The following is a 144,179-nucleotide window of genomic DNA, read 5'->3' on the forward strand; positions in this document are numbered from 1 at the left end:
AGGGATTTCCGAGTGTACATAAATCCGATGACACAGAGAACATTGGGTTTAAGCTCATTCGGTTCATGTTGCCTAAGTGTAAACTTGCTCATAAAGACTGCTGGCAAATTCAGTGGGCTTGCCATTGAAATTCGGGATGTAATAAGAGCTCCAGGGTGGTATTATGCATGGTTGGTTTTATTTAGGAATATAAGTGACAATCCAGGGTGGTTTACTATCAGGAGAGTGTACTGGAGAAAGAAGAAGTAAAAACAGTGGTACTAAAGTTCAAGTCTACGGATGCCAAAAAGAAAAAAAGCTGACCTTTGTGAAAGCAGAACAGTGAGGGAAGCAAAACGGTGGAATTACCCCCCCCCCCAAAAAAAAAAAGAGTCCTGTGTGAATCTCAAACTGGCGATGATTTCGAAGTATCCACATTCACCTCCTGTTTTATTGTACAAATGAAAAAAAAGAAAAACATTAAATTTATGTTTTCTCCCAAACCTCTAGACGGATTTTGTAATCCATTGATTATACACAGTTGTAAACATTTATCTAAAATCAACGTGAAATGTTTCTTGTAATTTGCAGCAGATTTTAGTTTTGTTTATGTGAAGGGTTTCGTGAAAACTTTTCACAATTACATATATCTTGCCCCACAATATTTACTTCTTTCTATGCATGAAAGACAGCACATGCTTTATGTTGCAGCTTGATACTATCTACACTGTATTATGTTTTGTACGTATAACGTATACCTGGTACTTCAAGATCCCAATAGTCTGCAGAAGTGTGTTTATCTGCTATTGAGGGCGACTTTGTTTATTTTTTATAAGACTTTCTTAGAAAGAACTTTGATCAGTGTTTGTGTGTGGGGGGGGGGAGGGGGTAGGGTCGTATAAGTATTTTGGTATGTACACTGTATGTATGTACGTATATTAGATGTATGTAGGTACGTATAATTTTTTATCTGTTTGTAGGTAAATGAATAAGTATGTAAGCATTTCATTGGCCCAACTTGACTTGACTACAAGTGACTGGTTTCGCATTACTTGACTTATTCAGGAGATATTAACAACTATGTTTATTTCGAAATGTCTTGTTACAATACAAATCAGTGGTTGATAACTAGAAGGAGGTCTGTGTAATACCTGCAGTAAAAATCTCAAGGTTCCCGTGAGATATTTCATTTTCATATTTGTGAATGCTCTCCAAATTTGATCTTTTTAAGTAATTCACAGTGCTCTAGAACCCATGATGTTCTATAATATAGAACCAGTTACATATTTACTATCTTCTATAGTTTCCAAAACTATACCATAGCTTTAAGAAAATTCTTGTCATCCGACTTAAGTACAATAGCTTTAAGTCGGGGAGGGCTTGTTGATTCCATATCTACAAATTGTAAGTCGAAGGATGTTATCTTTTTAGATGTTTGTTTAAGTACAGACCATAAAGTACTAGGTGTTCCAAAAATATTTGACACTTCTGATCGTTAATGTTTTAGTCAAGGAGTCTGCCACATCATAAAGCTGAATAGAGTACAATTTTGTCGGATATTGTTGGGTTGCAGAACTATTTTTCATTTATTCATCATCATTGACCTAAAATTTAGGTGTCTTTTATTCTGGTGATACTTTTTTTTATGCCTCCGCCACGAAGTGGTGCCGGAGGCATTATGTTTTCGGGTTGTCCGTCCGTCCGTCCGTCCGTCCTTCCGTCCGTCCGTAATGAATTTTGTGGACAAGGTAACTATCAAAACCTGTTGAGGTATCCTAATGAAACTTGGCATGTATGTGTATTAGGGGGTGAAGTTGTGCCTATCAACTTTTGGGTGCACATGCTCAAGGTCAAAGGTCAAAAGGTCAAGGTCAAATAATAAAATTTCACTTTTTCCACCATATCTACTGAATGCCTGAAGATATTTTCTTGAAACTTAGTGTATACATGTATTACCCAATTAAGATTCTCTGGTGAAAGTTTGGGTCATGAGGTCAAAGGTCAAAGGTCAAAAGGTCAGGGTCAAATACATGAAATTTCAGTATTTTCGCCATATCTATTGAATGCCTGAAGATATTTTCTTGAAACTTAGTGTATACATGTATTACCCAATTAAGATTCTCTGGTGAAAGTTTGGGTCATGAGGTCAAAGGTCAAAGGTCAAAAGGTCAAGTAAAAATATCAAAACTTCTTTTTTTTTCTCCGTGCCTTGGAAAATTGTTCAAGGTATCTTCATGGAACGTAGTATATACATGTACTGACTGGAAGTGATTATCTAGAGAATGTAGGGTTCATGGGGTCAAAGGTCAGGGGTCAAAGGTCAAGTGCAACACTTCAAAATTTTACTATTTCCCTCATATTTATGCAATGCCAGCAGGGTTATTATTTTTTTACACTTGGTGTATGCATGTGTAACCTAATAGAAATTCTCTGGAAAGTTTTTTTTTTTTCTTCTTTTTTTGCCTCAAAGGTCAAAAGGTCAAAGATCAAGTGAAAGTGCTGAACTAACTTTTTCCTCCGTATCTCTCGAAGTGGCTCAAGTTATCTTGAAACTTAGTACATATCGTCAGTTGAGAATGATAAGGGCGTTAAGTTGTCACAAAACCCATAGTGTTCAAGATAACTTAACACCCTTCTCATTCTCAACAGACGATATTATGCATGTTCTACCTGAAAGTGATTATCTTATGAATTTTAGGGTCAAGGGCCAGATGAAAATGGTAACAATTTACTATTCAATTCAGAAATTGCACTTTTTCTCCACACCTGTACCTTGAAAATTACTCAATGCCTAAATGTATGAATGGGTCAAAGTCAAGTTAAAGTCCTTAAATCCCTAGATACATGCTCTCCTATTCATCCAATTAAACCTAGGTCAAGGAAGGTGAACATTCAAGACATTTGTGACAAACTTGTCATTTCAATATTTTGCCAATTTTGTGAAAATGTAATCACACATTGTCCACATGTACTATCTAGACCTATTGGAAAAATCATGCATTATGGCGGAGGCATACCAGTCGCCAAAGCGACATTTCTAGTTTTTTTTTACCCTGCAAAGACTTAATTCTACAGCAAGTCAATGAAATGCACATAACGAAAAGAGTGTTGTTGTTTTTTTAAGCAATCCTTTTAGTGTAGAGTGCCTGAAGAAATACTGTGTAGTTTATTTAAATACCATGAATGTGATAAACTCTTGCCACCAAGGGAACGAGGTGAATTACAAAAAGAAAATGAAACTCCTTTTGTTATGCACACTAAATTGACCTGTTATAGAATTAACTCTTTACATGAAGGGTAAAAGAGTCACCAAAATGTGCCACCTCCTTTCACCTTCAATGATAAATTATGAATGGACCTTTAATGCATTCAAACAATATCCAACAAAATTGCACACCATTCAGCTTTATGAAGTGCCAGTTCGAGCAAAATCGGACTGTTAGGTAACAGACTTTTTTTAGCTATCAACAATCAATATAGGTGGATGATTTTTTTTTTGTTTAACACATAGTATGTTTGCATCAGAAGTTAGTCGAGCACAACGGTGCTGTTTGTTCGAGTTCCAATGTTTGAGTTATTTCATGAGTATATATGTTACGATTCATGATATAATTGTGTTGAAATCATAAACTGTCGCTTTTCTTTGTTAAAAAAATAACAAGAACATGACATGAAGTGCAATCAGCATAGCTCCTGTGTGCCTCAATCAAAGACTAATAATTCTGAAAGAACATAATCATGATTAAATAGTGTTTCTTCTTGTTTTTATCAGTAACATGCCATGATTGTATTTGTGCTAAACAATGCAGCTGTATTTCAAAACGTTCCATGTATTTTTGTCGAGCCCACGGGAAGTGAAGGGAGACTAAGGAATACCTCATGTTAGTGGACGAGACACATTGTGACTAATGCCTTTTTTGGAACTCAAAATTATCATGCTGATACATCTGACTTTTCATCCTGCACATAATAAAGTTACTATTTTCTGAATTTTACTTTGTATCACTAGTATTTGTGTTTGATTTCATCATCAAATTCATAAATCTCATTGATATATGCAAGAATGTCTTGATTTCCATCATTTATAAAATTACAATTATACATTCAAAAATAGTCTCCTTTATATACGAAATATCAAATGACGCATAATGTAACAACTGTCATGTATGAATGTGCGTGTGCGTGTAATGCAGTGTCTACTTTCCTAGTACCCTTAAATTCACAAACACAGACATAACATATACACAAATCCAAACGGGCCTTAAATCTCCTAAACACACACATTTGACATTTAACTCCAAACAACTTGACCTTCCTAAAAACAAGCAAAAAGAAAACATGCACTTAAACACCTCAACGGCAATGTCCTCCCATCAGGTCAGATGAAAATGCGGGGGGGGGGGGATCGCTCCAGCCTTAGACTTTGTAAAGACGCCTCCCCTTTACAAAATTCCTGGATCCGCCCTAGGTAATGCAAGCAATGAGTTTTTCTATTTATGGTTGAAGCAATCATGGATCGAGAGGGGGCGCTTCCCCCTCTGGTGCCCCCTCACTATAACATATTAAAAGAACAGATATGCAAATAAAAAAAAAGGGGTCGCGACAGCCTTTGATTTTGTAATGGCACCCTTCCCCTTTACGGGTCCGCCCCTGTGACGCGTTATGACCTTTGTGGTCGACGTGTTATGACATTTGTGGTTAATTCAATCTTGACATTTGCGCTTGACGCAATCGCGGATTTAGAGAGGGCGCTAGTGCCCCCTCTTTTTATTTTGTCAACACAGCTTATTATTAAAAAAAAAGGGGGGGGGGTGTCACGCCAGCCTTTGATTTTGTAAAGCCCCCCCCCCCCCCTCACGGAATTCCTGGATCTGCCCCTGTGACGCATTATGACATTTGTGGTCGACCTGTTATGACATTTGTGGTTGATCCCCGATTGTAACTTATGGTTGACGCAATCGCGGATTAGGAGGGGCGCATACCCCTTTAGTGCCCCTCTCTTTATTTTGTCAACACAACAGAAACAAAAATAAGAAAATGGGGAGGGGGAAGGTCGCGCCAGCCTTTGACATTTTTTTCCCTTTACAAAATTCCTGGATCCGCCCCCATAATTTCAAGCAATGAGTTTTCCCCATTTGTGGTTGACGCAACGATGGATCGGGAGGGGGCGCTTCCCCCTCTGGTGCATTCTCACTATATAATGTTAACCAACAGAACCCCCCCCCCCCCAAAAAAAAAAAAAAGAAAAGAAAAGAAAAAAAAGTGGGGTCGCGCCAGCATTTGATTTTGTAAAGCCCCCCCCCCCCCGCCCCCTTTACGGAATTCCTGGATCCGCCCCTGTGACGCGTTATGACATTTGTGGTCAAAGTGTTATGACATTTGTGGTTAATCCAATATTGACATTAGCGGTTGACGGAATCGCGGATTTAGAGGAGGCGCACCCCCCCCCCCCCCTTGGTGCCCCCACTCTTTATATTGTCAACACAACAGAAATAAAAAGAAGAAAAGGGGGAGTGTCGCGCCAGCCTTTGACTTTTTTTGTAAAGACGTACGCCTTCCCTTTACAAAACGTCCCCATAATTTCAAGCAATGAGTTTTCCCCATTTGTGGTTGACGCAACGATGGATCGAGAGGGGGCGCTTCCCCCTCTGGTGCATTCTCACTATATAATGTTAACCAACAGAAACCAAAAAAAAAAAAAAAAAGTGGGGTCGCGCCAGCCTTTGATTTTGTAAAGCCCCCCGCCCCCCTTTACGGAATTCCTGGATCCGCCCCTGTGACGCGTTGTGGCATTACCATTTTGTGGTCAAAGTGTTATGACATTTGTGGTTAATCCAATATTGACATTAGCGGTTGACACAATCGCGGATTTAGAGGAGGCGCACCCCTCACCCCCCCCCCCCCTTGGTGCCCCCCACTCTTTATTTTGTCAACACAACAGAAATAAAAAGAAGAAAAGGGGGAGTGTCGCGCCAGTCTTTCATTTTGTAAAGACGCCCCTCCCCTTTACGTAATTCCTGGATCCGCCCCTTAAATGCAAGCAATGAGTTTTTCCATTTGTGGTTAACGCAATTATGGATCGAGAGGGGCCGCATCCCCCTCTGGTGCACCCTCACTATAATTATCATATTATGTTAAAACCACAGAAACAAAAATATAAAATGGGGGGGGGGGGGGGAGTGTCGCGCCAGCCTTTAAATTTGTAAAGGCTCCCCCCTCCCCCCCCCCCCTTTATGGAATTCCTGGATCCGCCCCTGTGACGCGATATGACATTTGTGGTCGACGTGTTATGACATTTGTGGTTAACCCCCGATTTTGACTTGTGGTTGACGCAATTGCGGATTGACAGGGGGCGCATCCCCTTTAGTGCCCCTCTCTGTTTAACCAACATAACAGAAATAACAAAAAGAAAATGGGGCGGGGGGGGGGGGCGAGTGCCAGCCTTTTATTTTGTAAAGGCGAATCCCCTTTATGGAATTTCTGGATCCACCCTTATGACGTGTCATGACATTTGCAGTAAACTTGGAAATTTTGACATTTGTCGTCGACGTGTTATGACATTAGTGGTTGATCCGATTTTGACATTTGTCGTCGACGTGTTATGACATTTGCAGTAAAAATGGAAATTTTGACATTTGTCGTCGACGTGTTATGACATTAGTGGTTGATCCGATTTTGACATTTGTCGTCGACGTGTTATGACATTAGTGGTCGTTTTGACATTTGTCGTCGACGTGTTATGACATTAGTGGTCGTTTTGACATTTGTCGTCGACGTGTTATGACATTAGTGGTCGTTTTGACATTTGTCGTCGACGTGTTATGACATTAGTGGTCGTTTTGACATTAGTGGGCGATTTTGACATTAGTGGGCTCTACATGGGGCAAAACTGTAAGTTATCACAAAAATGTATGTATTACGATGCATGAATTTCTGTAATGTATAGGCGTTTTAATATACATCTTCAATTTTATAATTGACTGTGTATATCAGCAGAGATGGTGAAGTGAATTGTTGATCAGTGTTTTATTTCTCCTTCCAACAGGTATATCGGGAGGATGTCTGATTTCTTTTTTTTTTTTTTTTTTTGGTTACGTTTTGAGGTTACTTGGTGGTCTTCTCGTAAAGGTTACATTTTGTTTCACTTTATAATTCTCTTTAAGTGGTCAATTCTCATTGACTGAAATCATTCGGTTATATAACATCGTTCAGAAGATGTTTAACATTCAGTTAACGTTTTCTATCATTATTTTGGTGTAAAGAAAAGCGAAGGTTTTTATAAGGGTGAGACTTGTCGATTTAAGAAATGTTAACAAAGAAATATTTGTCGTATGTTACTACCCTGATAACGAAATTTTCTCTATGGGTTTTTCAGTGAAATTGTGATCATTGCATGAATGTTTTAAAGAGTGTTACTCGATGCTCCTCTTGAACAATGTATCGACTCATTCTACGCTTGTCATGAATAATCTCTGATATTATGTTTAATGCAAGCGCTCTGAGCGTCACGGAAAATGTTTATTGTGTATTTTCAATCATATGTATATATATCATACGTCTAACCATGTTTGCTTTAATAGAACGAGTAAAAACAGATAATTGAACTTTGTTGATAAGAGGGTATGACATTTTAAAGTCACAACTAATCAGTGATATTATATGCAAGTACATCTTCAAATTAAACAGAGGTGGCGATCTCCCTTCCTTAAGGTCTTCCAGTGAGCTGTTAAAAAATATTGACTATATTTTCTTTCTTTTTTTGACATAAAGTTATTGCAAATGATTTTCGCATCTCATCTGTCCTTAGGAACAAGTTATTCTTGATGTATTAAGTTACTAACAATGACTTCAAAGGGAAAATGTAGTCTAAAAAAAGAAAAGTAATAAACGACCCACACACAAAAATATTTAACACAGAATTGAAATAATGTCTCCATTGTAACCAATCGGAGAGTTATGGGATTATATCAAGAATCATAGTTATCTCCCAATGTGCATATTACGATGGAAGCAAATGGATCTTGTTTATTCGACAGCCGATTTTCCAGTTATTAGTAAAACTAAAACTGGAAATGGTGAGGAATGGCGCTTATGATATTCTAAGTTCTATTTTGCCGATTCTGCTTAATGTTTTGTGTCTGCACTCCATTTTTAATACATTAAACAGCATTGAGCAAAGTGTTGCCATGAATATATTGTGTGCTTCACCTTACCTTATATGTCATCATTAAATATATACATATATTTCACATTTAAATTAAAAAGATATTGAATTTTTAATGATTGCACAATTACTGGAATATTAACTTTCATTTTTCCCTTCATATTATGCGTATAGCTTGGCGGTTCCGTTCACTCTTCACTTCTTGTCTTCTCAATCGACATAGTTCTTTCTTTCTTCTATTCTCCAACCATATTATCTCTTCTTCTTCTTCATCTCTCTGTCTTTTCTTTCCCGTTCTATTTTCTGCATGACTGCGACGTAGTGTTTGGATTTGTCTGGGTGTCTGTCTCGGGCTAGTTAGGTTTTTATTCGTATTTTTCATATTTTTCATATTTTGTAATTGTTGACACATATAATACAATGTACTTATGTTTTATGTGAGAAAAAAAATGTATTTACAAGTTCTGTTGGAGATGAAAAAAATAAATGAATGAATGAATGCATGAATGCATATGTTATTCAGTGATACAATAGTATAGGAAAAGCATTCCATTATAGAATTCAAAAGTATGCTTGATGTTCTGATCACATTTGCCTCCAAGGTAAAATAGAAACCTTTCCTTTAATACAGCAAAACGTGTACCAGACAAGATGGTGATGGATGACCGAAACTTTTGCCACTGCTGCGTCGAGGTGTTTATTTTGCACATGAACTTTTAATTGCCAATCGCATAGCGTACTATAAACGACAAATATAACAGTGACAAATCTTGTTAATGGTAATTGTTTGTGTCGTGCCGTTGTAACGATTATATAGTTTACGGCAATGCAGTCACCTCATTGTTGTCTGATCATGGTTAGCTCTGTAATCTTGACTAGATGTGTAGAAATATACTGTGAAGCTATGTTTTTTCTGATGGGGAACACAAAAAATATCTCGATGCCATTCAATACAATTTACTGGAAAGAAAACTGCTCTTTTTTGGTAATTATATGTTGTATTGATTTCAACGATTGGTATACATACATGCCGATTTTCCAGTTATTAGTAAAACTAAAACTGGAAATGGTGAGGAATGGCGCTTATAATATTCTAAGTTCTATTTTGCCGATTCTGCTTAATGTTTTGTGTCTGCACTCCATTTTTAATACATTAATACAGCATTGAGCAAAGTGTTGCCATGAAAATATTGTGTGCTTACCTTATATGTCATCATTAAATATATGCACATATTTCACATTTAAATTAAAAAGATGTTGAATTTTTAATGATTGCACAATAATTACTGGAATATTAACTTTCATTTTTCCCTTCATATTATGCGTATAGCTTGGCGGTTCCGTTCACTCTTCACTTCTTGTCTTCTCAATCGACATAGTTCTTTCTTTCTTCTATTCTCCAACCATATTATCTCTTCTTCTTCATCTCTCTGTCTTTTCTTAATATTAAAGGGGATATCCTGTCCAAAAATAAGTTAGTCTAATAAAAAGAAGAGTAAAATCTTTTAAAAAATAGAAAAGTTTAACGGTAAAATTAGACTGAATTGGATGAAAAATTAGGAAGTTATGACATTTTGAAGTTTTGCTAATTTCTGCAAAACAGTTCTTGTACAGTGGATATGAATATGAATATGCAAATGACCATGTCATAACTTCACAATTTACCATTGATTGTGTAAAAACAAAATGATGAAAATTCAGTATTTCTTTCAATGAAGTGTGAAAATGATGTTGTTCCTGGTTTGATAACTTCAGAAAAGTGACCAGTTAAGTGTATCAGCAAAATTTCAAAACTGTCTTATTTTTCATCCGATTTTGATCAAAATTTTACTGATGAACTTGTAATATTTTAGTTTTTTTTATAAGACTAACTTATATTTGGACTGGATTTCCCCTTTAAAGTTATTTAAACCATTTTTAAGAATAAAAGTATGAAATCATTGTCATACCTTTAAGTCCAAAACAACGATATCCTTACCCCGACGGCTGGTCGCACTGTGGAACAAGAGTAACTTCAAAGTGCATTAACATGATTAATAATATTGGAATGTACTGAGCATTTGCAAGTGATTATACTTTATCTGCTTAGTGGGAGATCATTGCGAAGAAAGATACCAAGCTGTAAGGGAAAAGGAAAAGCTATGCCTAAACAAAACAAAAAAAAAAAGCCCAGACACACGAAGCAAACAAGAAAAGACAGTGTAATTCATGCTTGGAGGACATCTTATGCTTGCATGGACACAACGCGTGCCAACAGTGTTAAGTTTACACGTTTTATGCTAGAAAGGCTTTCAAGTCCATGCAACCCTTGTCAGACCTCGATCAGAACGTGAAAAACGTGAGGGACCGCATCAGAACGTGACACACTGCCATGGAAAGCAGGTATACTGACTTTGGGAGTAGAGTTATTTTTTCAAAAGTTATTAGACTTGAAAGTGAAGCGTGTGTAAAGGATTTTAAGAAATGGGGACTGTAAGACAAACCTGATCATTCTATTCCCCCCCCCCCCAAAAAAAAAGGGGGGGGGGGGGGATCGTAGAAAAACTGTTGAAAACACCTTTTCGCATTCATGTTATGATCCCAAACTAGAGAATAATGTAGAAGAAGTATAGCTCTTTCAGAAAATATGAAAAACTCAAGATTGACTAAGTTGACCCATTTCACCTTTTTTGAGACCTGACATAAAATCAAGGGGGCGACTTTTTGTTCGTTTTGTGATGCACGGTCATTTATCATAATCATAACTGTCTAGTATATAACTAGTAACTGAGTAGTATAACGACCAAAACGTTTAAAGAGATCGTATAGTTTTGGTTGAGGCCTAATTTCAGGTTTCTAACATTTTTTTTTTTTTGGTGAGATAATGAGAAAAATCTTGTGAAATATGAACGAGCATGTCATTCCATGAGGAATTCAACGTTTATTTGACGAAAATTGGTTCTGAAATGGCTGAGATATCCAAAACAGAGATTCTATTAAAGTGTTAGACCCACATTTCATTACGATTACTTCGTTTTACTTTGTTTTTGGATGTTTCAGTCATTCCAATCCCGATTTTCATCAACTTTAATAAACTTCGAATTCTTCTTAAAATGGTATGTTCTGTACTATTTCGTAAGTGTTTTCATAAATGTACCATCCCTTGAATTGTTGAAAGAGGACAAAAAATGATTATTAGAGGAAAAAACTTAAATGGATGAGTTAAAACTCATCCACGTGCTTTCAGGTACGTGACATTTCTTAAGATTAAGAAAGCGCAAAGACAAAGTAGGTTACTTTAGGAAAAAACACAACTTATTATATTCATAGTGTGTATTTCCACCTGAAAAAAGCGCGGTCATTGGCGGACTTTAACCCACTTGGTAAAATGCCAGGTTTCATAACTTAAAAGGATATGGTTAATGTGTATTATATCCCTCACAAACTGCCGCTCGTCCTCTGATTGGTCGAGAGCACTGAGAACAACAAAACATAATTCTACCATACAAAGCCGCGTCTCACTATTCTCCCTAGGGAAATAGTACTATTAGTTACCCCCTGCTTGTTCACGAAATACGGGCAAATATCTACGGTGCCATATTCCATGAGGCCGGAGGCCGAATGGAATATGGCACCAGACCGTAGATATTTCCCGTATTTCATAAGAACAAGCAGGGGGTAACGATTTTATCTTTTAGTGTAAGTGCTAACCTTCTTCGTGCTGATTTCCCCTCGTGAATGATGTTGAAATCGCCGGCTGTCAGCCATGACCATGTTGACTTAGGTCTACGTCTCGCGAGCTGATTACTGTATGCGCGCATACATAATAAATACGTACACGCCATAAGATTAGCCAGATACAATACGTAAGTTGCTGTTGTCGTTTATCAAGCGTCTAGTGGTCTCAGGTTATGTGCGTAAATACGCTTGAGGACCGCGCGCTGTCCATTTGTTTTGTACAGGATTAGCGCGCACTTTCCTATAGCGTCTTTGGTACACGCGCAGCTAGCTGTGTAATATCACGACGTCATATCACGGAATACGGAAAATATTAAAGGGGTATAGTCCCGGTAGTGTAGATGGCGCTGTTGATGATACTGCCGATCATCGTTAGCATTGATACGAAGATTACCGAAGTTGAGCTGTCATCAAGAGTAAAGTGCGTAGGTGTTGCTAAGTAACGTTGCCTTTGTTGTCTTCTTTGCGCATAGCGCAGTCTGTAGTAATGCCAGGGTGCGTGCATATGTGCTTGTTATTGTGACATCACAAAAGAAGTTTGCTAAAGCTGTCATCCCCCTCAACCGATTCATGAGCCGAACTGTGATCGGACCACTGACTACACTGAATCGGACTTCTTCGGACTCGGGAAAGTGGGCCAAAGCGTAAGCGCCAAAGAGAAGTCGATAGCGTAGGTCTCTATAGGAAACTTGCGCCGTGCGCCCGCGTACGCATTTGACTAAAACACCGGGACCATGCACCTTTAAGTGGTAGATTTAGCGCATGCGCACAATATGACCTTACACGTAATACGGGATATATTCAGTGGTTGATTGACCAATGAGATTACAGAATTCACCATCACTAAAAGATTAAAAAAAAAAAAAAACTATATCACGCTGGTTTGAAGTTTGAAGTTTGAAGTTTGAAGTTTGATTTATTACTCAACGACCCTCATGGGGTATGGGAGTACAATGTCAATTGAAAATACACAAAATAGAAAAATTTCAAATAAGAATTAACATATATACATGTATAATACAAATATATACAAGATATCAACATACTTTTCAAATATAATTTGCATAAAAGTATGTTATAGATAATATACTATACAAATGTAAATCTATCACATGAATTACGAACGATGCAGGCACTGCCTGATGCAAATAATCATGCAAAGGGTATATAAAATAAACTAAATCAAACGAAATGATAAAGTGCAGTAACTAACTAAAAGAGGACATTATTACCTTACAAAACCTCGAAATGTTTGACAAAGTCTTTTTCTTAGTGGAATTGAACAATTGATCATATTTAAATGTGTTAGGATACTTCCTATAATATTTTTCGAGAAATCTTTTACGTTCTGTCGCAAAGAAGGGACATACAAACAAATAATGAAATTCATCACCAATATCATTTTGAGAACAATAGGTACACAAACGTTCAATTCTTGGAATGTCTTTGTAACGCCCAGACACTATTGGAAGCTTATGATTAAGGCAACGAAAACGTGTTAAAGATTTCCTATCATTTTCATTAAGACGAATCAGATACTTTTCAAAGCATAATTGCTGCTTAAAAATTCTATAAACAGTGCATTGATTGTCTAACTCAACATCACTGTGCCACTCCTGTTGACTCATATCTTTAATTTTTGTATTTATTATTCTTTTGAATGAAGATAAAGATAGATTACTTGCTTGACTCTTCCACACGTCAGAAAGGCCTAAGCTATCAAGAGTATTCTTTACTTTGAAAATCCAACCCATCTGATTTTTCCCCTTCAAAAAGGAGAAAAATTCAAAGCTATAAATGATGCTTGATAATTTAGCTGATTTCCCGTTTACAAGACGGTACCAGAACATTAGCATTCGACTAATAACAATTTTTTCTAATTTGTAGTGCCCAAGTTCACCGTAAGTCATGCAATTGGGAGTTCTCTTGTTCAGACCAAGCAATTCTTTACAGAACTTCAAATAAAACGTTTCAATTTGAATTACATTTTCAAAACCCCAAACCTCACATCCATATAACAGAATTGGTAATATCAATTGATTAAATAGCTCAAGTTGAATATCAACAGGTAGACAAAGAGATGCAATTTTGCTCTTCATGGAGTACATAGCTCTTTGTGCTTGAGTTACTTGTTCATTTATAGCTTTTTTGAAGCTATTGTTATAGTTGAAAATTGTTCCTAAATACACATACTCATCAATTACACTTAAAAGTTCATTGGCAAAATAAAACTTTGGAGTATTTCTAACTTTTCCTCTAGAAAAAATAACAACCTTCGTCTTTGTGGTATTAACAGTAAGATGCCACAATTGGCAATAATCAGAAAGAGCGTTAAGAGCATCTTGTAAATCATTTGCACTTTCAGCAAGTACAATAGTATCGAAATTCGCGCCTTTATTGCTTCGCGTCGCGACGCGAAAGATTTCACGTGTAAATGAATGGGTATCGCAGCACATTCGTTTCGCGAGAGATTTCATGTACAAATGAATGGGTATCGCGGCGCCTTCACTTCGCGAGAACCACAAGGCACGCATACTGTAGACAATACACTCAATACGTGTAACGTTAGAGAAAATAAGAGACTCAGAGAGACTCTTATAAAGCCCTCATTCTACCTAAAAAGATGCTCATGGCATTGTGGAATAGAATATTACGTTACAACAGAGTAAGCGATATCGTAGATCTATAATTAGACAACAACAATAAGCAAGCTAGGGCTCTTCGACGTACCGTATAGGCCTAGATCTATTCTAATAATATAACGTTGGTTAGGCCTCTGGCCCTGGTTTTGAAGATGAGTGTCGTAGAGATAATGGAAGATCGTTCCAAGGTTTTGGTGCAATGTATGAGAAAGTATGATCCCCTAACTACGGTATGCTAGATTTCCTATGCCTATATCCCAGTGTAGGACTGTCTAATTTTGGGGAGTTCATGCTTCGTCGCTTGAAATTTGGTCTCGCAGTTCACTAACTCGAGCGACCCACCCAAAAGATGTTGACAAACTGCAGTAGATAGTAGGCCTGCTTAATTATTTATAGCGCAAGTTAGATCTAGTTAAGCCTAGTTCTACCTGTCTAACAGTAGTTCCCGTAATCTCATCCTAATAATTATTCTTTAGAGTGTCTAACGAGTTAGAGTCTAACTTGCTAACTGTTACGAATCACACGAATTTACAGTGGCACTCGATGCTAATAGTAATAGGGTCCTACTGCTAGAATTTTTCCATTGCCTAATCTAACCTTAGACTCGCTGAAATGTTCTACCCAAATTTACAATGTATACTTGCATTTTTAACAGGAAAGGATAGTCCATATTCATGTACAGACAGCTAGAAAACGCTAGAAAGACGACAGAAAGCACAATCAACTGCAGCTCACAGTCACATCGTTGATCAGCTCGAGCACGCACGTTCACCGTTACCGCACCAACGTACTTGTTGACACATCGGATAGGCGTATTGCATGTATGAAGCGAGTTTGCAGTTTGCGCATGTTTACCAGTACGTTGTACAGCAATGCACCGAGGATGGTATTCTGTAAGGATCCTAGGACAGCTCTCGCTCCTAAATACGCGATTGGTATTCTGTAACACCGCGCGTAGGAGGAGAAATAGGATAGTGACGTCAGGGATCCTTATTTCTCTCCCAGCTTAGGATAGGGGCGTAACTTGACATGTTAATTAGATATAATTAGATTTTAATGAGATCTTAAAGGTACTAGCCCACATTTGTAAACCGGCAGCAATTGGTCTCATAGTTAGCATGGAGTTTGGGTATGATTGCAGTAACACCTGTGCAAAATTTCGTTCCAATTAGTCTATTACTTTCATAAAAATAAATGAAAATGCACCGTATGCATGCGTATAACGCTCGCTAGCTCCGGTCCACGTACGTACTACTTGCATGCGATACATGTGTAAGTTACATGAACGTACTAGTAGCTAGCCCCGGAGGCGTTTTTTTTTTAAAGACGGCACAGATTGGGGCATGGCGCGTGTTAAACCTATGGGAAAAACGTTGGGTTAGGGTTTTTGGTTATGGTTATGGTTATGGTTATGGTTAGGGTTAGGGTTGGGGTTAGGGTTAGGGTTAGGGTTAGGGTTAGGGTTAGGGTTTGATGGTTAGGGTTAGGATTAGGATTAGGGTTAGGTTTAGGAATAGGGTCCCCGATAGATTTTTAGTTTCCCCAATCTGTGCCGTCTAAAAAAAACACGCGCCCCGGAGACCGCGCCGCAAGGCGCGGTCCTGGCGGCTACCTCGCAGCTGAGCGGGAGCAAAAATCACTGCCACATTCACGGCGACTTCACAAATAAAGCACGGTTAAATTTCTATCATAAACACAGTGACAATTAATACATTACCTTTTCGACTTGGTTTTTCTCACTCATTTATCTAGAAACTGCAAAATTTTCTACATTTTTTTAGGAGTAATAAGCGGCCTGCCCTAGTGCAACAGTGGAGAGACTTGCTGCTATATCCATTAGTGCGCATTACGCATGCTCTCAATGCACTGCACTGCATGCATGCTGTGCGCCTGTGCAAGTGATTGTGAGTTTCAGTGAGCATCGGTGAGCTGAAGATATTCGCGTTATAAGACAACATTTTCTGCATCATAAGCAATGAAATGCATCAAACAGTCGCCGAAATTAATCATTTAGGTTTAATCGACCCATGTAAGTATTCCTAGTAGTTTTTGTTGAAAAATTAAGGAAATATAGCGCCGAAACGGCACCCGTTTTGTACAACTCCTCGATCTGAATGCGAAAACGGCACAGCCCCAACGCTGCACGTTGGGGCTGGTCGCAGTTAGTATGTAGCTAGCCCGCGCTCGTAATTCGATTTTGGGTCGGGTTGACCCGGTTTGAAAATTGATTTTAAAACGATGATTTTCTCTCTTTTATCGAATGGCAAAGAGCAACAGGTGAGGTATGTTACTGTTATAACTTGTACTTGAAGTCATATTGGACCTGTTTTATGCAGTTTTGATTTTCGTGGGTTTGCAAATGTGGGCTAGTACCTTTAAGATAAGTGGTATTCTGTAAGCACAAGTAGGATCAAGTTTAGGAGCAAAAATAAGGATAGCCTCTAGGCAATCTTTCTCTGGCGCTTTATGCCGGGATATTGCGTATATAGGCCATACTGACGACCTACTGTCTCTTATTTTGTATGTTCATGAACAAGAAAATAAATACATGAATCGTATAACAGAGTTATCTGTTCCTCTCATACTGAGGATTCTAAAACTGCAATCTATAATGTTCGAAACAATTGTATTCTTTATCTAGCTGGTATGTATTTATTTGTTTGTTGTTCGCCATTTTCAATTCAATTCATACTTCATTTTATTCGGCACAAATAAATCAAAAGTATATTATGTACACAATAACAACAAAAGCTATTATCATAATTATTAATATTGTAACAATGATAATCGTTATTAATATTATTATTATTATCATTTTCATTATTATTATTATTATTATTATTATTATTATTATTATTATTATTATTATCATTATTGTCATTATTGCTGTTATCATTATTATAATGCTCAGCGTCGGCCCGAACGTCATGCGGACGCAGTGCAAGTAGCCTACCTTCGCCGCCCACATTACGTGACCCTCGAAGTCGTTGCTATAAAGATCTAGTAACCAAAGAAAAAGAAACGTACGCAGTGCGCTTCTAGGTCGCGTGTAGAATATGAAAAGTACTAGTAACGCAACGATCCATACGCACACATTATTGTTAAGACGTACGTATAGTGTGTGTGACGCAACCCGGTGACCTAACAGTCTATGTGCATGGGTTAACTTTTTTTTCTTCAAAATGTAGTGAACTTATACGTGTTTATACAAGGATATCATGGAGCTATAGTAGCTCCATGTTTATACATTATCTTTGTTTAATCTATCAGTAATCTCCTTTATTTATTCTGTTATCATTGCCCAGCATGTAAGTCTATACTACCATAAAGATAGGGGAGAGCTAGCGGGGTGAATTAAGTGGGACAAAAAATTACGGTGATTTGATGAATTTCCTCAAATAACTTTCTGATATTTAGAATGGGGCACACATGTTAAATCGGACCCAAAAACTTTTGATGCTAGCCACATAACGGGTTGCTACGCTACATTCCTGTAAGTGTCGTATTTGTGTTGTCTTTGGGTTTTTTTTTCCTGGGAGAAATGGAAGATTGGTTTGGTTTAAGTGGGACAAACAGTTACTATAAGCAAGACATTATTATTACAAGCATATCGATCATAGAATAATGTGAGCGCATGTGTGTGTGTGTGTGTGTGTGTGTGTGCATCTATTATCATTATCATTTTTTATATTTAAGAAAATCTTATATATTTCATAATAACTTTGAATTAAGGGCGAAGTTTGGCATGCAGTGATGATATCCCAGTTTACCCCAACATCCTCCAAAAGTTCAAAATTTGAGCTAATTTCTGCAAAAACTTTAAATGCAAATTAATGGAACTCGTAAGGTCTACATTTATTATGGTGGGCTAAGTGCGTGCTAAAGCTTTGATAATCGAAATTGTATTCTTAACTGTAGAATTAGACTGACAATACATTTTTAACTCCTCGCACAGTAGAGCTGCGTGAAGAGCATGCACTCTTGAGCAATGTAGATCTTGGGCGCGCATTGCGTAAAATTAGCCAGATGATTGGCTTATAGATACTGCGTCGGGCGTGTCCTGTCTTTCCTCATTAATATTCATTATTCATAAATGACTGTCCTAGGATAGGCTTAGGACAGGCTTACAGAATACCGATTTTGCCTGTCCTAAGGGTATCTTATACAACGTCCAAGTAGATCCTTGTAATTTGATTGGAGGATTGTTGGTGACGTGATATTAAATAAGTACTCCATTCAACGCGCCGTGCAATTTTGGTTCTATTTTTGCGTGCAACTTGGTTCGATTTTTTCGTTCTATTCCACGGTTCGAGAAATTGTACGGTACTGCGTGTACTGTGTGTGTGTTGCATATTGAGGATCGCATGCAGCTAGCGCAGGTACGTCTGCGGTACATGCATGCGCGTACGTAGGCCTACGTAGTGCTAGTGAACGTGTACGTGTATGAGCTATGACCTGTGGTGTCTACACTGATTGCACAAGCCAGAAAGAGAATCGCAGTGGATCCACAGGTAAGTATGGCTATATTTTTCATACATAGACTTCTAGGCCTACTTAGACCAAAAAGATCTACTTGGACGTTGTATAAATCAAATAGTGTATGGTCTTTACTCGTGCAATGGAACGAGATTTCGCACTCGGTGAAAGATGAGGCGCACTATTCAACTCGGCTTCGCCTCGTTGAATAGAGCGCCTCTATCTTTCACCTCGTGCGAAATCTCGTACCATTGCACTCGTGACCATTCACTATTTGTATACTATTTTCTGTCCTACGCGCGCTCCTAGGATCGAAATAAGGATCGCGCTTACAGAATACCACCCCGAGTACTTTAGCGGCTGAGCGCGCAGTTGTCTCTTCATAGTACGCGTATACGCGCTGCACTCCTGCTGCTTTCCCAAGCGCGAATGACTTGTCAATCTTCTTGAAAAGAGTAAAGCAAGATGCCCTAAAAAAGGGGTAAATTACAGAATACCAGCAGTCAAATACTCTTAAATTCATTGGGAGGGATATAAAACAAATATACCAGGCCAATTTGTCGAGGCACCGGTTGAAACTATGTGCCTTCGGTGACTTCAGTAGCACTATTTTCTTCGGGGCTGCGCCCCTCAGAAAATAGTGCTACTGAAGTCACCTCATGCACATAGTTTCAACCAGAGCCTCTCAGGCCTGGTATATTTGTATAATATATTTTTTTCCTCATGTCAGAGGTACAATGTCCATCTAAGGTGTTGCTTGCCTCGAGTGGCTGCCAGGATTTTAAGATTAAAGCACCAGTTAATTTCCTTCTTTCATTTGTTGCTCGCATCCATCTAAGGAAGTAGACTTTATTTTTATTCATACACCTATTTTTCTCTCATCCGAGAAACGACAAAAGTATTGTGCTGGTTACATCCAGTGAAAGAAACATTTTTGCATTGGTGACTTATCGAACAAATAGCGGTGGGTATATGGTACTGAGAGACAGACATAATATCCCTCAAGTAGAGATTGCTTGACTGGATGAGAACCACTGTTGGATCCGTGAGCGACTCATGACAATACTTCGTCGTATGACTTCTTGTACTGAGCTGTTCATCGGTAAGTACATTAGCTGCATACAGACATTATAATCATGCCTGCATTTAACCATGTAGTATTTTCCTAAAGAGGAATAACCACGACTGATCTCACAATTACATGAGTCCACGCAGCAACAGCATATACGTATCGAGCTTTATCCCTGCATTTTATGATTTAAACATTATGCATAGAATCTCAATTTCATAAGATTCCCATATTCATAATTTTAAAAAAACGCAAACAAACAAAAACTCTTGCATTACTACAATGAGATGGCATTATCGCAGCGCAGTATGTCTGAATACATGTACGGCCTAATATAGGATTTGCCGGTCAATTTCGTATTTTTGTCATTTCAATTCATTAAAGTGAAAATTCAAATACATACAGCGCACGCATGCGAAAATATTCCAGCGTATAAATTCAGCATCCGAGCGATCAATTTAATTCATGGGAGTTCTGTTTTGTTTCCGTCAAATCAAATTCACGCTTTTGCGTTCCATTTCCAAATGCGAGCATTGCATTTCCTACTCGTGAATTGAAAATCACGCGATAGTCATATGTGATAGTCCCGATGAGCTTGTTGGAGCGTTCAATTTCATTTTCAGGCCATCAGGTGCCTACTTCGTGCAATACATTTCACGAGGAAAACGGTGTAGACTTTTAATCTTTTAAGAAAGGAGAAAGGGCATACACAACCAATGAATTCTTACATAATAGGGCCTAGTGTAATTATGATTTTTGGAGGTTCAAGGTTCAAGGTCAAAATTAATTTTCATTTCCATCAATACAATGCATAAACAGAAGATTGTTTAAAGGTTCTACATTGTTCTCTGTTCATGTATTGGGGGTTTTTTTTCATCTCAATAAATTTTAAATTCCAAACAACACGACAATCTAATCATATTTCTTGATGATACTGCATGCTGACAATGCCCCGACACTAACCACATATAGGCAATGCATCAATTTAAAGACAAACTGACACACATAGTCCCGCAAAAGTAAACCATTAAGGTAGCCAATTGGTCTGGTCTTCCATGGGATCCACCTGGATGTAAGGTGGGACCACTTCACCGGGTTAAACACCCTGCTCTTTGTAATGAATAAATGAAGTGAGATCTTTTAAGTGCATGAGTTGTGACTCTCTCACACATGGGACCTCCATTTTATGTCCTATCCGAGGGACATGTGACTGTATATTCCTCTACGTGGAGCCCGAGTTAAAATTTTTCAGTGAACAGCAGGACCTCTACTGCAAAATAAATAATCTCCATCATAAATTTCATTATATTCAAAGCTAACAGAAAAGACAAACATACACGGCCACAAACTAACTAAATTCAGGACTTTTGAAAAAAAAAAAATTGTGCAGTTATTTGGAACATGGTTGCCTATTTACGAACTTTAATGACCGACGAGATTCCGTCGCCTGCTTGACATGAATTTGAATACGCATTGCTGAACTGCGTGCTCCTCTCTTAAATTTGAATGCTCCGATAGTGAATTCAAATGACCGGATTTTGAATTTGATTGCTGAATCGGTGCTGGGAGCGTGGAATACGTAAAGTCGAATGCTCGGAATATAGGAACTTGAATGCAAACGTAAAAAAACTATAGTATACTCTTTGCACAATATTAAATCTATATCTATTTATGTATATATGTATACATAACGGATTTTCATGCTTTGTTTTCGACGCTGAGGTATGCATCAATTTGAGAGAATTACCGGTGTATACCCTTATACACTTTTTATGTTCAGTACCAAATTTTCAGAGTGTTTGTAATTGCCACCAACCTTGTATTCATTCATTCATTCATTCACGTTTTATTTTTATTTTCAGTCAATATATATATAGGTTATACAAACGTCAAATGATAACAAATCTTGTAATATATATTATACATCCTGTTTCATTAAGGACTTCGTGAAAATAAAAATTGAGGGGCTGCTATAAAGCAAATTTGTATAGTGCAGTCCCCTCACTTATTCACGTTACAGTACATGTACTACAAAGCATTAATACATAGCTTGCAAAACTACAATATATGTACCAAACAAGTTAATCATTAGAAGTATACACTTTTTATTACATCGATGGTAATACTTAACTTGTAGAATTCATATGTCTTAAAGTTTCATGTACATGATTTGAGAGAACCACTTCTGTCCCCAGTAGCCTCCACAGACACCTCCCCCTTCCCCCGATTGATCAAGATAAGCATTCTTTTTTACGTCACTTCTTTTATTTCAATAGCAAATTTCTCTTACATAGGTTTAGAATATCGTGAATATGTTTACGCATCAAACTAAATACTATAGCTAATGCCTTTGTTGACATGTCTGGAACACCAAAGAGGTTCGATTTTCGAGTTTACATCTCTCGTGGACGTATCGACACATTAAAAGCTTCCATGGCTTGGTGTTATATATGCGAATAAAGCTCAAAGTTTGCACAATAATATCACAAGGTTTTTGGATCAATATTGACATTCCGTGCCCTATCGGCGCTAATGCAATGCAATAAATTAGCTTGAACCCGGGGCTCTGCAAAATATGACATACAATACATGAGGGGGAAAAAAGCAATCTTTGGTTAGTGCTGTATTTGAGGGGTGTATTTGAGGGGTGTGGGATATACTTCTGAGATTTTGCTGATTTCCCTCTATTTAAATAAGAAAAAACAATCAGGAAAGGAGGATACAGTATATTTGAAGGATATATGTAGCATATATAAAAGGCGTTCAAAAAGAATTTCGTGCATGATTATGAATGCTCCACAAAAACTCCATAAAACCTTCAATTTGGTTTAGGCTGTTTTTAGAAATCAGTTGTCACCATAATAGATGGATGTATTTTTATCTTCACCAAATGAAAATATTTGAAGAATTCTGAGAATAGATCAAACTGCTAGCATGAATATTTCTTTTGATTAATTTAAAATTTATTACAACATTTTGAAAACCCAGTTTTGTTAGCTTAATGTAACAATTAAGAGCTCGTGCCGCATCCAAGAAACTAAAAAGAGACAAGGAAGACATAATGGGATTATTATTCCCCGCTACATGAAAAGACGCTTCTTCTGCCACTAATCCAACAAGACAAATTATCTTATGCCTATTACCATGATTACTGTTACTATAACAAAAACACAAACTAAATTTATTAACACAAAAAGGTCTTAACTATTCTGTTTCTATGACCACTTTCGTGAGAGCTATCACTGCTTCTCAAACTTTGGTGTGTTTTCCATTTGTTTTCAGAGCAAACCACTTGAGGGACGCGAAAGACTGCGAAACTACTAACCATGGCAGCTGGACTGGGCATAGGGATTTTGGCTGCTATTTTCGTTGTGACGTCAGTTATAGTTTACTATATGGTCAAGGTCATTCGCATTTACCTACTGATCAGCAAATTTCAAGGACCTCCAGCCCTTCCAATAATCGGCAACACTCACCAGTTCAGCAAAGATTCAAGAGGTTTGTATGACTAGACGGGATGGAATTGACATTGCTGTATGTAAAGGAACAAATTTTCCCCTTTTTTATTCTTTCAGCATTATTCCTGTGTTCTTGAAAATTAAGAAAACAAAACTCATAAAATGAAACGTATCTTTATTAATTGCAATAATGAAATACTGGAGACCTTGTTGAGGAAAAAAAAACACAGGAAAACTCAACCCTCAAGCGCCTAATATTCTAGCAAAGTTTCGTTTCATTCTTGTAAGCATATTTCCAATGGATGATACTGTCGTGATCATCACTGCAGTAATTTCACTCGTATTCCAGTGTTTTTCTCAAAGGGAAATGAAACGTAACTCCATATGGATTGAGTAAATGCAACAATATTAGAACACTTTAGTGAAAATGTGACCACTATCAAACAATCCGTTCAAAAGTAATTCATTTTTAAAGTTTGGTGTAACCATCGCTGGATTGGAAGAATACACTGATTATGACGCCATGTTTGGAAAACGATATATTACTAAAAACTTCAAAGGAATTCCATAAAATGTTGTCTTTTATGAAAGGGACACATTCCAATAATTTGTTACTGACGTACGTTGAGGGTAATTATTCCCCCTGCTCTCTACTTTTTGAAAGAAGTAAGTCATGTGCAATGTCATTATGCCAAAAATGAAAGTATGTTGAATTTTCTGGTTTACATCTTAATGTCGGTGTCCATTCGTGACGTCATGACATTTTGTAGATTTCTCACTCAGCAATTGCCGTACAGAAACTAATAACTTTTAAACGGACTGTCTGATGGTCTATGAAGTTTATGCTGATGTTTCTGCTATATTGATTATTCTGCATTCACTTCATCCACAAATACAGTTTCGTTTCATTCTCTTGTGAAGTTGGTACCATTTCACCCTCAAAAATACCAAATACATGTATGAAACATGCGTTGTAGTGAAAAGATGTGTTTGTTCAGTATGCATCAGGAAGACTTTTCTGTTCCTCCGAAAGAGTTCTTCGTGCACAATAACACAGTGTTCAATGAATATCGCCAGAAGACGGGAGGAATCGTCAGATTTTGGCTCGGCCTCAAGCCATCTCTAAGCATATACGCAGCAAAACACATGGAAGTAAGTTTTAAGGTTTCATGTTTCCCTCTTACAACCAAAAACCAGAATACACATTGGAAAGACAGGTCGCCTATGATTATAAAAGACTTCATGATCCCTGACCAAAATGCCATAATCTTTTCATATATATATATATATATATATATATATATATATATATTTATATTTATAAAAGTTAAAAGATGCTGTGGGTTTTCTGTGAACATCTTGTGAAAAAAGACTTGGTACACCGTACCCAAAACTGATTCCTGGATATCTATTTGTCGTTAAACACGAGGATTCCCAACAAGATTTCAGTGAATTAACATAATGATATAGTGACCTTCCAGCTTTCGCGTTTCTCTTTTATTATTGCTAACATATACATCCTGTATAATATAAACACACACACACATACACACACACACACACACACACACATATATATATATATATATATATATATATATGTATGTAGAGAGAGAGAGAGAGAGGGATACTGGTCCAATAGCCTAACGAGTGTGTATAATACGTTCTCTCGAGAACCAATACTCAAAACGAAAAATAATCTGGCATGAGGTATTGCCCATACCAGGCACGGTATGAAGATGTTTACTACATAAAATACAAATGGATTTCTCTGGTATAAAATGAGCAAGCTGTCATTGTGTTTGTCTATTTTGTTTTGCTATCATATTGTCTTTTTGCCCAAAAGTTTTGGACAAGCGCCAATAAGAAAGTTAGAATGCATGCGTAGGAATGAATAATTCATAAGGCAATTGTTGTGTCATGTTCATCAAAATTAATTCATTAAAGTTGACATCAGTGGTTTAGCACTAATAAATACAAGTAATCCCTAACGATTCTCATTTCCAAACAGGCAATCTTGAACAACAGCCGTCACATGGACAAGGGATTCGGCTACGATTTCATGAAACCATGGCTCGGTCTCGGATTACTTCTCAGGTACGACGGCAGACATTAAGCATACTTACGGAACGTGAAAACGAAAACACCGAAGTTAAACTTATAATTTGGGTAGAGAAGATTGCTACAGACTTGTATGTATTCGTCTCTTAGTCTGATATAGAACAGCAACTCCAGTTTAGTTCTACGACAGGTCATTAAAACATGACACTGGGATTTTATAGGTCAAAACTACAAGTTTGGATTATGTTTCCCAAGTGGATGTGGACTTGAATCAAAGATAGGCAACACAGATATTCAAACATTTTGTGTTTGTTTGTTTGTTTGCTTTTTCATGATGAAAATAACTTCACTCAGTTCCGGAAAGAAGTGGTTCCACCGCCGTAAGATGTTGACACCAGCTTTTCACTTTTCCATCCTCCAAAACTTCATGGATGTTTACAACGAGCAGAGCAACATCTTGGCAGAGAAGCTGGACGCATTTGCAGACAAAAGTGACCCTGTCAACATCTTCCCGCTCGTAACGTACTGTGCCCTCGACGTTATATGTGGTAAGTTCTGACAGCAGAAGAAAGTGGTCCATTGTATTTCATCAAAACTGCAAATTTTACAAAGTGCAACTTTGTGAAGAATTAATGAAAAGTAGCACGATCTGAAAGGGCATGCTGTCCAAATAAAATAGGATACCATTCGCTTTGGAACCATGCACTATGAAGTCCGTGTTTATATTTCATAACATTTTAACAAATCTAATTTACGTGACTTTTGTATCAACATTATGTTTGCATACACTCACACAAACACACATGTGAGGTATGTTTGTATGATATATACAGTATATGCATATGAGTGATATCCCCGTAAAGGGCATATATAACACATTTACATAATATATTTTCAGAAACAAAGTTTCATTGATATATAAGTAACAAATACAAATCAATCCTTGGTGAATTGCACAATATAATGTTATACTGCAAACTATTCCTAAAGTGGGGATCAAAGCCAATCAATGTGAACAAAATTTGCAACTAGATTTTTTTAGGCAAATTATTTCAAAACGGTTTAGCTTTCAGTGTAATTTAAACGTGTGTTGGTATACGGATATGGCTGCCATTACCTTGTGATAGGCTCGAAATGGGACCTCAAAATTAAGAGCCCGTAGTTGTTGTAGTTGTGTTCGACAGAAAAGAAGAGAGAGAAAAATGGGGCCCTTTTAAACAAATAATTTGCCCCAGATAATACTGACATAAATGAAATCATAATAGATCTTAAAGATATCACACATGAATATTAGATATATTGTCTTGTTTCCTGTCGTGTCGTCAAGTCAGTTTTCTTTCCTATAAGTAGTCTTGTTGCTGTCCTAGTCTTGTCTCATGCTCATTATTTTGTTTGTTATTGTTTTTTGTGTAACTGTTTGTCCGTCTGTCTCTTAGTGGGCTGCTAAACTTTTTATGCCAAACTTTTCGTGCTGCTTTGTTGCTCTATTCAGTCAAATTTTGCATCGAGTTTTTAATACAAGAGGGGCCCACACTCTACAAGCATGTCTTTTTAGTGGGTCCCTCCGTTTTTTCACACAGTGCATATTGATAATTCTTTCATTTTCGTTACCTCTGCAACAATTGCAATGTATTGATACTGTTAGTTTTTCCCATTATTATTGTTATTTTTTGTACAAATTTACATGCATTGTTTCTGTCACTCAAGAAAGTGAGATTTATGTTTATATTGCTTTATTGTGGAAAAACGAATAAATTCGAACTTGAACTTGAACTTGATATACCATAATGTCTCTACGAGGGAGCTCATACAAAATTTCTCCTCAAAGGAGTTTATATGAATTTTAATTATCATGGTTATGTTAGTCCGTAGCTTCTGCAAAGAATATGCTAAATCTTGCGCATGTTTAATGTCAATATAATTACAGACACGGCCATGGGTAAACACATCAATGCACAAGGAGACAGTGACAACGAATACGTCCGTGCCGTTCAAGGGTAATCGCTTGTTCTTTGGATTGAATCAAATTAATCAAAATTTCATTGTCTGGAGTATGAAATGTATCTTTTTATCCTATTGATTGCGTTTTGAGCCTGAAGGACATATCATTTACTTTAGTTTTCACTGGAAACGGAATCGGAGATTAAACAAATTCCCACTACTCATTTGATTACTATCATAAATGCAATATGCTTCTGTAACCGTCATTTTATTCACATCAAACTTAACCTAAGAATCAATTTACTCTGAGATTATTGTTCAAAGAGATTGAAAGAATACGATGCAGTGATGTAGTGTTGAGTCTGTGCGGTCTGATTTGTGATTTTTTTTTTTTTTTTATAGCAGAAATGACTGCCAATGATGTAGACGATATAAATTCACCTAATGATGGCAAAAACGATACTACGATAAAAGGATTGTCATAACAGTTCTTTAATACGGATAATACACTGACAATTTTTGCTCTAGAAGGTCCATGCATTCTATTGTGTTCATTTTTGTTTTCGGGGTACTCTGTGCAAAGTAGACAATTTACCTGCTTATACTTATATTTGCGAACATAATGACTCATATTATTATGATTGCTTTTTCTTTCAAGGGGGAAATTTATTTTTAGTACAGTGACCGTGTGTACTGATCTAAAGCGTACACTGTTAAAGAAAAAGTACAGTAATGCAAATTATTTCCTTGATTCTTATCTCCATTTCCCCTAACAAGTTTTTCTTCTCTTTTCTCCTCTATCTTTCCGCAACGTTTTTGGGGTTTGTTTATGTGTGTGTTGCTAAATAAGAATGTCAGAGATAATCTTAATGAGATTCAAATCCCCGTTGTCGTGGTATGACCCAATCTTCCGACTGACGAAAACGGGAGCACGCCAGAAGAAGTACTTGGAAATACTCCACGGAACAACCAGATCGGTAAGACCATCTGAATAGCAGCTCAAAAATTACTTTTTTTTTTGGTCTGCAAAATCCTTTGGATATAACTTTTTTTAAATTTAAGGGTTTCTACGACGTCTTTACAATGCAATGTGTCACCATTAGTTGACCAACGTTTAGAGTTGTGCATTTTCAGCAGTGCCTGGGAAATAAACCAGTTTGTAGTTAAAGAAGAACTCCGGATGATTTTTCAGACTAAATCACTTTTACATACATTATGAACAACTATTAATTGGTTATACTGACAGACTGAATCCGGGCTTTCAGAATTTACAGTGATTGGGATGAGGAATAAGAATGTTTTCAAATTTGTAATAGATCGGAGTGAACACAAGGATGATGGCATGGCAGCTTCACCATGAAAATGCACGAGTAGGGGCTCACGGAAGCAAAACAAAAGGAAAAAGAATGCTTAAATTCTACATAGGTGAACTTGCTAAGCATTAGGTATTAAATGAAATTACATTGCTACATTTCTGAAATATGTGAAGCTCCTATATGTCATCATCATTGTTCAGTGTAATTTGTTTTGGGATTTTTATAGCATTGTATTCTCTGCTCAAGGACCACATTAAATTCCACAAACGTGATTTATGTACTTCATGATGTGAAATTATGAAAGGATCTTCTGGAATGCCTCTTTAAAATCTTTCCATGAAGAAACCACGTTCATTGGGGAAATAAAAAAACCACGTAATGAGACACATCGCTATCTCATTGGCCCAATTACGCTCTACAAACAAGTGAAGCCGCCGCGCAGCCATCTTAACGCGCACAGTCTGTGGGCAGTGCCCAAAGAGATTATACCACAAGAGGGCGTAGTCCCGTAGAGAGGCAGCCGCGCGAGGGAGCTGCCATTTTGCGTTGTGGGAGCCGCCATTGCACGGATCCTGTACAGTAGATGGCAGCGCATTGTTAAATGCGCTCGACTTGAATATTCGGCGCAGTGACCTTGCGTTGTTTTATTGTGACGTCACAATGGTCATGTTTAAGCGTCATAATGATGCTGATGTTGTTTGATTTTATGGCATGAGTGGGAATCACCGAACTAAAACATAGTTCGGTGGTGGGAATGTACGCGAAATAGTGCTCAACTACTGTCTAGTCTACACCCAAGTTCCCACTGTTAATTTTGCGAACAACAAAAAGGTCTGGACTCTACTAAATGGTTCAAATGATATGGTATCATCGCAGAAACTAATATTTAAACAATTAACCACATTGCGATTCTGAAAATGAAAATGTGTAATGAAAAATAACATATCACTCCAGATATGATATGAGAAGATATGACTTGAACGTAGACTTAGATCCAGTGCCAGGAGCTGAGTGTGCGCTCCCTCTTCAATTTTGGACGCACTATTTGTACGCACGCGTATGGCGACTACTTACTCTATAGGTATAATCTCTTTGGCAGTGCCGCATTATAAAGATGTCTGTGGGCAGAGCCTTCGTTGTGCGTTCGAGCGCCCTCAGCTGTGACTTCAAAGAAATAGGCCTATGAGATATCCATATAGCTGTTAAAAGGGGTCAGTAAGCTGTAATATGCAATGTCATGGACAATGCTGATTTTTTTTTTTTTTTTTTTTTTTTTTTTTTTTTTACGTGACCGTCGCAGAACACTCTTAACATTATTTGTTTGTTTGTTTTTTTCCAGCGGTCCAAATTTCGGGGCCATACATGCGAACCATTCTTAACTGCAGACTGGCATAGGGCCTACTTCGCTAGGTTTGAAGGTGGCAGAGACAATATTCATTGTCTTTTGTGTGTATGTGTTCTTGATTGTTACTTCATTTCATGACGTTTCAGAAAGTAATATAATCAGATGCTTCCCCAGCCACTATTGAACACAGACCACTTTTATCTTCTAAGGACACGGCTCTGGAAACTCTAGGCCTGTTTGCTCCGTATTTCAGGTGATTCAACAGAGACTAAATCAGGCGGCAAAACCTAGTGACATCCGTAATGGTGACGAGGGCGCTGTTGCAGGCAAAAAGAAACAACTAGCTTTCCTGGACCTTCTCATCCAGATGCACAGGGATGACCCTAACTTTACCCTGCAGGACATCCAGGAGGAAGTGGATACCTTCATGTTCGAGGTAATTATAAAGGCGGGAAAAAATACCTTAGAAGAAAATAATCGAATTATTTCTCACAAACTGTGAGTTTAAAACAATTCAAAAGACATATCATTAAATCGGTTACAGCTCGTTATTCCGAAGGTTCGTATTCCGAAGGCTCTTCAGTCCGAAGATTCCTTATTCCAAAGGTTCGTTTTTCCGAACTTCATTTTTGGATGAACAAATCTTCGGAATAACGAACCTTCGGAATAACGCCACAAATGTTCGGATTAACGAACCCTTTTTCATTTTCGGATTGACGAACCTCTAGGTATAGGGAATTTGCTTGTTTCGGATTAACGAACCTTCGGAATAACGAACCTTCGGAATATCGAACCTCCGGAATAACGAACAGCACCCCAATAAATCAATCATTTGTACGTCAATTTCTGTTATTTTTTTTTAGCTCGATCATTTAAGGTTTTTCAGACCAGCTTAATATTTCAGAGAATCTGATAATGCATATAAACAAGTTATGATTTCATATTTTTCTGACCATCTGTTTCCTTTGTAAAAAAAAAAATAAAAAAATAAGATTAAGATTTCAGTCGTTTGATTTTTAACCACTGATTTCATGGTTTTTTTTTTCTGACCATCTGTTTTCTTTGTAAAATAATTTTAGTCAAACTCTTTTGGTTTATTAGGTGATCGCTTGATTGATTGATTGATTGACTGATTGAAACTCTATCGGTCGATTCGGTGATCCCTTGATTGATTGATTGATTGATTGATTGATTGATTGATTGATAAATGGATGACTAATTGATAGCTTTCATTTCTGCATTTCTTGCTCTTACACAAAAACAATGTAACACAAAGTAGATTGAACAAAGTAAATGAGTACAAAAATTACTTGAATGTAACAAAAGCTAAAGGTATACGGTGATTAGTCTAAGTGTGCGACATGATTCTACGATGATCCAAAATGAAGACGAGCATTTTATTCATACCATTTATTTATCGCTGAAAGCACTTCTAAAAACTGATTCAGCACTATCGAGTATAATACTAGTGTTTCCTCTCAACGCGGTGTTAGATAATGTATAACTAGCTCCCAACGCGTACATTTTCCCCTCCAATAATTTTTCTTCCAATACTTCCATGTTCCCTAGAGTAAGTTTGCACTATTCTGCTTGCTATATACGCGTTAATACTTAGGTGCAAAATAAGAGAATAGTTGGACATGTATGAAGAACAGGGCCCTGTTGCTAGAAACTCAAATTGCGTTTAAACGCAACTTCACATCCAACGTATGGTATGGTATGGTATGGTAAAATATGCAAATATATGTCCAATACCTTGAATAATGAAGTTTTACAGAATGTTTCTTTAGGATTAGAATGGCTAGAATACCTCAATGTGCGCAAAATTTTAATGAACTCACGTTCATGCCGACTTCTGTCCCAGAAAAGCATATTGTGAAATGACGTTGAAATCAATAAATGGGACTATGGGATCATCTAAACTTGTGGGGAGTTCGTTGGCTAGGAGTTTTTGCGATCGCGTTGTTATCGCAGCTTGTAGTTTACACTTTGAATAATTCCTGACATAAGTGAATTACGAGATCTTTATTACATAAATTTAATCGTAAAATACTATGCTACAGTGGGGAAAATATCGCTAATTACGATAGAAAGTGCATGCTTTCCGCGGGGTTATCATCGCAAGGTCGCCTACATGCGGCATTATAGTCTAGTAGTGCTGTAGGTAGCTAGCTGTAGCTACCAGTATACATGCAAGTACAACGTACATAGGCACGAATACGTACGTTTGTGTAAATGCTATCTTCATTAGATGACGATCAAGGGGAGAGCCGGGGGGGGGGGGGTGCATTCGTTTCCGCTAAGCTCTGTAGATAGTGTAAGGGCCACAGGCGCCGGAAGTGGGGTGGCGGGTGGGGGGGGGGGGGCGCCTCCCCCCCCCCATCCAAAAAGTTGGGGGGGGGGGCAAAACGCATTTTTGTCCCCCCAAAAAGCCCCCCCCCCTTTAAAAAAGAATAATAATAAATGATAAAATAAAAATAAATAAATAAATAGATAAAAATAAAGAAATTAAAATAAATATATTCTCTCTCTCTCTCTGTATATATATATAGCTACAAATAAGGAAATTTATTAGCTACAGTAAGACTAGTAATTCTAACTCTCATAAATGTTTATGCATTCATTTTTCGTTGCCTGTGAGCAGATTATCTTAACCGCATTCAACGGTAACCGTTGCAGTTTTTAGAGGCCTTTGGCTATGGAAAATCGTGTAAATATCAAAATGTTAGCTTTTAGCACTGGCAGATTTAGAGGCGGGCCTAACTGGCCCATGCCAACCCTCCTTTTGAAGCAAGTTTTTAAAAATTCTGCTTTGTTTTGTAATTTTTATACATGTGCCCCCCCCCCCCCTTGAGAAAAAAAAAAATCTTCCATACGTCCCTCTTCCACCGCTAGTTGTTACTAACGTGACACCTGACGTAGGTAGTGCTCCCGCAAAATAGTTTTAACCCCCGCCCGCACCGCCCCCCCCCCCCCTTCTCAATTTCCAAAGCGAAAAACTATACCTACAAACGGCAGTTTTTGGACTGTAAAATGTCAAGCTCACTCGCTCCGCTCGCACGCATTCAATCGCTATGCCAGTCTCCTGATGATGCTGCCAGTAATTGCCAGCAGTTGCGCCTGGTGCGTCCCCCCCCCCCCTTAATTTTCGAAGCGAAAAAAAAAGTATAGCTACAAACGGCACTTTTTATACTGTATAATGTCAAAATTTTCCAGCTCGCTCGCATTTAATCGTTATGCCATTGTAAAAGAGAATGTTACTGCCAGTAATTGCCAGCAGCTGCGCCTGGGCCACCCCCCCCCCCTTAACGTTAATTTCCAAAGCGAAAAAAAAAAAATATAGCTACAAACGGCAGTTTGGAGACCGTAAAATGTCAACATTTTCAAGCTCGCTCGCTTTGCTCGCTCGCATTTAATCGTTATGCCATTCTCCTAACGTTGCTGCCAGTAGTTGCCAGCAATTGAGCCCGGTGCGCCTCCCCCTTAATTTCCAAAGCGAAAAACATAGCAACAAACGACAGTTTTTGGACGGTAGAATGTCAAAATTTTCAAGCTCGCTCGCTCGCATTGAATCGTTATGCCATTCTCCTTATGTTGCTGCCAGCAACTGCCAGCAGTTGCGCCCGAGATATAGCTACAAACGGCAGTTTGGGGACTGTAAAATGTCAAAATTTTCAAGCTCGCTCGCTCCGCTCGCTCGCATTTTATTGTTATGCAATTCTAATGTTGCTGACAGTAATTTGTCGTTTCAAACCGCCATTCCATAATCCATGAAAGGAAAACTTACAATGTTGCTCAATGACTGCGTTGTTGAATGTATCACATTCCCTAATGTATTGTAGTCCCGTTAAGTTTGCAGACTGACAGCGCACGCACACACGCACAAGCATACACACCCTCAAAATTACTTTTCCACAAGGTCCCCCAATGTCTCGACCCAAGGTACGCCACTGTACTATATATATATATATATATATATATATACATATATATATATATATATATATATGTAGGCCTATATATATATATACATATATATATATATATATATATATATATAGGCCTATATATATATACATATATATATATATATATATATATATATATACATATATATACATATAGATGTTGTGTGTGTGTGTGTTGTGTAACGTATGTATGGTCTATCGTGAGCCTCCTCCAATATTTACCCCCCCCCCCCCCCCCAATCCAAAACTGCTTCCGGCGCGCCTGGTTAGGGCTAGCTTATCAACCGGTTACATTTATCAAAATGTAAGAAAATGTCGGCATACTGGTGGTGACAATGCATTTTTTGCTACAATGTAAGCAGTTTTACTGACCATTATCAATCCAACGCAACTTTGCATTTGATCTGAACCAAACGCAAAATTGCGTTTGATTGCAAAGGACTTGCGTTTAAACGCAGCTTTGCGATTAAACGCAAGTCCTTTCAGCAACAGACTTGCGTTTAAAACGCAAAGTTGCGTGAGATTTGAAGGACTTGCGTTTGATTTTTGGAGTTGCATTTAAACGCAAAGTTTCTAGCAACGGGGCCCAGATCACGTGCCACGCATTGACATGACATGTATTAATATGCGCGCGTGGGCATTGCGTATTAAAGGAGCTTCGGAAAAGTACTTTTTGGCGTGCACTTATGTGTCATTAAGTCGTCCAACTATTGTCTTATTTCGTACCTAAGTATCAACGCATACACAATAAATCTTGCGGCTATGATAAACTTTATGATTTGTTGATCTGTTCTTCATAAATAACACTACTTACATCCAATCCAGGGGCATGATACAACTGCTACCGCCATGAGCTGGGCTTTACTTCTCATTGGACTCCATCCTGGAGTTCAAGCCCGCCTACATGACGAGATTGACAAAGTGCTAGGTACGGTATCATGTCTTATAAAGGTTAATTTGACTCCTCTTAATCATCACCTTGCTCTTGCGTTCAACTCTTATCATGTCTTTTGAATGCACTGTACTTATTTTATAAATCTTTTACGTTTAGACACCGTCGCTAGAAATTCGAATAACGATTAAACATAAATTATTTTCATTCACTATCGAACGAAAATACCGCCTGCAAATTTCGTATTGTCCTGTCCGTTACAGGAAGATACTTGCATTTGATCGCAATTTCCGCTTGACTCTGGTTCAATATTCAGAGATAACGCATTGCGGACGAGTCTAATCCTGAAGTTAGTCTCCTCCTCCCAACAGCTCCCTGCAAATAGCAAGTCCATTGATTGCACATCGCAGCAAAGTTGAAAGACGATGGCTTGTATTGAAAAATGCGTAAACATCGTTCAAATAATACAGTGATAAAAATTTTATGGGAGGGCTATACGTCAATATTCACATTTTAGTTTCACAGTTTACATTTCAAATAATTTCTGATATGTCAATTACGAGATTTTCATTTCATAAATTTGATCGTCAAATACCGATGCTGTTGCATTAGTTGCAACAAAATGAGCGTGATTTCAATTTCAGAGGGTTGTCACAAGAGCTCTGTATTTCGTTCAGATCACGGCATACACATCTATGGACATTTGTTATCTCCAAAATATGTGTGCGTAGTATTCAGTGCTATCTTCGTGAGATAACGATCATTGGGTAGAGGTTATTCGCTTCCAAACTATTGCAGACAATAGTATTTCAGCAACAACTTTGAGTTCTCGACGCGCTTATGACATAAAAAGATTTTCCGACCAGAATCGATCCTATGATGTGCCTCTATGCTTCACCTCTATGCCTCACCCCTCACGTTTCCTGCTAAATTCTCCTCAACCCTGTTTTGGACACCAGGGGACACTAACCGTTACGTTACCTCCGAGGATTTGGGCAACATGTCGTATCTGTCCTTAGTCATGAAGGAGAGTCTGCGCCTCTTACCCTCTGTTCCAGCGATCGCGAGGAAACTCGACTGTGACATGATGCTCGGTATGCTTTTTTAAAATGCATTAACTTTAGTTTTTATTGCCCTTATCACATTCTATTATCATTTGATAATTGTGAAAATACATCACAGAAATTCCGTGCTTTTTTTTTGGGGGGGGGGGGGGGGGAAGGGAAGACAATTTTGTTTTTTAAAAGAATATATTGTCATTCAATTACCATGGAACCATTATTGATGTGAATTCCTTTATTTTCTGTCGTTAGTTGTATTTCAAAATTAGCGGTCATATGATACTCATTTATAAACGACACATGCATTTGATTTTTTTTTTTTATATGAACTGCATACAAAACCAGCTGTTACATAACATTAATGTATTGTCTTTTTTTTTTCTTTATGCTGTATAAGGAATTTTTCGTTTCCTTTGGGCACTCAGACAAAATTCTAAGGGGCATCGCCAATACCCCTATATTAAGTTGGTAAATGAAATTCTTATCTTATCTTGCTTTCATTATCATCAGAGTTATTATCATGTAATGACTATTATACTTGAGAACATGCAGCATTAACATAACATTGCTTTTATTCAGATGGAAAGCTTGTCCCGAAGGAAACGGACATCGCTTTACAAATCTACGCCCTTCATCGTGACCCGGAACAATTCCCAGATCCGGAGAAATTTGACCCAGATCGTTTCCTTCCGGAAAACAGTGCCAAGCGACACCCTTACGCGTATGTTCCGTTCTCCGCCGGAGGAAGAAATTGCATCGGTGGGTCTACTTTAGATATCAATATCTTCAGCAGGATCAAAAAATGTGTCCATTCCTCTCTCTCTCTCTCTCTCTCTCCATCTATCTTGAGCGGGGTCTGGGAGGAAGGAAGGAGTATATAAGGGGAAATTTGTCGGAGTATGGTTTATTGAGTTTGTGCAACAATATTGGTAGAACACATCATTGATCTTTGAGGAAAATTGGACAATTCGTCTATCTTTTATTTTACTTTATTTTACTTTTTTTTTTTTTTTTTTTTTTTAGAGGGGGTGGGTTATTTTTGGTGCCGCCATCTCTGGGTGAGAAAACCTCAACAGCAAAGCGACGTTAAAAAGAAAATTCACCATGTAATAACTTGCATGTATCTAACATAATGACAGAACATTTTACTCACCTATTTTAGATATCAGGGAAACTAATATTAAAAAAGCAATGTATGTGTCAGTTGCAAGTTTGTCTCATCCATCGATTTTTAAATCAAATTGTCCACTCTATCTAACCTTTGCTTGTGTTCTTGATTTTCCATATTCATCAAATTCTTCAGTTCATATACATAATATGAGTAGAACTTCCTCTCTTCAGTCTGTGTTATGCATTCTGCTATTAATTATTGAAAATAAAACATTCAGGGGATATTGTGGAACCTCCATTACGTAAATTCTGGTCAGAACGTTAGATCAGAACACAAACTGTTTTACCACTGTTGTTTTACTTTTCGACATTAGAAATTTAACTTGATCACGTGAGAGATAGTTGTTGTTGCACTGCTAGATTCAGTTTTTGTTAGTATACTGGACAAATATACATTAATTGGTATAAACGATATGTTAGAAGGCAGAAGAATGGAAACAATCGACTAAAATAATCAACTGAGTAACTGATTGATTGAATGAAAGAATGACTAAAAAAAGAAAGAAATTTTCAATTCATGAATGCATAAGAGGCAAAGGAAGAGACAAGGAGGAAAGGGTATAGGATAACAAATTTCATTTTGGTTTGACCATTGAACAGGTCAGAAGTTCGCTTTGTTGGAAGCTAGAGTTACTCTCGCCAACCTTCTCAAAAGGTTCTCTTTCCAGTCGACTCAGACCATCGAAGAGACCAAACCAGTGGCAGAGGTCATCACCAAACCAGCGACCGGCAAGATCCTCCTCAAAGTCACCAGGAGGAAGTAGTCACACAAAGATGCCTCTGCCAAGGAGTTACATCTACCAGCACTCATTAAATTAATATCGACTTCTTCCGGACACATGCAGTGTTCTTTAGGAGGAAATCGCCATTAAAATCTCGGGCTTAAAAATGCTTTAGACTCAAATTGAAATACATTACACATGAATCACGTAAGTTTGTCAGCTGAATTTCATGCGTCGCATAGCCCTTTAAGTGTATAGGGGTGAATTAGTTTACATTGGGATTTGATAAATGTTCAATGATTTCTTAGTGTCACAACATACATTTTCATTCCAACATCACATTCATTGGGTAACAGCACCTACAGGAATTGATAAAGTTATAACTGAAAACAAATATAATTGATAAGTAGTTGCATAGAAATCAGATGAGCTCTGTATAGAACGTTGAAGTGTTTTCCGCGTGCGGCTAATCAAAGTGCAAAACACATCTATTGTTCACTTTCCCATTCATCAACTGTTGCAAATACTGGCATAACGGAATACATGTATTTGAAATCATATTCATACACGAAAATATTAGACATGATGCAATAATTTCTTTCTTTGCTGCATCGACATACGTAGTATTCAGTGCCTTAATTCAAGTTGTCAGTGTGGTATTGAAAGAGCTTAGAAACTCCCGTATTAAGTGATGCATAATGATTTCTTTTATATTATTATTATTATTATTATTATATTATTATTATTATTATTACATATAAAATAAGAAGAAAATGATCATGTACCATATGAATAGCGAAGTGTAGCTAAGATGAATAAGGGACAAGAATGGAGTATATGTTTCACACAGCATATACTCATGGTGTGGTAACTGATTCTCCTTCAGCGGTACCTCTGAAGTATTACTTTTCATTGAATATGGTACAATAAATACTGTGTTACCCATGTTGCTATGTATTTTTTATATGAAATCAGTGTAAAGAGGGAACTGTATAAAAAAGGGTTTTAAAAAATCTAGTATGGCGTCGCTGCTTTCCATGGATAATTAAAAAAAGCTAATCTAATGGTTGTTTATGACGTGTCGACTGAATGATCTTGTGATATGGTAAGAAGGGTAGGACAATGAATTATGGTGAAATACTTAATGCTAGTGATTTACCGGGAAGTAATTAGAGAGACGAGTCTTGTAGGGAATATGTTGTTGGAAGCTGTCGTGAGACAGTGACGAGACAGCGCCGACTTTTCAAAGTGGTTGACAGCTGATCGTATGCTGAGTGATGTAAGAGTCTCTTGTGCGGAAATCGTATCATCCTTGTACCCATTATACATGATTGTATATAAAAATGTTAGAATTCGGTTCTTCAATTTCAGTAGAAATGTCATTGAAGCATGGTGAGAACACCTTACAGAAATAGTAGTTAATACGGTAATTTCATTAAAACAGTTTAACTGTAGGATTAAAATATCAATATTTCATCAGTAGTTCTATGTGATTACGCCACATTGAACTTCTTCTACTCGGCTATTCCATCAGGACAAGAATAGAAACTGACATAATTATCATAATTATTTCACCTTTTCCAAAAAAAATATTTGCTTTAAAATTAAGTATAATGTCTTGCATTTGCCCATTAGGTGAACACTTGCAAGACGTACAAACGTAAGGCCTCGAGACTTGATTGATCTTTGAATTAAGAAAATTATAGCATTAGCTAATGATTAATTTATTTGATTTATACCTGAACATAACATTCCTATATGTAAAGTATAATTGTCTTGTATACTTTATGTACGTAGATGACTGAATAAGATTCATAATATTTCTACTTGTAAAGTATAAATGTCTTGTATACCTCCTGTACGTAGCATGGGCGTAAATCCCGGGGGGGGGGGGATGGGGGGGGGGATATATCCCCCCTGAAATGGAGGAGGGGGGGATGGCCTGTACAATCATCCCCCCCTGAATTTTGAGGAAAAAAATGGAGGAAGCAGAAATGTGATTGTAACAATTTTGACATAATTATTGCATGACGTTTGTACGCCGGCCTTCAGACAGGTAACATAGCGGAACAGTATTCTATCTTGTAGGAAAATGTATACATAATTTTCTCAAGCGCTCGCTCGCTTCGCTCGCTCGCGAAGAAAGTAACATCGACATACAGTCACTGTAAGGTATGGCTCAGACGTTGACAACGTCAAATAGTATAGGCCTACATGTAAACATGCTATGACGCGAGTAACTGGGGATCATCTGCAAAATATGTACGAAAATAAACAAACAAACAAACAATAACAAAAACTATATCGTCATAATTGAACCCCCTCCATTTCCTGAATCATTCCTGAGAAACGACAGTGACTGATTACTCAGTCAGGATACATCTATGGGCATTCCCAGGGAAGATCAGGGGCGTCAAATCTATCTCGGGGGGGGGGGGGGGGGGCAAAGGGGCATTTGCCCCGCCCCTTTGGAAGTGTTTAGGCAGACAAATCATTTATCCCCCAAGCAATTCCCGAGATGAGGACAAATCTCGAACTTTCTTAATGGAAAATTGTCCAAATATCCCCAGAACTATGCACCAGATCGTTGTATTGCAATCATAAGCATGCAAAAGCTCCGCTATACAGGATCCCTTTCGATAAACTTTGTACACTTTTGACATTGACGTATATATACCTAATTCATCAAAGAGTGTGCAGCAGATCTTTCACTTAACAAAAGCACCCTCATATGCAGAGGCGTCGATCGGGGGGGGGGGGGGGATGGTTCTCCCATAAAAGTGGGACAAACAAAAGCTAAAAATATAGCTACAAATGGCAGTTTTTGGAGTGTAAAATATCAAAATTTTAAAGCTCGCTCGCTCCGTTCGCTCGCATTCAACCATAATGCCATTCTCCTAAATTTATGTTGCTGCCAGTGACTGACAGCAGTTTTCGGCCGGTGAGCCCCCTCAATTTCCAAAGTGAAAAATATAGCTACGAACGGCAGTTCTGGGACTGTAAAATGTGAAAATTTTGAAGCTCGCTCGCATTCAATCAATTTGCCATTCTCCTGATGTTGCTGCCAGTGATTGACAGCAGTTGCGCCCGGTGCGCCCCCCTTAATTTCCAAAGCGAAAAATATAGCTACGAACGGTAGTTTTGGGACTGTAAAATGTGAAAATTTTGAAGCTCGCTCGCTTCGCTCGCTCGCATTTCATCATTATGCCATTCTCCTGATGCTGCTGCCAGTAATTGCCAGCAGTTTTCGCCCGGTGCGCTCCCCTTTATTTCCAACGTGAAATAATACAGTCACAAACGGCAGTCTTTGGACTGTAAAATGTAAAATTTTCAAGCTCGCTCGCTCCGCTCGCTCGCATTTAATCATTATGCCATTCTCCTGATGTTGCTGCCAGTAATTGCCAGCAGTGTTCGCCCGGTGCGCCCCCTTTATTTCCCAAGCGAAAAAATACAGCCACAAAGGGCAGTTTGGGGGACTGTAAAATATCAAAATTTTCAAGCTCACTCGCTTCGCTCGCTCGCATTTATTCGTTATGCTATTCTGCTGATGTTGCTGCCAGTAATTGCCGGCAGTTTTGCCCGGTGTGTCTCCCTTAATTTCCAAAGCGAAAAAATACAGCCACAAACGGCAGTCTTTGGACTGTAAAATGTCAAAACTTTCAAGCTCGCTCGCTCCGCTCGCTCGCATTTAACCGCTATGCCATTCTCCTGATGTTGCTGCCAGTGATTGACAGCAGTTGCGCCCGGCGCGGCCCCCCTTAATTTCCAAAGCGAAAAAGTATGGCGACAAACGGCAGTTTTTAGACTGTAGAATGTCAAAATTTTCAAGCTCGCTCGCATTTAATCGCTATCAAATAGCGGCCATGTTGCTGCCAGTGATTGACAGCAGTTGCACCCGGTGTGCCCCCCTTAATTTCAAAAGCGAAAATATAGCTACAAACGGCAGTTTTTGGACTGTAAAATGTCAAAATTTTCAATGCAAAAAGATTTATACCCCCCCCCCGTTTGCTTCGCTCCCTCATATAACCGCTCCTCCTATAGGTCAAATCCTGTCTACGCCGGTGATAGGCCCTATTATTTAGTAGGCCTTCACAGTGATGTCGCACAGGCGGAGCGAGAGCTGAAATACCACGATTTAGTCTTTCAATAATATATTGTGAATATTTCATTTTCTTATTTTTCTTTTAAGAAAGGAAAAGAAAATTTTCACCAAAAGTGTGCACCAGATCGCTGAATTTCAGGTCTGAAAATGCAAAATCTTCCTCGTGTGGGAGAGGGATACCCCCCTACACACCCTCCCCCCGTTCGGTCGCTCCGCTCCCTCTCACAGATATTTAAAAAAAAAAATGTCTTCATACTTTTAAGGTCTGATTTTCCGCCGAAAGTCATCTGACAAGCAAAAAAAAAAAAAAGCAACAAGAACAAAAAGTCTTCATATTTTTGCTGCCACTTTTCTCCCACTTTATATTTCATGCAGAAGAGTGGGACATCCGGTCCCTGTAAAGTGTGTGTGTGTGTGTGTGTGGAGGGGGGGGGGGCACCAAGCTTCTTTCCCCCCCCCCCCCCCGGTCCGGTTATGGGCTTGTAATCGTGGTGATGGTGACCATCCCCCCCACTCCTCATTACGGATTTACGCCGTTGGTACGATGACAAAACTCCTGCATCCTGCCAGCCTTCAACGCCTCCCCTTGTGAGTGTCATTGTGTGTCATCCAAGGGAGGAAGTTATTGAATATCACAGGAGACAATTTGCACCTGACAAATGATGTGATGGTTTCAGGAATCCTTGCAGTTGAGATTGAAGTTCATATTATGTACAATATGATACTTTGCAAATTTTTTTAAATTGTTGTTCAATGATTTTTTCATCTGTTCTTCTGTCAGATGTTGGATACAAACACTCAAAATTTTGTTATACATACCAAGCATTCTTATGCGCTCTATTCATGAGTGATCATCTAAAGACAAGATAAGATCACCTTGGTTACTGTTGTGTTCCGTCTGTATAACATGTATGTAGCATTTCATCACAAACAATATGATGCCAACTTGATATAGTGTTTCAAAGACCATTTCTTTGCCAATTGAATATTGTCCTTTTAATAGCAAAATCATTTTTCATTTACAATACAGGAGTCATGTGGATACAAAAGGAAAACTGTGTATTCTTTTGTTGATATTTAAAGCATAAATGACCATATTTATGGACAGATGAGCTTGCATTCTTAACACTATTCTGTAGAGATATTCAGTGTTGTATTAAAATGGTAAGTTTAGAAGATTTCTACATGAATGCTGTCCCTTACTATGGTTTTATCATAGCATGTTTGCTGTTATAGATTAGAGCTCATCACTCTTATGATGAAATATTGATATTTTCGACAAGATGATTTAGAATAAGATGTGCATGCATTATAGAACACAACACACTCAAAAGGGATTGAAAAAAAAAAATTGTATATACATGTAGTTTTGAGAAGAAATGCAATAATTTACTCTTGGTATATGATTCACAGATTTATGAAAAAGGAGAACAAGATGTGTTCTAAGCATTAGCATTTTACATAGTCTTCATCTGTGTTTAAGCAGACTGAGGCCCAGTTACTCAAGTTCCGAGACCTGGAATGCATCCACAGGGAGAATCCGAATTCATAATGCGATGCTAAGTCTAGTTGGGGAATTATTCTGTTGATTTCTATTATAGTTCTCCATACATAATCATTGAAGTCGAGCATTAAAAGTTAAGCATTGTTTTTTTTTTATGAATATGGTGCCAGGGGTCTTATGAAAGAACAGTTGCTAGGTCACTCAGACTCAGACATTCATAATTATTCATGCAGATAGGTACTTCTGAAAATGTGCACACAAGCAAACACCCACATGCACATATGCTCACATACATTCACACAATTGTACACATTTTAAAATGTGTGAAAGATTGAATAACATCACTCACCTGTATTGTTTTGTAGATGTACACTTGCAATACATATATTATTTTTATCCTAAATTTGAGTTCTGTAGAGATTTCTGTATAATGAAGAAGAAATCACAAAGCTTTTGATTCAATGTTACATGAGAATGTCTCATAATATTGATATGAAATATACAGTATGTATGTGGAAAAGATAACTCTTCCGGACTGATTTGATGTCAAATGTGGATGTCACTCATGCGTGCTTGACTGACCAGCTGCCATTGATCCAGTGGAATAAATCCCATTTTGTTCCAACATTAGGATATGGAGATAATACACTGGTAGTGTTTTACAATCTCACTCCTGTAAGTACACTACCCCTCCCCTACTTTTCCTCACTCCCTTTTACTAATTTTCTTTGGTCTCCTATCTATACGCACATCAACACACACACACACACACCCTTTGCCATACTACACACATACCCACAAACACCTTCAAACAGGCATCACTTGAACACTCCCACCAACATGCAAATCGCATACATATGTACAATGCCATACAAATCTTACCTGTACATATATCTATGAGGGGAATATTTCTATCCATTCCATGAGGGGGAACATCAGACAAACATAGGGCAAATATATCAATGATATATTCGTCCTATGTGTGTCTGATGTTGATGTGTGTTTGTGCGTGTTTGTATCTGATATGCATGAGTGTACTGAGGGTGTGTGTATATGTGTATGTTTGTGCAGTTTCATGTGTCTGTATGAAGCTAATCTTTTTTGTTAATAAGGATGAATTTATACTGCATGTACTGTATTACTACAACCGCTACAACTACATATAGAAAACACAACACACTTTTTTTTTTCCATTTGCTAACAAAGTATAATTGGCGTAATCAGCTGGAAGGAATGTTTGACAAATGAATACTGGTTCATGACAGAATACTACTATATGAGCCAGCTACATTCCAGTTCAATGAGTTCATAACTAGATTTGGTCCTGTTCTCTAAATAGAGGCTGTGAAGCTATTGCCGGAAAGGCTACAGCATTTTAATTGTATTAGATCGTTATTTGTTTTTGTGACCATGATTGACAACATAACTGTTCAACATGTCAATTCTACACAATCAAAATTACTTTCAGTTGTATGGTTGTGAAAGTGTCATTTTCCAATTGCTAAAATATGCAGTAGGTCTACATTACAAAAGAGAGAGGGGGAGCATAGTAAGAGTAAGAATTGAGACAAGAGTGCATTTGACATACAGTCGAATCTTGTTATAATGAGGTACATTATGGGACCAGAGATATCACTCCTGTATATCAAGATCTTGTTATAACTACAGTTTGTCATATCACTGCTTATAATATTGAGGTTCCACTGAACATGCATCAATAAATTACAATAAAATACAATGTACTGTAATACATGATCATTTGTACAGAGAGGCTGAAGTCCAACAGCATGTTTCTCAGCTGTGTGCCTTGATGAGTTGGTGTTGGACGCTGCATATCATCAGTATACCCAACATACCAGTAATGGACAAGGTGTCTGCAAAGTATACATGTGACATTTCGCAATGTACAAACTTATCTGATGCATTTCTACACTGTGACCACGTTCCCGTTAAGCAGATCGCAATGTGACAAGTTGTCACATTCTACACCCAATATCAGTGCTGCATATACAGTCTTATTACAACCTATGCAAAATGAAAGCCTGTCACTATTTCTGATGGATGAGTTTATCAGATTTTTCTAACAGCAGAAGATGGCAGTAGGACTCTCACATTTTGGCCCAGAAATTTCCAGCATCATCTCACCAGTTGCCGGTATGCAGCATGTCTTGATCGCCTGATATTGAAACAAAAGTGAAACAAAATGGAATGCAAAAGGAGTAAAATTTGATAATCCTATTATATGACATCATGTGTTCATCTAGGAATTTATCTTGAGAATAGGAGTTAAATTAGACAATGTACATGGGACCCATGGGGTATGGTAGTCGTTATTTTGGGGACGACTGTATCATGGCAGGATAAAATACATGTATAAAAACATGTACAGTGTATTGACTGCCTGAAATTGAAACAAAAATGAAATGAAATGGAATACAATGGAATGCAAAGGGACTAAAATTTGATAATATATTACATAAGTGTTACTCTAAAATCGTGAGAACAGGAATAAAATTACACAGTGTGAATGGATCTTTCATATGTAGAATCGTACAATGACACCATAAAATTCATTAGGAAATTATCAGGGATATGAAAAAAGCCTAATTTTCATTGCAACATTTGGAAAATAAAATAGGGAATTAAATGTGCCTAACAAACTCACTTGTTATCTGCAGCATTTGTTCAAGCACCTTCTCCATAGGCCTACTGTTGGGTGTCCTGGTAGCTTCCAGTTTCTTTCACCCATTTATCGAGGCACAGTTGAGAAACCTGGATGTGCTGTAATACAGCGTATTGGAGCATCGAAATGTCTTTCGTTGTACCGTAATTCTCAATCTTGTCCATTATGTGCTCTGTCTCTTTGCAGCAAATGGATTCCCTGGCAGTGGTCATGTGGGAACACAGCTGCGACAGAGGCACCTGAAAACAAAGAAAAAAGGGGGAAAAAAGAAGAAACATAACGAACAACACATTCCTATTTCCTTCTTTGTGTTTATTAGTTGGTGTTTTGAAGTAGTACTGCACTGTCACACAATGAGATTTAGACTATATTAGTCATTAGTGAAATCATTGTTTGAGTTCTAGGCAAGTGTGAACAAAATATCGTTCATGACTAGGCCTGTAGGAACCCCTACTGCCAGAGAGGTTACCACTGATACCAGACTCTTCAAACCACTGCTGAGCCCAGCCACATACTGTAATTGAAATTGCAGTTATGGTATGGCAAGCACTTGTACCTTATTGCAAACAGCAATTTTTCACTTATCCTTTCATAACTTGTCTCGTGCTCGGCAATTTACATGTGAAACTGAAGTAGAGGGCCTAGTGGAAACAAACTTGGTGGGAATTTACCAGTCAATTACCTCATTATAGGAAGGTCCTTGGGGCCAGAGAAATGACCTCCTTATATACCGGGTACATGCGTATACAGGTACGGTACTATGAATTACATCAAAAGTTTATACCAGGACTCAAGTAAAATACTGTTAAATGCGAAAAAAAAAATCGGGATCTGAAAAATCAGTTTGTCCTTGTGACATTATGAATGAGATCGAGAGATATGAGAGCTTGTATGACATCTGCCTCGCCAGCTCAGTACATAGCCTTTCAATTCATACCGTCGTTTACCGATGTCCCTCTTCCACTCCAGTTTCACGTTCATGTTGTATTGTAAACAAAATTCTGTTTTGGTTTGTCCGACCCCAATCGACCTGTATTCTGTAAAAATTAACGTTAGGCCTAACGTTAGAGTGAACTATCTAGACTCTCAGCGTACGTGATACTAATGATAGTTACCAATTATTATCTCCCAAGTCCCAACCACGTCGCGGGCTCGTTGCCATCACCCTGTTCCTCGAGCAGCATCCTCACGGGCCACTGCCCCGGGGGCGGGAGGTGAAGAGTCGGGTTCATATACTCCAGAACGGTACGGCTAGGGGCGGGGTGAACTCAATACAGATTAGATTTAGGGTTGCGTGGGGCTGGAGCTGGAGTTGACGAGGGGCTGCTTTACCTTCGCCTTCATCATCTCGGTGGGGGTCGCAGCCAGAAAGGCGAATCCAGGACTGAATCCATATTGAGAACACTGTCTTGTTGACCACGTACTGCTACAGTACAGCTTGTTTACCGTGTATAAAGCTAATGCAACGCGATCCGCGGAGCGAGCTGCTGGCAAGGTACACTGTTATCGTAAAAATTAGAGTGCCATCCAGTCTCCAGTTGAAATTTGTTGTTATCATCCACGCACACACACAGAGTCACAATCTACGGTCAGCAGTAAAGCGGCTGTCTGTACGTCTACTTGTCTTTTTCTCTCGCAGAAAATATCTAGTTTTTTCCAAACGTAAACCAGATCCAAAAAGGCAATTATCATGGGTAAAGTGTTCAAAAACTGTCAGTGGCGTCACTCTACTAAAATGTCTACACAACATATTCAAATCACTTTTGGGACGCAAGGATTGTCAGAACTGGTTAAATCTTGATTTAAAAATAGATAAAGTTTCACTCATTTTACATTGCCAACGCATTAGACGAACTCGGTGGCTTCGCGGGGTCTACCCCCTCATACGTCAAATCGCATAAGCCAATCAGCTGCCAATTTTGGGGGGCGTTCCCAAATCAGTGAACATTTTAAGCGATTTCTTGTTACTGAGCAATTTTTGGTGGATAAAAACGCCAGAATCGTGTTAGTGAGCTCAAATACCTTCTATATGGCCCCAATGTCCGAATTAAAAGACTCCCCCTTTAACAATTGCATGAATTGGGCTTGGCCAAGAGTTGTGCCCCTATGCCCAAATATTGCTTGTTTCCAGTATGGCTGCCATCCGGTTTGCATCCAATGTATGAATCAGGGTACCCTGGCAGCGGGTAATATCACCTGAATGATCCGGTTAAAACTCTGCCAGCAAGTGATGATTCAGTGTAACCTCCTGCTGAAATTGGTTTAGATCTTTATACCATCAATATCTTTCAAGACAGGGCGCAGCATCTGCGTCTTCAGTGAAGCACGGGATTGAGCTTACATTGCACGGATCGGCACATAGATCTCCACCACGACTAAATTTGATAGACATCCGGGTCAGACCAGCCTTCTGAAAGGTGCACAGCCACTGAATGCGATCATCAGATCTTCCAATGGCAATATCTAAACAGTTTGGGTGAAGGCAAGCTTGTCTCTATGATGGATGCAATGCACATAGAGTACAGGATGCATGAGATGATAAGAGAGCTTCTTTATGACTCGCGGGATAGGCTACAATCCGTTCTCACACTGCCCAAAAGTCGCGTAAACGCATGAATCACGCAAGAAATTTGGTAGTGCGTGCTTGTCCGTCGAGAATATTCACTGATTTACGCAATGAAAATCACCGATGAATTGCGCAAGAACTACGGAACGATCACGCAAAAACCACTAACCACACCCTAAGAACAGATTGGTTAAAAAATCAACCAATCTCATTGGTTAACCCGATATTGGTTGTATCAGCCATTATATTGGTTATAAACTAACCAATTCGTTGGTCAACCAGTAACCAATGTAATTATTAATTGGGCTATATTGGTTGCTTCAGCCATTATATTGGTTATAAACTAACCAATTCGTTGGTCAACCAGTAACCGATGTAATCGGTTAGGCTAGCTAGAGCCTGTAACCAATCCACATTGGTTGCCGCGCTCACAGTCAGGCAATTATCTTATTTCTTTATTATTATTATTCTTTTAGTTGTAAGCGACATTTATGTTGTTTTGCAGAGTTTGTTTTAAATAGTTTAACCATAAGGCCGGTTTATGCATCTCACAGTAAAAAAAAAAAAAAAAAAAAAAAAAACACTATCAGTAAGTTTTGTATATAATATAAAACTTTGTCTCGCGGGAAGTGAGGAAGTGGGTCACCTGACTGGGCCCACGCGGTCGGCCATTCCTGAATAACCTATACCAGCGCGATACCAAAAGATGCTTCATACTTGACCTACTTCGATTTTCTTACTAACAATTGTAAGAAAGTTGTGAAAATAAGACGCTACTATTCAAAAATGGTTAAACATATCAACTTAATTGGAACTTAATTCATTCACACGAGAATTTAGTGCAGATCGATAATGAGACAATGCATTAGTTACATATTATGCATGATTGCATTGACAAAATACAATTATAGGCCGAAAATGAAATGAAATGAATAAAATGAACTTGTGTATGTGTGTGTGTGTGCGCGCGCGCGCGCAATTGTGCGCGGGAATAAAAGGCGTTTTTTTTTTTTTTCAGTGTGAACATAATTTCTGTTGGTTCTTATATCGATCATGCATCTCCATTACGAGAGCATGTAAAAATAACAAAATGTGATTCCGGTTGGATCTTGATTGTTGTCGGGTTTTTTTTTTTTTATAATATATCAATCATGCATTTTCATTTAGAGAGTATATTATGTACAAAATAACTTAAACATCGAATATCAAAGCCTATATTTTTCAACTTTCATGTTTCCATATGACATAAATTTTGCTTGTCTAAATATGTGTGTTTTGGTCATAAAGACGTCTTTAAGACGCCATAAACTCGTCAAAAGTCGACATACGTTTTGCTTCTATATAGATCATGAATATTCATGAGAGATGATCTGATATGCAAAAGCTATTGGCAAAAAGTAAATACATTAATCTATAAGGTATTCATATTGACTTCGATCTTAAAATGTGTAGAAAAAATTGTATGCTTTATTGTGATATTCATTATTCAAATTTCAACTTGTGTTTCAGGAAACATTTTCATATTTCAGCTGGCCTGATAAGAATGGAATATAGTTCAGTAACCATGCCTTCAATCATTACAATTTTTCGTGGGTATATAAACCATGGGTTGCATTGTGATTGTAGTTAGGAATAGGTCATAGACATAGATTCTAGTGTAGGATAGGTCATTTATATCCAATAAGCTAACATTACGTCATCGTTGGCTGTGCACTATATAGTTTACCTTAAGGAGTACGATATGAAAATAGCCGTAAATATGACGTGTGACACTCACCAGTCGTATTTTTATTCATGAAATGTGGTTAAATCCCAACCAATATCACTGGTCCCTTCAACCAATGTGGATTGCATCATATATATAGCCCATACTAGATTAACCAATCTATGGTTAAACTAACCAATCCATGTTGGTTAAATGTGCAACCTATGTAGATTGGTTGATATTTGAACCAAACGAGATTGGTTACTGTAACCAAGAGATTGGTTGGACACATATCTACCAACGAGATTGGTTGAATTTAACCAATATATTGGTTATTCCAACCAATCTGTTTTTAGAGTGCAACCACGCAATTTCAGCGCACAGGCACGCAAAGGCCCCAAATAGGGCGAATTCGTGGTTGTGCGCGACGACTGAGGTCCACGGAAAACCACGCATAATTTCCGCATTATCACTAATGAACTAATAAATCGGACATGCTTTGCGCATGAACACGACAGCGGCATTCATTTTCGCGAACGATCACTGATATTCCACTCATATTTCGCGCATTGTACGCGTTAGAACTACGCAAACTACGCAAAAATTACGTAAAACAGCGCAATTGCGTAAACTTTTACGCGAAGCAGAGTTTTGAGCTGCTCAAAACCTGGAATCGCGTAAAGCGCCGATTCGGCGCACATCGGCGGACAACTACAAAGGTTCCACGACAGACAAACTCATGAAATGCGCACGTCGCTCATGTATGGCGTAAGGCTCCAATTTCTTACGTGATTCATGCGTTTGCGCGATTTTTGGGCAGTGTGACCGGGCGTTCAGGCAGAGGTTCTGAATTTTTTGGTCGTGCTCAGTCTGCACACAGTGAGCGGAACACCATATTAATTATACGTGTGCAATGATTGTGTGTAATGATATGGGAAAATGCATGGAGAAAAATAATATGTTTATGTATTTTACATTGAATCAGTTCCCGTCTGTTGTCTGGCAGAAATGCATCAATCTTGCAATGTTGTTGTTAATTATTTTTCCTCTCCATCACGAGTATAAAATTATGGAACGTGTATATCATTTCACGTGAAGTTGTTGTGATGTCTGAAACTGCGAGGCTGTATTGCAGGTGACCTATTGCAGGTGGCCTTCAATTTTGTTTGTCACGTTATATTGACATGTTTAACAGACTGTTACTCACCAAGATGCCTCTTGAAATGTTTTGAAAAACTTCTGCTAGATTTCACATGAGCGGATGATTATTAGTTGTCTCTCTGCTATCATTTTGTGTGAAACAAAGTATTGTTTCTCTTCCAAAGATAGCGTGCCAATTAATCTGCACTTACTGTTGGTGCTCATTAAATACATTCCAAGCCACCTCCAGCCTAGACATCCGTAGGCGTTGTGCTGTAGAGCGGGATCTGAACATCTCTCATGAAGCGAGACTTTTCTTTTCTTTTCTTTTCCCCACTAACAATGTGAAACAAAGTATTGTTTCTCCTTCAAAAAATAGTGTGCAATTATTCTGTACTTACGGTTGGTGCTCTATACAAGACATTCCAACCCACCTCCAGCTTAGATATCAAGTTCAAGTTCAAGTTCAAGTTCAACTTTATTTTCATTTCCATTAAATAAGGAGAAATTATGTTCAATGCATAAACAAAACAAATTTGTAGTAATTTCGATAAACGTACATCAACAAGATACATGTGATGATGATTAACGACATAATTGCATTTATAAGGTATATACATATGCACATTACACGGATGGGAATGGAAATGGAGGGTCCCACTAAAAAGCCAAGCTTGTACGATATGGGACCCTCAGAAATACATAAAAAGCCAATAATGGCTTCATGAAACTACAAACAAATATATGAAACAAAATCAAAGAAACCAATGTCAACTGACATGAAATGAAAAAACAGGAAAGAACGAAAAAAAAAGAGAAAAGGGAAACAAAAGAAAATGAAACTGCAACACACGCCATCGTGGACACAAGCAAATAGATTTCCAGGATGTATAGGAGTAATAAGACGCACCCTTGAATGATATTGTGAATATAAGGATTGGGTACATATACCCGAAAAACTACAAAAGAGCGGACATATTAAAAACAAAGAAAACAAAGAATAGACACAATGATGCATTGTTCGACGACTGTCATATTTAAGGAGAACTTATATTCGACAGATTATTTTACTCTCATGATAGAAAATAGTTGATGTGTAATGATTAATGTATATATATATATATATATATATATATATATATAAGATAAGTGATAACTTAATTGAGCTAATGAAACAAACCTAGTCCGGTAATATGTTATAAGATTTCAATAAAAATAATTTCAATCTATTCTTGAAAGAATTCAAAGTTCGTGCTGTTACAATATCATTAGGAAGTGAGTTCCAAAACTTTGGCCCATCGTAAATAAAGGTGTTCTGAGCCAGCAGAGTTCTGAAAAAGGGCAAATGAAACTCATTCGAACGCCTTGTTGGGTAATTGTGAACGGACTGATTTCTTGGAAACATTGTTTCAAATATATTTGGAAGATTTTTTTTTTATCATAATTAAACATAAATTGTCCTAGGTTAAACAGATACAAATCCTTGATTTTCAATATTTTGTTTTCAAAAAATAACGGGTCGGTATGAGACAGAAATGCAGTATGACATATAATACGGAGTGACTTCTTTTGTAATAAAAGTAATTTATCTAAGAATGTTTGATATGTATTTCCCCAAGCAAGAATACCATAATTTAAGTACGGCAATATGAGAGATGAATATAATGTAATAAGGGACGACAAAGGAAGACACAATTTAACCTTGTTGATTATACCAATATTTCTTGAAATAATTTTACATATACTATTAATATGGAATTTCCATGAAAGCTTATTATCAACCGTTATTCCCAGAAATTTAATATGGCAAACAATTTCCAGTGGAGTCCCATCAAAAACAACGTCAACAGGTGGTTTCTCTATAGAGTTGCTAAAAAACATATATTTTGTTTTTTGAAGATTGAGAGATAATTTATTTGCCTTTATCCATTGGGTGACATTTTCTAATTCAGAGTTTATTGTATTTACAAGAGTAAGAGGATTATTGTGCGAAAAAAATAAATTTGAGTCATCCGCAAAGAGAATAAAGGAAAGAACATCTGATGACCTACAAAAATCATTTATATAAACGAGAAACAAAAGCGGACCTAATAAACTTCCCTGTGGGACCCCACATTTGATATTTAACATTTGTGAATTATACCCATTCAAAGAGACATACTGCTTCCTGTTCATGAGGTAGCTCCTGAACCACTCCAAGGCCTTCCCACGCACGCCGTAATGATGTAATTTATCAAGTAAAATATCATGATTAATGGTGTCGAAGGCCTTGGAGAAGTCCAGGAACAAACCTATTACATGGGAAGATCAGTCAATAGCGTGTGCCACTTTTTCTACAAAACTTAATAATGCATGTGTTGTGTTGTGTTTTTCTCTAAATCCGAACTTAGAATTTGAAAGTATATGATTGAATTTTAAAAAAGTTATAGTTCTTTTATGAACGATTTTTTTTCAAGAATTTTGGACAATGTACATAACAAAGAAATCGGTCGGTAATTATCAACATCTAATTTGTCGCCTTTTTTAAACAAGGGAATGACTTTTGCTATTTTCATGCTCTCAGGGACAATGCCATTGGAAAGAGATAAATTGAATATGTGAGCTAAAGGATCCGCAATTGAAGATATTACCCCCTTCAAAAGAAAATTACTGATGTCATCATGTCCAGCACTTTTTTTGGAACTAAAATCTGAAACAATATTAATTATCTCCTGCTTATATGTTGGACTAAGAAACATTGAACTGGAATTTGGTGGACCTAAAAATTCAGAAAAATGTTTCGTTGAATGGGGTATATTGCTTGCAAGATTTTCCCCGATTAAAGAAAAATGATTATTCAAAATATTACAAATCTGATGAGAATCTTCAATGATTTCATCTTCAAACCTAATTTTAGTAATATTACATTTATCATTTGATATATACATTGCTTGCTTTAAAACCTTCCATGTGTTTTGCATATCGTGCCTATACAAATATAACTGCTTGGTATAATATTTTCTCTTTTCTATGCGTATAATTTTCGTCAACGTATTTTTATAACTAGTATATTTAAGTTTCGATTGCTCAGTAGGTTTCATTTTGAATTTATAATATAAATTATTCTTTCTGTTTATTGAACGTAAAAGTGATTTAGAGATCCATGGGAGCCTAGGTATTTTTTTATAATCAGATTGTTTTTGTCTACGTTTTGGAATATGGATATCCAAGAGTCGAAGAAAATTTTGCATAAAGTATTCAAAAGACAAATTTACATCATTTGTATCAAAGATGCAAGACCAGTCTGTCATGTCTAAACTAGCACCTAGACTGGCTATATTTTCATGAGTGATTCTTCGTCTCAATAAACAACCATATCTATTATCAATAGTATCATTTAAAGAGAAACTAGTAGAGATGGGGAAATGGTCTGTTATGTCTGAAAGCAGTATAAGGGAATCGGGAGGAGGAAGAATATTACAAAAAATATTATCAATAAGGGAGGCAGATTCATTAACTATTCGTGTGGGCTTAGATATCAAAGGCAAAAAAGAAGCAGATAAAAATATTTCCAAAAAATCTTGTGACATATTATTTTGTTTTAATAAGTCTATATTGAAATCTCCCATTATGAAACATTTTTTGTGAAGAAAAATTGGGTTCTTCACCAAATCCGAAAAATAATCTAAAAATGATTTAGTGTTTGCATTTGGAGGTCTATATACTACACCTATGATAATATTCTTACTGCCAGGAACGGATATTTCAATAAAAAGAGATTCAATCGAATCAGTCATGCTGTTAAGCTCATCACGAACTACATAATCATACATTTGTGAAACGTATAACGCAACGCCCCCACCCACCCTATGTTGCCTGTTGTTAACTACAAAATCATATCCGTCGAGAGCGTATGGAAGACTTGAATCCTGGGAAAGCCAGGTTTCGGTCAAACCTATCACTGAGAATTTTTGCCTGATGGGTTTATTAAAAAACAACTGCAATTCTTCAAAATGTTTATTAACACTTCTAATGTTGAAATGTGTAAGAGAAAAGGTGGTATCATCATACTCCTTAACAACATTATTAAACTGGTTGAGAGTGAGATATTCAGAAGATGGACTTTGAAGTTGGTTTTCTATGTCAAAATCATATTCAAATTCTTGCGACAATGAATTAAAACTATCTGAAACATAATCATCAAAAAAGGTATCATTTTGAGTGACATTTGCTTCACGTTCTGCAAAAGAAGGCCCGGCCGTATCAAAAAAGTCATCATCATTAATTGAATTGAATGCTGTGTCTATTGTATTGTGGATCAAAGGGTGAACGTGATGTCCGTTGCTTGTGTCCACGAAGGCACCCGTAGAGGGCAGTACTGATGAGTTTGACATCTTGAATGTCTGTGATGTGCGAAACTAAAGAGAGAGAAAAAGAAAAAAAGGCTGTGTCTATTGGGAACCAGAGTCAACGTATACAAAACAAACTATGCAAGTATGTCAGGACATTATCGGCAAGTGACATGAAAGGTGGCTCCAGATGGCCTGTGGGTACCAAGGAAATTACACAATGATAATAATAATGAAAAGAATAGATGTGAGGAATTGACATAAGTTCCGAAAAAAAAGAGTTGCTTGGCAACCTCACGCAGTGGTTTAAATTCGTTGGTAACACTCTCTTGTGTGATTTAGATAATCGTAAGCATCTTGGAAAGAGAACAAATTATTCACTGTGGTTACAAAACTTCGGCATTCTGCATTCCGAATGCCCATGTATGGACATAAGGTTAAAATAACATTTCTGAAACTACCAGTTAACATTTCATGTTGGAGGACGATGACCGGGGAGAATATCGTTGTGTACGCTGATTAGAGAGAGTACGAGTGCATCTGAATGAGGACTGTTACATAAGTGGCGTAATTACGGCTAACATGCTACATGTGTGAACGGAATGCAAGCCTATAATTCTAACATCTGCGTAGGAAGGTAAGCGAAGTTCAATCCGAAACAGAGTAGGCCTACAATGTGTAAGTATAGATTAAAGGGGCGTATTTGATGTTCACACTTCACCAGAACTATTGTCCTCTCGAACATACAACACACCTGCAAAGCTATACTCTCCCTTCCTCATCCCCTCACCATTCCACCCTTCAATGACACTCAACAAATCTTACAGCGATTAATGCTGGTGTGTGAAAATTGAAAGAATATAGTTTTGAAAATAAGCAAACCTATGTATTGAATGAAAATGTCAGAAATGCGTTTCTCAATGTGTAAGAATCGGCTCTTTTCTGGAGTGCCAGGGAAGGTGGTCGTGTGAGGGTGAAAACGATTACAAAAATTCAAGGTGAATTAAAGTATGGTTTACACAAATACTTTAGCAATTTCATGGGTATGAAGAATACAAAAGTAATTGAAGGCACACTATAAAAAGGACCAAAGTTAGGTTCCAAAGTTACCCCATGAGGGTACAGTACAAGGCAAATACCAGGATTAAGTATAATAAACGGGAGGATGCAGATATTAAGAAAGATAACTTCTGCTCCTTACAATTCAATAATGTGAACAGCTACCTGGATTCAAATTTCATATTTATGTTACAAATAGATTAAGAGGGAAGTAGGTGAATACTCGTTAATTGTTGCTGAGGTTTACATAATCACATTCAAGTTGAAAAAACCCCATAATTTTATATATAATGAAATATTTCGTCTATTATACATGCATTTCGGAACTGATTTTCAAGTTGATGTTACTGGTACAAAAGTGTGAACAGATCACCCCCCCCCCCCAAAAAAAAAAAGGCACTCATAGCTGTATACACATAAAGCCGCCATTACATTGGTGGCTTTCTATTCCTTTCACCATGGTGCCCAGCTTAAGAATAAAATACAAATCTGCAATAACATTGTGTACCGGAGAATGACATTGTGAACTGGAGAATAATATTGTGTACACTGATGAGTGTACGGGCGGAGAATGACATTGTGAACTGGAGAATAACATTGTGTACACTGATGAGTGTACGGGCGCAATTGAATGAGGACTGTTACATAAATGGCGTAATTACAGCTGACATGCTACATGATTGTGTGTACAAAATGCCAATCTCTAATTCTAGCGACTGTGTGGGAAGGTGAGTGGAGTTCAAATCAAGAAAAAGTACGATGTATGTGGAATAGATAAAGGCGTACTCGATGCTCACACTCAACCGTAGACGTTGTGGTGTAGACATGGTGGAGCGAGACTTCTCTTTTCTTTTCTTTTCTTTTCTTTTCTTTTCTTTTCTTTTCTTTTCTTTTCTTTTCTTTTCCCCACTAACAAATAAGTTTAGCAAAAAAGTATTGGTGCTCAATAAATACATTCCAACCTACCTCCAGCCTAGACATCCGTAGGCGTTGTGCTGTAGAGCGGGACCTGAACATCTCTCATGAAGCGAGACTTCTCTTTTCTTTTCTTTTCCCCACTAACAATGTGAACAAAGTATTGTTTCTCTTCAAAAGATAGCGTGTCAATGTCTGTACTTACGGTTGGTGCTCTATACAAGACATTCTAACCCACCTCCAGCTTAGATATCCGTAGACGATGTGGTGTAGACATGGTAGAGCGAGAGTTCTCTTTTCTTTTCTTTCCCCACTAACAAATAAGTTTAGCAAGAAACATAGAAGCATTCTTTTAAGATCGGAATTTTCACGTACACATTTTGCCTGGAAAAGAATTACCAAGATCTTTTCAACACAATACATGTTCACGTACTCGAACAGTTTTCGCTAAAGGTACAAGTATGTTTACAAGACTGCAGACAGTATAAGACAGTAGAATGATTTGCCCCTTAACAAATCAGACTACATCTCTTGAAATGTTTTCAAACGTAAATCAAAGTCATTCCTCTTAAATGATTAGTGTCTGATATATATATATATATATATATATATATATATATATATATATATATATACACATACATATTACTGTCCTACTTTAGCGGGGGGGGGGGGGAGGGTTCGACAAATTACTCAAATCCGATTTATTGATGTTTTCCTGGAAAAATATGGTGTAGAAATCAATCATTTTGAGATATGTCATTGGAATCGCCAGCGCAATATTTTTTTCATTTATAAGAAATATATCGCATTTGTCACTGCTGCCTTTTACCAGGGTGGGGCGGTACAGATTTGACAGATCTGCGAGTGCATTATACAGAGTTATTAATATTTCTTCCCAGGGGACATGGTGACATGCACTAAACAATTCCATGTTCAATTTTCCTAAAGAGTACACCTAACAAGAATGTGTGTGTGTGTTTGGTTTTTTTTTTTTTTCTAAGCGTGTGTGGGGGGCCTCCGAGGCAATGTTTTTGGCAAGGGTCTTTTCCGTTTTCAGTATGCACCAGATCAGATTACAAGATGTACTTGTTTTGTACATCTTAACCATGTTTATCATTAACTAATAACATCACAGATCAATATTATGGTATTTTGACGTCATTGACCTCTAAAGGTCATCAGAGGTCAAAGGTAGAAACCTGTCAATGCCCTGTGGAATCCGAAGATTTGTAGAACAAATGCATTTTTAGTGCAGCGTAACCAAGATCTAGGCCTGTCATTCACAAATGCCTCCAAACATCAATATGCTGATATTTAAAGTTCATTGACCTCTGAAGGTCATCAGAGGTCAAATCAGACTTTCCTCCCGATCTTAAAATGAATCTTATGGTATGTACTAACACTGGTGAAAGTTTCATGCTTTAGTCAATTTTTGCACAATTCTCATGATTTTGAGGGCTTAACTGCTCTACTCATAAGGAGGTAAAAAAGACATCAAGGAAGAGCACGAATTTAACTGGGTCCCATCAGGGTCTTTACACGGATATTGTTATCACCGCCATCTCCAAAATATATTCAGAGCAAAGTTATGTGTGGACAACCATTATTAAAGAAAATATACAGAAAATTCCACCCCAAAAAAAATCATTTTTCATGAAAATTACACATTCCATCAACTTCATACTGACATATATTAAAGGTGGTAATTATATTCCCCCTGCTTTCTAAAAGCGGTTAGTCAAGTGCTCTTTCATAATGCTAGAAAAGTGAATTTTTGTGGAATTTTCTTTAGATTTTCTTTATATTGCGGTCCACACATAATTATGTCATAATCTCTAGTAGTCTTCTCATCCAGCGGTTCCAGCACCAAAACTTTAAAAATTCATAACGTTTGGATCGACTGTCCGATTTTCCTCAAACTTTCACTGATGTGTTGTACTAATGTTGCTGCTTTCACTCAATCCACATTGCTCTTTGGGTTGTTCCCTTTAACATTTTCCACGGACATTCCGGTACGCCAAGGATCATGCGGGATGACTTCACCAGTGTTCACGGAGTCAACATGGTCATGCCGGAAACAGCGCGAATGATCCCGGAACGACGATTCGTGATGATCCGTGTTCCGATGCATGAAAGTGTAAAAAGGGGCTTGACATTGCTTGCATCATAAGTGCATACAAACATGTGCACATGCATGTACACTTAGATTGCCTTAACTGTGAATATAATTTTTTTTTTTTAATATCCATAAAAACACACAAAAACACATCTTCTTTCAAGCAGCGTACATTGTATGTATCATATCAATACCACGGAACGAACAAAGTAGTGCCCTGGATATTTATTTTTTCTGAACTAATATGTATGTGTATGAGGTCATGCACATAAGCATGCATAAAGAAATTCACCAAACCTGCACTTTTCGATTCGATGCAAAAGAAAAAGAAGGAATTGTTATGGTAGTGCTCACATTGTTTAGATCTAGCATCATATACCACAATATCTGCGTTCCCTCTCTTCCCATGTCACATGACTGGTGTTCGACTGTTTTGATTGGTCAGTCATAGCTGATGCGCCGTTAACGCCGAACAATTGATATAGCAGTCAGTCAATACGGCAATCTCTTTATAGGTCGAATATAATTATGTAAATCATTAACACAGTACGTTCTGTCATTTTCTCCAGTACAGGAACATGTTCGTGCTATAGTGTAACGACAGTCACGCAAATCTCACAGCAGAGTTTCATTTTTTCATTATTGTAGTAAGGTGAGTGCACCATTGTTCTCTTACTATACTTAGGTCGACACACCTGTAATAGGCATTATCACTGTATTCCTCGTGAAGTAAAACAATACACATCAAGCATTTTGTTAATTATTTCCAATTGTAGAATCGCATTTGCAATCTAAAAGCGATTCCCCAAATCCCTGTTGTTGTTGTTGTTGTTGTTGTTGTTGTTGTTGTTGTTGTTGTTGTTGTTGTTGTTGTTGTTGTTTTGTACCAAACCTCTTTTCGAGAATTATTAGGAGAGGGGTGTAACACACTGCAGCAGTCCAAGGATTTGTGTGCCCCTGCTTCTGAAGTAGCTGAAACTAGCATGATTGATTTCATAGTGTTCTAGTTTAAAAATTCATCTGAGATCTGCTACAGCCAAATATGTTATACAATAATTGCAGTTCTCTAGAATTTGTTTCATTCACTATCAATCTGAATATCTACATGTAACTATATCCACTATGACTACCACAATTACTGCTACCAGCGAACTGGTAATCATACCTTTGGTAATGATTAATGTAATACATGTACTATAATTTCTCGTTATCCGTTTGTTTCTACTTACTCCACTTCCTTCCAAGTTCAGTTCTGTTTTTTCAGATGCTACTTCAATTGCAACCTCTTCCAGTCATATACTCTTACAATTTGTCTTCAGTCCTCACAATTCCATTGCCATCGTCAGCTACAACACTTTTTTATCCATGTTATTCTGTCTTTTAGTTCAAGTGTAACGATGGATGTTAATTTCGGAGTAGGAGTCGCAGCGGTCATCTTTGTTGCGGCCTCAACCATGTGTTACCACATGATGAAGCTCATTCGCGTATTCATCCTTATCAGCAAATTTCAGGGGCCTCCGGCACTTCCGATTGTTGGCAATTTGCACAAGTTCAGTAAGGATTTGAGAGGTCAGTAATATCAAGCACAGAAACACAATGTCAATGTTGCAACATGTTATAAGCTGTTAAAAATTGCAGTACAATGTGAGCGATTCCTTTCATTACTCGGACAAAAAAAATTCTTCCGTCACCATCTAGTACCATTACCATAATTCATTACATACTTTGTATGATTATGCTTCTTTTATTTGATTTTTACATTTCCCATCATAAAGGTAGAAAATTAAGTCACTGCTCTTTGTTCGGCAACGTAACAATCTGGTATTTGAAAAAAAAAAATCATCTGTGCCAAATTGTCATGTTTCTCGTAGACACAGAGGTGCTAGCTTCACTAAAATATTTTGACGTAATACAATCCAGTATGTTACTGAAAGGTCTTCCTCTAATTCGGTTGGCGATTTTTGAAGGTGCGATTTTTAGCCATCAGCTTTATATCTCAAGCATAAGCCGCCATCGACATTTTGGTGGCTTCAAATCAAGTCGTTCCGTTTTCAGGATTGGGTGGAAAACGCTGAGAAAATGTTCGAAGGAGCAAAGCGACCGAGCCGGGGGGGGGGGGGGGGGGGAGGGGGTGGAAGTGGACTGTGACTGGGTAGCCCTACTTCATGTGTATCTGTTGAAGTAAGATTTTAATAACCATAAGTTTTGGTACACAGACAAAGAAATGTATGTGAAAATCAGATTTCGGGAGTGATCTTCGGGACTGATGCTTTTTTTTTTTTTTGGTGTCCATCATAGAATTTTTCGTGTACAGACAAGCAGTTTATGAGGAGTATCGAGCAAGGACAGGTGGAATAGTTAGATGGTGGAATGGACCAAAGCCTCACATAACCATCTACAGAGCCAAACACGTGGAGGTAAGCACGCCAGCTGACGTCTAGTTCAGACTTCCTCGTACTTCGTTGTTGTTGCTTCTGCTTCAAGCTGTCGCTGTACTGATTTTTCTTATTCCAATACTCCGATGTTCAAACATGGGCCAGCAAAGACAGAAGACCTCTTAATGTCATATTACAGACAACACCGAAAAGAGACGTTTAGCATTTAAAGAATAGCAAAGCAATTGAAGCAAAAGAGGTATTTTTTAAAGTTATTTTTTTTTTTGCGACCATCAAAAGAAAGAGTAAATCCTATTACCGCAATTGGGAGAAGTTGATTATAATTGGCCAAGAATTAGGGAAGGAATGAAAAGAAAAACTGTCAGCCGCCTAAGTGGTACTAGGTGTTACAAAAAAAAAAAAAAATTGCTCTGTTTTCAACCCTCTGTACAAAATTTTGATTTTGTACAGGGGTCAGTTGGCGTGTATGGCAGTGTGTCGTTAACACCCTGACAATGATCCTAAACAATGGCCAGGATTGGAATGTTCTATTACATCTTCATGAGAAATTCCTTTGTCACGGCTATTCTTTATCCATCCTAATATGCAGTGTATGCAAGCACATGAAAACATGTGCTTATTTTTGTCATGTGCATGCATTTTACCCTTTGACATGAATTCAGACTACAGCAATGCCCAGGGCAATTCATCATGAATTGTTAATAAAGCACTCATGTGCCTTGGAGCAAGAAACCAGAAGCCTAGTCAGCAGAACTCTGAAAAGGTACTTGGTATTCGTGGTATTCATGTCTATTGTTCAGGGTCATTGTAGGCAAACAATCACACACACTTCATTGGTTCTTGTGTAAAGTTCAATTATGTACAGTGGGTTCAATTTTGATCAAAATCCAGAACTTAACTTTAAAATTAATCGTAAAATTAACAAAACTGATTCATGCTCTCATATTCAAATCACCTCCAACTAGATTGTACACTATTCAGCTATTACTCATATCAATGACAATGTTTTTATGTATAGTTTTCGAACTCTTAAGGATCAAAAGTAGGAAGTAGGTTTTTTTTTTTTTTGTAACATGAACATCGTCCATGGCACTAACAATGACTGCTGAGATCTCATCCCTCCTCTGCCAAGGCTTTTACCATGCCAAACATAAATTCTACCCATAAACATGGCCCTAACCCTACTGCTAATCCTCACATCAAACTAAACCTCGCACCCTCTCACAACCCAAACGCTATGTCCTTGGAGAAAATAAGACCGGTGCAATTGCCGCAGGAGCAAATGCCATTTCACCATGATAACACGTACGCTTCCTTGATATTCCATTCATTGACATCCAAATGTATACATTTCTTCATGTATACCATGAATACCACGAAAGAGTATACTCTTTCTCAAGCGATGGCTAATTGGCCACTGATGATCTGGCGCCAATCAGCAATCCCCTAGGTGTGACATCCAAGTGATACCACCATCGTAAATGTCAGACAGCTGGTATGCCACCCCCCCCCCCCCCCTCATCCCGGTTCATGTTGTAGGGGGTTCTCTAGATCCAGATGGCGTCTCTGATACGTCTGTTCAGGGTCTGGCTCTCTCTCGCTACTAACCGCGACCCCTCCCAGTTGATGACGTGATTTTTCCACCCAGCATGGTCAGGTATGGTAGACTTCTTGTATGTTTGGCTTACTGATGCCCTCTGCGATCGTGTATATGATTGTCCATCCTATATTTGGCAATCCTTTTTGTGTTCGTCATTTCGGGTACTCAATTTTCGACTGGTTTCCCTGATACATTTGTCATTTGTTCTTGGAGAGAACGGCAAGGGACTATGTACACTCCATGTGGCTTGTCCATTTCTTTGATTTTCTCCTTTGGGTGAACCAGTATGTCTCTAAGCTTGTTGTATGGTTTCATTGATGTAGAGATACCACGTTTCTTGAAAATCCTACTAATTGCCTCTGATAAGCCTTTGATGTAGGACTACAGGACTGCAGGATACAGGAGTGGTTCCGTCTTTCTTTTGTTGTTTGGAAGTTGTTCTGTTTTTCTTATCCTTCCGTTTTAACGTCCATCGGGGATAGCCACATTGCGACAGAGCAGGAGAGATTGTGGTACCCTCTTCTTTCTTGTCTTTGGGGTCAGATACTTCTGTTTCGCAGCGGTGGAAGCGAGTGTGAACCACACCTAACTTTTGATGAAGGTGGTGGTGAGACTTGAAATTGAGATATATGTTGGTATGCGTTGGCTTCCAGTATACCGTGAACTTTATTTGTCCATCTCGCTTTCTGATGATTGGTGCGTCTGGAAAGGGGATTGATCCTTCTTTTTCAAGTTCAAAAGTGAACTTTATGCTGTCTGTAGAGTGCACTTGATTCAGGTGATCAGTGATGAGAGACACAGAGTCTTTGTTTTTAGAATGACATCAACGTTCAACCAAATTTCATCACTTATTTTCCTCTCGTACTTGCTTGCCTTTGTATGTCTCTTTATCCCTATGAGCTGCCTGGGGAAGATCTTGAACAATCATGCTAACAATCCTGACAGTACAGTTAATTTGTTTCGCTCCAACAGGCCGTACTGAAGTGCGGTGGGAACATGAAGAGATCATTCGCCTACTCCTTTCTCCAGCCATGGCTCGGTCTCGGACTGTTGCTCAGGTATGATCTACGGGGTTTTGTTATACCAAATACATATTTGTGTGTGTGTGTTGTTTATAATAGTAAAAAGGGTTGACAAGAGGAAAAAAATATAGTCAACTCCGCTCGTCATTCTGTCTACATGTATTGGGGAGGGGGTGGTGGTCACAAATTGTCTCGATTGAAATCGGTTAAAGAAATCCAAATTCCGTTCTCATGTCAATAGCATTATTGCTTCTGTTCTCAAAGGTTGAGACAGTTGAGTTTATTTTGTTTGATATCGTAAGTTTTGATCTATGTACATTATGTTCATCGTCACTTATTCCTTCTGCTTAGAAGGTGTACTTTTGTTGAAATGTCAAAACTAAGCTCCATAAAGCTTCCTCATTTCTTTCATATATCTGTGCCAAGCGTGTACTCTTAAACGCCTATAATAGCATTTACTGTATCTACACAATTCCGGTTTATGACCACATGAACTTGACTCGATCTTCTCTTTCTGCTATGCAGATATTCCTGTAGCCAAATGCAAATCCCCTGTCATTATTCCACATCCAGTGAACACATGTTGTTGACACATCTCAAGTATTTTCTGGTTGGAACCATTGAACCGACATTTATTTTTTGCTGTCAATAGGCGTTTTCACATCAGCCCGATAAAAATTTAAGCTCGAGATATTTTTTCGCGATCGCAAATTAGCGCGCTATTTCATTTCCTATTCACATCAGCCCAAACATTATCAAATAGCGCGCTAGTTCGCATTAATTATCCTGCTATCCGGAAATTTCCCGAGTTGGACCCCGTTTACAATGCGGGGCTGGGCCGAGCCGCGGCCGAGCCGCGGCAGAGCCCAGCCTCAATTGCGGGGCCGAGCCCCGCAATTTTGTCCGTTTACACCACCTATGTTTTAGTTCAGTGGGCCGAGCCCGGCAGTGTAAACGGACAAAATTGCGGGGCTCGGCCCCGCAATTGAGGCTGGGCTCGGCCCCGACTCGGCCGCGGCTCGGCCCAGCCCCGCACTGTAAACGGGGTCTTAGACTCGAGAAATTTTCTCGATCAAGTAGCGCGCTAATTTGTATTCACATCATCAAATAGCGCGCTATTTCATGATCGGGTTAATTTCCCAAGTCAGAAAATAGCGCGCTATTTCGAAACATCGGGCTGATGTGAAAACGCCTAATGACTGTACGTACCTAGTCACTCATGTGTGTCTCATTATCTCAAAAAGAAAAATGATCATTCCAGTATCTCTGCCTGCTCTTGATGCATTTTCTTGCTGCTTGTACTCACAAACACAGATGTTCTTACATTAGGCGTTTTCACATCAGCCCGATGTTTCGAAATAGCGCGCTATAAGTCAAATAGTGTGAATGATATGAATAACGAAATTACTGTTACATCTACCTACGCACCAGGCAAAGAGGATGTACTCGTACATGACACTTGATAGTGAAGAAGGTGATAACCCCGACATCATTTCTTATTTGAGCTCGCAAACTCACGAGCTGATACTTGATTCTGACGTAAATGACACCAGTCCTCAAATGCCACCCACAGAATACCATTTAGAAAACGACGTAATTCCATCGTCTCATTTGAATCCAAACCAATTTTTTGTTTCACACTTTAAATTAGGAGATTAAACAAAAAACTCTTGTTCGTGAATCAAATCAAATTTGGCACTCAAGTCATCGGAATCAGTGAGACCTGGTTAAAGGAAACATCACCTTCTTCTCTATTTACCATTAATGGTTTCACACTATTAACTAACAACAGGGCAGGTAAAAAAAAGCGATGTAGTTGGGCTTTACGTCACTCAGAATCTAAATTATAATCTCTTAGAAAAATTTGGTGTTATCCGAGTCTTTTTAATTCACCTCTTATAAAGAAGCCCACTCGAATTTCTGATATCACAGCAACTTTAATTGACAACATTTTTGTTAACAGCTCCTTTTCCAATATTGAATATCACGTTTGGTGTATGTGTCTGACGTATCCGATCACTTTCCGATTTTCGCTCTTATGCCCAGTTGTAACACAGGTAATATCCCCTCTTATTTACCCAATTCTGGTATTCGAGAAATGTCCGAAACTAATCTTAGTAGACTTAGGGTATGATTGAGCTCCGTCAATTGGTCGAATGTTAATAACCAAAGCGATGCAAACTTAACTTTTGAACATTTTTCACAGATATCACCCACATAAGATTCCACAATACCCGTCAAGCCAGTTACTTGCTCAAACCGCAAAAAGGTTCCTAAAAAGAACTGGGTCTCAAAGTCTCTCCTTAGGTCTATAACTCGTAAAAATATCCTATTCTATAGATATAGGAGAGATCCTAATAGTCGAACTCGGTCTCGGTATGTGCGTTATCGCAACACTCTCACAACATTAATACGTTTAGCCAAACGAATGTATTTTTCAAAGCAGTTTATTAAGCATAAATATGACATCAAGAGTACGTGGAAGGTGATAAATGACGCGCTGAACACCAAAAGTAAAACCGAACCCCCTAGGCATATTATTAAGACTGATAAGCACATTGATGATCAGGCTGATATGGCAGAAGTATTCAATGAATATTTTGTAAGCATGGACTAAATCTTGCCAGCAGTATCCCGCATTCAAGCGCTGATTTTCATTACTTTTTAAAAGATCAGAATTAACAGTCTCTTTTTTTTTCGAACCAATCATTGATGAAGAAATTAAAGACATTGTGCAAACTTTGAATACAAAGAAAAGCTCAGGATGTGATGGAATTACAAATTTTCTCCTTAAAAAATAATGAAGTAGTTTCACCATTAACACACATTTCTAATTCATCATTATCTAGTGGCATAGTTCTTCAAAGAATGAAAATTGCCAAAGTAGTACCCATTTTTTAAAAAGGACAAAAAGAATATGTGACTAATCATCGCCCTATATCTCTGCTGACTTCATTCTCAAAAATTCTTGAAAGGCTGGTATATATCGCACCCACAAATTTCTTGAAAAGTGTGAAGTGTTTTTGTAACTCCCAATTGGGTTGTAGGAAAAATCACAGCACGACCCATGCCTTACTCACTTTTATCCATAAAGTTGCTCACGCCATCGATGATGTCTCCCACACTATTGGAGTTTTTCTTGATTTTTCGAAGGCATTCGACACAATTGACCATGATATTTTGATTTACAAGTGACGTAGGAAGGCTTTGGACTGGTTTCGAGATTATTCATGAAACGGAAAACAATTTGTAACTATAAATGGCTGTGATTCTCAGTTGAAGTTAATTTCGTGTGGTGTTCCACAGGGCTCCTTACTAGGCCCACTACTATTTATTTTGTATATCAACGATCTTCCTAATTCCTCGCCATTTCTTTCTGATGACTCTAATCTGATTTTTACACACAAAGATCCTTATACTCTCATTGACACAATGAATAAAGAACTCAAATCTGTGCAGTCTTGGATATATGCCAACAAACTATCACTTAATATAGATAAAACTCATTGGATGCTTTTTAGCAACAGTCTTAAAACGCTCCCCCTTCATATCAAGTTTGATGAAATTGAATTACCCCAAGTGAATTGTACAAAATTTTTAGGGCTCTGTATTGATAATGACTTATCTTGGAAATCCCACATTAGTTATGTAAGTAATATTCTCTCTAGAATCACAGGTGTTCTTCATAAACTTAAGAGCATTTTTCATAGTCAAACTTCATTCTACTTTGATTATTCCGTATCTTTGATTTGATTTGATTTGATTTATTTCTGCTTAATTCCGTTACATCAGATATGATTGTGTACAAGTCATTTATGACAAACCGTATATCGACACATAGTTTTTAGTACAAAACAAAAGAAGTAAAAACAGCTTGGGGAACGTAAACAGAAGGGTCTCCAAAATAAGCCAAGGCTTGACGGTATGGAGACCCTATACTTAGCTACTCTGGATAGAATAAGGGATAGAGAGAGAGGGAAGGGTAGGGGGAAAGGGAAAATTACAAAGTGTATGTGTACCACTCCAACTACTTTACAATAATAGTAATGATAATGAATGAGTCTGCATTAACACGTTCAGGGGCCTTTGCCGTAGTAATAACCGAATATGCACTATGAAAAATAGTGATAAATGAATACAAAACATTCTACATATGGTTATCTGACATGAAATAACAAGATATATCGTGGTTAAATGTGCACAGTAATGAAAAGGCACATGGTATACACATACATACATATACATGCTCATATACATAATATACATATGTGCACCTATTCTATACATACACATAATACCCATATATATATATATATATATATATATATATATAGATAGATAGATAAATAGGTCGATATATGTATGCACACATACATGCATCATGTATCATGTACATGTTTATATACATTTGATTATAATACATAACAATAAAGAAATCAAAATGTCATACTGGGGAATACTGCTTAAGGAGGTGAAGTTTTACAGCCTTTTTAAATGAATACATAGTGGTCATGTTTTTAATTTCGGTGGGAAGGGAATTCCAAGTGTCAGGGCCGGAGTGTCTGATAGAATGATGCGCGAGTGCAGTTTTGGGGTTAAATAAATGCAAATTTGCGGGTTGTCTGGTAGGATAAGAGTGAATCTCTGAATTTGACCGAAATATTCTGTTAGATATTGGAGGCAAGAGGTTTGACTTGAGGCAAACAATAAATACAGCCTTTTGGATTTATGTCATTTATCTTAAGGGATTTAAGCTGGGAAAAAACAATGGGTCGGTGTGATCTCGAGAGCGTGCTCGACTGCACACTCGAATTGCTTTTTTTTTTTTCAGGAGAAGTATACAGTCTGTGTTACATTTGTGGGTTGCCCAAATAATGTTGCAATACGATATATATGGCAGGTTCAAAGCATTATACAGGGTAAACAATACACGAGTTGGTAAAAAATACTGAAGCTTAGTTAACATGCCAACGTTTCGGGATACAGGCAAAATAATGTGTTTTACATGATCATCCCATGTTAGGTTTTCACTTATGTACACACGGAGAAATTTATTAAGTGTTCTCTTTTCGAGAGATGTACCATCAATGTACAAATCATCTTCTGGTAAATCAGCTTTTTTACATTTAAAATGAATTAAATTAGTTTTGCTTAAATGGAGTGCCAGTATATTACTTTTAAACCACGCAGATAATTTCGGTAATTCATTATTCAAAGTAGTAACTAGGTGGTTTAGGTCAGTATGTGACTAAAACACATTTGTATAATCAGCAAATAAATACTGTAACATGGATGATGCGTTTGAAATATCATTAATGTTGATTAGAAACAATAACGGACCTAAGATTGAACCCTGGGGGACTCCACATGTTACACGTAATGTCTTGGAGGATTCTGAATTAAAGGAAACAAATTGTTTTCTACATAACAAATAGTTTTCAAACCATGTAAGTGCTGTACCCCGAACCCCGTAATGTCGTAGCTTATATAATATTTTGTTCAATTCAATTCAATTCGATTCATTTATTTTCATTCTTCTTCTTTTTTTTTTCTTTCAACAAAAACATAACACAAGATAAATCAGGTATTATACATCATAAACAAAAAACATTGTGGTTAAGAGTATCAAATGCCTTGCTCAGATCCATAAATATACCAATTACATGTTTATAATCAATCTGCCAAGGCATTCGATACTCTATCGAATAACTGCATTGGCGCGTGATCAGCAGAATGATTAGTTCAGAAACCGAATTGGTCAGGATTGAAGAAATCATTCTGACATAAAAATCCATACAGCCTATTATAAACAATTCTCTCGAGTATTTTGGAGAAACATACACATGTTGGATCATCCTTTTTGTGGATCGGTATTACTTTAGCAATTTTGAAGGAACTTGGAAAAATACAAGAAGAAAGAGATAGATTAAGATATGGACTAAGGAAGACAAAATACCTATGATCTGCTTAAGTAAGTGGGTGCTAATTTCATCATCACTGACAGAATAACTAATTTTAAAGGCGCGAATAATTCTTAATATTTCAATAAAATCAGTGAGGTTTAAAAATAGAGATGAATTTATTGGTTGTGGCAAAAACTCTGCGAAATCACAATTACTCTCATCGATTTTAGAGCCCTGTTGTGGACCGATATGTACAAAGTATTCATTAAACATATTGCTTATATGAACCAGATTTCTTATCGTATTGCCATCTTTATAAAATACTTGAGAATCAGGTGATGATTTGCTCTTATTAAGAATTTCATTGATTATTTTCCATATAGTTGAACTTTTACCTTGAGCATTATCTATCTTAATTATGGTATTCTTGTATGGGGGAATGCAAGTAGAAATCTTCTTGATGTACTGTTCCGCATTAAAAAACGTGCCATTAAAAATATGAACCACGTCGGATATTTGTCACATACGAACAATTCTTCAAAAAAAATATATATATTAAAAGCATCAGATCTATTCAGTTATAACGTCGGCATATTCATGTATAAATCTTCCGCCAAGAAGTTACCAGATGTTTTCCTTGTATGTTCAGAAAAAAATAACTGGATTCACAGTTATCCTACCCGCCAAAGTGACGCGTTTCACCTTCCACGTACTCGAAAATTTTTCGCTAAAAAAGAAAACCGATAATGTATACAGGTCCCAGATACTGGAATGATCTCTTACCCGAAATAACTAGCTGCTCGTCTTTATATTCTTTCAAACGCAAATTAAAAGTGTCTTTATTAAATGCTTACCTTGCAGACATGCACCGAATAAGTTTGTAATGCCTTATGTAATAATACTGTGGTATGTTACTTAACCTGTCCGATTAAACACACATGTCAACACGCTGCAGATTGCAATGTGGGCCTTGCCGTCACGCTCTCTGAATTCATCATTAGCAACTCCGCACTCATTTCGTCTCCTTCTCTCCCTCCCTCTCTCTGCCTCTTTTTCACTTTCTACCCAGAGCTTATGACGGCAGGCAACAAATGACTCTATAGCTGTATATGTCACTTTTGTGTTCTGCTGAACACAACCTTGTGATAGTTTTAATGCAATATTAAGTGTATATTTAAGTAGGCCCTACATGTATATCATGTCCTATTTCGGAAACAAATAATAGCTTGGTCACAATTATGGTTTGTATTTTAGTATAGTTTTCTTTTTCTTTTTCTTTTATTTCTTAATCATATAGGCATACCCCGTTTTCCTTAATTGGTACCATTAAATCACCAGGTCTGTACTTCTATCCGTTCTCCGTTTCTCTTTCACAAACACTGATTATCCGGGGCTTACAGCCAACAAGCTTGCTTTCATGTAGGTCCCATCATACTTCTCTTTGTACAACCTCATATCAATTTTGACCAGTTATCATTATAATTACTGTTATTATGTATGTATTTCTTTTTGTGGTTGTTGACAAGGTAAAAGAACTTGTGCTGTTATTTTTTGATGTAATATTGATATACGAGAAGTATGAAACAAATTGAATTGAATTGAACTGAATTGAATTGAATATGCTGTAATCAAATTTGCGCATATTTTGCGGAACTGAATGGCAAAGTATCGACCTTTATTTGCCAATAATCTCCCTGTTCAAAATTTATGCGTGGGCTCCAACTTACAATCAGTAATTCTCGTTGATAGACCATGCAAGCCTAGGAAAACGGATATAAGAATTGCAAGACCAGACCACTGTCTTAACATTATGAAAATACAATGTTAGTGAATATGTCTGCAACATCGGAAACATCAATGCTCTACATTCATTTCATTTCCTTTAGACTTGCTGTATTCATGTTAATTGCAACCTCGACCTTATTCTCAGTGATATACAATTTGATTAGACGAGACATTTGAGATCGCTCATAACCACTGTCTTGAGTCTCATGAACTACGTTAAGCAATGTTGACAGACAATTCATATCGCCCCTCTCCAGTTTATTGCTCACTGGCATTGGCCTAGATAGTGTGACGTAAAGTCACTTATCCAACGATATTGTATTTCAGTGTCTTTCACTTTTTCAGAAGTTGCACGGAGGGCGTGTACTAGTATTTCTTTCGTCGATTATCGTATCATTGGATTTTCAGCTGACCTGAGCCAAAGACTAAAGTGAGCTATTGCGATCGTTCATCGTCCGGCGTGCGTAGTCCAATTGGGGACCTAAATTGTACATTTTCATCTTCGTCTTAAAAGCCCCATGATGGATTTTTACCAACCTTAGCAGGTAGCACCCCCACTGAGATAAGCTCTCATTTTGTTCAAGTGGCCACCATTCCCCATGGAGGAGGGAGGGGGGAGGCCTGGAGCACAATGGTCGAGGGGGATGAGACAGACACAACCCCCAAGTTGAGGAATCGTACCAGGGAGGTTAGCCTTTTGTCAAGGTCCTCTCGCTGTATGTTGAAGAGAGCCCAGCTGAGTGGGGTCGCGCTGTCGCGCTCGGCTGGGCTCGCTTCGCTCGCCCATTACATCGAGAGGGCCTTGACAAAAGGCTACAGGGAGGAGGGAACCTCCCTGGTCTTTACAAATCTTCTTCTCTCAAATCGTAAATGATAAGCTAAGGAAGTACTTTGTGTAATTTAGATTAGCGTTTGTCGTATAGTTTCGAGTTTGTTTGTGGTAGATCTGGGGGATAAGCGGGGGGTAGGGGAGACCAAAGTTAGGATAATTTTTTTTTTTCATCTTTTTTGCACAAGCATGGTCTGATTTTTTTTTTTACCAAATTTGGCAGTGATTATCGCAAGAGGGATAGAATAAGTATTTGTGCATACGGGCAACATTAAACACCAGGAGCACAACGCATTGTCAAATTTTCAAAATACAGTGTACTTGGCAGGTATTCTTTACCAGTGTCATGGAATATGCAAATGGACATCAAAGCCCCGATAGAAGCTTTCAAAGCTGCCCCGCCCCCAAGTTTACAATGTTCTCAAGAGAATCTGCAAGAATGTGCCATGGAAGGTGAACTTGTAATGCTTAGGTGAACGGGAGACTCATGGGTCTCTTGTTATTCGTTTGTCGGTAATTTTCATTCACAGTACAGGTAAAAAGTGGTTCCAGCGTCGAAGGATGCTGACACCAACCTTCCACTTCTCCATCCTCCAAAACTTCATGGGTGTTTTCAACGAGCAGAGCAACATCTTGGCAGAGAAGTTAGATGCCTTTGCAAACAGACGTGATCCTGTCAATATCTTCCCACTCGCAACCCTTTGTGCCCTTGACGTCATATGCGGTAATGTATTCCTATTTGCTGCTTAACGTGGACATTCATATACCGTGAAAGGCGGTGGAGACATATGTAGGCACCCTGATTTCAATTACCCTCAATGAAAAGTTTTTCCTTCTGTGATGTGGCATCAGTAAAGAATCAAGATATGGTAGTTTACCCATTACTTTCAGGTGCATGGCACAAGCTCGGCGTCCATGACTCGTACAGCCGACATTTCATATTGCCCACGATTCATACTGTCTACGAGGTTTACAGCTCACGAATCATAAAGCCAATGAGCTAGACACTAACCTATAGTAAGGCTCACGAACTCGACACTAAAAAGGCATTTTTATTCTGCCGTTTCGTCGACAAGATGCAAATAATACATATTATTGATATTACCGACTTGGCTGCCATTGAAGTACCTTGTATGGTAGATTAACAAATTAATTGTGATTTCATCAGTATATTCCTGCATGTGCCACAGTGTAGTTTGTGTGTTCACCGCCTGACATTATATTTTGGCTCATACGTTACACAGCCGTGCCCACGTGCGTGGCTTGTTGACGTGCACTGATATTGTCTGAGGAGATCATTATTGACCTGTGAATACTTCATTAACGTAAAATTAAACAAGGTCGAAAGCAATAGTAACGTCTAATGCCGTCAGTAATTGTCGACATTATAAGGCAACTACATAAATCGCATTCACAGAGTTTGGCAGTAAAGTCATGTTTGTAATGTCTTGCAGAAATTGAGCTGGTCGATTGTGAAGCTCTATCATTATAACATTTAAGTTGGTCTTCGATAACTTACTACAATTGTTAGCTGGTTAGATTGTAATTTGTGGTAATTTGTAATATAGGCCTATATATATATATATATATATATATATATATATATATATAAAACTCTTCTTCACCATACAGGCACGGCCATGGGGAAACACATGAACGCACAGGGTGACACAGACAGCGAGTTTGTGCGCGCCCTCAAAGGGTAAAATGAAACACTAATTGTATAGCGATTTGAAGGAATTATTTACTTTCAGTAAAGAATTTGAACAAGACCCTTCTATCTTACTTCAGTATTCTGTATCGGAATATCTATTGCTCTTGGTCAATTGATTTAGATAAGAATGATTTCTAAATCATGACAGATTGGCAATTTGAAAGAAACAATATATAAATCTGAAAAATCAAGCTGAATTAATTGATACTAAGTCCTTTTCAACATGGAATGCAATGCAATGCTTAATGACATTTTCGGTTTTAGATGACTTAAAGCTTTCATCAACATGTGTTTTTTCTGTTTATTTCTTTTTATTCAACCCGGCTCAGGCAAAGCCACTGCACTTTGTCATTAATTGATTTCGCTTTCAGGGCAAGAAGAAAATTTCTTATTCTTTTCTGTGAAAATTTGCGTATTTTGTAAGATGGTGACAGGCTGGAATGCTCCTGCCCATGGGAGTGGAGAGTGAGCACTGTCAGTGCTGGTTGGAAATCAAAATGTATCAATTGACCGGGGTAATAATAGCATGTATGCGTCATGATCACCACGCAGAGTGTATTTGGAGCAATATAAATTTCATGCATTATTATAACTCTAGTAAGTATGCAAACCAGACATGTGCTGCATGTGTTTAATGTGTATAAGAAATGCAGTCATTTACGAAGCAGTGAGATAATGTGATGTTGTTCAGAAAGTTAATCTAAAGCTTTTTCTATTTCCAGTGTAGTTGTGTGTGTGTGTTTTTAGATAAAAAAAGAGTTCTATTCTTTACTGTGTCGAAGAGATGATCAGTGTCAAGAATGTTTATAACGTTTCCCTTTTTCCTTTATTTTGTTCGCTGATTTTTCCTGTTGACATATACGTACAGCATGATTGCGATAGCATTCATGAGGTTCAGATCTCCTCTTTTGTGGGTGGATGCCTTCTTCTATCGGACAGAGGCTGGTGAAAGGCAAAGAAAATATCTAAGAATTCTCCATGGCGTTACACAATCGGTAAACGTTCAAACATATTCAAATGAGTTTTATACTGTCCACCTTTTGACAGAAAATCTTGCTTTACCCAACTGTGTTTCTGCTGTACCTACCTTTGTACATTGTAGTCTTGAGGGGAAAAATGCACAAATAAAATTGAAATCGTGGGAAAAGTGCTCGTAGCCTTATTAGGCAGATGTCCAGAAACACTTTCCTATATTCTTTTCATGTCATGAAATAGAAGATTTAACAATGTACTGTATTCTTATGCTAATGATGTATTGTTTTTCCTTAGAGAAACATATTTTAGTATGTTGCATTCTTGAAAAAAAAAGTTTCAGAAATAAATTGAAGTTGAAAGACACACACAAAAAAAATAATTTGAAATACAAGTCATGTATCAAAGTCAATTTCGTTGCAACCCTTAATACGGTCTATCAAACCTATCTTCTACACGCAATAATAATTGTATATTGACAGATAACAAGGAAAGGATGTCCTGGTCATTTTTATTTAATTTCTTCAATCTGTTTCCCCCAAATGCAGCTTCGGTTTAACCAAAAAAAAAAAAAAAAGTCAACATAATTCACATTCGTCTTCGAATGAACAATGGTATTCATCAATAGCACTTGAAATTAATTCAAATTGGTTACCTGCAGACTCTCAATCGAATTAAGAACGTGGGGTTCGTACCAAGTATATACAGAAAATCTAAATGGCGAACTCTTTGGAGATGATAATCTGTGTCAATATTTAGCCACGGTGCTCTTCTGCTCATTTGGCAGATGATAAGAAACATTCAAGAAACATACAAGAATAAAATGAAAAACAGTGGAACATACAAAACATTAAAAAGAAAAGGAAAAAAGACAAAATAACAAGTGGGTCTATGCACGGTTATCTTGAGTATCTGTACATAATCATTAACTCATTATTGCAGATTATTAATTAAGAAAAATCTAAATTTGGAGGGGCTACGGGGAGGGAAAATGGTGTCTATTTGTACATTCTAGCCACAGAGTGTCCATACCTTCCAATGTTGACCATGCGTTCTGAAGAAGACGAAACTGTAAAAATGGGCTCCCAATTTAGTCCCCCAAAAAGGGAAACACATATAGTCACCAACGTGAATTTAAATTGCTGAAAACAAAAACAAAAAATGATCGCTCTAAAACGAAACCATTTCCCTATAAATACTCTTTAAAAAGCAAAAACGAAATTGCAAACTCTAAAAGGCAATTACTAGGCGTCTGTGTTAATTTGTCTGATCGATGTAGGCATAGTGCAACTAGTATCGATTTGTTTGATTGACCACACTACGAATTTGATTGGAAAGAGTTTAAAGTTGACTGGGTAGTCCTATAAGAATAAAACGTTATGATATACTGGGTTTCAATGACGTTGCAGGTTTGGATTTTTATTCAGCTAAGTCCATTGACATGTCATAATCGAATGCAGAATGTCTGCTGCATAGGTTGTTTACATTGTTTCGGTAGATGATTCAACAAAAGCTGCTTGAATCATCGGAGTCTCCTGATGTCAGTACTCAGGATGAGGGCGCTGTTGCGGAACAACGCAAACAAATCGCATTCCTGGATCTCCTCATCCAGATGCACAGAGAGGACCCTAGCTTCACTCTGGCAGACGTACAGGAAGAAGTGGATGATGTCATGTTCGCGGTATGCACACGACGGAAGCCTTCTCATTCTTACCTGTTGTTCCACAATATTGTCTCTAGAGGTGTCATCATTTAGGAAGAGAGAAAGAAAGTAAATGAGGAGGGATATGATCCTTCCAGTAGACATCAGTTCACCGACACTCGGGCACCAAACTGGCAATCATCAGTCACGCGGGATCAGGATCCTTTTTTGCTTTCGTCCCCCAGATTTTTGTCATTCACCTAGGACAATGCCATTGTATGACCTCTCTGATTGGAATTACGGTTTTGTAACGAATATAAACAAATAAAAAGATCATTTTCCACTCTGTTGTTACAGGCTTCTGTATGCCAAAGACTTCAGTTAGGAATTACACTTGACCGACCTTATGTAGAATAAGGCTAGAATGGATATAAGTTATTTAAGTCATTGATGACTGAAATGCTGAGAAAGCAATGCGTTGCACAGAAGATGGGTATATCATCTGATTAACGTTGCTGTACTCAATAAATCATGTAAGTTTTGCCAGACATCATCACAGAATCAGTTAGATAACAATATAGGTGATAATAATCAATTGACGTTCTAAGTATTACCTCAATGACTGTGTACATACTACATAAGTCTACATATCAAAGATAATCATGGTTGCAGATGTCCATAGGCTACTCCAGCTCGCCTCTGATCAAAAAGTCCCAGGCTACCTACAGCATTGTACGTAGTAGCTAAAGATCATTATATTTTTGAAAAATGTTGACAGTCTCACCTATACCTACCTGACACAGGGTCATGACACAACTGCAGCGGCTGTCTCCTGGAACCTTTACCTCATAGGTCTGCATCCAGGTATTCAGTCACGTCTTCAGGAGGAAATTTCCGAAGTCCTAGGTAGGCTGCAACTTTGTGAAAGATTAAAAGACTTCTATGATAGATGGAAGGAACAACTTTCCGCAGCTTTCAGCTACAGTTTTAAACAGGAAGGAAGGATATTGTGTCATGTCGTCGCAAATTGTCCATGGGCAAACCTTGCATTCCTTTTACAGGGTTAAAGATGAAGGGACTCTTTCATTAGGACATAACCATAAATCGTGCATACAAAACATTGTATCTCGCCCCTCGCAAAGAAATGGGGATGTGGCCTGTTAAGTGTCAAAGGCATCCCTGCAGATGTTCAAATGAAATTTTTGTTTCACCCCAACTATTGTTTTTGTTGTTGTTGTTGTTGTTGTTGTTGTTGTTGTTGTTTTGGTTTCAAACAATAGGGCATATCAACTTGGTACACCGTGTCAAAAAGATTAAGCGTACGATACTCCCTGTGGGCTTCAGCCATTATAATATGTCATCTGTCTTCTGTGTCTGTGCGTGTAAATGTGTGTCTTGACTAAAAAAATAATAAAAAATCAAATCAAACTTCCACAGGGGACTCGGACCGTCACGTAACGACAGATGACCTGGCCAAGCTCTCGTATTTGACCTGCGTAGTGAAGGAATCCCTTCGAGTCCTACCGCCTGTACCTGGCATGAGCAGGACTCTCGACAGTGACATCGTCCTTGGTGAGTGAAAGTGACTCTGGCTATTATAGTGTTATGCTTATAATGCCGGGATTTTTGTATCGCAACTGATTGATAGATAGCTTTCATCGACGTCAATACACATCGATTAGTCAGTGTTATTGTTATTGATGTTTTCAGTAAAAGCCATGGTATTCATGGGCATACATACTCTGTGGGACTCTAATTCGCAACCTCCTGATTGCTATAGACAGGCGTCATATCCACTAGATTACCTAGCTTCCGCCCAATAGCCAGTGATGAGCCCTTATAGAAGCGGGTACTGCACTTAGATTTATTCAAATTAACTATTCTTACGTCGAGGATTCTTTTTTTTATGGCAGCTGAAGATTTTTATCACGGCTTTTGTATTTAAGAAAAAAAAAACAGTGATCAATCAGTAGCAATTCAACAAAAGACCACGTCGCAAAGATCAATGTGAATATGAATGAATCTAGCCCGAGTACGTCTATGTCCATTCTTTTAAATCATTGCTAAGAATAAAATCACTGGTTAATCGCTGCGTATTTACCCCATATAGGGTAATTAATTGTCATCCAATTGCAATAATCCATTCATTCGAAAAAAAATACGCAGTACCCGCTACATGCTACAAGGACTAGAACCATGCAGCACTGCCTGTCGCGCCGGCAACGGCCTGAGCCGAAGCTTGTTTGTGTCAAATATTTGACACGTAAGAGAAGTTCCGTTCCTCGCAAGATTTCACCTGTACGAGAAAGACTTGGTAGTATACTCTCCAATAGAATACGATGCAGAAACGTAAAGCGAAAGACGTTTGCAGATACGGTATGACAGTACATCAGAACTGAAGGGAAGCTCCATCGCAATGGGAGAAATGAAAACGAATAGCAACAGAAAGGGGACTGTTGTTGGAATACGATGCATTTCCCTTCATTACACTGATGTTTTTATGTCTAAATTGGAACATTTTGATTGTGCATATTCAATCTAACTTTAATTCTACTCACGCTTTCAGATGGCAAGGTCGTACCGAAGGGAACGTCAATCTCATTCGCAATTTACGCCTTACACCGCGACCCGGAACAGTTTCCAGACCCGGAAATATTTGACCCAGACCGGTTTCTTCCGGAAAACAGTAGCAAGCGACACCCGTACGCCTACATTCCGTTTGCGGCTGGACCACGAAATTGTATTGGTAACTACATCATTTCATTTATGATGCAGTTCCTCTGTGCTAATCGTGATTTTTTTTTCTTTTTCATGAATATTTCATTTAAAAATTTTGTGAAGGATGAGATTTTCTAATGAGAAAGATTAAAACAATTTTGATATTCAATAACCTTAAATTCACAATTAACTTTAAGGCCTTATGAATTTGCTCTGTGAAACTGGAATGAGATATGTATAATTACTTATAGTAAATAGTTTACACTTGAATAATTCACATAATTGTTATCATAGCATTAATATCTAACACAAAGGTAAACACCACAGCCGTTAAATTGAACATGTTTTTGTTCAATCTTTTATTTTGTTTGTGTGTTTCTTGTTTTTGTTTTTTGTTTTTAGGAGGGAGTTGACAGCATTCATTTTCACAGATCAGTACAGTGAATACGTGTATTGAATGTTGCATATATAGTGAACTCTCCGTATCGTATCATCAGCTTTGATAGTGACCATTGTATTCCACGAGTTGCACGTTGAACGTTGCTCTTGAAATACACAGACAACATTCTACGGTAATTTAAAACTTGTTTTATTTGATATTGAAAACCATGCATATCCTTAAGACATTGATGATCTCATCCTTGGTGGATTAGTAGGTACGCCACATCACGTGATTTATCTACATTATAAGATATGAAACATAGAAATACTTGTTTCTACGAATTCCAGACCCCTGTCAGCCTGTTTTACTCTCTTCGTTCACAATGCAACACATGACGTCAGAATCATTTACGTGTTTACCTACAGGACAGCGGTATGCAATGATGGAAACAAAGGTTACCTTGGTCAACCTTCTGCGGCGGTTTTCGTTCAAGTCGACCCAGACTATAGACGATGTGAAGCCAACAGACATGATTGTCCTAAACCCCGAGGGAGGGGAAATCTTCGTGGAAATTAGCAGAAGAAAGTAACGATGAGTCTCGGTGTGATACTGGTTCTCCTATGAGGGCATTCTCTGGGGGTGCACGTCACGAGACCGCCACCCACGAGTCATACAGCCCACGAGTTATACAGCTCACAAGTCATACAGCCCACGAGTCATACAGCTCACAAGTCATACAGCCCACTAGTTATACAGCCCACGAGTTCGACACTAAGTAAATAAAGCCCACGAGTTCGACATCAAGTAAAATAAGCCCACGAGTGAGACAGCCCATGAGTTCGACACTCACGCTTAAAAGGCTCACGAGACCGACACTATGCAAACAAAGCCAACGAGACCGACACTACACGCTTAAAAGGCTCACGAGACCGTCGCTAGGCAAAGAAGGCCCACGAGACCGACAGGATGAACAGCGCCACCTATAGACCAATTAATTGTATAGAGTGTCCAGATAATGGCATAAGGAAGATAAAATGTGAGAGATGGAAAAGGAGAGTTGCTAGGGTGTTACCCGTCAGTTGCCCTCCCTCACCAGCTGAAATGTTCAAGATCTTTAATTGCAATGTGTTTACGTGTGCGAGTGTTTGTGAAAAAGTAAACAGAATTCAGTAAAAGTGTGCATCGGATCTTTCCACATTAACTTAAAAATGCCAAAACACCCTTGTTTCTCTTTTCGCAAAACACATATACATTTACTTTTAAAAAAATCAAATGATGTGGACATTCAGATCATCCAACTAGAAAAATAACCAGCTGTGAAACGAAGTTTACAAATAATAATAGAAATATTGCACAAAATAGTCAATGTTGCAGTGCACACCTGCTTTACATAATCTGGAGGGGGCGTCATCTGCGAAGGTGTTGATTTGATATAAATTCACAGAAAATAACGTAATCGTTTATTAAGGTAGCTTAACGATTCGGAATAAGAAGATGCATCCATAAAAACAGATATCCTATTTCTTAAAAAACGCAATGTTTTGAGGAGAATAATTTACAAACATAAGCTACAAATCGAGGTAAATCCCTGCGATATATCATCCGTTGAATGTCATACATTATAGTTACAGAGAAAAAAATACAAATTGAACTCTAAAACGTCTTAGCAGGTGGATAGGATATCTAATAAGGCCTACTTAACTAGTGGAGCGAGAAAGGAAAGGGGAAAATTTACATCCTGTTCGTCTTCTAGCTAGAAATTTAGAAAGCCTATTAAATAGCACGGTGGCATTATCAAAAATCTAAAATCAAACAATGCATCGTTCTTGTCCTCTTTTATTTATTCTTCTTTTTTTTTGGGGGGGGGGGTCCATGAAGAGTACATTTTTATTTTAAAAAGTCGGTAACAATGTCACTCCCCGTAGCGTGACAGAACTGCCCCCTAAAAGCTACACGTGTAGAAATACATACTTGATGTCGTTGATATGTAGATGGTGCCCTTCAATATTAGTTACAATCTCTCGCTCGATAGCGTGACGAAATTGCACCCGCCAGTATGAAATTTTCCCTTTCATGGAACACCCTGCACAAGGTACATACTTGTAATTGACATGAAGATGGCGCTGTTCATCCTGTCGGTCTCGTGAGCTTTCTTTCCTTGTGTCGGTCTCGTGAGCCTTCTTTGCCTGGTGTCTGTCTCGTGGGCTTTCTTTGCCTAATGTCGGTCTCGTGAGCCTCTTTTGCGTACTGTCGGTCTCGTGAACCTTTTAAGCGTAGTGTCGGTCTCATGGGCTTTCTTTGCGTGGTGTCAGTCTTGTAAGCCTTTTCTGCGTGGTGTCGAACTCATTGGCTGTATGACTCGTGAGCCGTATAACTCGTGAGCTGTATGACTCAGGGACCTATTTTTGATGTCGGACTCGTGGACCGTATGACTCGTTGGTGAACCCGTTCTCTGGACCTGATAAACCTATGGAGAACTTGCTTTATGTACGTGTAGTATTATCGGGGTCATCCCACGAGAGTGAAAACCAGAATTTCATACAGCCCACGAGTTCGACATTGAAATATAAACTCTATGAGTCATACAGCCCTTGACCTCGACACTAGGTAACAACGTCACAGCACACGAGTTCGACAGATACAACACGGGTCTTAATGTGTCGGTCTCGTGGGCCTTGTTAGCTTTGTGTCGAACTCAGGAGCTGTATGACTCGTGGCAGTGGCGTACCGTGGGTCAAGACATTGGGGGGGCACCTCATGGCAGCAACATCAGAATTGCATAACGTAACAATACTATTAAATGCGAGCGAGCGGAGCGAGCGAGCTTGAAAATTTTGACATTTTACAGTCCCCAAACTGCCGTTTGTAGCTATATATAATAATATATGTATGTATGTATGTATATATATATATATATATATATATATATATACATATATATATATATATATATATATTTGCTTTGGAAATTAAGGGGGTTGCACCGGGCGCAACTGCTGGCAGTTGCTGGCAGTTGCTGGCAGTAACATCACGAGAATGGCATAACGATTAAATGCGAGCGAGCGAAGCGAGTGAGCTTGAAAATTTTGACATTTTATAGTCCAAAAACTGCCGTTTTTAGCTATATTTTTTCGCTTTGGAAATGAAGGCGCAACTGCTGGCAGTTACTGACAGCAACATCAGGAGAATTGTATAGCGATTAAATGCGAGCGAGCGAAGCGAGCGAGCTTGAAAATTTTGACATTTTACAGTCCCAAAACTGCCGTTTGTAGCTATATTTCTTCGATTTGGAAATTAAGGAGAGGGGGCGCACCGGGCGCAACTGCTGGCAGTTACTGACAGCAACATCAGGAGAATTGCATAACGATTAAATGCGAGCGAGGGAAGCGAGCGAGCTTGAAAATGTTGACATTTTACAGTCCCAAAACTGCCGTTTGTAGCTATATTTTTTCGCTTTGGAAATTAAGGGGAGGGCCTGGGCGCACCGGGCACAACTGCTGGCAATTACTGACAGCAACATCAGGAGAATTGCATAACGATTAAATGCGAGCGAGCGAAGCGAGCGAGCTTGAAAATTTTGACATTTTATAGTCCCAAAACTGCCGTTTTTAGCTATATTTTTTCGCTTTGGAAATTAAGGGGAGGGGGCGCACCTCGCGCAACTGCTGGCAGTTAGTTACAGCAACATCAGGAGAATTGCATAGCGATTAAATGCGAGCGAGCGAAGCGAGCGATCTTGAAATTTTTGACATTTTACAGTCCCATAACTGCCGTTTGTAGCTATATTTTTTTCGATTTGAAAATTAAGGAGAGGGGGCGCACCGGGCGCACCTGCTGGCAATTACTGACAGCAACATCAGAAGAATTGCATAACGATTAAATGCGAGCGAGGGAAGCGAGCGAGCTTGAAAATTTTGACATTTTACAGTCCCAAAACTGCCGTTTGTAGCTATATTTTTTCGCTTTGAAAATTAAGGAGAGGGCCTGGGCGCACCGGGCACAACTGCTGGCAATTACTGACAGCAACATCGGGAGAATTGCATAACGATTAAATGCGAGCGAGCGAAGCGAGCGAGCTTGAAAATTTTGACATTTTATAGTCCCAAAACTGCCGTTTTTAGCTATATTTTTTCGCTTTGGAAATTAAGGGGAGGGGGCGCACCGGGCGCAACTGCTGGCAGTTACTTACAGCAACATCAGGAGAATTGCATAGCGATTAAATGCGAGCGAGCGAAGCGAGTGAGCTTGAAAATTTTGACATTTTACAGTCCCAAAACTGCCGTTTGTAGCTATATTTTTTTCGATTTGAAAATTAAGGAGAGGGGGCGCACCGGGCGCAACTGCTGGCAATTACTGACAGCAACATCAGGAGAATTGCATAACGATTAAATGCGAGCGAGGGAAGCGAGCGGGCTTGAAAATTTTGACATTTTACAGTCCCAAAACTGCCGTTTGAAGATTAGCTATATTTTTTCGCTTTGGAAATTAAGGAGAGGGCCTGGGCGCACCGGGCACAACTGCTGGCAATTACTGACAGCAACATCGGGAGAATTGCATAACGATTAAATGCGAGCGAGCGAAGCGAGCGAGCTTGAAATTTTTGACATTTTATAGTCCCAAAACTGCCGTTTGTAGCTATATATTTTTCGCTTTGGAAATTAAGGGGAGGGGGCGCACCGGGCGCAACTGCTGGCAATTACTTACAGCAACATCAGGAGAATTGCATAACGATTAAATGCGAGCGAGCGAAGCGAGCGAGCGAAGCGAGCGAGCTTGAAAATTTTGACATTAACACAGTCCAAAAACTGTCGTTTGTAGCTACATTATATATTTTTTCGCTTTGGAGGGCCTGGGCGCCCGGTGCGCCCCCTGGATCCGCCACTGGTAGTCAAGGGTGTCGGTTTATGTTTATGATTGGGGGAGGTATGACCAGCGAGGGGGCGTCGAAGTGACCAAGCGGGAGAAGGATGTCCAAAATCTGCACTTTGTATAGAGCATCCCCTAATTTGTTTGTGTTTGTGAGTGTGTGTGTTTCATATAGATGGAAAAGTTAGGAAATAGCCAAGGTCAAGTCTAATTATTGGCAATGCAAGGCATTTTAATATAGACTAGTATGTAAAGCAACACTGCAAAATCAATGATCAAGCTTTGATAGCAAATGTGTACAACCTATCAAACATCACATTGCGCAACATTGCAGCGACTCTTTTTGCCATTCCGATGTTCTGAGTACACTGCGCACATCCTGCTTGTATTCAAAATGCCAACCAGGAATCACACTGAATCACAATCTTTTGTCGTCTCCGGGCTTTTTGAACAATGTTTCACTATAATACCTTTTTAATTATATGGTTATAAGAAATCTTAGAAAAATATCTTTTTTCTTGATCATCCTTTCATGTCGATTTCAAAAGTAGTTCACTAACCCTTGAATTACCATTTTGGTAGGGTTTTTTTTTTCTTTTTTTTTCTTTTTTTTCTTCTTTTTTTTTTAACCAGCGGATTGGGGGGGGGCACGTGCCCCCCCCCCCCATGCCCCCCCGTAGTTACGCCACTGACTCGTGGGCTGTATTTTTTATGTCGGTCTCGTGACGTGCACCCGTATCATCAAGGGTCAATGACTGACTTTCCGTTCTTCTACCAAGTAACAGTAATACAAGACTTGCTACCATGATCTCTCAAGGAAGCTGTTTGTTTGGTATTTCTGTTGTTTCGTGAGGCACTGTATAATTATGATATTGTAGTACACTTGTTGGTGTCGACTACATGTTATTTGAATATGCCTCTGTCTTTATTTGTTGGTGTTTACTTGTTTTGATGAGTACTGTCAGGAAATGCTGTATCGCACCATGCCATAGGTTGTCCCTACAACCTGATTAAGAATCACTTGCATTCGTTAACAAGGGTTCAATTCCATCTATTTTTCCTGCAAACAATTTTGTGCAACATTATCAGATACAGCTATATTTCATCAACTTAAAGAAAAAAACACAGGACGATTATGTGGAAGACATGGCAAAGAAAAGGATTGCTCTATTTATGAACAAACCAACAAGTGCTGATGGAAAAGATAGCTGAGAATGCTCTCACAGAGAAGTTATACACCATGGGAGCAGTACTGTGTTGAATTTTGAACTGGAAACAAAATTGTATTTTTCAGTGTTGTCTGTCTAGTTTATTATTACGCATTTAATGTTCATGTACATAGTTTACTTACTGTAGTTTTGTGTTTGATGTGTTTGTGTACAAAAATGTATACACGAATTTCATTTCTCTCCTCACTGTCATGATACGCGCAAGATGATTGAATAATTCTGTAATGAACACGACTTTTAGCATCTGTGAGGAGCAAAGATATAAAAATATTGACTTTCTGAAATGGAAAGATGCAAATATTTTTGTCTACAAGACACCCATTTTTTTTTTCGAATTAGAGGAAGACATACATGGACGGAGTGGGAAGGAGGGGTTTATATTCATATAAATCACATAACTCAATTTGCTATCAAAAAGATAAAGTGTGATACTGATGAAAGCTTTGTAGCTGCTAGCACCCAGTGTGGTTTCTAGAATTCTCATTTTAGTTGTGTTATATGGGCCAAAAAAAAATGAAAATCTTGAATTTCATTTATGTATAGGAAATATCTTAGTGAATTACAATAATCCACACAAACTTCTTTGTGGTGACCAAAATTTGGTACAGTGTACACTGGTGAATGGAATTGGATACTTTCAGTTATCTTTGACTCTTTAATGGAAAAGTAGAGGAAAAGTACTAGAAAATACAAATTATTTTGGTCTGATGGATCCATGGTGTCATCTTCACTCTGGTATAAAATTTTATACCTTCAATAGACAAATTTGAAGCAAAGTAGAATGGATTTTTTTTCTTCGTGTCATCAGGTATATTTTCTTTGGTCAAGGAAGTGTAAGTGAAAAAATCTGAATTTGCTGACTTTATGAAGGAAAAGGTTGCTGAGGTTACCTTTCAGAATCTCTATATTGCCTATCTTGATGGTGAACATTTTTAAGATGTCAGTAAAGAGGATTACAGATTTGTAATTGATGATCAGTTATTTTTCGACAAACTGTTGATGAAAATGAGAGAAGCGACAATTTCGAATGCTATTCGACAGAAAACGTAGAAAAAGTAGAAATTAGAAAATGATCTTGTTAATGAGGTAATTGAAATGTAAATTGATAGCTTGATGACACTACGGCCTGAAGGTGATAAAGTGAGACATTTTATCAAAACCTGGAGAACAATTTCCTTGTTAGCGGTTGTTTATAAGATCTTATCAAGTTGTATTGCGATAGACTTAAAAAGCTATTCTTGCTATTCAGGTTTTGTGATGGGATGATTAATTTCATATGATATATTTGCCTTTTCTGAAAAAAAGATAAGGTACCTGGGATGATTTTGCTAATTATTTTCGAAAAGGGGTTTGATATTGTCTGTCACCACTCTTTGTTCAAACTCCTTTCTTTTTTTAAGTTTGATGATTCTGTCAGGTGAATGAATTTACTGCACGATAATGTTTATTTAAGTGTTCTGGTGAATGGGGAATTTTAACACGTACATTTCGTACATTTATTGGTACATTTATTCTGTAATGGGTACCCTTAAGAAGTTTAGTTAAAAGTGACAGTCGTTCCGACATCTCTTTGTATAAACGATAATCAGTAATAATGGAAGAAATGTAAAAAAAAAAAAAAAAAAATGGGTTATGGCTGAAGATACGAGGATGAATGGTCATTTCTTTCATTTCATGGAATAAAACTGGAAATGTCTACCTGGTATTCTTGTCTGAATCTTTTCAGTTTGTTAGTTGAGTTTCTAAAATTGAGGTTCTGTAAACGGCTCAAGCACCACTTCTGCCTGTAGAGAAAACGTAGACTCACTTGATGTCGATATAATGATGAACACATTTATTTCCGTCATACCTATGAATTATCTGATATCATTTTCAGTCATTTGTTGTAGATTATAGTTGCTAGCTTTTTTGTCGCTTTTATTTTTTACCATATTATTATACAAATAACAGGTTGTTTGCATAGAGAGAGTTTGTCTCTTTAGATGAATCATACTTTTGACCCATGGAACATTCATCACAGGTGAGAACTTTGTACTACAAAATGCAGTGCATAATAAATTAGAAATTCTTTCAAAAAATTCTAATTTTTGCACACTCATTTGCATCACTAACTTGCATAATTGTGCAAATTTCATGTTCATCGGCATAGATAAGAAATCAAATTTTGCATGAATTGTTTTCATATACTTTATAGAATATTTCAACCAAATTAGCCATTTATATTAAATGCATAGGCCTATATATCTTTAAATATTTATATGTTTATATTTATATTTGCATGGATACAGAGTGTCTCTTTGGATGAAAAAAATTGAATTGCCCTAGGGAACATCTTTGCCAAGTAGGACATTTGCACTAAAAATGCAGCGTTTACCCCCTTAACAAGTCTACTATATATTCTTCTCAGGACAAATATTTGTTACCGCGTGGGAGGCTTTCTTTTCATACAGTAAAAAAAAAAAAAAAAAAACTTGCCCAAACACTGCCAGGCGCCCGCGACATATTCGCAGAAAGCCTTCCCAGAAGGTGAAAACCTTGGTAGACCTCAATCAGAACGTGCGTTACGTGAGAAATACCCCATCAGAACGTGAAGGCTGGAGGGCAGGTACTGGCATCCGTCCATGATGGACCACAGGCCGGATGGTATATGACGCCATTGAGTATCCGAGACTCGGGTTCCCCTTTTCCCCCACGGCACGCACGGGTACCATGACACACCGTGAGAAATCTTAACAAGACCTAACGAATCGTGAATACATAATTATATAAGAACAAAAATGGACAGAATCCCACGGAGCAAACGGGACTGTTGTCGGTAAGGACATGGTTAGCATCACGTGAACGTATCAATACTTGGTCCAAGAAGATTGGGGCGGGAGGGGGGAAAGGGTCTCTCGTAACTCCTGCCAGGTCTTAGCCGGGGGAAAAAAACACATGAATTTTGATACTTTTCAAATGGCCTACTGTGATTTGATAAGCACATTCGATATCATGTACTGTTCATAAGCAGTTTCCAGGCGTTTGAAGAGATGTATTGCTATATTATAATGACGTTATCATTGATTAGTATGACCAAAACTTAAGTAAGAGAAGCTAGAGGGGAAAACTTGAAGAGAAAACAAACCATCCAAACTTTTCGATATGTTCTTTTAGATTACGAAAGACACAGTGCACAAGCGACATAACTATGTGTAACGTTAATTGTTCTTCGTAATGAATGCGATTATTAAAAAAAAAAGATATTTTATTTCTACCTCCTTATTTCCCATTTTTCCAAATATTTTCAGAACCCAAACACTGATTCTCCTTCTGTTTAAAGAAGACCCAAGAAAAACCTGTGAAATGTAGGACTCTGCATATTAAACCTAGTTTCATAGCGTATTTGAACCACGGCCAATATCGGTACTGGAAAAATGCTTAGTCATTGGCGGACTTTAATCAACTTTGAAAAATCCGAACGATCGTAATTTGTACATGCACATGATAAATGCGTTGGAGATTTCTTTTTTTTTTCTCTCTCTCTCTCTCTCTCTCAGCGGTACAATGTCCATCTAAGGTGATACTCTACACGTCGATAGGCAGCCAGCAGGATTCTAAGAATAAAGCACCGGTTTCTTCCTTTCATTTTTTTCTTTTTTTGCTCGTGTTCATCTGAGAATAGCTGACTTCATTTTTTTATTAAAGTATATTTTCATTCTCTAGTCCGATCAGAGAGACAAATATATATCAGTGGCATCCAGTGAAAGCAATTGTATATTGGTGACTTGTCGAAAGAATACCAGTGGGTAAACAGCGGTGACAAATTATTGATTTCAAGTAGGGACTGTGTAACGCGAGGAGGGCCATTGGTGGAACCATGCACGACACATAACAGAATTTTGGTCTTGTGAGTCGTGGGACAAGCTGTTCATCGGTAAGTATCAAATGCATTTTCTGTAAAGCTATACGTTTGTCGTATAAGAGGAATAACCATGACCGACCTTACAATATAATACGAGTCCACGCAGCTAATACACACCCATCTAAAACCTGGTACATTATTGTGACTGATAACATTAAATGACTGTACAGATTTTTTTTTTTCAAATGAAATAGGTCAGACATATCTTTTCAAATTTTCGCATTGTTGTATAATGATCTCAGTGATTTAGCAAGAGAATGCCATTCGGTTAAAGAAAAAAAACAATAAATACACGCTGCAAATTATGCTTTGAACATTCGGAAAGCGACATATTTAACTCTCAATATATGAAACGACTGAATCTGCTGATGAATAAATTGTAGGTAATGTCAGAAAGTGACAGTTCGTCACTGTCAAACTTTGTCCCTACATTCCATGATTTGAAGTTGTACTAATGTCAAGTGATATCTATAATTATGTAAGATTCCGAAATATCCATCTTAATTCTTACATAATCTTGTGTAAAGTATTCTCTTTTCTACAAATCTTTTCATGTATTACATTAAAATGATATCATTTCGAGTAAGTTTGTATAAAATTACTTGACTTACTTGACTTTATGAAGACGGGTAGTATCTCCCGAGATCCATGGATGATGTCCCTCCAGCGAGGGCTCTCTGTCCCCCATATTCGCTATGTCAGTGTGTGATGCAGTCCACTTTAAGTGTATGCGTATTTTGGGCGAGGCCGTCCGCGCCTAGCTCTTCCAATTAGTGGTGAGTGCAATGCTAGCTCAGGTGTTGTTCGGCATGCCCAGCAACTAGTCTTAGCCTCCTCTTTGCTTCTTTGGAGGTTTTTTTTTTTTTTTCTTTGAAGTTCTTAGTTGGTGATCCTCATAAAAAGTAATCCCAAACATTGTTGTGTAAAACAGGTACCTACGATCTTAGTCGTTTAGCACGTTTAGTCATAGTCCAGATTTCAGACCCATATAGAAGTAGGCTACTGACTCAGCTGTGGCAGTGAAGAGAAGGACTTTGGGGTCCTTCCGCAGACCTGATCTATACAGCTTTTAATCTGACATTCATTTCATTTGACATTTATTTCCATCCAAGAAAAACTGAAACAAAATACAAGGCATACATACATTAGTATTGTTTTATCACTTTGTAGAGAAATACTTTACAAGTCTCTTACTTTATAAGTCTCATAAAGTATATAATCCACTAGATCGCTGCTGGGCGACAACCCCTCGTGTCTACAAAATGCCTAATATTTTCAGGAGAGGTAAAAACGTGGCAGCCAAAGCATTGTAAGAAATTGTAGTATCGCCTTTCTTTTGACATGCGGTAGTTGCTTTATTTTGGGGATAACACTGCTGTGATTGGTAGAGGACATCGCTTGCCTTTATTATCTGGCAAATAATTAAAAAAAAAGGAATTTTCTCCAAAATTTTGCGTTGCCAGGCTTGTCACCCCAGCGACGATATACAATTTGTAAGAATTTCCAAGAATAGGATGCACATTTTGAAAGGTTGACCAAAACAACAACAACAACAACAAAACATTAGAATGGTTAAAAGTGGTGCACTGTGAAGCAAAGCTTGTCAAACGTGTGTCACTTAACACGTGATATGTTACTAAATATCATCCCGAATCATTTCCTGTACTAAGGATATCATCATTACACGGTAACTACTTTAAAGTACAAAGAAATGGAAATTGAAACTAGAAAAGCAACCGTAGAGCACAGACCACTGCCAAGAAGCTCATTTCCAACCATTGTACACGCATGCTGAAAATCGCCCAATTTCCCAGTATTAGCTGAATATATTATAGGAGCCTTTCATGAGGGTTTTTATGAGGATAGAGGTTAAGAACAATTGAGTGTCTTCTTTTGCAGTAAAATGAACTTACCTAATAATGATACCCTTAACTAATATTCCATTATTCAAGTATGCGTGGTAAAATTTAACTTCAATATGATATCGTCAGTGTAGATGAAGGAAGACAGTATTTCTATCTATTGATTATGAAGATTCTACACGAAATGATTTTACAAATACTGTTGATAATTATGACACTTTCATGAAAGTTTATTGGCAACACAAACACCTAAATATTTAACAAAAGAAACTACTTCAAGGGGATTGTATCAAGCATAATGTCGCCTGGAAGGTTGTTTAAGGAGTTGCTAAAAAGCATACAGATTTATTTTACTAACATTCACAAGCTAGAATCATCTGAAAATGATATAAATGAGAGTTTGTCTGAGAACCTGTGAAAATCATTCCTGAATCATGAATAGCATTGGGACGAGTAGGCTTCCTTGTGGAACACCACATTAGATTGTTTTCATTTGAGAGTAACAGAATTTGACAAGTACAAATTGGTATTTGTTTGACAGACGTTGTAACTCGTAACCTACTATGAGGCCTTTCCACGTATGCCGTAAAAGGGTAGTTTTATTGACAAGAAGCATTGCGTGGTTAATTGTGTCAAAAGCATTCAAGAAGTCTAAAGAGATGCCTAGTGTGAAAGAAAAGCAAGTGCGTTTTTTATTTTCTCAACAAAGTATAGGGCCTAAGTAGCTCGTGCGTAGTACAATTTGTGCTATGATTTTTCATTTTTTGCAACATTACCAGAATCGATTATGAACTCTCATTGAGATATCACCGCCACAGTGTGATATCATCTTCACGATGTCAAATTCGAGTGTTTTCACATAGTTGAATATTATGAACACAGTGTGAATACACTGTGGGACACATAAGGCCTACGTAACAATTTAAAAAAAAAAAACTGGCTGTTTTGGGGGGCATGGTTGAATTTATGCCCCTGATTTCAGCCAATCAGAATTGCGGATTCATCAAGTGAGGTATATAGAAATAAATATGTCTTAAAGGACAGGTTGACATACATGAAATGCGACAGCAGTACAACCTTTGCACCCCACTGCCTCTTACAATAACACCTCTCCAAAAATGATAGGGATGATAAATATGGCGGCGTATCACGTCACTTTATCAATTTCAATGTCAAATTTCTCTGACATTGCTTTTGAATATCCAGAACATGTTTGAACATCAAATAAGTAAATATTTGATATCTATCTCATGTCTGGGACACCACAGAAGTTCGATTCAGATTGGAAGTCTTGCATCGTAGTTTCGAATATTTTGTTTAGATTTCAGGCTTCCATCTCTGGACATATGCCAATAAAGGTCAAAGTAAATACTGATTCTTCACGAAGTTTGCACAACATTGATATCAGGGTAATGGCACAGTTCACAGTATCATTCCCATGACGTTTGTATCAATATCGACATTCAGTGTCTTGACGGCGCTAATGGAAGTCGTTTTAATCACAGTCATTAAAACACGTCGATGGACAACAGTCACAACATTCCCTTGTACGTAAAGCTTCTTACTAAAAATAAATGACATTGGTCATTACACAGACGATGTCAAGCACAAATCGATGGCAACCACGAATGGTCGCATTACAACATCACATTCGAAGCCCGAAACAAAACGTTGTAGTTCTTCCTCTTACATAAACAAAAACATGTGTTTCCTATCATAAAACATTCATATCCTGCTTCAACTTATTTCCGTTTTCATGGGAAATATAGGCCATTCAACAAATATAGATTTATACCAGCATGTTCAAAAATTCAGTTTCTTGCGAGCACTCGGGAATTAGGCACATTAAAAAAAAAAGAAAAAAAGATTGATAGTGTAAAAGATAACGTTGTCCGAAAAAAAAAACCCCACACAAACCATGCAAACGATTTATCATTATTACCACAAAAACGTGAATTATTATCATCATAGCATAGCTCTCTTAACAAAACGTTACTATAGACTTTCATGACAGCTGTCTCATCGTATATACCAAATTCTGCAATTTTCTGTATTTTTGTCTCTTAATTTCAGAGCAAACCTATTGAGAGACAGGCAGGAATTTCGAAACTGGCAACCATGGCAGCTGGACTAGGCATAGGGATTTTGGCTGCTATCTTCGTTGTGACGTCAATTATAGTCTACTATATGGCCAGGTTCATTCGTATCTACTTACTGATCAGCAAATTTCATGGACCTCCAGCACTTCCAATAGTCGGCAACACTCACCAATTCAGCACAGATTCAAGAGGTTTGTATGACTAGACAGGATCAGATTAAAATTCGTGTATTTAAACTCGCCCTTCAGATATATCGCAAGGGTGGTCTAGAATTTTACCTGTGTTATTGAAAAAAAAAATTGTTATTGAAAAAAAAAATAAACTAAAACATATCTTTATTGATTGCAATATTAAAATGCTTGAGACCTTGTGGAGAAAAAAAAAACCCAGGAAAAACCAATCCTGAAACGCCTTATCATATTTTGCAAAGTTATTGTTTCACTCCTGTCAGCACATTTCAGATAGATATTGTCGTGATCATCAGTGCAACTATGTCACTATAGCCCAATGTTTTCTTTAAAGTAAAATGAAAACTAAGTACATATGGATTGAGTGAACGCAGCAATGTTAGAACACTACAGTGAAAATTTGACTAATATCAAAAAAATCCGTCAAAATTTAATGCATTGCTAAAGTTTGATGCAGCCATCGCTAGATTAGAGGATTACACAGTTTGTGGCGCCATGTATGGAAAACGATATACTAGTAAAATGTCTAAAGGGAATTTCACAAATGTCATTTTTCTGAAAGGTTCACATTCCAATGAATTTTTCCCTTTTTTTTTGAGGGTATATTTTTCCTTTTGCTCTCTACTTTCTGAAAGAAGTAAGTCAGGTGCAATTCAGTTATGATCAAAATGAAAATATGTTGAATTTCCTGTCTTATTTCTAAACGTCGGTGTCCATGCCTGACGTCAAGACATTTTGTAGTCTTCTCATCCGGCAATGGCTGCACGGAAACTCATAACGTTTCCAACGAAAAGTTCGACGATCTACAAACTTCACCATGTACACTCGTGTTTTGTACTATGATAATTATTCTCCATTCATTTTATCTACTTATATATTTTGTTTTCACTCTCTTATAAAAGTGGTGCCATTTCACCCTGAAAAGTACATTATATGAAACAATCGTTGTAACGAAAACATGTGTTTTTGTCAGTATATGCATCACGCAGACTTTTCTTTTCTTCCCAAAGAGTTCTTCGTGTACAATAACACAGTACTGAATGAATATCGCCAGAAGACGGGTGGAATCGTCAGATATTGGCTGGGCCTAAAGCCCTCTCTAAACATATACGCAGCAAAACACATGGAAGTAAGTTTAAAGGTTTCATGTTTCCCTCTCACAACCAAAACTATCCGTTAGAGAGACAGATTACCTATGATTATAAAAGACTTCACAATCAGTGACCATTATGCCAAAAATTATAGTATTCAGAAAAGAGGATATGAGTATTTTGTGAACATCTTGAGAAAAACAGACTCGGTACACTGTGCCCACAACTCATTTTCGGATGTCTATTTGTCGTTTTAACACACGAGGATTCCAAAGATTCTCAAGAATATCAAGTAAATTTTCAGTGAATTAACATATAGTATTGTATAATGACCTTCCAGCTTTAGCGCTTCTCTTTTAATACTACTATCATATTCATCCTGTGTGATATAAGCATTATACATGTGTATGTATGTATATATATATATATGTATATATATATATATAAATATATATATATATATGAAGGGGTCGGTGCAATATAGTGCTAACCCACACAATGGTCATTTTGAGATAATCGCTGTTGAATGTTTGGAAAGTCCATACATTGTGCATTAATAAAACATGAATGCATGCATTTTTTACCATCTTATCGGTTGAATTCAAATATGATATTTTCACGGAGGATAGAGTGAAGGATAAGGATTATGAAAATGCATGTAACGCAATTTTGACAAAAGTGTGGGTTAGCACTATATTGCACCGACCCCTTCATATATATATATATATACATATAGCAATAATAATGTCACAACAGAGAAATGCATTAAATGCCAATCTTGATTTTAATGAATAATCCGAATTTTCGAGGATCCTTCCTCTTCATCAGGGATGACTAGTGCGAATGAATTTTCACAGTGATATTAACAGTGAGGTGCTACTACCATACTAGGGCGGATTATTCGTTAAAATCAAGATTGGCATTTAATCCATTTCTCTGTTGTGACATTATTATTGCTATTTCTAGTACTGCCAATAGGCGGAGCAACTACAATATACATATATATATATATATATATATATATATCATATATATATATATATATATATATATATATACATAGCCTGGCGAGTGTACATACGTTCTCGCGAGGAACAATACTTGAAACGAAAATAATTCGGCATGAGGTATTCCCATACCTGTCACATAGAGATGTTTACTATGTAAAATGCAAATAGATTTCTCTGATGTAAAATGTGTGAGCTTTAATCCCGTTTGTCTATTTCGTTTTGCTACAGTCTTATCTTTTTTCCCCAAAAGTCTTGGACAAGCGCCAATAAGAAAGTTAAAATGCATGCGTGGGAATGAATGGCTGAATGGCTTCTCAGGCAATTGTTGCGAGCATCGAATTAAATCATTTTAAGTTGGCACCAGTGGTTTAATACTGCAGATGAATTAAAGTAATCTTTAACGATTCTCATTTCCAAAAAGGCAATCTTGAACAACAGCCGTCACATGGACAAGGGATTCGGCTACGATTTCGTCAAACCATGGCTCGGTCTCGGATTACTTCTCAGGTACGACAGCAGACAACAAGCTTACTTATGGAACATGAAAAAAAAAAAACACACCGAAATTAAACTTAAAATTTGAGTTGAGATGATTGTTGCTGACTTGTATGTATTCTTTTCTTAGTCTGATATAAAACGGGCTTCAGTGATCTGACATCAACTCCAGTTTAGTTCTACAACATATCATATAAAAAAATATTTGAAAAAATACACCAGGATTTTCTAGGTCAAAACAGGAAGTTTATATTATGTTTCAGAAGTGGATTTGTATGAATTGAATCAAAGATATGCAACGCAGATATTTATACGTTTCGCTTTTGTTGCTTTGTTTGTCGGTTTTTTTTTTTCCTGATGAAAATGACATCACTCAGTTCCGGAAAGAAGTGGTTCCACCGCCGTAAGATGTTGACGCCAGCTTTTCACTTTTCCATTCTCCAAAACTTCATGGATGTTTACAACGAGCAGAGCAACATCTTGGCCGAGAAGATTGGCGCGTTTGCAGACAAAAGTAACCCTGTCAACATCTTCCCGCTCGTAACGTACTGTGCCCTCGATGTTATATGTGGTGAGCTCTGACAGCAGAAGAAAGTATTCAATCGTATTTCAACTTCAATTTAAACTTTATTTTTCATTTCCATTAAATAAACAGGGAAAGTTATATACAATGCATTAACAGGACATATTTGTAACAATTTCAAAAAATGTACATGTGATCACGAGTATCAACATAAATTCATATTTCATCACATCTGCTCATTTTACAAAGTGCAACTTTGTGGAGAATTACTGCAAAGTAACACGATCTGAAAGGGTGTACTGTCCAAATGAAATAGAATGTCATTCGTTTTGGAAACATAAGCCATGAAGCCCATACTGTATGTCTTTTTCATTACATTTCCACAAACCTAATTTACATGACTTTAATTGTATCAATATGTATCTGTTTGCATACACTCACACAAACACATATGTGGGGTAAGTTTATATATATATCATATTCCCGTAAGGGGCATAAAACATGGTTACACATATATTGTCAGTAACAAATATGATTGATATATTAATGATTAACAATACAGCTCAATACTCTATGGATTGCACAATATTACGTTTAATATACTATGTCATATATTGCGTTAAACCGGAGAAAATCAATCAATGTTAACAGAATTTGCCACTAGAAAATAATTTCTTGACGGTTTAGCTCCTTCGAATGACTGTATAACCAATGTAGATAACATGTGTTTGTATACAAACATCACTGCTGCTACTTTGTGATATGCTCAAATCTGGAACCTGAAAATTCGGAGCCCGTATAGTCTCTATCAAGAATGTCTGCATCTTGTTCATGTTTAATGTCCATATGATTGCAGACACGGCCATGGGGAAAAACATCAATGCACAAGGAGACAGTGACAACGAATACGTCCGTGCCGTTCAAGGGTAATCGCTTGTTCTTAACTGAATGAATTAAATCAATCAAAAATACTTTACTCGAGTATGAAACGTATCTCGTTATCATATCCATTGAGCTCTGATCCATGATCATTTACTTTAGTTTTTATTAGAAACGGAATCACATTCTCCACTCCTCTGGGGATGAAATGAATAATTATATTCTCACTACTCATTTGATTACAATTACAAATGGAACATTATCATTCTATCACTGTTATTGAAATATTCACACTGAACTGAACTTAAGAATCAATTTATTATTAAATTATTGTTGAAGGAAATTGACTGCATATACGATGGAGTGATGTAGTGTTCTCTCTTTGTGTCGTCTGATTTATAGATATATATTATAATTATCTTTAGACATGTCGAAATTGAATAACGGCAGGAACACTTTAATTTTCGGACTGCATTCCGCAAATTATTACGTGAGTCCGTCGATTCGTATCATAATCAACACGTATTATATAAGCTAACATGAAAGTAGATAAATAACGTTTAAAGAGAAGCAGCCAATGATTTCATGTTCGGTAACAGAATTGATCCAACAATTCTCGAATCACCTATACATACGCCAAGATCTCAATTTGTTGATATTCTCGCAGAATTACTGCCTATAATGTAGACAATGTAAATTCATGTAATGATGACAAAAACGATACCAACGATATAATGATAGTAATAACAGTTCTTACGAAAAATTCACTGACATTTTTTTTTTTTTTTTTGCTCAAACGTTCCATGAATTCCATTGTGTTTTGTTTACCTGTTCATACTTTCGTATTCATATATTATGATTGCTTTTTCTTTTATCGGGGACACATTTTCAGTACAGTATACTCATCTAACTTTTACACTGTTACAAAAATACAGTAAAGCAAATTATTTCATTGATTCTTATCTCCACTTCCTGATCGAGGGCATTTTATCTCGTGATTAAATAAAATTAAAAAAAACAAACAAAATTCCCCTATCAATGTGTTTCTGCTCTTTTCTCTTTTCTTTCTCTTTTCTCTTGTGTGTTGCTAAATAAGAATGTCGGAGATTACCTTAATGAGATTCAAATCCCCGTTGTTGTGGTATGACCCAATCTTCCGACTGACAAAAGCAGGAGCACGCCACAAAAAGTACTTGGAAATACTCCACGGAACAACCAGATCGGTAAGACCATCTGAATAGCCGCTCAAAAATTACTCTTCTGGTCTGCAAAATCCATGGGAAACTATAGTTATTTCACGGCTTCTGCGACGTCCGTACACTGCGGTGTGTCACCATTGGTAATTATATTCCACATAATAAGAATCTTGCTACAGGATTGGTTATTACGTTTCATGACGTTTCTGAGAGCAATATAAGCAGTTGCTACCCCCAGCTACATTTAAACGCAGATCATTTCTATATCTAAAAAAGGACAAAGCTCTAGAAACTCCATGGCCTGTTTGCTCTATATTTCAGATGATTCAGCGGAGGCTAAATCAGGCGGTAAAGCCTAATGACATCCGTAATGGTGACGAGGGCGCTGTTGCAGGCAAAAAGAAACGACTGGCATTCCTGGACCTTCTCATCCAGATGCACAGGGAAGACCCTAACTTTACCATGCAGGACATCCAGGAGGAAGTGGATACCTTCATGTTCGCGGTAATTGGAAAGGCGAAAAAAAAAAACCTTAGAAGAGAATAATTGAATTATCGTCATTCTCTTAAAAACTATGAGTTCAAAACAATTTAAATGACATGTTATATTGATCGCTATGATATCGATTTCTGTTATTTATTTTAAGCTCTATTATTATCATTGAAGGCTCTTTATCGGATAAATTAAACAAAAAACCATATGACTTCATGTTGTACTGATTATCTGTTTCCTTTGTAAAATTACTTAAAAATCAAACTGAGTAACGCTGTTAGGCCTACGTACCTGCAGGTGCTATAAGCGATTTGAACCAAAACTCTATTGGCTGATTGGGTGATTGCTTGATTGATTGATTGATTGATTGATTGATAAATGGATGAATAATTATTGATTGCTTTTATTTCTGCATTTCTTTCTCATACACAAATGTAAAACAAAGTCATTTAAACAAAGTAAATGAGTACATCAATGTAACAAAAGTGACATAAGGAAAAAGTAAGTGATTGATTTAAGTGTACGACATTCCATCATGAAAGGAAAATGAATCCCAGCAGGTGGTAATTTACGCATACCACGCATTAGTAGCTGGAAACACTTCAAAAAACAAAAAGCTTGCAACTGATTCAACACCATCAACTATTAGTGTTTCTTCTCAACGATGTTAGATATGCCTAATGTGTACATTTTCCTCTCCTAGAAAGTTTCTTCCAATTCTTAGCGGATTATAAATCAGCTCTGTGTGACACAAAACTTATCACATGTACCTTGGAGTACTCCAAGTTTACGCTATTCTCCTCACATCCAATCCAGGGCCATGATACAACTGCTACGGCCATGAGCTGGGCTTTACTTCTCATTGGACTCCATCCCGGAGTGCAGGCCCGCCTTCATGACGAGATCGACAAAGTGCTAGGTAGGGTATCATGTGTGCTAAAGGTCGATTTGACTCGTTTGAATCACCATCAGTACTGGCTCTTGCCTTCAACTCTTATCATCTCTTTTGGATGCCCAATACTTGTTTTACAAGTCTGTTACCTCCTGGACCTCGTCGCTAGAAATTCGAATTGTGAATAAACATTATTTTCATCATGTTCAAATCCCGCATCGTTCTTCCTTGCCGTTTATACTGGAAGAGACTTGCATTTGATCGCAATTTTTTTCTTGATTCTGGTTCACTATTTAGAGATAACTCAATGTCAGTTTTGTTTGTTTTTTTTTTTCGTTGGCAAGGACTCTTGGCGATCTCATTACTATAGCTCGTAACTTACATCTTAAATAATTTGTTTAATTTCAGTTAATAAATATGATCGTCAAATACCGATGCTGTAGCATAGGTTGCGACAGCATGGGTGCGATTTAAATTTCAGATGGTTGTCACAAGAGCTCTGCATGTTGCTCATATCACGGCATTTACACATTCGTCAATAAACACATAAACATTATGTTAGATACGCGTACATGCACGTAGTATGCAATACTATCTTCCTGAGACGGAGATATGGGCTGGGGTTGTTCGCTTTCCGTACTATAACAGACAGCAGTAACTTATCACGGAGGGACTATACTTTAACAGCTTGCTTCCAAAAGGCGCTAAATCCATTTAAAAAATGATGGATTTAGCGCCTTTTGGAAGCAAGCTCTTCATTTCTGTAGCTGATGAAAACTGACCTTTAGATGAATTCTACATTGAACAAACCGACTACAGTGGACTCCCGTTGTAACGAAGTCCTCGGGACCGGCAGTTTTCTTTCGTTATATCGAAAAAAAACCGAACAAATAAACGAAAAAGCACAGAGTGGATAACGCTGCGGCCCAAATTTTTAATTCACTGTAACAATTCATAGAATTTCGTTGTAACCGTGTTCCCTTGTTTGTTATAACGGGGGTATACTGTAGTTATAATACACATGCATACACAATTCAATAAAATTTTTCTGGGGAAAAAAAAATGTCCGTGTAGGCCTATCGGTGATGACGATGACTTTTTCATAAAATGTTGGTTTTTTCTTGACGATAAGAATGAAACGTAGCCTTGCGTTTGAACAGAATCAAAAGCAAAGCTAAATTTGAGTTCAATTCAATTCAATTAAAAAAAAAGTATATTATGTACACAACGAGAACAAAGAGAAGCAATGCGTTTATAAATATGCACATGTTATAAAAATCATCGCCAGGACCCTTTAGAAGCCAGAGCTTGTTAGTGAGGGCCCAAAACAAGATTTATACAAGGAAAGTGGCTGGTAGTTATACATAATAGTGAAAAGGGGGAAACAAGTTGCGTTTGATATTTGCGTAGGAAATCAAACGTAGGTCTTTTCCAGCAACGCATATTGCGTTTAAACGTAAGTTGTATGCAATATGGGGGATTTACGTTTGAGTTACGTGTTTAAACTCAAAGTATTGAACAAGGACTGTCATCCTTTCTCTCCTGATTATTTTTATTTCGATAAAGAGATAAAGTGATTTGATTAATAATGCCATGTACTCAAGCGACAAACCCATACTTAAGAAGGGAATTTAAAGACGTTATTAAGTTAGAAGTTATGTCATCGTCAAAGTCTCAGAATCACATAATAATGGAGTAATATGTTTGATAGTTTTGTAGCAGTTTCAGTTTTAGTTTGATTTTATGTCAGCATTTTGCATGAACTATTATGGGCAGTGACACAATCTAAATATAACTTAGCAAAAAATGACATGTATATAGGCCTACCTGAAAAATATCAAAGACAGTTTTGAGTTGTCGACGTGCTTAATATAACATAAAAGAGATAGAATTGTTTCTCTTCACGTGCTTTTATGATTTCTCCTTCACCCCTCACGATTCCTCTATACTACACCCTCTCATACCCCGTCTTGGACACCAGGGGACACTAACCGCTATGTTACCTCTGAGGATTTGGGCAACATGTCGTATCTGTCCTTAGTCATGAAGGAGAGTCTCCGCCTCTTCCCCTCTGTTCCCATGATTTCAAGGAAACTCGACTGTGACATGATGCTCGGTAAGTTTTTATGCATTGTAGGCTGCTGGTTACATTATTGCTCTTATCACATTCTGTTTATCATTTAATAATTCTGAAAATCCATCAAACAAAATTCCGAGTTTCTTCTTTTTTTAGAGGGGGGAGGCAAATGACAAAAATTTCTTAAATTGTAGATTCTGATTCAATTACATGCAACCAGTTGCTATGAATTCCCTCATGTTCCCTCGTTCTAACGAAATTACGCGGTCGTGTAGAACCGACACACGAATTTGATTAGGATCTTACATCGTCGGCGTTTTCACGAACTGACGCTATTTCGATTTTGGTCAAAATTTTCAAAATCGAGATATTGGTACCAAATGAAAGTGCTTTCAAAACTCTACCAAATCCCAAAATTTTAGATCACAAAATTAATTATTCTTAATTTTATCAAAGAAAGAAAAAAACGACGGTACTCGAAATATCGAGAAATTGAGAAAAAGGAGTTTCACGAACCGACGCACGAAAGATACGCCGGTTCGTGAAACCCGAATTGCTACGGTGAAGAGCAATGCGGGTTTTACGAACCGTCGCAGTTGCATTACTTTGAGCTTTGTTCAACTTACTGGCCTAGAATTAGGTTTTGGCCCTAATCCAGATCTCAGAGTGAGAACAAAACCTTCTGAAAGATGAATGACGGCCTAAGCCAGCCCACTGTCCACGAGTGAAGTGAATGGTAAGCTATAATCCTATTAAAATCATGCTCAAAATAACAGTTTCAGTTGGACTACCATAACCATTAATTGCGGTAGTGTGTAGTCCCATGTATTCAATCGCGTGATGCTTATGAAGCCTAGTCTGTAAACGCCATCCAATTTCAAATTAGATCCCAAATCATATTATTTATTGTTTCTTTTCAACTAATGTCGTTACTTCTGAGACTACTGAGTACTGTAGTCGTAACGTCTGTGTGCAAAACATGCAGATTGCAAGATTTCAAAGTCTCGAAGACACTAAAAGCCTTGACTTTTGAGTTGAAAATGAAATCATGAGATTGACAAAGTAGGCGTACTAAACAAAAACATAAATAAAAAGTCTAACAGTAAAACTCAAAGGAAGAGTAAAGAATAAAGTTAGACATTTTAGACTTTTACTTTCAAGTCTAACTATTAAGTCTAAGTTAAGACTTGTAATACCAGTTACTAAAACTAAGATCAGCTGAAGTCTAAGACCAAGTCAAATTAACACAGTTCAGAGCCATACCGGTAGTCTAGCTCTAGATCTACATCTAGACTAGTGGTAATAGTAGGTAGAGTCCACCCATTTTTTCCCCCAATCTTTACTGGTCCATTCCTGAAAAAGTTACTGGTCAGTGTCCAACAGTGATTTTTCCTGGTCAGGGACCGTTGGACCAGTGCCAGTGTGCAGCGTTGGTGTAGATGTCATCTATGACAGTATGTGGTCTAGTGATACTACCTAAACACTACGAGTACTCTACAGGTTAGGTGGCTTTCCTGTACAGTGCAGTGTTAAAGTATACTTGTGAATTCAGCCCTAGTACCGTACTGTGTGTAGTGTATGTCTAACGTTAGTTCGAGTGGAGTACCTAAGCACAGCGGTGGGGCTTTTTTCCCCTAAAACTTGTGAATGTGGCCCAACCAAATGGCGTTTATGTATTTACGCTTGATTGATAGTGATACAGTGGCGCTGTCGATTTCCACAGCAGCCAAACATAATCTTTTGTCCTTTCTTCTTTCCTTTTTTCCCTTTGTTCTTTCACTCTTTTTATTCTTGGAATCGAAGGACTTCCTAAGAAATGTCCCTCGACTGATTTAACCAGGACTCTTGAGTCCTGGTAAACCTAACCTTACCGAGTAACCGTTAACGGTTAGGCCTAACATAACAGTAACACTGACTTAGCCCTGTATTGACTTTGTCTTTGGCCGACTTACTGAGATGGCGAGTCTCACTCTTTAACGTTAGTCTAAACGTAGTCGCTAGATCTGTCAGTGTCAGTGTCACCGGTTATTGTATATGGTGCCATCTCTAACGTACTTTAACAAGTTGATGTTAGTTATCTATGTCAACTTACTGATTTAGTAATAGTGGTACTGTCATCCTGTTGGATATCGCCGAAATATCATCCGTGACGTGTTAATTTCGTGTCACAAAGACAAAAGTTGCCAAGATCTAATAGTATTAGATGTCTAGATTTAGATGTAGTCTAGATCTAAGTAATATGAAATCTGTGTAACTTAAAAGTGAAAGCTCTAGACTTCACTTAGTCTATAATTAGACCAGACATTCATGAGGCAAAGGCCTATTTAGTAGATCTATTCTTATTCTATTTTAATGTCAATTCCTGCTAACTCGCCACGTGTTATTCCTAAGGCCAAGGACTTCCGGGTTAGTGATTTTTTTTTTTTTGATAAATACCAAACAGCAGACGTGTTTCATTTGCATTCTTGCACAGACTTCATGAAAATATGTGCAGTATCAAAGAAATATGATGCACATGACAATGCCACTAGGTCTAATTAAGATGATACAGTCTCTGATAAGAAACAGGTTTGATTGTCGTAGACTGTTTCCCAAATGCAGGTAGTAATATTCAGCTACTTCAATGCAATGCCTTGTTTACAAGTACATTTAGATTTATATTCATGTGAATGATAATTCAATTTCTACATGAGACTTACTAAGTGCTAGACATAAGATCTTGCATCATTAAAATGTGTAAATGACGAGACAATTTGAATATGGATCAAAGACGAACAGCAGTATACTTTGACATTCTTTGATCCTGCATAGGCCTACCATTTTGTTTTATGTTTAATATAAATAGAGCAAAATAATTTCAACTTCAGTTTTGTTGGCAGATTTTTTTTCTTCTCAAAATTAAAGTTGTATCTTGTACCATGATGTTTGATTTTAATCAAAAGTTCTTAATTTCTTTCTTTTCTTTCAGATGACTGGTGCCATGTAGTAGCGAAGAACTGGACTGTCTCAGAAAAGAAAAGAAAAAGTACAGGATCGTGTACATCATCAACGGATGTGAATACAATGGTAATTAGAGTCTAGGTCTAATCAAGATGTTAAAGTCTCTGATAATAAAGAAGTTTGATTGTCGTAGACTGTTTCCCAAATGCAGTTAGTAATATTCAGCTTTTTCAAAGCAATGCCTTATTTACAAGGACATGTAGATTTATTCATGTGAATGATAATTTAATTTCTACATGAGACTTACTAAGTGCTAGACATAAGATCTTGCATCATTAAAATATGTAAAAGGCGAGACAATTTGAATATGCATCAAAGACGAACAGCAGTATTTTTTGACATTCTTTGATCCTGTATACCATTTTGTTTTATGTTTAATATAAATAGAGCAAAATGATTTCAACTACAGCTTAGTTGGCTGATTTCTTTTTCTCAAAATGAAAGTTGTATCTTGTATCATGATGTTTGATTTTAATCGAAAGTTCTTAATTTCTTTCTTTTCTTTCACATGACTGATGCCATGCAGTAGCGAAGAGCTGGACTGTTTCAGAGAAGAAAAAAAGTACAGCATCGTGCTTATCATCAAGGAATGTGAATACAATGGCTTAGGAAAGAAACAATCTACAGATAGGATAGAAGGGAGAACTTGGGATGAAGGGCGACAACATAAGGACGGTATATCTACATTAAAATGTGATTGTAAAGTGGAAACATGAAAGAAGATTCTAAGATTGAAGGTGAAAACATGCATTCCATTCTGTGATGTCGTAATTACAATTTTGCTACACTTTAATAACACTACTGAGAGACATTTATATCAAGGCAAGCTTCATGTGGATATGGAATGTTAGATTTTCTTTAAGTGTTCATTGGTATGTATTTCATGATAATAAATCTTGAAGGTTTTGTGTGGTAATCATAACCTTGTGATACATCTTGATAAATTTCTAAGTGCACATTGGCAATATTCAGATGATGCTGTAATCAGATGAAGTTAGATGGTTGAATAATCATTGCATAGTTGTAATAGTTATCGACTGAGGATGAACATGCCCTTCACTGATTTATTTTTCGTAAACGGTGATAATTGCGAGAGTCAATCTAAATTGTCGGGGGCATAACCAAATGTGTCACACTGTCAAAATGTGTATATCAGAAACTTTTCGCTCGCTGTACGAATTTTCACAGAAAACAGATTTATGAGAGTCACAAATGGTAGCTTAGACCCATTAACAAAAAGTTCCAGCTTCATCTTCAACCATGTTCATGATACATGTTCATCTACATTTTGCAAACATTCTGAATGTTGATTGAGACATGTTATACATGTATGTATTTTTATGAAATTAATGCAAGAAATAATCAAATATGCATCTCTGCTAGATGATAATATTAATCCAGTTAATGACATGCCAAACTCACCTCAAACTGTAATTCATTCTATTCTCCTTTATTCTTCTATTTATTATTTTGTTGTCTTCAACCCACTTTGAATGTGTTACGTATGATTCTTATAAACATGGGAAATGCACTCCATATAACTGATAGGACTTATAACAAATTGACATAATCATTCAACCATCACTAGACAGTTCTGTTATGAGATGTTCTTTATTTAACTAAAATTGTAAATTATGATACGTGTATGCTCCCATGCAAACTCACAACAAAATACAGAAATATGATTTCTTTTAATAATAATTCATTATGTCTCTAAATGTACAATTAAAGAAAGTGATTACAAAAAGGATGTCAAACATTGTATATTAAAATAATAGATTATTCATTTGTCTCCATCCGTAGTAACACATGCAACTGCAGTGTGCAGTTTGTGGGCTGCTGTGAAAAAAAAAAAAAATCACAGGCAGCCCAAGCGGGATTAGAACCCACAACCTCCGGATTACTAGACCAGCGCCATAACCACTAGACCACGGGATGCCCTAGCACTACCTTTAGACATGAATGATTAAATATAGAAGGGCTTGGGGGCGCTTCGAAGTTAACTGCTCTTATTAAATATGCACATGTCATTTGCAACTCGAGTAAAGATGATTAAACGCACTGAAATTCTTACTTTAAATAATATTCATAATCTGTTTTTTTTTTTTTCTTTAATAGCTTGGGATGTACACTTCATACACTGTATCGGTCTACATTTCGCCTACAATATGGAATTCTTTACCTCGAGACGTTTGTTTTTTACAAAAGAAAATTAAGAGTCCTTTAAAGGTGCTGTAAAACAGTGGCGTGTTTTTCTTTGTTTTTTTTTTTTTTTTTGGGGGGGAGGGGAGTCAAATTAGCCTTGGCCCCTCTCCACCGTCCTTTCCCCCCCCCCCCCCTTTGGCTGCATTTTTTTTTTAGTCATCACATGAAAATTCGTCTGCATCCACCCCGTAGTTTTGCCGATGACCTTTCTTTTTAATTATCTTAACCACACACAATCTTGGCCGAATTTCCCCACCCCTCTTGTGAATTTGCTAGCACATGTGTTTATAGTACTGGTGGATTAAGGATTCGGAGGGGGGGGGGTCGGCCAAAATTTCTCTTTTCTCATATGTAACAAGCCTACGGGGCGAAGGCTGATATTATGGGCTTTCTACACACATTTTTAGATGCTAATTATTGGTTAATATGAGCACGATCATTTATGTTGTGATTAATTTGTTTCCTTTTCATATATGTATAACTATTAGAGACTTAATTGGCTTGGCACTCCTTACATCGCCCTATTTTAGACACCCATTTCCTTCTCTCTTGCTTTTTCTCTACTGTCCTGTGAATAGTGTAACTACATGTACATGCAGTACCTCTTCTCTTTTGTATGATATACATCAAGTTTCCATCTGAGCATAATGTGTGTTGCAGCACTCACAAGCTTCATGCATATGCAGCAACATCTTTTTATGTTCATATACATAATTATGCTTGATATATTAATTTGAGAATGTTATTCTTTCTTTTGTATATGTTCCGTCCGCACTCTATAGATGTAAATGTAAATTGTAAGATTTGGTGCGCGTGTTCGAACTGTGTTTCTCTTTTTGTGAACACACAAGAACTGATGTAATAATGAACTTGAATTACACATATTCTTTAATATTGATTCCATCTCCATTTGCCATTAGATATTTATTGATTTATGGAGCTCTTCCACAATTGTTATCCTTCCCATTGTCATTACTCATCTCTGAATAATTCAAATTTGATACTTTATTGAGAACCTATGTTTCTTCGATTACATAATGTACCTCTTCAATATATTGCTGCAAAAGGCATAATAAAACATGACCATTGTTATATATTTAAAATGAAGCTTGAAATTCTGATAATTTTGATATTTATGTATTTTTAGGAGTTTATCAGTTTCGAAGAGTGCATGCAGGATGAGTTTTATGTTTTTATATGATCAAGTGCTATCAAAGAATCTGTTGAGCAGGAAAGAGAAAGATGGAAAATGAGGAATTATGAGTGAATTCGCATGCAAGCCAAATGACAATAATGACACCGATAAAAATTGTGACAAAGTAAAAGTCACAAATAATGTGGAATAATAAGAAATAAAGAAATTAATAGATTATTTCAGAGAAAGAAATAACAGAGTGCATGAGTATGAAAGATGAGTAAATGCAAGTAATCATTACTGACTGGCACATCTTTTTCCCTATATTTAGCGGTATCCTTCATCTTAGAACAAACATTCATAATTATTATGAAAGAAGTGAACTGAATTTGAATTAAAAATTATGTGAAAAATAAAGAAAGTAAGTTAAAAAAGTAAAAAAATAAAACAGTAAAAAGTAAAAAAAAAAAAAAATGAAACACAGTATACCGAGTACATATTAATTACCAAATGATAAATGTCCACATGCAAAAGTGTTGAATAATATATCCACACAAAAAAGGAGGGGGGAGGGCAAAGAAATCTTTGGAGCGATCAACGACAGCTCTAATAACAATGCTAAATGAAGATGAAAACAAGGACAACACGCTTTTTAGAACAATTAAGAGAAACTGGCTTATATTATCATCTAAATTATCACCTAATGTATTATAATCATCACAATAATCATTACATGACAGTTAATTTCAATTAATAAGGTTATTGTTGATAAGCAGGTATAGCCCTAATAGTATTTGTATGTAAACACATACGAAAATGAAATAGCGACGGTTCGTAAATACACGCGTATTGCACGTTACCTATTGTGCAGGACCTACAGCGCGGGTCTCACGAACCGGCGTAATACAACTTACGTCGGTTCGTGAGACCCGCGCTTAAGTACATAACCTATGGTGCGCGCAAGAAACGATGGATTTACGAACCGACGCAGTGAGTTTGAAGACAGAAATATCGTAATTCTTTTGAATTCACACTAAAATTACACTATGGATAGGAAGAACAACTTCCACTCTCATCACCCTGTCAAAATTTTCACACACAAGACAGGAAAAGTCATTGAAAACGTTGTCTAAAACTTGTGAGATCTTTAAACGCGATTTTCTCAGAATTGCATTTTCGCTCAAAAACGAAATAGCGTCGGTTCGTGGTAACACCGACGACATAGTAACCATCTTTGATAATCAGAATACAAACCTTCTTTTCTTTTTCTTTAGACTATGTGAGGACTCTTCTTACCCTCCTTAAGCTCTCAGACAAAATTTTAAGGGGCATTACCAATATCGCTATACATTGTTAAGATTGTTGGTAAAGTCTCATCTTATGTTGTTATCATTATCATCAGAATTATTGTTATCATGTAATTCACTAGACAGTTAAAAACATACGTCATTTATATGATTTTTTTTTCTTCATTCAGATGGAAAGCTTGTCCCGAAGGAAACGGACATCGAGTTAGCAATCTACAGCCTTCACTATGACCCGGAACAGTTCCCGGACCCGGAGAAATTTGACCCAGACCGTTTTCTTCCGGAAAACAGTGCCAAGCGACACCCTTACGCCTATATTCCGTTCTCGGCGGGAGGAAGAAATTGCATCGGTGGGTCTACTTTAGATATCAGTATCATCCTCAGGATCCAAAAATGTGTCCATTCCTCTCCCTCTCCCCGCCCCCCCCCCCCCTATCTATCCATCTCTCTCCATCTATCTTTAGGGGTGGATTTGGATGTGTGATTTGAGTTGGTGCAGCTATATTGTTAGAACACATCATTGAACTTTGAGGAAAATCGAACAATTCGTTCAAAATTTTTATGACTGTTTTTTTTTTTTTTATTTCGGTGCCGCCATCTCTGAGTGCAAAGACCTCAACAGCAGAGCGACGTTAAGAAGAAAACATATAGAAAATTCAACACAATAATAACATGCATGTATCTAGCATAATGACAGAACATTTTACTTACCTTTTTCAGAAATTAGGGAGAATAATATTACAAAACGAATGTATGTGTCAGTAATAAGTTTGGGGAATGTATACTGTTGATTAATGATAGTATATACTTTGTGGAATTTTCTTTATATCATTGTCCGCTGTGACGTCACAAACTCTTGTTGTCTTATCGTCCATCGATGTTTTTAACGAATTGACCAGTCTATTTAAACTTTGCTCGTGTTCTTGGTTTTCCATATTCATCAAATTCTTCAGTTCAAATACATAATATGAATAGAACTTCCTCTCTTCAGCCTGTGTAATACATTCTGCAAGTAATTACTGAAAATAAAACATTCAAGAAATATAATGGAACCTCCGAGACATAAATTCTGGTCAGAACGTAATTGGATCAGAACACAAAAAAGTGTTTTACCACTACTATTTTACTCTTCCACATTGGAAATGAGATTTGATGAAGTAAGGGATTGTTCTTGTCGCACTGTTAGATTCCGGTTAGTATACAGCCCAAATATACATCAATTGGTATATAAAATATAAATTTTATGTTTGTAGGTAAACGAATGAGAACAATCGACTTATAATGACTGACTAACTAACTGACTGATTGAATGAAAGAATGAATAAGAAAAGAAAGAAATGTTTAACTCATGAATGCATAAGAGGCCATGCAGGAAGAGACAAGGATGAAAGGGTATACGATAACAAATTCATTTTGGTTTGACCATTGAACAGGTCAGAAGTTCGCTTTGTTGGAAGCTAGAGTTACTCTCGCCAACCTTCTCAGAAGGTTCTCTTTCCAGTCGACTCAGACCATCGAAGAGACCAAACCAGCTGGAGAGGTCATCACCAAACCAGCGACCGGCAAGATCCTCCTCAAAGTCAGCAGGAGGAAGTAGACACACAAGGTTGCCTCTACCAAGGAGAAATAATACTTTACATCGGGATGAGATAAATACTCATTGATTTCTTATCGTCTCTCAACATGCATTTTCATCCCAGCATAACATTCATTGGGTAATTACCACCTACATGAACTGATCGAGTTATAATTGACAATATCATTAAAAAATGATAACGTTGAAGAGTTTCGGCATATCGCGAATTAAGCAGCAAAACATATCTATTATCATTCACTTTCCAACTCATTGACTGTTATACATACTGTCATAACATAATATTTGGCATCACATTTATACACGAAAAGATGAGACGTTATACAATAATTTGATTTGTTGGTTGCGTCGACATTCGTAGTATTCTTTGTCTCAGTTCAAGCTTTCGTATTTGTATTAAATGAGCCTAGAAACCCCCGTATAAGGTGGGTCATTAATGTTATTTTTTCAAAGTAAAAAGAAAGGATCATGTACTGCGTTAATAGCGAAATAGCTTTCTAAGATGAGCAGGAGACAAGCATGGATAGTATGTTTTACCCAGCATATAGGCCTACTCGTGGTGTGGTAATTGATTCTCCTTCAACGGTGCCTCTGCAATGTATACTTTCTACTGAAATGATACAATATACTGTGCTGTGTATGTTGCTTGGGGCATTTTTTTTATTATTACTATTATTGTTATAGCCTAATAATGATAATGATAGTAATAATAATGATAATGATAATAACAATAATAATAATAACAATAATTATAATACATACATTTATCACGCGCAACATATCCACTCAAAGGCGCTCATGGCGCACACAATTAATGTTTATAAGCAAACACACCATCTGACGGTATTTTACATATCTGAGTTCCTACAGCTGTAAACATGTTCCTCCTCAAAGAAAAGTAGACCAAATGTGCAATTTTAGTTTTCTCTTGAAGTCACTGACAGAGTCACAATCCTTCACTGAGTCCGGGAGTCTGTTCCATAGGCGGGGAGCTGCTGACATAAATGCTCTATATCCCCATGAATCATGACAGTTCTCCAGCGTAAAGGGGAAGTGTATTTAAAAAAAAAAGAGAGAGTAAATCTAGCATGACGTTGCTGTTTTCCTTGGATCATTAAAAAAAAAAAATTATCAAAATAAATGCTTGTTTATGACGTTGTGTCGAGTAAATGGTCATGTGATAGAAGAAGGTGTAAGTAGGACAATGGTGAATTACTTAATGCTGATGATTTTGACTGTGAGTAACTGGAGAGGCAAGTCTTGTAGGAAATAATATGTATATAAGGTGTCGTGAGACACTGAGGGGACAGTGCCGACTTTTCAAAGTGGTTGACAGCTGATCGTAAGCTTAGTGATGCAAGACGCTCTTGTGCGAAATTCTAATCATCATTGTAAGTATATATACATTGTCCCTGATTGTATAAAAATGTTAGGGGAATTCGGTTCTTCAATTACAAAAATTCAAGTACGAAATTCGATGAGTAGTTCTATGAGATAACGCCACATGGAGTTTCTTCTACTGAGTCATTCCATAATGACACCAATGTAGAACTGACACAATTATTATGTATCACCTTTGTCAAAGATTATTTGCTGTAATCAGGTAAGTATATATATATTATATATATATATGTATATTATATATATATATATTATATATATATATATTATATATATGTATATTATATATATATATGTATATTATATATATATATATATATCATATATGTATATTATATATATATATACATACATATATATATCTTCTTCTTTTTCATATGCACTTTACTGATACACTTGCAAGACGTTCAAACCGTCAGGTCCGTGATGCCTGATTGATCTTTGAGTTTAGATAGGATATAGGTATAGGATTAGTTGATGATTAGTTGATTTGACTTACATCTGAACATATTTATATGAAACCTTCCAACTTGTAAAATATGGATATCTTGTATATACTTCATATACGAAGATGATTCAGTAAAGGTTCCGTGTGAAACAGGTAGTTGACTTTTTTTTTTAAACAATGTTGAGGAGTTTATTCTTGTTATGCCGCAATTTGCCCAAGCAATATTGCAAAATGAAATGTGAGATAAAAACCATATAATGAAGGAAGACCATTTGATTTGTAACATCTTCCGGTGTTCCTGGATACGGATCGCTGTATATTTAAAATAACATGTTCGTTTTAGTTGAGATCGCAATTTAATGGTAAGTCTAAGAAATTGTGTACAGTATTTTTTCAGTAATCACGTAAGAGAATGTTCATGAATGAATTGTATGACAAATTCCTTCATGCTTACTGTTTTGAAACGAATACAATTTGATTTGTTTATATAATGAAGTGAGAGTTTGTTGGATTAAAACTTTTTAGAAACTTTAACTAACTCACAGGTTAGTCGAGTTGGAAGAATTTTAAATTTTGATGCGAATGACTTGTATTATACGTACTAGGAAAAAAATAAACAAAAAATTGAATATAGCATATCATTTAGTATAGATGATAAGCAATAATGTACCACACTTAATGTCTAGCTATGAAAGGTTCAAGGCCACAATGCTGTTTTAATAACAGATGAACTTAATAGCCTGAAGACCTTCCCTTCCTTTTTTCCGATCATGTAAAGCTTTTGTATTGTAACTTGAATTTTGATTCTCAGGATTTGACTATGAATGACGTATAACACTGCGTTAAAAGGAAAACTTGAAGCAAAAAGAGTGTTTTCGCTTCTGACATTAAGACTGCTATGCTTTGTATTGAATGATGAAGTCATTCAACTCGCGAGTTGGCCAGTCATGGCCAAATTCAAGTTATCTGTATTCAAACAGATACAGAAAGAATATTTACTAATATATTGTGAGCAAGGAGGTGGAAGGGATGAATCTTTCCTTTCCACTTCGTAGTGGTGTGGTTCGCAATCTTCGAAATTTAGGAATTCGTATATCTAAATAAAGATGAATGAAATCGAAATTCTGTGAATTCAGTGTGTTTTAATTCTGAGTTCAAGCGGAGGGGTTTCTTGTGTCTCCTGCCAGTGACTGCTTGTGCTGTGACTGAAAAGTTTTGTATGTAAGTTTTATAACAGTGAATGGGTGCTTTGAACATACATTTATTCATATCAATCCCACGCTGAAAACAATGACATTAAATAGGAAGCATGCACTGACTACTATAAGGTTTAGGACAGTTACGCGGTGCAGCTTGTGAAGGTTGAACGCAGTAAGGAATCGTATACTAACTAGTCCTATACAATGAAAGGTCTAGGACCATTGAGCGGGAACTATGGACCATAATTATGACGAGCTCAGAGTTCTAGATCGAATATCAACTGCACTTGATGTAAAACACACACATAAATGTAGCAACATAATGTAATGTCGTGGGAAAATTATATTATGTACAATATCAATGCGTCCTGGATCTATTGAGTGTTTGCAAAGATGAACATGAAAGGTACAATGTCCAACTATATAAAGGTAGTATTCTTTGCCTCGATAAGCTGCCAGGAATGTAATAATAAAACGCCAGTTTCCCCCTTCTGTTTGTTACTCATATCATCTGAAAAAGTAGGCTTAACTTTTATTCATGATGAGTTTATTCTCAACTCTGAGTAATCTGAGTTTGTTAATAATGTCTGTAATTCAGCCTTCGGGCTGCGATGGATATTGATCAATAAAACACCTTTTCAATTCAATTCAATTCAATTCAATGACACAGATATTGTAGTAGTGGCATCCAGTCAAAGAGAAATTTTGCATTTGAGACTTGTTGAACGACTAGCGGTGGGTGCAGCACTGAGAGACGAACTAATTTCCCTCAAGTAGAGATTGTCTGACGAGGGGTGCGACACTTTTGAAACCGTACGCGACGACTGAGAGAATTTTGTCGTGATTTTTGTGTCCAGCTGATCACTCGTAAGTACATGTATTAAACAGATACATTTTCTGTACAGCTATTCATCATGTTCATTCGTAGCATAATACTGCATTAATTTTTGCACTGCCCATTTGTTCCGAAACTGTGTCGATGTTGTACCTCAGTTGTACATACACGGGTGACAATGTGGCTACGCACCATGGTAGTTTGTTGTCATGGTTGTTGCACGGTCAAAAAAATGAATGAATAGAACTAGGCTGCTTGCCGTTCCATCACTGACCATAGTTGTACCATGACTTATGGCAATGTGAATGCGTCTCGGTTCAACTCAGTTGCAAAAAGTTCGAAAGTTCAAACACGGTGCAGTTTAGGCCCTACTATTGAGGGGGCAGTCGGTGTTGAGGAAATGCGTGCATATGATGATAATAACATCTCATGTGTATTATTTTATGGGCACTTCTCAACGTCGTGTTCAAAGTTTTTGTTGTATTTTTATTCAACGGTTGTTCAAGTTGTTAGAGATTCATTTTCGAGGCCATACATGTAGAGACCACAAAATCACCTGCAGAAAACAGCAGCAGTTGGCGACGAGAAAGGCTGAAATTTTTTTTTTGTCCCGCGGGCACAGCCCATATGATTCGTGGGTAAACACACAAAGAACGGAAAACATGTGCTTCATATTCATCCTGTATTATACTGGACGAACGTTCTGCAGTTTGAATCACGGGTATGCATCGCAGTTGTGCCGAGACAACGAGAACAACGTGAATACGTTTGTTATGGGACTGTTCTGCGACACCAGTATAGATTTTGTAGTCAATGTGAATAAGAGCAGGAGGAATGACTATTCACTACCTCACAAAATCTAAGTCCACCCATGTAATGTACATATCTCTGAAAGTCCTAATTACAAGTTCTATAAATTTCTCCGATGTTACCGGTCCAAATAATAGCAAGAATGGTTTATCGCTGTTACTATACAATAAAACACAAACTGTTACCATGGACGGTTCGTGACCGGTGTCATTGTTCCTCATTTATTCCACAATCTAATTGTTTATGTTTTTCTTTTAATTTCAAAGCAAACCATCTGATAGATTGGGAAGACCGTGAAACTGGTAACCATGGGAGCTGGACTAGGCATAGGGATTTGGGCTGCTATCTTCGTTGTGACGTCAATTATAGTCTACTATATGGCCAGGCTAATTCGTATCTACTTACTGATCAGCGAATTCCAGGGACCTCCGGCCCTTCCGTTAATCGGCAACATCCACCAGTTCAGCACAGATTCAAGAGGTTTGTATGACTTGACAAGATCATATAAAGAATGAAAGGAATATATTCCTAGAGGGTTTCCGGTATGTAGGCGTAATATATTATAGTGAGTTTCACTGTACAGTTGCTATCTGAAGGACTTAAGCCAAGTTTCTTAAACGTAGTATACTGGTAGTCATTTCACCCTGAAACGTACCAAATACGAAAACAGCGGGTTTTTTTTTTTTTGGGGGGGGGGTGTTTTTTTTTTTTTTTTTTTTTGTAGACCGAATGTATCGAAGATTTTTCTTTTTTTTTCCCCTTTTTTTTTGACTCCCGAAGAGTTCTTCGTGCACATGAACACAGTGATGGATGAATATCGCCAGAAGACGGGTGGAATTGTCAGATTTTGGCTTGGCCTCAAACCATCTCTGAATATATACGCTGCAAGACACATGGAGGTAAGTTTAAAGCTTTTATAAGTTATTCTCTCACAGTGAAAAACGAAAATACGTGACTGAGAGAGGATACAGACAAGTTGATGATTATGAAAGACTTTCTGGCGAGTAACCACCATGCCAAAAGTTTTTCATAATAATGCAAAGAATGTTTGTGCGTATTAACCTGTGAAGGTTTTATAATGAGAGACATTACACCGTTCACGCGACTGTTTCCTGGATGTTCTTTTGTCCCAAATAGGTGAAAATGATTACCACCAGAAGATGGTCACAAAACAACCACTTTCTTTTAAGTTCGTATATTATTGTATCTAAATTGTTCACTGTAATTTTCATTTCACTTATTTCATTTCCAACAAAACTGCCCTTGTCAAAGGCAAGTAAAAGTCTTAGGATTATCGGGTAGGACATGGGTGAAAAGTTTTCCTTTTGATGAATATGGGATCGAATACAAGAGGGTTTGTAAGTCTGTATAATGCTTTTGTTTGTTGTTTGTTAGTTTTTATATACTATTATGATTATATGTACAATATATGTTGTTGTTCTTTTTTCCTTCTTCTTCATTTTTGTTATTCCAGTAGATTGCGAATTTCACTCTGTATTCATCTTAACAGACAATAAAATGCTTTGTATCCTTGTATCCCTGTAAGTTTGTACATGAATTGTCCTAAGTGCAAACGATAGGAATCGATGATCTTTGAAATGTTGTTCTCATGAAATAGAACATTAGTATGGCATCTCTATATGATTCGCTACAAATAATACGAAGATCTTCCTTTTTTTTTCTATAATTCTTTTCTATTATTCTCTCTATATATGAGAAATTTGTGTTTCCCCGTGCGAGTATGACACAGTTCAAGAAAGTATAGCAAAGTACAGTATACATTTAACATTGTACCGTCAAAGAAAATGTTCCTTGGAAGACTTTCCAAGAAGTTTCTAAAAAGCATACGTTTGGTTTCTTGAAAATTTGACAATTTGTTAACTCTTATACACTAAAGTGATTATAGCAATTCGGTGTTTCAGGTATCAATCAATACATCAGCAGTGGTGAGATAGACAGAAATACGTTAGTCATTAGCGAATATCAAGGGGGCAGTGGGGTAATATATCGTGTTTTCGGGTACCCGCGATCAATTAAATATAATTATTCTGTGATACCCCTACAAACCATGATAGTGTTGGAAAGCTTAGATCCTGAGGAACCCCCCCCCCCAAAAAAAAAAAAAAACAAACAAACAAACAAACAAACAAACAAACAAACAAAAAAACGGTAACCAAGAGACCAGATATCTTGAAATAAGAGAGAGACAGTTTACTTGACATGGTAAAAATTTCTGATGTTTGGGAATCAAAATTCCAACCACTACTATTCAGAGGTTTATAGAGGTATATCGCTTAGTTAAATCAAAGACAAGTACTATGTTGATATAGCAATAATTTAATGACGGCTTTTTGAGATATTCTGCTGTTTAATGGATTGATTACAATTGTTTGAGGAAACAGAAAACCTATATATCCACTGACATACTTTTATTCAAAATATAAGTACCCGTTTTATCATATAAAAACAAATATTTCCTCCAAATTTCAGCAAAATTGGATTAACAGTTTTCAAGTTATAGCAATTTTAGACTGAAAACATGAATCGCCGGTAAATAAAAGGGGAAACCGTAGACGATTCGGATGAGGTTTGGATCTGGTTTATTGCCGTGGCCGAGACAACTACGGCAGGCCAATTGTGCACAAACATAGATTACTACATACACTGTATATAACACAACCAATACTGGCGTGACTTCTTCTTTCTTCCTCTGTTCTCTGACAGCTTAATCATTACTTTCCATTAGCAATCAATCATACGTTTATACAACCTCAAACTTGCCTCTGTTACAAACACTCTGAAAAAACTGAAACTAATCACTAAGTAAAACCACAACTGAACAGTTAGCATATCACCCATCACTGTGATAACAATCACTATACTGTAGTTAATAACAAAACTCTATCGCTGTCAACAAACAATTGATAACCTTATGCATAAACATATTGATCATACAGACTATCAATGTCCAACAAAAATCTTGCCCATTTAACCTCTGCATACAAGTATATCGACACACAAATGTAACTTGACTTGCTTTACGATTTTCACAAAAAAAACACAAAATCATCATATTCATGTAAACTACCGGTACACTGTATTTGCACCAAACTCCACTCAATTACCAACATCATATTGTTCCTAGATTTCTGACAACAACTGAACACAAATCACATTTCACAACAAACTCACTATTGTGTACTGTATCCCAATATCTTCTCTTCCCCCATTAATTAACTAACTATGCTAACATGACACTAGTGAAGCATCACACAAAATTGAAAAAGCCGTATACATGTATATATAATCATAATCATACATTAAGTATACATGGTCATCTGAATAAAACATGAAATTCCTCACTAAGTTGAGCACGTGCAATGTACATGGTACTCATAAAAACATAACTGGATGTGGATTATAACATAACCAGGGCAGACCTGGAAAACACTGTTTTGTTTTCATGAATCAATCCTGCTCAATAATAGTGAATAAACAATCCAGACAACCACACTATGTAAAAATACAAATATGTACATACCGGTAAGTATGTTTACGCTGTACATATATGTGCCAATCTTATGGCAACAATTAACAAAACTGTGCTAATAAGGGGCATGGGCATGATAAAACTACAAATCTGGAATACTGTACTGGAAACATACAATGTATACAGTCATACGAGTCTAATTTACCATGGACAGTAATCAGGAAGCAGGGAAGTTTGCCACCATTTATCAACATTAGTATTAAAAAAATTATCATAATTTTGATCCTCCATGTTTACAAAACAACATACAATACCTGTAGTAATAAATGAGTATACCACATATGTATCCGAAAAAGCGAATAGACAAATACAAAAGTGTACTGTCTTTAAAAATCATACATACCAGTAGATTCCACTCATGTGTCCTATACATTTGGTCAGTAAACAATCTATGACCATCAATAAAAACAAGTGACAAATAATATAATCTTAGGCTAGCTAAATACGACATCAGCATGAGATATTTGTATGGACTTGCACAGGCTGCAAAAACAAACTTATTGTGAGTCAAAATGAAACTGGTTAAATAATGAACATTAAAATAACTAGACGGCTTGTGCATTGACATACACAGTCAACGATATGTTGACATCAACCCTGATAAAAATCGTACATGTCCAGTCTATCTACATGTCTGGTTAAATACTGGTATAAAATGAAATACAGTGTCGTACAGAGCTGCCATACTAGGAACACTAAAAACAAAAAGGCACCATATTCCTGCCTGATAGCCAAAGTGGTAATAATTACAAAAACACACATTGCATCCTTAGTCCAAAGGGCAAAAAACCTTTACTTGAAAAAGATTCAGATCTCGAAAAATCAAAACAGAAAACTGTACGAAAAAAGGGGGAACATTCACAAAATGATCAAAACATCAAATAATACCCAAAGCATTTTACAAAATGTAAGTTTACCTAGTGCAATGACAAAAAGGTGGGTATAAAAACGTACGATACATACAGTTGATGCATGTGGAAAAATGTGAATTACATCAACACACACGTAACATTGTGCACCTACATGTATCGATACACACTACAAACATGGGTACAGAATACAACTTAGATGACCAATTAACCTGGAGGAGATAGGGGCATGGGAGGACCACGGGTTATCGCTGATGGGCGGGAGGAGTCAGGGGGTGCTGAGGGATGGGGAATCCGGAGCACGTAGGGGAGTAGGACATCCATGATACCCACATCAGCGAAGCCATGGGTAGGAGCTCGGGGATCATCAGATGAATGTTCGGTGGGGATCATCTGGTAGAATGCACGCGAGACTCCATCATCGGGAGAGGGGGAGGGATCTCCTTCGGACCACAAACAGGACAGGCACAGGCCGTTGTGCCATGGTGGAGCCTTCCAGGTCGGGTGTGTGTCACGATCGGCGAGGCCAACGTCATCCATAGGGAGGCGGAGGCGAACAGCATTGTTGTAGGCAGGAAAACCCTCTGGTTGGATTTTGGTGACCACGCTGAAGACCACCATGAACTGGTGTTCACTGTCTGGCGGCGTGTAGGAGGGAGAGGCATCATCAGGAGTGAGGTAGTAGCCAGGCGGAGAACCTGTAGAAGATGGTAGTTCACCCTGCAAACGAGTACTGAGGACATCGACTGGCTGATGGGTGAATGTCGCGGTGGTCTTCTCCACACAGGCAGAACCATGACTAGCACGATGTCGATCAATGCCAAATACACGCATGTCCATGTGGGTTGACACCTTGGGTAGAGGGACATGATCCGTGACAGGAAGAGCGTCCTCACCTGTCTGACTGGGAAGAAACTTGGAGAAACCTTGAGGTAAGGTAGCTACCACAAACTGGTACTGCTCATTGTGACTTTGAGGATCATTGTAGGTATTACACCAATTGTCAATGGGCGTGTATTGACCTTGGTTGTTAGACTGTGAGTGTATGTGTGAATTCACTTGTGGTTGATGTGAAGTGTCTGTGAATGTAATGTCAGTGTCAGCGTGAGGGTTTGTATTGCCCATGAAAATGTTTGTGCTAGACTCAGTGAAGAAGGTAACAGAGCTAGGCTCAGTGAAGGGAGGAACAGAGCTAGGCTCAGTGAAGGGAGGCACAGAGCTAGGCTCAGTAAAGGGAGGAACAGAGCTGGGCTCAGTGAAGGGAGGAACAGAGCTGGGCTCAGTGACGGGAGTAACAGAGCTAGGCTCAGTGGAGGGAGGAACAGAGCTGGGCTCAGTGAAGGGAGGAACAGAGCTGGGCTCAGTGGAGGGAGTAACAGAGCTGGGCTCAGTGGAGGGAGTAACAGAGCTAGGCTCAGTGAAGGGAGGAACAGAGCTGGGCTCAGTGAAGGGAGGAACAGAGCAGGGCTCAGTGGAGGGAGTGGCCATATTGGGACTCTCAACACCACAGACTTCAATGCCAACCACACCTGCAGGAACAAAAGTCCATGAATCACTGTCAGAATTTGTCCCATATTTCTGTTCACACTCAAACCAATCACCTTTGTCCACAGCAGTGATCTCACTCTGTCCATCATCATAATTCAGTAACACATACAACATTACTTCATCTTCCGTATTCCCCATCTCACATTCAAACCCTGGATCCTGCACTTTTGTCTCTTTCACCATTAAGCCTACACCAACACCTTCAGGCTGTATGTTGTGTGGCTTACACTCTGCTTCAGCATCCTCTGTATTTTCCATCTCACACTCAAACTCATTGTGATCATGCGCATGTATCTCTTTCTCCATTACACTGACATGAACGGCTTGTGTGTGATGAGTGTTATGTGAATCATAGCCAGCGGATTGATCGCTGATACTGTAAGTGTACATAGTATCATCTCCAAACATAATCTGACCTTTCGAAGGACGAACAGCAATATCATTTTGCTCCATGAAATCTGCACCTGCGAGCACATCGACACCGTCATTCATCACATGATCATCTACGACGAAACCGTTAAACATCAGGTCACAGTCATTGTGGTATAATGTACACGAAACGATACCAACAATATCAAGCTCTGGAAGATCACCTGAGTGACCAAGGGGTACATCAATGTAATCCTCATATCCAGACCCATCGACAAGGATTTCTAAACCAAGCATATCAGCTGCAGTTTCACTGATCAGACTACAGACAGAGCCACTTCGAACTTCAACCTGTATGACCTGATTATCATTCCCTTGCCCCGTAGCAGGGAAGTGTGGAGGTTCACGTTTTGTCGCGTCTGACAACGCGGATTGCTGGCCAAGGCCAACCTGCTGGCCCGCGGGACACCCCCGCTTGGGTGCCTCAGCGGCCGGGGCTGCGCGTCGCTGCATCGACGGGGAGCCGGTGGACCCGGCCACGGCGGCGCATCGCTTTGTTGATGCAACGTGCATATCACTACATGGGACTACACACTATAAATCGCCCAAATACTATATACGTCACCCGAATTATCACTGTAAATTACAACAGAACGCCTACTCCTGCGTATATCAGGCGAGATTCTCCTTTCTCTTGGACTAGGGTAGAGCAAATTAGGTGGCGTTAAATTCGCATCCAGCTGCCACCACGCCAGTAAATAAAAGGGGAAACCGTAGACGATTCGGATGAGGTTTGGATCTGGTTTATTGCCGTGGCCGAGACAACTACGGCAGGCCAATTGTGCACAAACATAGATTACTACATACACTGTATATAACACAACCAATACTGGCGAATGTTGGAAAATATGCAATTAAAGTAAACAATATTGGTTAATTGTGTATTACGATTCCCTTGAATAACAAACATATGTTTGAGCAATGTACAAGTTTCCAGGGACCATGAGACATTGTATTATCTCATTAGGGCATGGCATGTAAACATGGCCCTATATGAACTAAAGATGGCTGCATTATATTACATTTAAAAAACATGGAAACACTCTGGTTGAAATTTGTATATTTTCTGTTATTTTCAAAAATTCATTTTTGGGTTGGATATTGATTGAAAAGGTCCACTTTTGGTTTGAAAATAAGCACTTCCGGTTAGAAAAATGCTTGACATTGATTATCTAATCCTTATTTAGAAAAAAAATGATTACCTGTATATCCCACAAATCCGGTATGTTCTGAAGGGTTATACTTCAGAGATTCCACAGAAATACAAAATTCAATTTTTACCCCACTGCCCCCCCCCCCCTCCCTTAAAGAGAAAGAAATGCTATGCATTCACCATACCGTTTATGTAAAGAACAACTGAATGATGTCCAAGCAAGTTTCCGTCAGGTACACCACAGTCGACATGTTGCAGAATAGATGTATGACCACTGCTATAAAAAAAAAGTGTTTTTGTTTTTGTTTTTGTCATTAACACCTGAACCACTCGTAGGCAACGGTCAATGGTATCAAAAGTTTTTAAGAAATATACATGTAATACAACGGTCAAAAATTCAAGTGAGTAGATTCTCTCGAGGACTAAATACTCAAAACCGAAATAATTCGGCATGTGGTGCATTTAAATCATCTGAGCCCAATCGTTCAGTGCGCAGACCATACAAAAAATTTGACTATTAAATATAGGTTCTCAGATGTACCAAGTTCCTCATATTGTCGGACGACAGTCACGCTTGCGCAAACTTTCTTTTTATATTTCATTTACCGCCTTGCCTTCGTTTCCCCATGAAGTATTGCAGACAAGTGTCAATATACAAAATGCACTCACCTGGAATAAAATGTTCGTTGTGCAACTGTTGCTTTTGTCTAACCAAAAGTCAAATAAACATCAGTGATTGAAAGGGGGAGAGAAATTCTTTACAATTACCGTTTCTATACAGGCAATCTTGAACAACAGCCGACACATGGACAAGGGATTCGGCTACGACTTCGTCAAACCATGGCTCGGTCTCGGATTACTTCTCAGGTACGAAGGCACACAACAAACATGCCTATTTCCCTACAATCATCGAGTTTTGATGTACAACTAGAATAGAAATCATTGCAACTGAACTATATGAAGTGTAAATTAGTGTGATCAAAACACAGTCCAGTTATTAGGTGTTCATGCCACCCTACCTCTACGGCGGGCTACAGAATATAAAACAAAAGGTGATTTCTAAGTTGATATGGCAGATTTGGTTTGTGCTTTTGAAATAGATTCGTTTTTCAAATTCATGAAATTCTTCCGTCGAGATGTTTCCATTGCAACTGATTGACAAATTGCCCTGCATCTACGTAAATATGCACTGTATTGATCAGTGTTTTAGTAGTAGCCATGCTAAAAAAAAAATCATGGGCGTACATACTCGAGCAGGATTCGAACCTATACGACCGGAGATCAGGAGGTCATAGGTTCGAATGCTGCTCAAGTATGTACGCCCATGATTTTTTTTAATCACGGCTACTACTAAAATACTGATCAATTCAGTGCTTATTTACGTCGATGCTGGGCACTTTGTCAATCAGTTGCAATAGATTCGTTTTGATTATCAAAATGGAAGACATTGCAGGTTTACTCTCTCTTTTATACGCAGATGTTCATAAATTTGGTGTTTTTCTTTATTCTTTTTTTTTTTATATTAAATGTGATGAAAATGATTCCCGCAGTTCCGGCAAGAAGTGGTTCCAACGCCGTAAGATGTTGACACCAGCTTTTCACTTTTCCATCCTCCAAAACTTCATGGATGTTTACAACGAGCAGAGCAACATCTTGGCAGAGAAGCTGGACGCGTTTGCAGACAAAAGTGACCCTGTCAACATATTCCCGCTGGTAACCTACTGCGCCCTCGACGTTATTTGTGGTAAGGGTCGAACTAAGAACAAAGTATTTCATCGTATTTCAGCTCACCAGCAAATTTCACAACATGCACAAAGAGCCACTTTTAGAAAGTTAAATCAAGGAACACAAGATATGAAAGGGCACTCCTCTTCATACCAAAAGGCGCACTATTTGAAAAAAAAAAAACGGCATCAGGCTTTTATGCATTCCTCACGTAATTTTCTTTGAAATATCTTTTCAGGCAAATTTGATATTCATTTATTCTACACTCTTCAACCTGTTGATTGATATTTAGTTATGTTTGATGTTTGTATGAAAGTGTGTACGTGTGTATTATGTATGCAACTATAGGTCTATAATTTTTTTTTTAAATCCAGAAACAAAACATATAGTGCAGTTCGACATGTCATCTCTGTAACTAACAAGTAGGCGTGACAAATCGAAAAAGAAAATACGAAAGCAGTTTAATGCTTAAATAGTCCATAGGTAGTCTCTACCACGTCGCCAGAATCTTGCACATTTTTAATGCCCATATCATATTTGCAGACACTGCCATGGGCAAACACATCAATGCACAAGGAGACAGTAACAGTGAATACGTCCATGCCGTCCACGGGTATGTTATCACGTATTGTTCTAAATAAAATAAGTTAATGCTTGAGTACGGTAGTTTGTTAATTTTGATTGAATTTTGAGCTTTGAGCGCAGGATATCTGTGGTTGGGTTCTTGTTTTTTATATAAATAGAACCACATTCTCTTCTCCCTAGCGTTTAAAGGGAAAATACAGGTGCAGTTTAAAGTTAATCTGAAAAGGAGTCAAGATTGTTTTGAACAACAATGAAAACTTGATCAAAATCGGACGAAAAAAAGTAAATGAGTTGATAAACTATTCCCTGATTCTTCAGGAATCCGTTCTTGAACAGTCAACAAGAATATACAAATAGTGAGATGATGATGTCATCCTATCACAACTTGTTATTTAGATTGCACATAAAATTTTGAAATTTCCAGTTTTCAATTCAACCGCAATTACATCCCAGTCTCAAATCTTGAAACATGTATCCGATCACTATTCTGATGTTATTAAATCAGGAATAACACCCCTTTTTACACTTCAATAACAGAATGATTCATGAAAATTACATCGTGTTCTCATCTGCGTCATTTTCGAGGTACTTTGTGCAAAGGCAATCATTCATATGATTACTTTTCTTCGGACGGGGAAATTCATGTTCAGTACGCTTTATAATCTTAAATGATTGTCTAGACTAAAAGCGCAAACTGTTTCTTGTGTGATTTATCTCCATATCACTTTGAATATCACTTTTTATTTTTCCTCTATGTTTCGTTATTCTGTTCGCATGTGTGTGTGCTGTTAAACTAGAATGGTAGAGACAACCTTAATGAGATTCAAATCCCTGTTGTTGTGGTATCACCCAATCTTCCGACTGACAGAAGTAGGAGCACGTCAGAAGAGATTTTTGGAGATACTCCACGGAACAACCAAATCCGTAAGAGCATCTGATGAAAGAATCTCGTACTCACTGAAATCCTCAAGAAATCATTATGTATAATGAATGGTTTTTACGACGTCCCTACGCTGCAATGTATTGCCATTGGTATGTATAGCCCACAAGGGTGTTTCCTCATTTTCAGCAATGTCTGGGCAATTAGCAAGTTCGGAGTTACTCATTTTGTGTTATTTAATTAATTGTGTTATTTATTTTTAATGATGATGTGGACCAGGATGAAATGAAGTTGGAATTATTTTTTTTTTTAATATTCAAATAACACGGTTTTCAATACATTAGAATAAAATACTGATTTTTTTTTTCGAAAAAACATGTATAGGATGAAGTACAACTCTGTTACATCATTAGTATGTCTGTAAAATGCTAAATATGATATTCATTTAATGTAATAACGTGTCTTGATTAAGAATCCATATTATAATAGAATGACAAGCGTTGTATTTTTTTTTATATCTATATTCGTATTCAGTATTATGATAGTGTAAGTTTTATGTTTTATATCACTTTCGGATGACATTTTCCCACTTTTTTTGACATCTGTACTAGTAACATATTTGAAAATGCAATAACTCAGAATTCATATTATCTTCACGTGACATGCACTTCTTTTTACTTAGTTATTCCTTTTTTTTTAGGTTTTCTACCTCATCTCTTCATTTCTTCTGCTTTAATTCTGTGTCTACCTTCTATTTTTCCGTCGCCCTCTTCTTCATTTTCTCCTCCCTTCTGTTCCTTGCTCACTCTTTCTCTCTCTCTCTTCCCTCCTCACCTCCATTCTCATTCCTGCTCTATTTTCCATGTTCTCCTTTTTCTTGATCTTTTACCCAACTTACCGTCAATTGAAAGAATTACCATGTTATCTAGAATAATTATGTGTATCAGGTATAAAATCAGATCAGTATTTTTTTTTGTCGCATAATCAAATTATCTTTTAGATGTATATGAATTGCTTTTTGTTATCCGTGCACTTTTGTTTCCTGATTGGTTCTTTTTGTGCATTATATATTTTCTCTTTGTACATTTTTTGTCAGTGTGCCTGTGTATGCATGTGTATTAAACACAGGCAATTTTATAAAGACAAGATTCTGAAAACTTAGCGACGGTCTGTTTGCTTTATGTATCAGGTGATTCAACAGAGACTAAATCAAGCGGTAGAGCCTAGTGACATCAGTAATGGTGACGAGGGCGCTGTTGCAGGCAAAAAGAAACGACTAGCATTCCTGGACCTTCTCATCCAGATGCACAGGGAAGACCCTAACTTTACCATGCAGGACATCCAGGAGGAAGTGGATACCTTCATGTTCGCGGTAAAAGCAAAGGAAAAAAAAAAGAAATATCTTCTTAACAAAAATTAGTTAATCTCACAAATGTTTTACAGTTGTCATACTCAGACAATTTGTCATAAAGAAGAATTAATCAAAATTAATCAAAAAATTCGGGTTTGAAACATGCTTACAATCATTATTACAGATATGTTAATTCAGAAATAGACTTCATGGCAGATGCATGGGACATTTGTAATGAGATTAAGATTTTATTGAATAGGAATAATTAGAATTAATCGTTATGATGTTTAAGACATAATTATTTTTTTTTCCAGTAATTACATTGCATAAATTTATTACCTTCATGTAGGTACCACCTGTAGTTTGTACTAAAGCTTCATTAATAGCTGAAAGCACTTCTAAAACAAAGAGCATAACACTCATTCAACACTATCTATCTTCTATTAAGATAAGAGCAATGCGTCGATTTTCCTCTCCTAGAAATTTTCTTCCAACACTTAATAGATTTTTGATTATCTCAGTGTGACGCACAACCTAACACATATACCTTGGAATAAGTTTGCACTTTTCCACTCACATCCAACCCAGGGCCATGATACAACTGCTACAGCCATGAGCTGGGCTTTACTTCTCATTGGACTCCATCCCGGAGTGCAAGCCCGCCTTCATGAAGAGATTGACAAAGTGCTAGGTAGGATCTCGTGTTTGCTCAGGTCCATTCGATGTTAGCATGCCTAAAATGATAAGGAAAATTCAGCAATTGATGTATATATATAATCATATATGTATACATATATATATTATATATATATATATATATATATTACATATATATATATTATATATATCATATATATATATATATCTGTATATTATATATATATATATATACATATATATATCCCAGACTTGTAGATGTATCTGTAACAGTATTTCGTTTTGGAATTCAATTTCATAAAATTGGGGGGGGGGGGGAATCTATCTCTTTTAAAGCTGGGCGCTAGGCATCTGCTGTACGAATTTATGACCCCGCACGATGCTGTCATTTTACTGCACTTAATTATCAATGTAAAAGTTATTACGTTCAAAGTTCAAATCTATTTTCATTTCCACGACAAAAACATTAAAACAACTATATAAGATGTAGAAGCAGAACATATTGCAAAAACGTAAATTAACAAAATACATGTGAAAGTGAGTAACAAAATCAAGAATCCATAATTATATTTTTTATATTTTGTTAGATATATTATTATACATATGTATAGTACAAATTAAGTAAGGATGCAAATGGAAATGGAGGGTCCCACTGAAATGGAACCCTCAGAAAATGCATAAAAGAACGAATGATGAATTAATGAAACTACAAACAGATATAAAACAAAATCATAGGAATCAATGTCAACTGACATGAGATCAAATTATGAAGAAAAAAAGAAAAAAGTAGTGAGGTATTTCGTCGCTAAAGGACAAAGGATTCAATATTATGTTTGGAAAACGTGTTTGATTGTGTTCGGTTTAGTTTTGGGCAGTGAAGAATTCTCTACGTATTAATAAGTAGCATGTAGCTTGAAATCAGACCAGGTACTTCAAGCAGATTTTGCAAGCAGAATTGATCGTTCCCCTTAATGTGCCCCTATGTTTCCTTCCCCCCCCCCCTCACGTTTCCTATTCCATTCTCCCCAACCCTGACTTGGACGCCAGGGGAGAGTAACCGCTATGTTACCTCTGAGGATTTGGGCAACATGTCATATCTGTCCTTAGTCATGAAGGAGAGTCTGCGCCTCTTTCCCTCTGTTCCAGTGATCTCGAGGAAACTCGACTGTGATATAATGCTCGGTATGTCTTGGTCTGTTAGTACAATTATGTATGATTACATATTGGTCTTACCATCTTTCTCAAATTACATGCATTAGTTATTCTAATAACTCATCAGATCATAGTGCATGTTGTTTTCCACTTTATCTTTGCTTTCGTGTTTTCCTTTCAAGAACGACATCGCTTAGAATATGTTTTAATCGGCATGCAAGGGCACTATGAGAATCCATTTCTATCCTTTCGTTGTCAGCACACAAAAAGTACTGACCGTATAAAATAACAAATGGCATAGGAATTTTATTAGGATCTAAAATTACGTAACTTTTCATCAAAAACTTCATTGAAAATTAAAGCTTTTAATATTTTGATGTGAACTTGAATTACAAAGCAATGACATCGACCGGGAAATCTATATTTTGATCACGTAATGATCAAAGACTGTTGAAAACGTGTAGCATTTATTTCTGAAACGTTGTTTTCATTCAGAAGGAAAACTTGTCCCGAAGGAAACGGATATCACGTTAGTAATCAGCAGCCTTCACTATGACCCGGAACAGTTTCCGGACCCGGAGAGATTTGACCCAGATCGTTTTCTTCCGGAAAACTGTACCAAGAGACATCCATACGCCTATCTTCCGTTCTCGGCCGGAGGAAGAAATTGCATCGGTTGGTCTACTGATATTAATATCATCATCTGCAACATCTAAAAGTCTTTCCATTTCTCCCCCCCCCCCCTCTCTCTCTCTCTATCTCTCTCTTTCTTTCTTTCTTTCTTTCTTTTTCTTTCTTTCTTTCTATGTTTAGTGGAGGCTGGGAGCGAGGAGAATTGATGTGTATTAGTGTGTCTTGTACAATTGATTAGTCACATGTGGAAATAAAACTCTGATTTAAAAAACATCATGTTACATCCATGATTTAGATGGTAGGGTCTATAGCTTTTAACATTATAAATGTCATGTGACATTTGCCCATGAGGAAGAATAAAGCAATACAAGCTATAAATGGACAGCATTGTAAAATGATAGATATCCCCAAGCATATCATAATCATACCAACCAACATGAATAACTGGAGGCAGGGGCGTAGCATCAGACATAATCAATAGGTAATTATGCACTCTGCTCCATAATGACGTACCACCATCCCCTGTGATGTCACAAAGGATATAATCTCGGAAGTTACTTTGCAGACATGCGTTGCTGTGTGGATGGCGTGGAATTTTTCGTTTTACATAAGACTGCTTTTTAGATTTGATACGGACAGATTTGTTCAAGTTGGTATATAACGTAGTTGCCCAAAACAATGACAATAATGTAATAAATGAAAGACTGATTGTATGAATGAATAAGAGAAAGAAAATTCTTTTAAAGCATGCTTAAGATGCAAGGTTGAATGGGTATACGATAACAAATTTCATTTTGGTTTGACGATTGAACAGGTCAGAAGTTCGCTATGCTGGAAGCTAGGATTACCCTCGCCAACCTTCTCAGAAGGTTCTCCTTCCAGTCGACTCAGACCATCGAAGAGGCCAAACCCGCAAGTGGGTTCACGATCAAACCAGCGGAAGGCAAGATCCTCCTCAGAGTCACCAGGAGGAAGTAAACACACGAGGTTACCTCTACCAAGGAGTTTCTTCAACCAGCACCCGACAATACCGACTCCTCTCTTAAACACGCAGTGTTCTTTAGCAGGAAAGTGTAATACATTGATTAAAGCCGCGATGCTGAAAAAGGCACTATAAATGCAATTTGAAATACATTGTACATAAATGACTGATGAATTTGGTGAAAGACTTAACTCTCAATGTTAAAGTTGGACTGAATTTTTTTTTTACGTCTTAGCGTGAAAAATGCTCATATGATTTTTTTTTTTTTTTTGTCTGTAGTTCTTAACGTGGTTTTTAATTTTTGCATAAATATCAGTGATTAACTCTGCAGAAATTGTTGATGATAATTGTAGTAGTTTCATCAAAAGGGTAATTGTAGTTTTTCCGACTTCTTCTCCAGTGAGATAGTCCCAAATATATATGACATAATGAAATCGAATTGAATGCACTAGATCAAGATATCAACTGCATGTAATATAAACATGCTCATAAACTAAATGTAACTTCATACGTCCTTTCACTCTAACATTGATTACCATAGCTGTTGGCAGACCAGTGCGTATGACGTTAAAGTGAAAACATAGTTTTGGTAAGGGTTTGGGAAACCGTCTGCCACCATTTCATATTTGCTTGCAATATATCGAAAGAGTCTACCAAAAAACTTACCTGGCTGACGCGATTTGCCGGGATGAGCAGTTGTTTTGGAGTAATTCAAGATCAAAAATAAGAGTCGGCATACCGACTTTTATTCCAGAAGGATCCAGACTAACTCGGTCTCAGGGAAAACTCGGCCCTATTTCAGACAATTTACACGCAGTTCGTGATCGCCATACTGAAAAGACAATCAAAGACGCTTGATAAACAACAAAACAACTTCAATGACAGTAATGACAGTAATGACAGTAATTTTATTCTCATGTCATCCCATTAGGGTGTTGGAGAACGCAATTTCAACATGATTATTAACATGAAACATATTTACACTTTGATACAGATTTTTTTAAACACTTTTACACTATTACACATATTTACACTTAATCCAGTTTGAAACTAATTTACACAGTAATATGATGAAACATATTTACACTGAAGTATAAAACATATTTACACATAGAGGAAAAAATTATGTATATCGAAAATCAATTTGTATAACCTTAGATAAGAAATAATGTGAAATTATTTGGCATATTAATATATCTAAAGGTGAACTTTAACAGTAAAACAATGGTGCGTAACAGGGCACCAGCAGCAACAGAAAACAAAAAATAACAATAATTGTAAAATTTTGTACATTATATACACGACAAAGTATTACAAAAAAACAATTGCTTGATGATTAGCCAAACTATTTTGATTAATTACATGACTAAAGAAGATTAAAAACGAAGCATTATGGTATTGCAATATTTAGCCAGATTTAAAAGTGTGCCTAAGTTGGTTGTATTAAATAATTTTTCCATTTTGAAAGTATTTGGCCTTTTTGTGAAGTTACTGTCTAGATACAATTTTCTCTCCGTGGAAAGAGCCGGACAAACAAACAAAGAATGGAATTCATCTCCAATTAGTTGTAATTGACAAAGATTGCATACTCTTTTACTTCTCTTAACATTCTCATATCTCCCTGTAACTATAGGAAGACGATGATTTTGGCAGCGGAATCTACAAAAACGTATTCGATATTTTTTAGGAAGATCAGTAATAAATTTTTTCTAATTGAAGAGACTTTTTAAGATTCTGTAGTTAATGCATTGAGGATTATTATACATAGCAGAGTACCAGTTTTGAGACAAACAATCTTTCAAACGTTGATCAATTGAACATTTTATCCAAGTACTATTTGTCGTTTCGCATTTAAACCACAAATCTGACATTCCCAACATATCAATGGTAGTTTTTACTTTTTTCAGCCACAAACACTGATATACATTTTCATTATACAAAACTTTCAAAACTCTATATATCATCCCCGAAAGTTTGTTTTCTCCAGAGTGTTCTAAATTATTCCAAAAATTGATCATTCTATTGATAATATATTTGTCAAGACTGTATCTACCTAGTTCGCCTAACACCATACAATTTGCCGTTGACTTATGTAATTTCAAAATCTGTTTACAAAACTTGACATGAAATATTTCGAGGTCACGTATAACTTCAAACCCCCAGATTTCGCTGCCATAGAGAAGAACTGGAATGACAAGTTGGTCAAATAATTCTAACAGTATATCAATAGGTAGATCCAATGATTGTGATTTTAATAACAAACTATACATAGCTCTTTTGGCTTGATTCAACTGTTTCATCTGCGCTTTTTTAAATGCATTATTATAATTGAATGTTGTGCCTAAATATACGTAATCATCTACTACAGATAATTCGCTATTGTTGAAATGAAAGGAAGGTAGTTTCCTAACTTTACCTCTAGAGAAGATAACAGTTTTTGTCTTGTCTGAATTAACATGTAATGACCAGTTGTAACAATATTCAGATGGTGCATTTAACGCATTCTGCAAGTCACCCGGTGATTTAGCTAGAATCAAGGTGTCGTCTGCATAGAGTAACGTGAAAAGTTTAATGTACACTTGGATTTCATTTTGTCTGGCATGTGTGTTGAGCTTTTTTGGCATTAAATCCAAGCCATGATATTTGCATTTTAGAAAGTTACTGAAATCATTGAGAAAGAGGGCAAACAGCATGGGTGAAAGGTTTTCTCCTTGTCTAACCCCGATATTACATTGAAATAGGGAGGACTCTTCGTTATCTTTTATTACACATGATTTTGCCTGGCCATACATGTTATGTATAACTTAAAAAAAATTTTCCATTAATATTTGCATTAAAAAGTTTCATCCATAGAGCTGATCTATCTACTAAATCAAATGCTTTTTTATAGTCAATAAACGCACAGTATACTCTTTCACCTTCGGCTAGATACAAATCAATTATGGAATGTAAAACAATATGGTCCAGAGTTGAATGGCCACTTCTAAAGCCAGCTTGTTCTTCTCCAAGTAAATTATTGTCCTCGAGATAAGACGTTAACCTTTTATTCAATATGCTTGTAAAGAGCTTCCCTAGACAACTGAGCAAAGTGATGCCTCGATAGTTATTGGGGTCTTTTGCGTCTCCTTTCTTTTTATACAAAGGTCTAGTTAGTCCAATTGTCCAATCAGAAGGAACGACACCACTGTCTAAAACAATATTGAATAGTACGACAATGCATGATAGCAAACGGCCAGAAGAATTTTTTTCAGAAATTCGTTCAGAATTTGATCAACTCCACAAGCTTTACCATTCTTCAAACGTCTAACTTGCGTGACTAATTCGTCAATATCAATAGGTTTGTTCAAATCTTCATTTATTGGACTAACTGGAATAGGAGTGTACAAAGGAGATTCTTCGGTGCCCTTAGTCTGACTAAGATTTTTAAAATGCTCTTCAAGTACGTTAAGATCTATATCAACTTCATTTCTTTTATCATTTAACGAGGTGAGCATATTCCAGTATTCCTTGGGTTGAGTTACTTTAGCATTACGCAATTTTAAATGTAGGATACTATTGTATTGAGTTTTTGCCTTTCTTAACTCCTTCTTATAAATACGTTTTTGCTTTATCAACTCCTCTGAGATCTGTTTCCTGTTTAAAGTTTTTTCAGATTTAAGCAAACGTTTCAGGCGAAAATAATTTGAGCGTAACTTTTTACACCTACTATCAAACCATGGTTTAGAATGATTACTTTTGTATACTTTCTTCTCCTTATTACAATAAGTTTTAACCATACTACAACTTTCCGCTGCGTCTAGATATAGTTGCTGGATAGACGACACTAAATCGTCTAATTGTTCTTGCGAAATTTCACAAGTAGACATGCTGGTCATTTTTATGTAGAGTTTATCAACGCCATCTAAATTAAAGGTGCATAGTCCCGGTAGTGTAGAGGGCGCTGTTGATGATACTGCCGATCACCGTTAGCATTGATACGAAGATTACCGAAGTTTAGCTGTCATCAAGAGTAAAGTGCGTAGGTGTTGCTAAGTAACGTTGCCTTTGTTGCAAAGACGCTTAATCTTTGCTTTGTTGTCTTCTCTGCGCATCGCGCAGTCTGCAGTAATGCCAGGGTGCGTGCATAAGTTTATTATGTGCTTGTTATTATGACATCACAAAAGAAGTTTGCTAAAGCTGTCATCCCCCTCTGCCGAATCATGAGCCGAACTGTGATCCGACCACTGACTATACAGTTTGAAAGTTTGAAAGTTTGAAAGTTTGAAAGTTTTTATTTACTCACAACCCAAACTCTGGGTATCGGAGTCCAATAGAAAACATATAGCACATTATAATATCAATAAATAATAATTGCAAATAACTCTGAAAAGTGTACAAAACAACTATAACAAACAAAATAAGAATGAAATGCGATTGATGAAAAGAAAAAAAAAATGTACAGAAATATACAATATATACACGATATATGGTAAAAAAAAAAAAAAAACCAACAAAAAAAAAAGAAAGGAAAATATGACGAGAGAGAGAGAAGGGATATGGAGGTGAAGAGGGAGAGTGAGAAGGACACAAGACTGGTGAATTAACAAAAGATATACGAGTGACTTTTGGTTCAGGAAAAAAAAGAGAAAAAATAGAAACAGAAAAAGAAAAACGCAAAGACATACGGAAATGAATCCATACGCTATTAAAGTGAACAAGAATGAAGGAAATATGGAGACGGGAACGAGAAGAAGAAGAAGTAGAGAGGGGAAGAAAAAAGGAGGAGAGAATGGAAAGACAAATAAGTTACATATCAATTGTAAAGAAGGCACAGCCTGTAAAAAGGCATGTATAGTATTTGCAAAAAGGATAAAAAATACTAATAATCTAAACATGTGTCATTATATAATTACAAAACTTGGATAAATTGGAAAGGACTGTTTTCTTTTGACTATTAAATAATTGAATCGGACTTCTTCGGACTCGGGAAAGTGGGCCAAAGCGTAAGCGCTAAAGAGGAGTCAATAGCGTAGGTCTCTATAGGAAACTTGCGCCCGCGTACGCATTTGACTAAAACACCGGGACCATGCACCTTTAATGTTGTTCTTAAATTCCTTTGATAAACTTTCTGACCATTTAACTTTAGTCACTGGTTTTGTTTGACAATCTTTTGTTTCTGTAAATATCATCCCAGAAGCCGAATTTGTATACAACGATAATGTTAGCATAATAGGACTATGTTTGTCAGACAACAGTGGATCAAATATGTCAACAGCAAAGTCTTCAAACGTACGCAACAAATCAAATGAAGCCACACAATAATCAATTGTGCTCGAATTCGCACACGTATAATGCCCATGTCTATCAGACTTCGACCTTCCGTTGAGAATTACCATTCTAAAACATTTGCACAATTCAATAAGTTGTTTTCCATGATTGTTGATTACTTTGTCCATGTTATTCCTATCTGAACATACAACTGTATGCCCATGGCCCCGTTGCAAGAAAGTTGCAATCAATTGCAAATAATTGCTAATTTTGAAACAACCATTCTGATTGGCTCAGGGTCTGCCCTATCAAGAAGACATGCATGCAACAATGATTTTGATTGGCCAGTGACAATCAGTTGCAAGTTGCGTTTAAACGCAAAGTTTCTAGCAACGGGGCCTAGATGTACACAACAACAGTCTTCACAATTTTGATCATACTGAGACCTATGACAATGACAATGACAATGACAATGACAATGACAATGACAATGGTTTGACAATGACAATGTTTTTTTTTTATTTTCTCATGTCACCCAACGTCAGGGTATTGAAGAAAATTAAAAATAAACACCGTAACAGATAAAATCAGTTAATTAATACATTAATACATTGTAAATTACATATATATACAGAAAATTGCATATTTACAAAATATACAAAATATACAGAATGGTGCAGGACCCAGAAGAGAGAAAGAGAGTGAGAGAGAGAGAGAGAGAGAGAGAGAAGGAAAGAGAGAAGGAAGACAAACAAAACAGTTTAAAAAAAAGCAGGGTAACAATAACGCAGATAAAAGCAATTTCAATAATATAAAACTAAACATTGTAAAAAGCTGTTAAATCCAGGTGATGTGCGTAATACGCTGGAGGACCGCGCGCTGTACAGGATTAGCGCGCACTTTCCTGTCTTTTCAGTTAAGCGTCCTTGGTATCAACTCGGACTATAACTGTGACCAGCCAGAACGCGAAGCGCTACAGGCCGCTCCCATAGTACAACGCTGTACAATCCAGAGGGACAACTCGACCCACCATCAAAGCGAGGCCGAGTTGTCCCCGAGTCCGAGTTTAGCCTGACCCCGATCGGGTACTAGTAAGTTCTGAGACTGTGACTCCGGCGAACCTTTTTGCCTATTATTTCGCATTTTCGTCGTTCACCATCGAATATCTTGTTATTACAGCGTTATTCCACACATTTCTTAGGCATACGTGCACATTTGGGAGTGAAATTTGACAACTTTTGCAGCCGTACGAAACTAGTATACGTCCCTACCTTTCCCTCCGGCCGGCCATCTTTTCAAGCTATGCTTACAATGGCGGCCCTCTGCATAATCGCTCCGTAATTATAATTGTTGTTGTAATCCCCGCTGCATAGACATGCACACTATATATTGTATCATTAATTACCTTTTATATCTTTGTTTATGCAAGTCAAACGACTCCGTTTTGAATTCATTCTGTATATTTCCCACATGTTCATGATTGTATGCCTTCTGTATATTGATTTGCTGATTGATTTATTGATTTGCAGAAAATAAAGTATCTATTATAAACAAACAAACTATGTTTTGGCTTTAAACTTTTTGTGAGATAACTAGAAATAACTTACGTTAAATGTTAAAGAGCATAATGTATGATTCTAAAAGCAATTCAAGGTTTATTTGATAAAAATCGGTTTTGAAATTGAATGGCTGAGATATCCAAAAACAAAGTGGTCCTAACGAAAGGTGGATCCCACCTTTTATTTAGACCACCTGTTTCATTTTGTTTTTTATTTTGTTTTATATCTCAGCCATTCCAAAACCGAGTTTCATCGAGCGTATATACTGTTACTCTGGCGACTTTACAGCACACTCTATTGGCATGATATTTCCATGTTTAATGATCGTCGTGAAAAGTCAAAAAAATGTGGAAAATTTTATGGAACAGCTGGAATGCTGAAATCAGCAAATAAACTTGACATTAAAATAATCAGTACATACCACTTTATTTCTTGTTCTATATATCATACATGATGTTTTATCTGCATTTAATTTCAATTTATTGGCTGAAAAACCACAAATAAACGCTGTAGCTCACAACTTTAGATTGCACTAATACATTATATATCTTTACATGGAATAAAAAGTGGTATCAATTTCAAATAAAAATCAACTCCAAATCCTTTTCTAGCGTGCTGGTAAGTCATTTATGTAAAGAATAAAAAGAACGGACCTAAGACAGACCCCTGAGGTAAAAATGTCTAAAATGTCTAAAATCACACGGAAGAAGAAAATCCAGTTATGTCACATATTGCATACGATTTGAAAAATAACACTTAAACCAATAAACCAATTAAAAACTGTACCTCTTATTCCATGAACCTGGAATTTAGTCACCAGTATTGTGTGGTAAATATAATCAAATGCTTTCGGCAAATTACAAAATATTCCTACCAGCTGTTATCATGTGGGCTCACATGCCTACGGGCAATAGTATAAAATGTCTTAACTTTTGTGTGCCCTAGCCCACATGTTGTCTCCATTTATTTCTTCTTTTTCTTCTTCGTTTTCATTTTGTGTAAAATGTACAGTATAATGTATCCCTTTGCAATATCTATTCTGGTTTTTGTTTCATGCTTGTAATGTCAATGATATTGTAACACAACCGGGACCGTTGTGATCGAGGTCGGGACTCTCCTGTCTTGGCATACTTGAAGAACTCAACTCCCTCTCATACATCACCGCATTCGTACGTAAAATATATCACAAATAAACACACCGGTGATTGAATTGTATATGTCACAAGCACTTTACTTGCCTTTATTTTCGGAGAGGGGCGAATAACACATCGGAAAGTATCTCGCGGGGTGGCCCTCGGCCCTTCGCAATCTCACCAACTGCTTGTATACGGACGACCCAAACACTGTCCTTACCCGGCCGTGGCTAGAACGCAACTGCCATTTGTCAGTTGCCGTACAGACTCTTATTCATACCGCGTGCTGTAAACGCACGCCCCGTCCGTACCTATATTCTCTAAGAGAACGTGCGTACACGCACTATCATGACACCACTTTGTTACACTACCCCCCTCTAAAACAAGTCAGTCCTCTGACGGTGAAATAACAACGATAACAGAAGCGATGGTATGAAACTACTTTCCTGTCAATGAAACAACTTTTATCTGACAGCCTTTGTATCTGGCTTCTTTCTGTATAACTATACATAATTCATAACTTCCTCTAAACAAGATGTTATTCTTTCTCCAAAACCAACTCGCTCTTTAACAGTCATTCATTAATGGGACAACACACTGAGTAAGCCTATACACATCACTTATCTTACTAAGTGCAAAACATTACAAACATCAAAACCACCACCTGATATATGGCTTTCATACCTGTGGCAAAATTTGGTAATGACTCAGTGTAAAGCCGCATATTCAAATAAGAAGTCAGCTTTTTAAAGCTAAAGAAACAAGATGGAGTTTATAACTTCCTTCTCTATCAACAATTTCCATCTTACGCCAAACTGCAATGAACAAGAAAACCACTACACAGGAATGTACTTCTTTCCTTGAGAGTCATATTACATGGAATGCATACTCATTAACAGTTAATAATTACTTATCCCTTGTTTTTTTTTTTTTCAATCAGTACTCTAACTCAAAAAGCTAAAAAAAAAACACTCTTCAATTACAACCCTTTCCTTCAGACCTGTAATATCCTGTGATAGAGGGTATCTTAAGACATAACTCTCTGACCTCCAATACTTAACCAGCATAAACATTGCAGTTACAAATAATCAACGTTTTCAACTTTCCTTGTATCTGATCTCACGACTGAAACAATCCTTATCATTGCTATACTGTCATGATAGAACATGTTATATTGTCTCACTTTGGCCGAGAAAATACACAAATTGGAACATACATGTACTTTATTCTCGATTTCGCTACTCCGAAAAGGCTCTTGTGTTCTCTATTCACAAATCATAAGGTTGAGTAAAATTAACTACAGCTTTTCAAATTCATAACACGCTGAACTTAACGGCAGTCCTTTGTCAGGAATCTGGCCTCCAGGTCCACTTCGAAGTCCGTGATGGTTTCCTCTTGGCAGACGAGGATTCCCTCCTGAAAGGTCTCCCTCTTCACTGTTTGTTTGATGCTTTTCACCCTCCCTTTGCATTCTTCTTCCAGGTCGTCTGTGGTGAGTGGCACATCTATTTCCCCCCGGTGGACTTTGTGAAGTTTGGTGGTGCCGCTGGTTTGCCGGTTGCCTTCAGCGGAGTTGTGCATAACCATCCTGTACTCCCTCTCCTTTTCCTCCTGGAATACTTTCATGCCCTGGGCGCCGTACCATGTGTAGGTACTGTTCTCCCTTACTCTAACAGGCAGTCCCATCAACATGTGATGCGCCTCAAGGCTCCCGATGTCTTTCCCGAGTTGGACACGTCTGATGTCAGTTTGGAGCACAGGAAGCACATCGCCGGGGCCATCTGACTCCGTGGCATCCTCGGATGTGCTATCCGCCGCCCGTTGTTCCGCCTCTCGTTGCGCCCACATTCCCCTTGCCTTGCCAGAGAGAGGTGTTTTGCCCCCCTCTTCAACATACTGCCGGGTAATGGGCGACACTCCGATCACAAGCTGGTCTCCACATCCGTCATCCGGGCCGGCATCTCCGGTTTGGTCGACGTTCGAGGGCCGCTCCCTCGTGCCTGACTCCTCCCGTGTTGGCTTTGGGGTCGCTGTAGACCGACCCAGTCTCTTCTGCTCCCCAGTCTCGCGAGTCTTCTGCAGTGGGCTGCTTCTCCTCCGCGGACTCCGGCTTCTGGGGGTCCTCCTATGGGGACTTTTCCTATGGGGGCTCCTCCCTCTACCCGTTGGACTCTTCTCTGCTAGCATGTCGCGATGTGTCTTTTCATGGGCGCGGAGGTTGTCGATCCTTCCATAGCTTCGGTTGCATTCGCGGCACTCAAAACGCCTCGGATGCCTATGCTGACTTTCGATGTGTCTCTGGAGACTTCGGTGGTGGCCGAAGTACTGTTGGCACGTGTAACACTTGAAGTTTCCACCCATAGTGAAACGTGGGAACCTGCATCAAAACAGAAAGAAAGGACCAAGGCTGGTTCCTTCAATTAAAAAACCCAACCTACGTATTATACTTGTAAGCTAAAAGGAACACAAACATCGCATTTATTCATCACATTTCAAAAACCCAATCGTTTTGGGGCCATCCTCTGCCTTGGAGGGTTTCGACGTGGTGCCGGGATAGGCATTCGCCTAGGCGCTGGGGTGGGGATATTCGGTTCGGATTCTTGGTCAGGGGGTATCGTTTCCAATTCGGCGTCTGGTGACGTCGGAATATCCTCTCTGATCTCTTCCTCTGTCTCATCCTTCTCGCCGGGAAGGTAGCTTGTTTCTACTTCCGGCTCTTCGATCCAGGATTCTAACGGTTCCCCTTGATACGGCTTCAACCGGTCTGAGTGAACAACTACCATTTTGCCATTGGGTTTCATTTGAAGTCTGTACACGACGTCGGAGAGCTTATGTGTCACGAGATATGGCCCTTTCCATCTTCGCTGTAGTTTCGGAGACAATCCCTTTGTCTTTGCGGGGTTGAAGTACCACACGAATTTCCCTAC

The 144,179-nt window shown here is 37.5% G+C and overlaps 4 protein-coding genes across 4 annotated transcripts; all 4 read left to right on the forward strand.

The window, feature by feature from the left end:
* Window positions 1-23,344: 23,344 nt before the first annotated feature.
* On the forward strand, window positions 23,345-38,132 carry LOC140228565 (cytochrome P450 4V2-like). Its single transcript, XM_072308798.1, has 11 exons — window positions 23,345-23,545; window positions 24,539-24,657; window positions 25,517-25,602; window positions 25,921-26,114; window positions 27,494-27,563; window positions 28,358-28,484; window positions 30,422-30,604; window positions 34,962-35,064; window positions 35,988-36,122; window positions 36,669-36,848; window positions 37,860-38,132. The coding sequence occupies exons 1-11, from the start codon at window positions 23,374-23,376 to the stop codon at window positions 38,021-38,023; spliced, it is 1,533 nt and encodes a 510-aa protein (XP_072164899.1). The 5' UTR covers window positions 23,345-23,373; the 3' UTR covers window positions 38,024-38,132.
* Window positions 38,133-61,499: 23,367 nt separating this feature from the next.
* LOC140228566 (cytochrome P450 4V2-like) lies at window positions 61,500-81,719 on the forward strand. Its single transcript, XM_072308799.1, has 11 exons — window positions 61,500-61,671; window positions 62,401-62,519; window positions 65,071-65,156; window positions 74,168-74,361; window positions 75,270-75,339; window positions 76,220-76,346; window positions 77,822-78,004; window positions 78,769-78,871; window positions 79,403-79,537; window positions 80,532-80,711; window positions 81,491-81,719. Exons 1-11 carry the CDS (start codon window positions 61,500-61,502, stop codon window positions 81,652-81,654), a joined length of 1,533 nt encoding a protein of 510 aa, XP_072164900.1. The 3' UTR covers window positions 81,655-81,719.
* Window positions 81,720-95,041: 13,322 nt separating this feature from the next.
* On the forward strand, window positions 95,042-113,109 carry LOC140229060 (cytochrome P450 4V2-like). The gene is made up of 11 exons (XM_072309320.1): window positions 95,042-95,213; window positions 96,221-96,339; window positions 97,733-97,818; window positions 98,184-98,377; window positions 99,186-99,255; window positions 100,305-100,431; window positions 100,726-100,908; window positions 101,713-101,815; window positions 103,770-103,904; window positions 111,683-111,862; window positions 112,946-113,109. Exons 1-11 carry the CDS (start codon window positions 95,042-95,044, stop codon window positions 113,107-113,109), a joined length of 1,533 nt encoding a protein of 510 aa, XP_072165421.1.
* A 4,998-nt stretch (window positions 113,110-118,107) lies between these two features.
* LOC140229061 (cytochrome P450 4V2-like) lies at window positions 118,108-133,309 on the forward strand. Its single transcript, XM_072309321.1, has 11 exons — window positions 118,108-118,279; window positions 118,580-118,698; window positions 126,130-126,215; window positions 126,899-127,092; window positions 127,617-127,686; window positions 128,456-128,582; window positions 129,728-129,910; window positions 130,478-130,580; window positions 131,594-131,728; window positions 132,194-132,373; window positions 133,146-133,309. The coding sequence occupies exons 1-11, from the start codon at window positions 118,108-118,110 to the stop codon at window positions 133,307-133,309; spliced, it is 1,533 nt and encodes a 510-aa protein (XP_072165422.1).
* The last annotated feature ends 10,870 nt before the right edge of the window (window positions 133,310-144,179 follow it).

Source organism: Diadema setosum, chromosome 5 (genome assembly GCF_964275005.1).
Source record: "Diadema setosum chromosome 5, eeDiaSeto1, whole genome shotgun sequence".
Taxonomy (NCBI): Eukaryota; Metazoa; Echinodermata; class Echinoidea; order Diadematoida; family Diadematidae; genus Diadema; species Diadema setosum.

Bases quoted from the DNA above. Each gene is read 5' to 3' on its own strand.
- LOC140229061 (XM_072309321.1), top strand. From the start codon at position 118,108: ATGGGAGCTGGACTAGGCATAGGGATTTGGGCTGCTATCTTCGTTGTG. The intron at 126,216-126,898 runs GTACGAAGGCAC...TGATTCCCGCAG, and splicing joins GGTCTCGGATTACTTCTCAG to TTCCGGCAAGAAGTGGTTCC. The intron at 127,687-128,455 runs GTATGTTATCAC...CTGTTAAACTAG, and splicing joins TACGTCCATGCCGTCCACGG to AATGGTAGAGACAACCTTAA.
- LOC140228566 (XM_072308799.1), top strand. From the start codon at position 61,500: ATGGATGTTAATTTCGGAGTAGGAGTCGCAGCGGTCATCTTTGTTGCG. The intron at 76,347-77,821 runs GTAAACGTTCAA...TTGTTTCGGTAG, and splicing joins TCCATGGCGTTACACAATCG to ATGATTCAACAAAAGCTGCT. The intron at 80,712-81,490 runs GTAACTACATCA...GTTTACCTACAG, and splicing joins TGGACCACGAAATTGTATTG to GACAGCGGTATGCAATGATG.
- LOC140229060 (XM_072309320.1), top strand. From the start codon at position 95,042: ATGGCAGCTGGACTAGGCATAGGGATTTTGGCTGCTATCTTCGTTGTG. The intron at 100,909-101,712 runs GTAATTGGAAAG...CATCCAATCCAG, and splicing joins TGGATACCTTCATGTTCGCG to GGCCATGATACAACTGCTAC. The intron at 111,863-112,945 runs GTGGGTCTACTT...ACCATTGAACAG, and splicing joins GGGAGGAAGAAATTGCATCG to GTCAGAAGTTCGCTTTGTTG.
- LOC140228565 (XM_072308798.1), top strand. From the start codon at position 23,374: ATGGCAGCTGGACTGGGCATAGGGATTTTGGCTGCTATTTTCGTTGTG. The intron at 27,564-28,357 runs GTAATCGCTTGT...TTGCTAAATAAG, and splicing joins TACGTCCGTGCCGTTCAAGG to AATGTCAGAGATAATCTTAA. The intron at 28,485-30,421 runs GTAAGACCATCT...TCCGTATTTCAG, and splicing joins TCCACGGAACAACCAGATCG to GTGATTCAACAGAGACTAAA.